The sequence below is a fragment of the Eulemur rufifrons genome, chromosome 1 (assembly GCF_041146395.1).
Source record: "Eulemur rufifrons isolate Redbay chromosome 1, OSU_ERuf_1, whole genome shotgun sequence".
NCBI lineage: Eukaryota > Metazoa > Chordata > Mammalia > Primates > Lemuridae > Eulemur > Eulemur rufifrons.
Genome location: NC_090983.1, coordinates 93,435,853 through 93,564,292, shown reverse-complemented (window position 1 = coordinate 93,564,292; position 128,440 = coordinate 93,435,853). Strand labels below are relative to the sequence as shown.

Below are 128,440 nucleotides of genomic sequence, written 5' to 3'. Positions count from 1 at the left end.
CCATTCCAGACCAAGCCCTGCCCCACACCTAAAGGAAGAAATGAATCCAGATGCGCAGGCCTTGATGGGCACTTCCACTCCTCAGTGTATTAACATTAGATCATACGCTTTTTGTCCAATCATACTTCTACACGACCATCCACACTTTGTTGAACCTAGGCATAAAGATGGACAATTTCCCCCGTATCTTTGGATCTTCATTAAGAAGACTCCTGTGTACATGTTAAATAAATTTGTATGTCTTTTCTCCAATTAATCTGCCTTTTGTGAGACGATTTTTCGGCAAAACTTCAGAGAGCAAAGGGAAACCTTTCCCTCGGCACCTGCAGTTTTGGAGCAGTGAGCAGGGTCACCGAAGCCACTCTGCTCCTCTGGATGCAGCAATGAAGGGAACCCAGACCATCAGCACCAACATAAGGATAAGAATTTCTTCCAGCCAGGCCCTGGCCTCTCTGTGCAACCTGGTCAAGAGAAAAATCTGTCTCTTTTTCCTCTGCAAGGTTTTCACTAATGGGAGAAAAGGATTTTTGTGACTAGTCTTGGTGTAGAGATTCTGGTGTGCTTTTTGGTACTTCGTGGTATGAATATTTATGTTGTTTGATCTATTTCCTTCCAGAAATAATCTTTACCTTTGTCTTTGTCTTTCTGTGTTGTTCTGTCTTGTTTTATGTCCTTAGGAGCTTGACTCGTGGTGAAGGGGAAGGCCTCCCTCTAGGTCTCTGTCATCCTGGGGGCATGATTTTCAGGTCACGTGGGGTGGCCAGACTGAAAATGGCTGGGAACCCAAGACTTCGTTTTGAATGTGTCAAACTCTCGGCAGAGTTTGTCTTAATAAAAACTTCCATCCATAAGCAGCTTTTGTCATCTTAGCCCTTGTTGCCTGGGGTTAGTGCTGGGAAAGTTCAATCCCAGGAGGTTCTATCTGGTGTCCCAGATTAATGGGTCTGTGGCAACTCTTCTTCCACCTCAAATTTGTGGGTTGCTGGAGGCAAACACCATCCTTAACCATCTGTGGCCACCAGAGTCTTTGGCTATATTAGCCTATTCATGGAAGTGAATTTCTTTTTGGTGGGGAGAGCTTTGGGATTGTTGCTTGTATGCATCTCCAGGAAACACCTTTTGTAAACCTGGGAAATTACAAATTGGGCTTTCCATGGGGAAGCTATTGGATTGAGTCACTGTTGGAATAAGTACACCACTGCATATTCAATGACCAGAAATGGATCGTTTAAATTAGACTCCTAAATTTAAAACAACCAAAAAGATTCTAGAAATCTCTTATTCTAAACAATTAATGGGAGGATCAAATTAAAAGACAGACACAGAATAATGTCATGGTTAGCCTTAAAAATTCTCTTAACTAAATTAAATAAAGCACAAGAATCTGACCTAAAACAAAGTTGCAATCCTTTGTATGGTCAGACTGCCTGCTCTGGAGCCCTGTGGGTTCAGTAACAAAGGCTACTCCACCTTGTCATCCAATAGAGTTCTGCACTGTCACCACCGCAGCTTGGATTTGATTCCGAGTCAGGGAACCAGCCCCTTTTGGTTTGATATTTGTAGGACTTTTGACTTTTTGGAATACCCATTAACCTCTTTGGAGATGCCTCATGTATCCTTGCTAAAGTCATAATCTTGGCTTAGCCTTACTGATTTCACTTGGGAGGGTAACTTTGGTAAGGAAAAATAAAACAAAACAAAGCACACACACAAAAAAAAAACATGAAGATTAAAAGCCAGAAATATCAGGTATTTATCCTGGCTACAACCTGATAATAAGAGATTTAAAAGGATTTTCTTAAGAGTTCTATAGTCAAAAATTGACTTAATTAAAACTGATATTTAAGCCATGTATATACATAGTGTGTGTGCGTGTATAGTTTTAAGGCCTCTGTTCTCTGTAAAACTTCTCAGTCCACTGAACTCCTCTCTTCTCTTCAGAACTAACCGTATGTGCTCCCTCTGCTTCTCCACTTACTTCTGTTTCTCCCTCCTTCCTCTTGCCACCCCCAATGCCACATGATGGGACCCAAAAATATTTTGAACAGCCTGGAATCCCTTAAGGAAAATATAAAAGGTGCCACAGATGCTTCTTTTTGGGAGAAACCTCTGCTTTTCCTCATGGAACCCCAAGAGTTGTAAGCAGACAGATTCCTCTCAGGTCTAAAGCTCTGCTCTCTTTCGTATGGCATTCCCTGATCTGTTTGGGTTTGCGGGGTGCCAGAGATTACTTTATACTTTGAGAGAGAACCTGACCTTGGTGTGTGTATGACCGAGGAGTCACTGGCAGGAGCTGCAGTTTTGAAGGTGGCTGACAGCAGCTTACAATGAATGGTTACTGCTACGGAGGCTCCTCATTTCTTTGCGTGTTTAGATAAGAAAGTCATGGTCCAAATCCTAGAGAAATGTCTTTATGGTAAAGTGCACCGTGGAAGCATCACACAGCCCTGTCACATGGCTTCCCTCTTTTTGGGGATCTGGGATGCAGTGTAAGAGTGAAATCCATGATTTTTAGAGGTCAAAATGCTCTGCCTTTTAACTGCACCTACTTTTCAAATATTTAAATGATTAGACCCTAAAAACTACAACTGCTTTGTTGTCCCTGTTTCTTAATGGGCTCTGTCCTGAGCTGAATGGTCCAGTTGGAAACAGAGACTAAATTAAAAGCTACCTATCTAAATGACATTGGTCTCCTTATAAAATCCTATGGTAAATTCCTGTGGTTTTGTGTTACCTTTACATCCATTTTTCACCTTCCTCTAATGCACCAAACCCCTTCTTACGAAAGCTTAAATGCTCTCTCTTTCTGTGGTTTGAGATGTCAAATCGCCACTCTGTTTTCTCTAAAACTTGATAAGGGCTTCTCCAGGGCTTTTCCATTTTCCACTTACAAAGGCACAGTTTGAATCTAATTGTCCTTTGAAACTAGTGAGTTTTATTGGTCTCATAGCTAAAATTTGAAAATCACAACTATAAAGTTTTTCTGTCTGTCTATAACTTTTTTTTTTTTAGAGACAGAGTCTTGCTCTGTTGCCCAGGCTGGAGTGCCATGGTATAGTCATAGCAAACTGCGGCCTTGAATTCCAGGGCTCAAGCGATCTGTCTGCCTTAGCTGTGCACCACAATGCCCAACTAAAATTTTTATTGTTTTTGTACAGCTGGGGTCTTGCTATGTTGCCTAGGCTGGTCTTAAACTCCTGTCCTCAAGCGATTCTCCTGTCTTGGCCTCCCAAAATGCTGCGATTACACGTATGAGTCACCACACCCAGCCTGTCAGTATCTTTATGTGTACATATATGTCTGTCTGTCTGTATACTGTCTACATGGGTATCAAATTGACTTATAAATAAATGAATAATCATAAATTAAATATCTAGCCCAAATGTTTTTCAAGTTCACATGATTTTAGTAATCTTTGGTAAATAAAGATAGTTTTAAAATGAAATAGAAACATCTTCAGAATTTTATTTAGACATTTGTGCTTGGATCTATTGGTTAGACAGGTTTACACAGTCTCTACTAAATATTTCAGGTCATAAAACTGTTGCTTCTATTATATTTTTGACACTTGCTTAATTTGTCTGTGAACTTGTCTTTGGATTTAGCCTTTAGCTTCTGAGGTCTAGACAAATGACCATGGTGAGGCCTGGGGATGACACCCAGGCTCCATCCTCATAGGAACAGGCACAGGCATACAAGCTGTGCCTCTTGGGCATGCAGGGAGGGATTAGATCCTCCAGGCATCGTCTTCACAGCTCTGTCCTTTGTCCTGGACACAGCATCTGGTACATAATTAAAATTGCTTACTTCCTAGGTTTTTCTTCCCTTCCTTACAATACCAAGAGTGTAACTACACCCAAACAGAGTCTTTCATAAGGTAATGTCAGTCTCTCAGACTCATCCAAATTTCAAAGAGAACTATTTACAAGTTAGTGTCTGTTCCCCAATCTACTCATTTTTCCTCCTTATCATTTATTGCAGAATTCCTCTTCTCTCCCTTCCTATAACCCATTTTGCCAGGATCCAAGCCCCCATTCTTTCTGTAACATCAAGATGGTGTATAAGCTTCCTTTCCCCATTGAGGGGTTGGGTCTTCATTGTAAAGGCTCCCGTGTACATGTAAGATAAGTTTGTGTGCTTTTTCTCCAATTAATCTGCCTTTTTTGAGTTGATTTTTCAACAAACCTTCAGAGGAAAACTGGGAAGCTTTCCCTTGATCTCTACACTTTGAAGGCTGGGTTGTAAATCATGATTCTGCCAGGTGTGCTCTGTCTTAGAATTGTACCTTTGGAATTATGAGCCACTGTATAAGAAGTTCACCCATCTTGAAGCTGCCTGAAGCTGAGATACATGGAGAGAGCACAAAGAGGTAGACAGAGATGCATGAGGAGCCCCAGCTACAGTCCCCAGCCATCTGAGTCTTTCTGCCCAGCCCCAGACATGTGAGTGGCATGTCTTCAGGTGACTCAGTCCCAGCCACTGTCTGACTACAGCCATGTGAGAGACCCCAAGTGAGAACTGCCTGGCTGAGCCCAGCCAACCCCCAGAAAATAAATAATTGCTGTTGTTTTATACCAGATCCCTAGATTTGGATGTAATAAGTGTGATGGAACCGCTCAGGGGTAGGAATCAAAAGACAAAGGTTCAAGTACCAGCAATCCTATAACCCAGCTGTATGATCTTGAGTTGTAGTCTCAGCTAATCTCAGGTTCTCCATTTGTTAAATGAGTATAATGATATTTCATAGAGGAATTAATTTCATTTTGCCTCATCCTTCCCACATCAATTTTCTACCTTCTCCACCCAGAAGGTTAAAATTTATGCATAGTTTCTCCCCATCTGCCTTAGTTCTAGCTTCTGGTCGGATTTGGCCAAGAGCAGAATTGTGATTTATGAACTAGCCTCAGAAGAGTTAAAGAAAAAAATTATTCAATGATACTTGTTAAAGCACAGCAAGGAAGACTTTATTCAGGACCATTGTGATAAGTATAGGGACCGTTGCATGGGGTCTTGCAGTGGGGGAGAGATCAGGCTCAACTCTAAACACAGCATGGGAGAGTGGGAATTCATAGCCAAGGAGCAGGCTGAGGGTCAGTGGATGGAAAATTATTAACAGGAAACATCAAGAGTAAGGGCAATTCTGGCTGAAGCAACCTAACAGTGTAGGCCAGGGTGATCAGACATCACCTAGGGCATAATGGAGGATGAGGCACCTGATCAGTTACTGAGGATGATCATGTATCAAGGAGGGAGGTGGATCCTGGCTAAATGGACTTAGCAGTGTTCCTTTGCTAAAATTGGGTTTACAATGAAGTGCACACATGAACTTAGGAGAAGTTTCAGAAGCCTAACTAAAGGTTGGCCAAGCAAAGAATCTCTGTCAGAAGTCACACAGTGCTACTCTGCTGTTTTCCATCGTCAAGACAATCACAAAATCCTGCCCAGGTGAAGGGAGAGGTCAGAGTCTTCATTCCATCACTAAAGTGCTGGGCCACACTTTTGATGGTAGATGCACTCCTCTGTGGTTAAGCAACTATGGGTGTGAAGGAAATCAAAATATATTACTCCAGAATCCATCGTATATTTCTTTCACATATTTTTTGATAGCTGTCAGAGAACCAGAAAACAGAAAAGGTGTTTTGTGGGAGAAATTTGCATCTGTAGAGAATCTGCATGATGCAGCCAGGCCTTCCTTTATCTGGATGCAGAAAAGATTAACTGAGAATATGACACCTTCAAAGGCCAGAAAGAAACATTTAGCATCATTCTCTCTGAGGGCTGCTACCTGTAAGGTTTTATTTACATTACAAAGCTACCTTTGCTAGCCACCCTCCTCTTCTTGTTGTTAAAATCACAAAGAGATTTTGTCCTAGGTCCAGTTACTCATGGCACAAAAATCCAATTATTGAAACAATGAGGATTGCCAAGGAATAAAGGAATTTTTAATACAACAGATGTCATGTTGGGAGAAGGGGACAAACTGTCTCACATCTGTCTCTCTAACTAAGGAGGTCATGGGCTCTTAAAGGAGGGCCCATGTGCCTGGGGGCAGGTGTTAATAGCAGTGTAACTCATGGGGGACTACATATATTAGGGCAAGTTGTTGGAGATGGTGAATCTCGGCATCGGTATCGGAAAGCCTGCCCCAGGGCCTTCAGAATCTCAGCTCCTTTGTCTTGTAGAAAATCCATCATTTCAGGATGAGAGTGGTGGCTTATGCCTATAATCCCAGCACTGGGAAACTGAGGTGGGAGGATCACCTGAGGCCAGGAGTTCAAGTCCTTCGTTTCTGGGAAACAACTCAAAGGGTCAAGTAGTTAGTTAAGGGAGAAGATTATAAAAATATGTATATAGGGGTTCACGGAGCTGGTTATATTCTCTTTCTCCCATAACCTGTCTTGCCACTATAACCTCATTTACCACCATAACCTGTTTTTAGTCATGCTCGGAGCCCATTCTCTCTGTAACCTCAGGATGGTAGGTGAGCTTCTCTACCCCATTGGGGGGTGAGGAATCACTCTGTGGTTCTCCCGTGTGCACGTTAATAAATTTTATGATTTTGTATGCCTTTTCTCCAATTAATCTGCCTTTTGTGAGTTGAATATTCAGCAAAGCTTCAGAGGGCAAAGTGGAAGTTTTCACTTTAGCCAGGAGACTGATAAAACTTACTACTTTAAAAGAACAGTTGGATTCAAACTGTGCCTTTGTAAATGGAAAAAATTAAAGTTTATCTGTTTCACATGTCCAAATCCCTTATTAAGTTTTAGAGAAAATAGGGTAGGAAATCTTACATCTCAATGCACTGAGAAAGAGACAATTTAAGCTTTTTTCAAGGAGTTTAGGTGTTGGAAAAAGATTAGGTAGCTCTGTTTTCTAACTGAGCTCCAGGCAGAGTCCATTAAGAAACAGGGACAGGACGGGCACGGTGGCTCACGCCTATGATCCTAGCACTCTGGAAGGCCGAGGTGGGAGGATCGCTCGAGGTCAGGAGTTCGAGACCAGCCTGAGCAAAAGTGAGATTCCCCGTCTCTACTAAAAAAATAGAAAAAAATGATTTGGACAGCTAAAAATACATATAGAAAAAATTAGCTGGGCATGGTGGCGCATGCCTGTAGTCCCAGCTACTCAGGAGGCTGAGGCGGGAGGCTGAGGCACGAGGATTGCTTTAGCCCAGGAGTTTGAGGTTGCTGAGCTAGGCTGACGCCACAGCACTCTAGCCTGAGCAACAGAGAGAGGCTCTGTCTCAAAAAAAAAAAAAAAAAGAAAGAAAGAAAGAAAGAAAGAAAGAAAGAAAGAAAAGAAAAGAAAAGAAAAGAAACAGGGACAGCAAACCATTTGTAGTTTTTAGGGTCTAATAATTAAAATATTCAAAATGTAGGTGCAGTTGGAAGGCAGAGCCTTTAGACCTTTAAAAATCATGGATTTTACCTTTACACTGAATCCCAGGCCCAGAAAAAGGAAAACACCATGGGACTGGGCCATGCAAAGTTCCACAGTGCACTTTGCTATAAAGACATTTCTTTAAGTGTTTAAACTGTGCCTTTCTTATCTAAGTGTGCAAAGAAATGAATAGCCCCCTGCAGTATGCCCACTTACTGTCAGCCACCACTAAAGCTGTAGCTCCCACCAGTGATTCAGCAGCCATCACAGACGCAAAGTTCAAGTGTTCCATTACGACAGGCAGTGATCTCTGGTACCCCTCAAAGCCAAAGAGATCTGGTAATGCAATACAAAAGAGAACAGAGTTCTAGACCTGAGAAAAATCTGTCCATGACTCTTCAGACTCCATAGGAAGACAGACGACCCCAAAAGGGGGTGAGTGGTGCCTGTGTCTGTGTTCCTTAATGGGTCTGAGTCATCAGCTGCCCCCCTAGATCCTTTCATGTGGTGCCAAAGATGGCAAAGAGGAGGAAAGAGTAGGGAAGGGTAGAAGTAACTGGGAGAACAATTTGCAAAAAAGCCAACAGAGGGACCAAGCACATACTGTAAAAAACGTTTTAGGCCAGAAAAATTTTGGGCTGGGCACGGTGGCTCACGCCTGTAATCCTAGCACTCTGGGTGGCCGAGGCGGATGGATCACTCAAGGTCAGGAGTTCGAGACCAGCATGAGCGAGATTGAGACCCCCGTCTCTACTAAAAATAGAAAGAAATTAGCTGGACAACTAAAAATATATAGAAAAAATTAGCCGGGCATGGTGGCACATGCCTGTAGTCCCAGCTACTCGGTAGGCTGAGGCAGAAGGATTGCTTGAGCCCAGGAGTTTGAGGTTGCTGTGAGCTAGGCTGATGCCACGGCACTCTAGCCTGGGCAACAGAGTGAGACTCTGTCTCAAAAAAAAAAAAAAAAAAAGAAAAGAAAAATTTTAAAATAGGATACAAAAGAGAAAAAGTAGAAAGACCTTTAAAAAATACATACATCTTGACTATCAGCTTTTAATTAAGTTGACCTTTAACCATAGCTTACAAAGGATTTAACTTTGCTTTAGGTCAGATTCTTCAGTTCAACATGTCAAAATGTCATATTGTGGGATGTCAATTTCTGAGCCTCAACAGCCCTTAAATGTGACCACTCTCCCAGGGACAGCTCTTGCCAGCTTCTGGGAACACTGCTTTCTCTCCTTGCCTCCTGTCAAAGAAAAAATTATTCTGACACTAGCTAAAATGGTAAGGGAGACTTTATTGAAGACGATTGCCATAGGGGTTGAGGAAGAGAGATTACAATCAATTTCTAATACAGCAAGGATTAATGAGGATTTATAGCCAAGGAGCAGGGTTGGGGTCAGTGGATAGAAAATTACTAAGAGGAGATACCAAGGCTGGGTGTTCTTGCTAAACCTACTTAATAGGATTCTTACTGATGGCAACCCAAGGATTTACACATCAAAGGTGGGGGATGAGGAACTTAACTATATATCAAGGGTGATCAGATACCAAGGACAGGGTGGGGGTTCTCACTAAACTAACTTATCAGGATTCTTGCTAAGACTGAGCTAGGGAAACTGAAGTCAGGACAGGAGCCAAGGTCAAGGCTTAGTTGAGAAGAGGGCTAGAGGACCCTGACTAAATCGTGGTCAAGGAGAGAGTCTTTTTCACCCTTCAGCCCGACTGCTGCTGATTCCTGGAGCCTCACCATCCTCTGCATACAGCCCTCTCATTGAACTTCCTTCAATTAAATCATTTGAGCAATGGTTTCTCCTTCTCTTGCCGAGCCCCTGACTGCTGGTCCCTACCTACCTCACAGAGCTCTTTTTGAGAATCAAATGAGAAGGTGTATGCAAAAGAGCTCTGGAAGCCTGGAGGGTCAGAAAGTGATCTTCTTGATTGAGAGGAATTCCAGTATAGTGAAAAGGGCTGTAGGGGCCAAGGGAAAACCTCCTCTTTGCCCTCTGAAGGTCCATTGAAAATCAGCTGACAAAAGGCAGATTAATGGGAGAAAAGACATACAGATTTATTAATGTGCATGGGAGGCCTCAAAGAAATGGCCAGATGGATGATGCTTTTATACCGTCTTGAGGTTACAGAAAGAATGGGGGCTTGGATCAGTGGCAAAACAGGTTATGGTGGCAAAAGTGACAGGGAGAAGAGGACTGGCTAGCAAAGGTGGTCTTGTTGTGCAGAAGAAACTTCACATGTGTTATTGAAACTGCAAAGGAGTTTCCGTTTAAGTCCAATTGCTCATTGCTCAAAGATCCAATTACTGAGACAATGAGGATTGCCAGGAAAGAAAGGGATTTTTAATACAAAAGATGTCTTGTGGATAGAATAGGAGAAGTTGTCTTGAATCTGTCTCTCTCTAACTAAGGGAAATCGTAGGCTTTTTAAGGAGGGGCCACATGCTTTGGGGCCCAAGGGAGGTGGTGAGTGTTGGCATAAGGAATTCTGCCCTGGGGTCTTCAGAATTAGAACTCCTCTGTCTTGCAGAATATCCACCATTTCTGGGAAACAACTCAAAAGATCAAATAGTTAGTTAAGGGAGAGGACTATAAAAAACATATAGGGGTCATTGAAATTTGTTTGTGCAGCCCTCAGACAGAACAGATGGCAAATATTTCTTTCAGACCTCGAAAGGTATCAGACTCTCAGTTAATCCTTCCCAGATCTGGATGAAGGAAGGCCTCAGAGGAAGCCTGGCTGCATCATGCAGATTCTCCACAGTGCAAATCTTCCCCACAAAAGACGGCTTTGCAAGGCTACTTCTATTTGCAGGCTCTCTGAACAGCCATCTCAAAGTATATTTTGGGTGCAATATTTGGTTTCCTTCAGGGCGCAGGCTTGGGCTCAGTCCTGGGTTCATATCCCGGCTCCCCCCTCGTTGATGGAGGCAAGCATTTACTTTTTCTAGGGCTCAGGTTCCCAGCCCTCATGTAGTCCTGGACCGCTGGCTATAAGAACACACCCCAAATTCTAACAGACTCCCAGCATATGGCCAGCCTTCTACTCCTATTATGAAACTGTTTTCTCAGGCAGGTTTTACAAAGCCACTAATTACATCCACAGCTTGTAAAAGGGCCTTTCACAGAGCTCTTCAAATCCTTTTTTTCAACTCTCTGAGAGGCAGAGCTTCCAATTTAAGAGAGAATGGCTTGCTACAGGCCAGACATTTATTGAATTGCCCAGAACAAATGTTGTTTTGCTTTTTCATCGGAGATCATGAGGCTCTGGTATAAAGTACAGATTGCATTTTTGTGTTGTTTTCTTTTTATTGCTTTCAATCAAAAAAACAATACATAGAATCATTACAGAAAATATTCAAGCAGCACAGAAGTATATATACAGTAAAAATTACAAGTCCTGACCTCATGCACTTTCTGATGTACATTTAGGATGCTGGGGTCCGAGGGGCCTAGAAAATAACATTTTTCTTTTCTAGCCTAAATCTTGACCCAATTGAGAGATAATGTTAGGTAGATATTGAGGGATTCCAGGTCTCCTAGGGACAACAATGGGTGCTGTTGCCCTGGTGCAATTGTCCCATCTGGCAAGAAGGACAACGGTGGGGCCCTGGCCCCGGTCTTGGTCCTGCACCACCCTAATCCTGTCCTGAGCTACTGCCATACCTGGGGGAGGAGGGAATACCCTATGAGTCGGCCAATCAGAACTTAGTGCGCCAGCTGCAAAAGAATGCAGAGGACTGTCTAGCTCACAGGCCAAGCAGCATAGGTACCAGAGAGTCCGGAAATTCACCTAGAACAACCCGCATAGGTAGTAAGACAGGTCATGAAACTCCCAACTGTCCAATCAAAGTGGCTCTGTGACCTCTGAACCATGAGGGAGGTTCCAATCCAGGCACTAGGAAACAAGATGCAGACCATAAGCAGTCCCGTCATGTACCCTTCCTTTTTCTCTTCTTGCTCTCCCTTTGCTGCACCAGTGGGTCCGGTGGTCATCTGTGGTGTGTGTGTCTTGCTCTGTAAACCTGTATCTTGCTCTTGCCCCATAACCCTCTCTTTCGTTCCTCAGTAAACCTCATTTTCATGCTTGCCTAACTTCAGTGTGTCTGGTCCTTCTTTGGCCATGAGCGCATCAAGAACCGACATTCTCACACTGAAACCTAACAAGACCAACTTTATTACTAATAAAAGTGGTATTTGGCCCCCTCTGCTTTAATCTTATTGTCAGGGCAATTTCCAGACTAGAAGTTCCTAGAAGGGATCACTGGTTCTGTATACTTTAGGTTGATGTGTACTAAGCCTTGATTTTGGATCTAGGAGCTGAAAGTGTTTTTGTTTCCCCTGTTATTTCTGCTGGGATTTACCAACCTCAGTTTATTAATAGTCTCCTCTGGAAGGGAAGGCTGCTAAGGAGGGGTGGGGAACCTGTAGCCTTGGGGCCACATGTGGCCTTCTTGATCCTTGAGTGTGGTCTTTTGACTGAATCCAAATTTTACAGAACAAATCCCTTTAATAAAGGAATTTGTTCTGTGAAGTTTGGATTCAGTCACAAGTACCTGGCCACTTAATCGATCCTCCTCCACCCCCAATGCCTTCCGCTGTCAAAGGGGCTTGATCACCTAGAGGACTGGGGGAGAATTCAGTGAGGTGCTGTACTTAAAGTGCCTGGGAGGAAGGTCAAGAAAGGAGGAGAGAAAAAGGGGAAGGGAGTGGGCAGCAGTGCAGAGAAAGAAAAAAAATGGGTCTACAAAAGCCATTTGGGGCACCTTGTACTTAGACGTGAAACGCCTACCTCCAGGACAGCCGAGTAGGAGACTCAGGTTAAGCAGCCTACTGGGAATATCTGTCCTAGGTTTAACTAGCCCCCACCCCCGTCCCCCCCCCCCCCCCCGCCCGCCAGGGATACCAGGAAGCGCAAAGGCCCCGGGCGATTCCTTGCAGCAGTCCCCAAATGCCTGGTGCACAGAAGATTCTCCTTGGTCTCACCGGCCCATCAAAAGGCTTCTGTGTGATGGCATTCATGCGGGTGAAACTTCCTAGCATGAGCGCTCATGACTTTGATAATGAAGAAAAATAAAGTGAAAATCGGAAATAAAGTGCAAGGCAGCTGCCCCAGGGGAATAGATGTCATGGGCATTTACCGAGCACCTGCTGGGTCACAACCCTCTTCCAACCTGAGTGCTGTTAGGGATGAGAACACCGAGGCTCAGCAAGGTGGCCCAAGTTGCCCATGGGCCCCCAGCAAGCTTGTGGCGTAGGTCCTAGACTACGGAGAGAGTGCTCTTTCGGGTGTCGCGGTGGGAGGAGGGGTTGCGGGGTGGAAGGCTAAGCCGGCGTGTCCTCCCGGGTCTCCTCCGCCCCGGGCCAAGCCTGCGGGAACTGGCTCGAGGCCCCAGCGCCCTCCCTCTGCCTCCTCCCCAGCCAGCCCTCCCGCCGGCCCCCGCCAGTCCCGGCAGGGTGGAGGCGCGCCGGCAGCGCCGCGTCCTTATCAATGGGCCGGGCGGCTTAGCGCGCGGCCGCCCTGTCCGAGGAGGAGCATTCCCCCGGCCCGCCGCGGGTCAGGTGGCCCAGCCATGGCTCCTCGGGGCGCGGTGGCCAGCAGGGGCTCTGTACGCTGCGCGGGGTGCTGAGCTCCCGAGCGGGCCAAGCGCACAGGCTGGCGGCCGTCGGGGCGCCCGCGGAGAGCGCACCTGGCACCATGAGTCCCCGCCCGTCCCCGCCGCTGCGGCTGCTACTGCTGCTGGCGCTGCTGGCTCGCGCCAAGCACACGGTGAGTACCGCGCCTCGCGGCGGGCAGGGGCCCGAGGGGCCGGCGGGCTCGCCCCCTCTTGGTCTCTCGTGGGAGGGGAGTGGAGGGGGACAGCAGAGCTTCCGCAGAGGAATGGGAACTCTTCCCTCCCACCCCGCCCAACGTCAATCTCTACCAGCTCTTCTCCACCCGGCCCCCTCCCCAAAAAGATAAAAACAGCCTATGCGCCTGGAGACGGCAGCTCTAAGACGAATCCCCCCTGCCCTCCACCTCAGCCCTCCCTCCAGCCTGCGCCTCTTAGTCCGCCCTAGACGGAAATTCTGGAGCCGCCCCTGGCAGAGCCTATTGTGTGCTGGGCACTTTGCCTCCAGGATTTCATTGAAATCTTGTAATCGCCTACCGAGGCTGGTATTAGCGCTCTCGCTTCACAGACAAGGAAACCAAGGCTCAGAGAGGGAAATAAAATAAAATAAAAAATCTTGCCCCAAATCAGAAAAAGAGGATTGAAACCCACATCCGTCCGCCCCAAAGCCTTGACATTTTCACACAGGCCAACGTGCAGATGGGAAAACCTCAGAGTGCGGGCCGCAGCTTCCCGGTCTGTGACGGGACCGTTTGCAGCTCTCAAGCCCCCACCCGCGCCCCTACGTTGCCAGTTGGCTCCCTGGTGCCTGCATGTCTGTGGCTCCTGGGAGCTGCTGGTCCCCACAAGCCAGGTCCAGGGAGGGGCTGGAAGGCTGGAAGAGGAAAGAGAAGGCGACAGGGTGGGTGGTTTGTTTTCTTTCCCACAGAGACTCCGGGGTGTCTGGGGCTTCTCCCTCTGGGATTTGAGAGTGAGAGAGTGGCCCCACCCAGATGGGCAGGAATGGGGAGGGGACACGGGGTCAGGAGTAGGGGGCAGATTCCAGAATCATCCCTTCCCTCTAGCATTCCCTCTGGCATTCCAAACTAACCCCTGGGGCCTCTGTTCTAAGAAACTCCTCTGGGAAAGCACTTGGGGACCCAATTCTGAGTCGCCAATCTCTGTCTTGGACAAGGTTCTCCTGTGTCCAACAACCTTGCCTTCCTGTACTCTGCTCCTGTCTGATTATAAGAAAAACCTGTGCTCCTGGAGCAGATGGGAACGTTGACACTCAGGAGACGCCCATCTTTCTGGCAGCTCTGTGACATTCCAGCAGTTGTAGGTTGGCAGAATGCAGTTTGGAGCTCATTCGAGCTCCCTTCCAACCTTGGAGCTTCTTGTTTTCTGTGGGCAGTGGTGACAGTGGAAGGTGCTAGAGCAATAGTACCCATTCTAGTCTTAACTCCCAATTTGAGGAAATGCCACCTGGGACATTGGGGGACAAAGGCAGGTACATCTTGCAGGTGTATTATTCCAAGCCTAGGGGCAGGAGAGGCAACATCTTCTTTCTTAGGTCCCTCCCAGCCTCCGTCTGAAATATTTGCAGTAACCCTGTGGCTGTTATAACTAGTACCTGGCCTGCAGGACTGATGGTCAGCCTGCATTTTTATCGCAAGGGGATCCCCAGTTTATCTCAAACATAACAGAGGGGAAAATGAGAGCCTTTGCTTGGTTCGAGTCTTCAGTGTACCTTGGAAGGATGCTTCATTATGCTGTGGTCCAATTCCTCATTTTATAAGTGAGCAAACTGAGATCCCCAGAGAAAAGACACCCGCCTGAGATCAGCAAGTTAGTAGTAGAGCTGGGACTAGCACCAGATTTCTTGATTCTCAACCACCCGGGCTCTGTCCATTGCACCTTGGATTTACATGTCATTTTCACACACTCGTGTACTTCCTTATATTATTATAAGATGGTTTCCTGTGTATAACTGTGATCCTCTGGTTACTTTAGGGGCTTACCTAGACCTGAGGTTGTATCTCACACTTCTTGGCAGAGAATTCCTTTAATAAACAGGAGTGGAACTGACCTACTTTGGCTGGAGTATTTCCCAGCCTCTGAAATCCTGCTTTCTTTCTATTTGTTTGACTCTGGGTGGATAGAGATTTGGTTTTGAAACTTAAGGGTATTCATATTATCTTTATTCATTTGCGGATCCCCCTTGAGGGAGATCATAGGCATCTTCCTAATGTGAGGTCATTGAGGCCAAACTGCTTATTACTACTCCCCCCTCCATATAGGGAGGTGTCAGAAGGGTCCCTTGCAAGTAGAAACCAAAAAAGTGGTGTGGCCAAAGGGGGCAGTTTTCTGAGCCCCCCTCCTCCCCCCAGTAAGAAACACTGAGCACACTCCCTTTGCCGCTCTTACTCCCATGCAGCTCATGAGAAATTTTACCTGGAACATTATTGCAATTATTTACTGACACATCTGTTCCCCCACATCACAGACATCCCCCCCAATACACACCCTTGAGCTTGAGCACTGAGACTTCTTTCTGTTCTTTTTTTTTTTTTGCCCTGTATTTGAAACAAGTTTCCCAAATAATTGTTAGGTACACCTAACTGTAAGAGCACTGTCTTAAATCTAGTCTTGAAAATATGAGCTCAGATCTTCCCACCCTTTTTTTTTTTTTTTCTTTTCAAGATACAAGGTTTCATTCTCTTGCCCAGGCTGGAGTGTAAGCTGATCACAGCTCACTGTAACCTCAAACTCCTGAGCTCTAGCAATCCTCTTAACTCAGCCTCCCTAGTAGCTGGGACTACAGATGTATTCCTCCATGCCTGGCTAATTTTTTAATTTTTTGTAGAGACAGGGCCTTGCTATGTTGCCCAGGCTGGTCTCAAACTCCTGGCCTCAAGTGACCCCCCCCACCCTGGCCTCCCCAAATGCTGGGATTACAGGTATGAGCCACCACACCAAGCACCCAGTCTTCTTACTTTTAAGTTACGCGCTTTCTAATATGCCACAGGCTGAAATACTCAGTGAATCCTTAGGCCGGTTAGACACCACTTCGTTAAAGGAACTGGACTCAGAATGTCCCAGATTATAACACTTTTGAATCTGGGATCTTAGTTACTTTTAGATTAACGGATGTCTTCAACTCTTACCCTGTCTAGAACTCTGATCTCTGCCTATATATACCTCTAACCCAATTCTGCTGCCCAATATTCAGGTTTTCTTGGGTCAAAATCCAATACTTATTTAAAGCTTTTAGAAAAGGGAAGGCTGTTTTTTCCCCAAGGCAATTAAATTCAATCTTGTCATTTGTAAAATGTAGTTCGTAGGAGGATTAAATTGCTTCATTTACAAATTAATATACGTAAAGAGTCTAATGTGGTGCTGGCATCTGATAAGCTTATTAAAAAGGGGGACAATTAAGACAGCCTGCACTAAGTGCAGGTCCTACCTCTGGCCACCAATCCCTGCAGGTGGTAGCTTCCATCTGGGGCAAAGGCACCATCCGAATCCTGGCTCCTTAGTCATCATGGGTTTCTTCCTTAAGGTAAATGAGTCCTAGAGTTACAGGCTGCTCACTTAACCATTCCCTTCCTTAAAGTCTTTTTCCTTCTTGACAGCAGACGCTGGGGAGCTTATAAATCCTTGACAGTAACGCTCGCAGGTGGACACTGTCATGCTGGCCCCACCGGCTCGGCCTTACCCCACCCTTCTGCACCTGCCGCCTCTAACAGAAACTCTCATTTCCAGCTCATCACCTGTGATTCTTCCAACTCCACCAGAGTGCCAGGGATGTAAGAAAAAAGTTCTGGGAAACACCCAGTGTTTCTGAAGAAACCGGCCTCTCTCTTCTGCCTTAGCGCCCCTTAGCGCCTGATGAGAAGGGGTGTTTTGGCTGTTCTGTTCCTTTCTACCAAGTTCACAGTCTACTTTTTAAATTGAAGGCTGCTGACTAGAGGGATTGCTGGCTCTATAATCCACTGTCTCCATTGCTTGGAGCAACTAATGTCCTGGGGCCAAAAGTCTGGAGATTTCAGAGTAAGGAAGGCACGAGTCAGGATGAAGAGGAGAAAGCAGATATAGGAGGGGAGAGTCTGGGGATTGTGACAATCCACAAGGGCAGAAGGGCGAGAAAAGAGCATGTGTAAGGGCTGGGTCGGACCAGGTGAAAATGAGCACTCTGAGATCTGACGTGAGCCAGCTACCAGGCACCCTCCGACAGGGCGCCAGGCCGGGGTGGTCACTGGCTCTCGAGAGAGGCAGCTCCAAGGGCGCGGATACTGGGAGCCAGGGAAGGCACGAAGACCAGGGTGGGAGCAACCAGGTAAGGGCCTCGAAGCGTCAGCGCGAGGTGGGGTGCCCCACGTGCATGAGCCATTCAGGGAAGTCATGAGGCCCCAGGCAGAGAAGGCCCAGTTGTTCATACTTCATTTCTAGAGCCTGTCATGGTATAAGAGGTGTTGAATGAATAATGAATGAATGAGGATGATATAGCAACAAGCAATGAAGAGTCACATCTTGAAAGCAATCATTGCTTGCTAAATTGTACATAAATGTCTCGAGCAATGAAAAATGATCATTCAAGGTAAGGCTTTTTCATCCATGGCACCTAGTAAGCTGCCAACCTGACAACCTTAGTGAGTTAAGTGAGGGGTTGGGGGATGTTGTTTGCCTTTAAACAGGGTTTCTTAACTTTGACACTATTGACATTTGGGCCAATAGTTCTCTATTGTGGGAACTGTCCTGTGCTTTGTGTGATGTCTGGCAGCACCCTGGGCCTCCACCCACTGGAAGCCAGGAGCATCTCTCCAAGGTTATGATGACAGAAAATGTCTCCAGACTTTGCCAAATGTTCTCTGGGGGTAAATTGCCCCTGCTTGAGAATTGCTGCCTTATTGTCATATTTCAGGAGAGAGACACATTACCAGGGCTGAGAATAGGTGTTCATTTCATATTAGATTCAGGGCAGTGGGGTTGGTGAGAGGGCATCTGAGTCAGAGGACAGAAACAGTCTCCAAACTGGACCAAAGACTTCTGCGGGGAATGGGTTCCTTGATTTATTCTGTCCACCCTTCCCGTCTTTTGCCTTCCTGTCCCCATCCCTCCCAGCTGATAGCTCAGACACATAAAAGCTCCAAGTGCCAGGTCTGGCACACAGAAGCCACATGGCGGTCCCCTCCCCATTCTGTGGTGCATCTGGGTCCAGAGGCTGACAAGCCCTGTGGCGGCACGGTGAGCAGAATCTTGGGAAGGCCTGCGAGGGTCCCTTGGGGAGCTGGCTGTTGAGACTCTTCAGAAGAGGGTTCCTGGGGATTTTCGGTGTATCTGAAAATTCACTTCCTAATTTTCTGAAGAAGTATTTGTAGATTTCTTTTGAAGTTTTTATTATTCTTAAATTAACAAGTAAATGATGATGATGATGATAAAGGCTTCTTTACTGAGCTCTTATTTTATACCACACTCTCTTCTGGGTCCTTCCCAGCACTAGTAGATTTAATTCTCATATCAATTATTGCCCCCGTTGTGCAGATGAGGAAACGAGGCTTGCAGAGACATTAAATCATTCACTCAAGGTCACCCAGCCAGACATGGTGACATGACAACTCAAACCCAGGTGTTCTTAGCCAGCACATGTGTCTGCTCCAATAGAGAGGCCTGCTCGGGGGTTTTGGTGCCCAATGGGTTGTCATAAAATTCTCTCCCAAATCTCAAAATGGCATTAATTTTCATTTAATCTAATCAATTTAAAAAGCATAAAAAAATACTGAATTACACACAGCATTTATTGAGGGGGCCAGAGATGAGCATGGGGTCACAAAATCAAACAGCAGGAGGTACACTTCCAAAACTGTCTAGGGGAGTCCATCTCTTGGCTTTGGCATCACCTTTTGGAGTCCCCACAGAGCCCCCTCCCTCCACCCTTTGTCCCCATTATCCCCACCCATCTGGGAGGGACCAGATTTCCTCTAATGCTGAGCGAGGGCAAAGCCTCTCTTCCTGACACCCCTTGTTGGAAGCCCAGATTTAATAACCGGGGGTAGAGCCCCACTGCCAGAGCGTCCCCCTCCAGTGGGCCCCCAGTTGGTCCCTGCTTCCCTGTCCTTAGCAAGCTGAGGGTTCTCACTACTGACCTTCACTTGGGGACAAACTGCAGCCCAGAGTAAAACCCACAACACTTAGATCCTATCTACTTGCTTACATTACACACAGAGGCTGCCCAGCGTGCACAGGGACTCAAGGAAATGAGACTCTCCTAGGCCCACCCAGCCATAGCAATCTGTGTCCACAGAATCCAAGGGGCCGAGGGGCACCAGGGAGGGCCACCCCTGGTTAATAGTCCCCTGCAGTCCCAGCTCACTGTGCCCCGGGGTCTCCTGAGGTTTCTAGCCCTCTCCAGATCCCCGAATGTCCCCCGTTTCCCACACTCACGGCTCTCAAAGGTGCTCCCTAGATGTCCTCACAAATTCCTGACCTCCCACCTCCCACTCATTTTCAACAGATGGGTTTGCCTTCCACTTTCTGAGAGTTGAGACTGCCTGGATGAACTTCTGACCAACATCTTGCCCTTTAGATTAATAGATGTGTCTAAACTGTACCTTCTGTTCCCTCCCTTCCCATTTGCCTTAGCCAGCTGGGCTGTCATAACAAAATACCGCAGACTGGGAGGCTTAAACAGCAGAGATTAATTTTCTCACTGTCTGGAGGCTGGAAGTCTGAGATCAAGATCTGGTAGAGTTTGGTTTCTTGTAAGGGCCTCTTCCTGGCTCACAGATGGCCACTGCGATGGCTCGCAGATGGCCAATTAGGGTGACCACATAGTTTTCAAGAGAGAAGAGATACTATAAATAGTTACATTGAGACCAAAGGCAGAAACCAGCTGTCCCGGGAATCGTGGGCCATGGGACCCCAGCCTCTCCGAGGCACGTGGTGCGGGGCACTCCCTCCCTCCCAGTCCTCCCTCCCTTGGCTTCTGCTCTGCGTGGCTCCTGGTTCCTGTCCTGCCTCTAGTGCTGCAGCTTCTCAGCCCTGTGAGAGTTGCTCCCCTGTCTCTGGCTTTGTCCGCCGTTCTCCGCTCTCAGCTTGTTCTCACCAAGTCATCTTCCTTGGCAGTCCTGCCATGTCAGCCACCCAACTTTTCTTATCTTACCCCTACTCCCATGCCTACTTCTCTTTTCCTCATCTTTCCTGTTCTCAAAGCTATCAAGGCACCCAGGCTGGACTTGTGAGAGTCACTGTCTCCTTCCTTCACCCCCATAGTCAGTTTGCCACCTGCTCCCCCCAAATCTGCCTCCTTAATGTCTTCTTTACGGGGTTTTGCTGGATGCTGCTGCTCTGGATACGACTGTATTGGTCTGGGTTCTCCAGAGAGACAGAATCAATAGGACAGACACACAAACACACACAGCCATGTGCTAAATAACATTTTGGTCAATGATGGGCCACCTATATGATGGCGGCTCCATAAGGTTATGATGGAGCTAAAAAATTCCTATGGCCTAGTGATGTTGTAGGCATCATAACATAGTAATGCAATGCATTATTCACATGTTTGTGGTGATGCTGGTGTAAGCAAACCTACTGCGTTGCCAGTAGTCAAGGCTGTCCTGAAAGTATCCAGCCATGCAACCATTCTGGTTATAATAACAATGGCTGGATATTTTCTGGACAGCCGTCGTATAGCTATAGCACATACAATTATGCATAGTACATGGTACTTGATAATGACAATACATGACTATGTTACTGGTTTATGTATTTACTATGCTATACTTTTTATTGTTGTTTTATAGCATATTCCTTCTACTTATATTTTTTAAAAGTTAATTGTAAATCAGCTTCAGACAGGTCCTTCAGAAGGTATTCTAGAAGAAGACATTGTTACCGTAGAAGATGATGCTCCTTGCTGTCATGCATGTTATTGCCCTTGAAGACCTTCCAGTGGGACAAGATGTGGAGGTGGAAGACAGTGATATTGATGGTTCTGACCCTGTGTAGGTCTAGACTAATATGTGTGTTTGTGTCTTAGTTCCTAACAAAAAAGTTTAAGAAGTAAAAAAATCAAGAATTTTAAAAATATAAAAAAGCTTATAGAATAAGGACATAAGGAAAGAAAATATTTTTGTACAGTTGTAGAAAAGTTTTTGTGCTTTAGGCTGTGTTACCCCACAAGGAGTCAAAAGTTTAAAAATTAAAAATTTAGAAAGTAAAAAAGTTACAGTAAGCTAAGTTTAATTTATTATTAAAGAAAGAAAAATATTTTTTATAGATCTATGTAGCCTAGGTGTACAGTGTTTATAAAGTCTACAGTAGTGTGCAGTAATGTCCTAGGCTTTCACATCCACTCACTCACTGACTCACCAGAGCATCTTCCAGTCCTGCAAGATTCATTCATGGTAAGTGCCCTCTACAGGTATACCATTTTTTATACCTTTTATACATATTTTTGCTGGGCCTGTTCTATATTTAGATGCACAAATACATACCATTGTGTTACAGTTGCCTACAGTATTCAGCACAGTAACGTGCTGTACAGGTTTGTGGCCTAGGAGCAATAGGCTGTACCAGATAGTCTAGGTGTGTAGTAGCTGTACCATATAGGCTTGTGTAAGTGCACTCCACGACAGCATGATGACAAAATCGCCTAATGATGCACTTCTCAGAATGTATCAGCATCATTAAGCAATACATGACTATACATAGATATATGAAGGGGGATTTTTTGTGGGAATTGGTTCATGCGATTATGGAGGCTGAGAAGTCCCACGATAGGTCGTTTGCAAGCTGGAGAACCAGGGGAGGGAGGAACATGGCTCAGTCCAAGTCTGAAGGCTTCAGAACCAGAGAAGCCAGTGGTGTAATTCAGTTAGAGGCCAAAGTCCTGAGAACCGGGCAGGGGTCGGGGGCAGTGGTGCAAGTCCTGGAGTGCCAAGGCCAGAGGACCTGGGGTTCTGATGTCCAAGGACAGAGAATAAGGGTGCCCCAGGTCCACGAGAGGGAAAGATCAAATTTGCCTTTCCTCTGCCTTTTGTGTTCTGTCATGGCGAGCCAATTGGATGGTGCCCACCCACACTGAGGGCAAATCTTCCCCACTCAGTCTACCACCTCCTGCCAGTCTCCTCCAGAAACAGTCACAGACACACCCAGAAGTAATGCTTGACCATCTGTCTAGGTCTCCCTTAATCCAATCAAGTTGACACCTAATATTTACCATCACAAAGACAATCTTCACTTCTTGACTAAATGATCAAGTCAGTCCTGGGGGTATAGGTGTGAAAACAAAACGTTCATTAAAAAATTCCACAGATAAAGATTGGATAGTCACAGCAAAAGAATGAAACTAGACCTCTGTCTCTTAACATATACAAAAATTAACTCAAGATGGATTACAGACTTAAATATAAGACCTGAAACTATAAAAATACTAGAAGAAGCCCCAGGGAAAACTCTCCTAGACATTGGTCTAGGTAAAGAATACATGACTGAGACCTCAAAAGCACAGGCAACAAAAACAAAAATAGACAAATGGAACTATATTAAACTAAAAAGCTACTGCAATGCAAAAGAAATAATCAACAGAGTGAAGAGACAACCTGTTGAATGGGAGAAAATATTTTCAAACTATTCATCTGAAAGGGGACGGATATGCAGAATATACAAGAAACTCACACAACTCAACAGGAAAAAAAAATCCCCAATAAAAAGTGGGCAAAAGACATGAATAGACATTCCACAAATAATGAAAAAATGCTATCACTAACCATGAGGGAAATAGAAATTAAAACCACAATGGACATCATCTTACCCAGTCAGAATGGCTATTACTAAAATGACAAAAAATAATGGGATGTTGGTGAGGATGCAGAGAAAAGAGAACTTTTATATACTGTTGGTGGGAATGTAAGCTGGTACAGCCACTATGGAAAACAGTATGATGATTCCTTAAAAACTAAAAGTAAAATTACCATTCAATCCAGCAATCCCACTACTGGGTTTTACCCAAAGGCAAATAAATCACTGTATCAAAGGGATGCATGCACTTACATGTTTATTGCAGCACTATGCGCAGTAGCAAAGATATGGAATCAACCTAAGTGTCCATCAAGGGATGAATGGATAAAGAAAATGTGGCGCATATACACAATGGAATACTATTTGGCCATAAAAAAGAATGAAACCATGTCATGTGCAGCAATGTGGATGAAATTGGAGGTCATTATCATAAGTGAAATAAGCCAGACACAAAAAAGCAAATATCACATGTTTTTGCTTACATATGGGAGCTAAAAAATTTGATTACATGTAGGTAGAGAGTGGAAAGATAGATAATAGAGACTGGTAAGAGAAAGTGGGTATGACAGGGGAGGGTGAAAAGAAGTGGGCTAGAGTACATAAACATACAGTTAGATAGAAGGAATATATGTAATGTTGGATTGCAGAGTAGGGTGATCATAGTTAAACAAAAATCTATCACACTCGGGTGATGGACACCCTAAATACCCTGACTTGATCACCATGCATTATACACATGTAACCAAATTTCACATGTACCCCATAATTTGTACAAAAAGAAAAGGAAATTTTCAAAAATTTCAAGGAATTTTCTAGAAAGATCACAAAGACAAAATGGTAGAATAGTAGAGAAAGATGAAAAGATTAGAGGATCAATTCAGATTGTCCAATAATCAACTAATATGAATTCCAGGGAGACAAAATGGAGAAGATGAGGGAGGAAATAAGAAACTGAAAACATAATATTTTTTTAAATTCCAAGAAATGAAGAACATGTCTTCTGAAATGCCCACTGAGTATCCAACCAATGGATAAAAAAAGAACCATTTCCTCAAGGAATTTCAAAATAACTAAAAGCAAAGAAAAAATCTTACATATTTCTAGAGAAAAAACAAAAAATTTTTATACCAAAGATTTGGATCCAAATTAGATTTCTTATTAACACCACAGGAAAAAAGAAGGAAAATGCCTTCAAGATTTGGAAGGAAAATTATTTCAACCCATAATTTTCTGTCCAAATTATTATTTTGATAATTACTGAAATTCATAAAAGCTTTTTCACTTGTGCAAATATTAAAACATTTACCCCCTCTGTATACCTTCTTAGGAAGTTACTAGAGAATTCTGTGCTTCTGCAAAGCAATAGAACAAACCAAGGAAAAACGAGGTGTCTAGGAAATGAGGCTCCAGCCAGGAGAGGGGGAGAGGGTGCCCCACCACAGCCAGGTAGCAGGCCTGGGTGGAGCAAGAGGAAGGAGGACCTGAGAAAGAAGCCTCCAGAGGGAAAACAAATAGTACTGTTGATAGATGTACAATGGAGCTGTGGGAGCACTTGGAAAAATTAGCCATATGTACATAGCAAACTCATCAAATAAAAAACAGTAATTATTGACTTCAGGAAAAAACAAAATGTACAAGAAGAGACACATAATCATTTTGCATGACTTGACTCAGCAGCGAACAATATTTCGTAGTCAAAATAAGTCTTTGTAAATACAGACCATTCATTTTACTAAAAAATGAAGAGACGTATATGTAATACATGGGGAAAGAAGTAGGCCGGGCGCGGTGGCTCACGCCCGTAATCCTAGCACTCTGGGAGGCCGAGGCGGGTGGATCGCTCAAGGTCAGGAGTTCGAGACCAGCCTGAGCAAGAGCGAGACCCCGTCTCTACTAAAAATAGAAAAAAATTATATGGACAACTAAAAATATATATATAGAAAAATTAGCCGGGCATAGTGGCGCATGCCTGTAGTCCCAGCTACTCGAGAGGCTGAGGCAGGAGGATCGCTTGAGCCCAGGAGTTTGAGGTTGCTGTGAGCTAGGCTGACGCCACGGCACTCACTCTAGCCTGGGCAACAAAGTGAGACTCTGTCTCCAAAAAAAAAAAAAAAAAAAAAAAAGAAGTATATGTAAGGGGAGTTTGAAGCATCTAAGTCTTTATTTTCCATAATAGGACATTTTGGATGTCTCAAATTAATAACCAAGAAATAAAAGTATAAGAATATAATTTTAAAATATGGAGATAAAAATGAAAATAAACAACTAAAAAGTTGAAAACGATTGCCTCTGGAGAGCAAGTAAAGTTAGGAAAGGGAACCACTGTTTGTCATTATAAACTCCTTGGTACTAGTACAAGCAAAAGGTAAAAAAAAATCATGTACTTACACAAACCCATTGTTTTTCTGTTTTAACTGTTTAGCTTTAAAGGGATCTTTTTAGAAACTATAGCTCTTGTTTTGAGGAAAATTTTATATAAAGTTCAGCAATTCTTTCATCTTCACTTGTTTTTCCTGTGAATTTCAAGTAAAATTATGTTTAATACTTTTAAATTTAGTATTAGATGTAAAAACATATATGTAAATATACATGCATATAGCTACTAAATATCAGCTTTAATATCAGCTTCTGCTCCCCCTCTCTAGGTTAATTAGGTAATAAGGGGGCTTGTTTCACATCCTCCCACCAGGTATTTCCCAGGTGGTTGCCCCATTGAGCATCCTGTTCTTCCCAGCCACTCCCAGCAACGCTGCGGACTCTGCTCCTTCCCTACTGGTCACCACCTGGAAGCCATGGACTCAGTCCTTTCCACAGAATACTGTTCCTGTCACACAGACACTGGTGAACACCATATTTGTTTAGTTGGCATACTACTGCCACACAAAATTATCTTGGTTTATTACCTTTTAATGGAAGGATCGAGGGCAAAAGGAATGTGGGATGATCAAATCCTGCCCATTAGAGTGGCCATTATAAAACAACATCAATAGGAAGAGAAAAACAAGTGTTGGAGAGGATGTGGAGAACTTGGAACTCTGTGCATGGTGGGAGTGTAAAATGGTGTAGCCATTGTAGGAAACAGTTTGGTAGTTTCTAAAAAATTAAACATCGTATTACCATATGATCCTGCAATTCAGCTTCCGGGTATACATCCAAAAGGTTTGAAAGCAGGACTCAAACAGATATTGGTACACCCTTGTGCATAGCAGCGTTATTCACAATAGCCAAAAGGTGGATGCAAACAAAGTGTCCACTGGAAGGGTAAGCACATTGTGGCATATCCGTAAATGGGATGTACATTCAGCCTTAAAAGGGAAAGAAATTCTGCTACATGCTACAGCATAAGCCAGATGTAAGAAGGACCAATATTGTATGACTTCACTAATACAAGGTACCTAGAATAGGACAATTCATAGAGTCGCAAAGTAGAATAGAGGCTACCAGGGACTGGGGGAGAGAGGAATGTGGAGTTATTGCTAAATGAGAGCAGAGTTTCTGTTGGGATGATGAAAAATTTTTGGCAATGGATATTAGTTATAGTTGCACAACATTGTGAGTGTACTTAATACCACTGAATTATACACTTTGAATGGCTAAAATTGTGAATTTTATGTTATGTGTATTGTACTACAATTTTAAAAAGAAATGTTGGATGAGAAGAAAAAGTTGAACTGTCCTCTGGTTGCTATTTTTCTACAGTCCCAAGGAAAAGCACCAAGAATGTTGAATTTTTCTTGGATTGGCCTTCCTATCCTAAGTGTTCTCCCATTTCTGACCTTGCTCTGATGCCCTTTCTTTAAACTCTCACAGTGCAAACTGCCACCCACTTTTGGGAAACCTCGCCCCCATCCACACACATTGATACTGCCCTAGAATCTAGCTCCCACCCTGTGTCAGTCAGCGAAGCTGCATAACACAAATCTTGGTGCCATTCAGCAACAGTGTTTATTTCTCTCTCTACATTTACAGTTGTGCTAGGGTGCAATTGATCCAGGCTGGGCTCCTCTGGCTTGGCTTCAGGCCCTGGGTTAGGTTCAGATCTGCTGCACATATCATCATTCTAAGACGAGTAGGCTACCCTAGGTGTCAGAAATGCGAGAGAGCAAGCAAAAATGTACAAACGTATTTCAAGCCTCTGCTGACACCAAATCTACTAACGTTCTGTTGACCACAGTCACATGGCCAAGCCCAAGCAAAGAAGTATACTTTGCCCACCATGATAGGAGTCATATGTATAGACTCCTATAGGGAATTGGGACTGGTAATTCTAACTATAGTAAACTCCTTTCCCTGTCCCTGGCAGGAAGGTTCCTAAGTCGGAGTTACTTTGTCTACTATTAACATCAAGGCGATGTAATGTACAACATGATGACTAAAGTTAATAACAATGTATTCTTGAAAATTGCTGAGAGTAGATTCAAAGTGTTCTCACCACAAAAATAAATAAATAAATAAATAAGAAGTATGTTAATTAGCTTGATTTAGCCATTGCACTATGCATATATATATTGCAAAACAACATGTTGTACATGATAAACATATACAATTTTTAGTTGTCAGTTAAAAATAAAATTTTTAAAAAGAAGATGTGGTGGAATGTGGAGGTTTGGAAGCAGAGTCCAGGATGGGTTTGTCCTTTGGGTCCTCAGGAGAGTCAGGCCTAAGGTGCTGCCCTTGTCCCCGTGGCTGAATGTGGCTCGCCACCACACCCACACGTGTGGGCACAAGACAGAATTTGCACCTGTGTTTTTTGCTCCAATCTGTTGCTAGAACCTGGTCTCCTAGGCACAGCTTAGTTGCAGGGAAATTGGAAACTAGTCTCTAGATGGTAACCATGTGCCCAGTTAAACTCTCATCCCAGCAGTGAAAGGGAAGAATGATGACTGGGGAGACAGCAGTCTCTGCCAGAAGAGACCCCTGGAGGTAGGAACAGGACCAGGAGACAGAATGGGGACTCGCATGACATACATTATGCCCATAGCAAGTCTGACCCTCAGTTCTCAACCCCTGATAGTAAGAAATAGTTTCTTTTCTTTAAACTAATACATTAACTGCCTCTGAGCCCTTAGCCCGCTTCACTAGTCATGTCCACAGGACACTCTCTTCTCCTATTCTCCCAACAAATGTTGACACACTCACTTCGTGACAGGTGAGGTCAATGTGTGTACACATTGGTTAAGTGTCTGTCTTCCTCTATATATTTACATATTATTTTAAAAGTTTATGATAATTTAGGCTAGGCATGGTGGCTAATGCCTATAATCCTAGCACTTCAGGAGGCTGAGGCCAGAGGATACCTTGAGGCCAAGATTTGAGACCAGCTTGAGCAAGAGCGAGACCCCCATCTCTGCAAAAAATAGAAACACTAGCCTGGCGTGGTGGCACACGCCTGTAGTCCCAGCTACTCAGGAGGCTGAGGCAAGAAGATCATTTAAGCCCAGGAGTCTGAGGTTGCAGTGAGCTATGATCATGCCACTGCACTCTAGCCTGGGTGACAGAGCAAGACCATGTCTCAAAAAAAAAAAAAAGTTAATTATAATTTTCATAATACTTTCATTTATTTTTTTCTAGATTTTTCTCTAAAAAGTTAGTACCTTTAACGTTAAAAGTTAGTACATTTAATTATACCGTAAATGCCATTTTGTGTCTTGCTTTTCTCATTTAACATCATAGTATTACCAGGTCTGTCCAGAAAGTTGTTAATATAATGAGAATGGTTTGCACGACACTGATGTAACCTGGCAGCCAAGGAACGTGGACTGGAATTCGCATGTGTGAACAATGACACCCTCACTGTACTAGTCAGTGGCGTGCTAGACACCATTGAGTGAGCGTGTGTACCACGTGGCTGCCATGTTCAAAATGACTGAGCAAATAGAGCAAAGAATCTGCATCAAATTTTGCGTTAAGCTTGAACATTCCTTCACGGAAACTATCTGGACAATTCAGATTCAGAAGGCTTTCGCAGATGATGCAGTGAGTGCAGCACACACAGAAGTATGGCGCAAACGCTTCAAAGATGATGGAGAATCTGTTGAAAGTGATCCACGTTCTGGAAGGCCTGCAACAGGCAGAACACCTGAGAATGTTGAACGTAGACGGGTTAGGTTAAGAGACGCTGGGAGAACTGTGTGAGGTCCCGAGGTGCCTACTTTGAAGGGGACTGAGGCATCATTGTCCTATGTATGATGTTTCTTGTATCTTCCTTAATAAATGCCTCTATTTTTCATATTACATGGCTGGGTACTTTCTGGACAGACCTCGTACTGTTAATAGTCTGTACTACTAAATAGTCTTCTTAATCATCATGTGTGACGGCTGACAATATCCTGTTCAATGGATTCACCATAGTTTACTTAGCTGGGTGTTTTCTTATACTCAGATAGTTAGGATGTCCCTTTTTTTTAAAAATTAAACTTTTTTATTTTGAGATAATTGTAAATTAACATGCAGCTGTAAGAAATAATACAGAGAGATCCCCCATACCCTTTGCCTAGTTTCTCCCAATGGTAAAATCTCACAAAAGTATATATAGAGTACAATATTACAACCAGGACATTGACATCGATACAATCAAGATACAGAGCATCCCATCACCCCAGGGACCCTTCGTGGTGCCCTGTTACAGTCATCCCCCCTTCCGTCCCACTCCCACTCCTTCCATAACTCCCAGCACCACTAATCTGTCTCCATTTCTACAATTTTGTTTTTTCAAAATGCTATATAAATGGAATCGGATAGTGTGTAACCTCTTGGGATTTCCTTTTTTTTCATTTTTGGAGACAGAGTCTCACTCTGTCCTCCTGGGTAAAGTGCAGTGGCGTCATCGTAGTTCACAGCAACCTCAAACTCCTAGGCTCAAGTGATCCTCTTGCTTCAGCCTCCTGAGTATCTGGGACTACAGGTGCACGCTATGACGCCCGCCTCATTTTTCTATTTTTCGTAGAGATGGGGTCTTGCTCTTGCTCAAGCTGAGGATTTCCTTCTTTTCATTCATATACTTCATGTATGAAGTATACTTCATGTATTTCATATATTCATATACTTCTCTGGAGATTCATCTAGGTTGGTGCATGTATCAGTGGTTTGTTCTTTTTTATTGCTGAGTAGAGTTCCATAGTATAAATGTGCCAGTTTAACCATCTACCCATTCAAAGACATCTGGGTTGTTTAAGTTGAGGGGCTGTTGTGAATAAAGCTGCTATAAATATTCATGTACAGATTTTTATGTGAACATGAGTTTTCATTCCCCTGGGATAAATGCCCAGGTCTGCAATTGCTGGATCATACTGAAGTTGCATGTTTAGTTGGGGTGTCTGTGTGTGTGTGTGTGTGTGTTTAAAAGATACTGCCAACCTGTTTTCCAGAGTGGCCGTATTAGTCTACATTCCCACCAGCAATGCCTGAGTGATCCAGTTTCTCTACAATCTTGCCAGCATTGGGTGTCGTCACTAGTTTTAATTTGAGTCATTCTGATGGGTATGTAGTGATATCACATTGTGGTTTTAGTTTGCATTTGCTGAATACCTAACAATGTTGAACACCTTTTCATGTGATTATTTGCCATCTGTATATCTCCTGTGAAATGTCCCTTTATAGTCTTTGACATGTGTTTTAATTAGGTTTTTTGCTTGTTTACTGTTGGGTTTTGAGTGTTCTTTATATATTCTAGATATTATTCCTTTCTTAAATCTATAGTTTACAAATTTTCCCTCAGTCTGCCTCTTTTCTTTTCACCTTCATAGCATGGTTTTTCATGGGGTAAAAGTTTTTAATTTTTATAATGTCCAATTTGTCAATTTTTCCCTTTATGAACTGTGCTTTTGGTGTCAAGCACAAGAACTCTGCCTAGCTCTAGTTCTTGAAGATTTTATCCTATATTTTTTAATAAAAGTTGTAAAGTTTTATGGTTTGAATTTAAGTCCATGATCCATTTAGAGTTAATTTTTGAATAAGGTGTGAGACTTAGCTCAAGGTTTGCTTTGTTGTTGGCAAATGTCCAGTTGCTCCAACATCATTTGTTGAAATGAGTATCCTTCTTTCATTGAATTGCTTTGTAACTTTGTCAAGGATCAGTTGAGCATATTCACGTGGATCTATTTCTAGATTTTATATTCTTTTTCCTTGGACTTACTTGTCTATTCTTCCATTCATAACATGCTGTTTTGATTACTGTACCCACATAGTAAGTCTTAAAATCAGGCAAAATGATTCCTTCCACTTTATTCTTTTTTTGAATTAATAGAATTTATTTTGTTGACAAGTTTAAGGCTTACAGAAAAATTGAATGGAAACCACAAAGAGTTCCCATATACCCCCTCATCCTTCCTCTGTAGTTTCCCCTATTAATAACACCTTGCATCCTTGTGGTTTATTTGTTACAATTGATGAGCTAATATTGATACATTACTATTAACTAAAGTCCATAGTTTACAACAAGGTTCATTCTTTGTGTTGTACATTCTATGGGTTTTGACAAATATATAATGACACGTATCCACTATTATGGATTCATACAGAATAGATTCACTGCCCTAAAAATCCCCTGTGCCCCACCTACTCATCCCACCCCATTTATCCCTCTCTCCCTCCCCTGGCAACCGCTGATCTTTTTACTGTCACAATAATTTTGTCTTTTCCAGAATGTTATATAGTTGAAATGTTTTAGTATATAAACTTTTAGATTGGTTTCTTTCACTTAGCAATATGTACTTAAGGTTCCACCATGTCTTTGTGGCTTAATAGCTCATTTGTTTTTATCACTGAATAATAATCCATTGTACGGATGTACCACAAGTTTTTTTTATCCATTGACCTACTGAAGGAAGTCTTAGTTGATTCCTAGTTTTAGAAATTATGAATAAATATTTTACTTCTAAAAAAATCCTGTTTTAGCTATTCTCATTCTTTTGATTTTCCAAATAAATTTTAGAGTAATCTTGTATATATCTTCAAAAAGCTTGCTGGGATTTTGGTAGGAATTGTGTTAAATCTGTATATCAATTTGGGAAGAATTGACATCTTTACTATATTGAGTCTTACGATCCATGATCACTGTCTTTGTCTCCATTCATTTATATCTTTGATTTCATTAATCAACATTATGTAATTTTCAGCATACAGGTTCTGTACATGTGTTGTTAGATTTACACCTAAGCATTTCATTTTTTTAATCAATTGTAAGTGATATTGTATTTTTAATTTTGTGTCCATGTGTTCATTGCTAGTATGTAGAAATATGATTCATATGTTTATGTTTAGCTTGTGTCCTGAAACTTTGCTGAACATACTTATTAGTACTAGGACATTTTTTGTAGATTCCTTGTGATTTTCTATGTAGACAATCATATTATCTGTAAATAGGTGTTCCTTTTTTCTTTTTTTGTATTTTTGATCAATATATCATAGTTGTACGTATTTTAGGGGTACATGTGATATTTTGATACATGTTTAAAATGTGTAATGATCTAGTCAGATTAATTGGGATATTCATTGCATCAGATATTTATTTTTATGTTGGGAACATTACAGAATTTTTTTTAGCTATTCTGAAGTATATAATAAATTATTAACTATAATTTCCCTATTGTACTATTGAAGACTAGAACTTATTCCTTTTATCTAACTGTATTTTTGTACCAATTAACGAACTTCTCTTCATCCCTCCCTCTCCCGCCTTCCTTTCCCAGTCTCTGGTAACCACTGTTCTACTGCCATGAGATCTACGTTTTTTTAGCTCCCAAATATGAGTGAGAACATGTGATATTTGTCTTTCTGTGTCCAGCTTCTTTCTTTTCTTTCTACATTTTATTATTTTTAATTTTATTTTTTATTGATACATAATAGATGGATATATTTGGGGGTACAGATATAATTAGAGGTGATAATTTAATACATTTACATAACTTGTAAAGATCAAATCAGTGTAATTGGGATGTCCATCACCTTAAATAGTTGTCTCTTCTTTATGCTAGAAACATTTGAATTATTCTCTTCTAGCTATTTTGAAATATACAATAGATTATTATAAACTATAGTCACCCTACTGATCTATCAAACACTAGGTCTCACTTCTGCTATCAAACAGTAGTATATTTCTACCCATGAATCAACCGTTCTTCATCCTCCTCTCCTCTTACCCTTTCTGGCCTCTGGTAACTACCAGTCTCCTCTCTGTCTTCATAAAATCCACTTTTGTAGCATCCACAGATGAGTAAGAACAGACAATATTTGTCTTTCTGTACTTGTCTTAGTTCACTTAACATAATGACCTTCAGTTCCATGCATGTTACTGCAAATGACAGGATTTCATTCTTCTTTATGGCTGAATGATATTCTATTGTGTATGTATATCACATTTTCTTTGTTCATTCATCTATTGACGGACACTTAGGTTGATCCGCATTTTGGCTATTATGAATAGTGCTACAATAAACATAGAGGTGCAGATATCTTTTTGATATACGTATTTCCTTTCTTTTGGCTATATATCCAGTAGTGGGATTGCTGGATCATACAGTAGCACTATTTTTAGTTTTTTGAGGAAACTCCATATAGTTTTCCATAGCGGCAGTACAAATTTACATTCCCACTAGCAGTGTATGAGGGTTCCCCCTGCTCCACATTCTCGCTAGCGTATGTTATTCCCTGTCTTTTTGATAAAAACCATTTTAACTGGGGTGATATGGTATCCCATTGTGGTTTTGATTTGTATTTCTCTAATGATTAGTGATGTTGAGCATTTTTTCATATCCCTGTGTGTCTATTTAGATCTTTTGCCCCCTTTTTTCATGGATTCTTTGGGGGTGGTTTGCTGTTGAGTTGTTTGAGCTCCTTATACATTCTGGTTATTAATCTCTTGTTAGATGGATAGTTTGTAAATATTTTCTCCCAGATCTGTGAGTTGTCTCTTCACTTTGATGATTGTTGCCTTTGCCGTGCAGAGGCTTTTTAACTTGAAATCCTATTTATCTATTTTTGCTTTGGTTGCCTGTGCTTTTGAGGTCTTACACAAAAAAATCTTTATCTAGCCCAATGTCCTGGAATGTTTCCCCAAAGTTTTTTCCTAGTAGTTTCATAGTTGCAAGTCTTAGATTTAAGTCTTTAATCCATTTTGACTTGATTTTTGTGTAAGGTGAGAGATAGGGGTCTAGTTTCATTTTTCTGCATATGGTTATGGTGTTTTCTGAGCACCATTTATTGAAGAGACCGTCCTTTCCCCATTGCATGTTCTTGGTACCTTTGTCAAAAATGCATGAATATATATCTGAGTTCTCTATTCTGTTCCATTGGTCTATGTGTTTGTTTTTATGCTGGTACCATGATGATGTGGTTACCATGACTTTGTAGTAAATTTTTTTTATTAAATTTTTTTTGTACATTATATTTGTACATATTTATGCAGTACATGTGAAATTTTGTTATATGCATAGTTGTAGTCAGGTCAAGTCAGGGTATTTAGAGTATCCATCACCTAAGTATTTATCATTTCTATCTGCCATTTCAAGTCTTCTTTTCTACTATTTTGAAAAATACAATACCTTGTTTTTAGCCATATTCACCTTATTTCACTATCAAACATTAGAATTCCTTCTAACTAACTACATGTTTGTACCCACTAACCAACCTCTCTTTACTCCCCCTCCCACTCATATACACTTCTCAGTCTTTGGTATCTATCATTCCACTCTCTACCATCCTGTGATCAACTCTTTTGGCTCTCATATATGAGTGAGAGTATGCGATATTCGTCTTTCTGTGCCTGGCTTATTTCACTTTACATAATGACCTCAAATTCCATCCATGTTGCTGCAAATTACATGATTTCATTCTTTTTTATGTCCAAATTCCATTCCATTATCTCTCTCTCTCTCTCTCTCTCTCTCTGTGTATATATACACATTACATTTTCATTATCCATTCATCACTTTATGGGCAATTAGATTGATTCCATATCTTTGCTATTGTGAATAGTGCTACAATAAATGTGAGAGTACATATATCCCTTTGATATAGTGATATATTTTCCTTTGGATAAATACCTAGTAGTGGGATTGCTGGATCATATGGTGGTTCTGTTTTTAGTTTTTTGAGAAACCTCCATACTGTTTTTCATAGTGGCTGTACTAACTTACATTCCCACCAACAGTGAATAAGAATTCTTTTTTCTAGGCCGGGCGCGGTGGCTCACGCCTGTAATCCTAGCACTCTGGGAGGCCGAGGCGGGTGGATTGCTCAAGGTCAGAAGTTCGAGACCAGCCTGAGCGAGACCCCGTCTCTACTAAAAATAGAAGGACATTATATGGACACCTAAAAATCTATATAGAAAAAATTAGCCGGGCATAGTGGCGCATGCCTGTAGTCCCAGCTACTCGGGAGGCTGAGGCAGTAGGATCGCTTAAGCCCAGGAGTTTGAGGTTGCTGTGAGCTAAGCTGACGCCACGGCACTCACTCTAGCCTGGGCAACAAAGTGAGACTCTGTCTCAACAACAACAACAAAAAAAAAAAAAAAAAAAAAAAAAAGAATTCTTTTTTCTATATGTTGTTGCCAACATCTGTTATGTTTTGTCTTTTTAATAATGGCCATTCTGACTTGGATAAGATAATATCTCATTGTGGTTCTGATTTGCATTTCCCTGATGATTACTGATGTGAGCATTGTTTCATGTACCTGTTATCCATCTGTATATCCTCTTCTGAGAAATGTCTATTCATGTCCTTTGCCCATTTTTAATGGGATTATTTGTTTTTTTGTTTTTCTTCTGTTGAGTTTTTTGAGTTCCTTGTATATTCTGGATATTAGTCACCTGTTGGATGAGTAGTTTGCAAATATTTTCTCCCATTTAACAGGTGTCTCTTCACCCTGTTGATTGTTTCTTTTGCTGTGCAGAAGTTTTTTAGTTCTGTTTGTCTATTTTTGTTTTTGTTGCCTGTGCTTTTGGGTTCTTGAAGTCTTTGCCTAAACCAACTTTGGTGGCTAATGACTTCACCATAAAGACTTTAGCCATAAAGTTTTTGCCTAGACCAAGGTACTGAATAGTTTGCCCTGTTTTCTTTTAGTAGTTTTATAGTTTCTGGTTTTATTTTGAAGTCTTTAAACCAGCTTGAGTTGATTTTTGCATATGGTGAGAGATTGGGGTCCAGTTAATTCTTCTACATATGCTTATCCAGTTGTCCCAGCACAATTTATTGAAAAAGGTATCCTTTTTCCAGTATATTTTTGGCAGCTTTGTTGAAGATCAGTTGGCTGTAAATATGTGGATTTATTTCTGGGTTCTCTATTCTGTTCCATTGGTCTATGTGTCTATTTTTATGTCAATACCATGCTGTTTTGGTTACTAGAGCCTTGTAATATATTTTGAAGTCAGGTAGTGTGATACCTCCAGCTTCATTCTTTGCTCAGGATTTCTTTGGCTATTCAGAATATTTTGTGGTTCCACATACATTTTAGGAATTTTATTCTGTTTCTGTGAAGATCATCTTTTTATATTTTGTAGGGATTGCATTGAATTTGTAAGTTGCATTGAGTAGTATTGACATTTTAACAATATTCATGCTTCCAGTTCATGAGCATAAAATATCTTTCCATTTTTTGTGTGTGTCCTCTTCAATAATTTTCAGCAGCCTTTTATAATTTTCCTTTATAACTCTTTCACTCCTTTGGTTAAATGGATTTCTAGGTATTTTATATTATCTATAACTATGTAAGTGGAATTGCTTTCTTGATTTCTTTTTCAGATTATTTTTTGTTGGTGAATATAAATGCTACTGATTTTTTTATGAATTTTCTTTTGTATTTTGCAACTTTGCTGAATTTGTTTATCAGTTCTAACAGTTTTTTGGTGGAGTCTTTAGGTTTTTCCAAGTATAAGATCATGTCATCTGTGAACAAGGCTAATTTGACTTCTTCCTTTCCAATTTGGAAGTCTTTTATTTCTTTTTCCTGCCTAACTCCTCTTGCCAGGAATTTCAGTATTATGTTGAGTAAAAGTGTTGAAAGTAGGCATCTTTGTCCTGTTCTAGATCTTAGAGGAAAGGTTTTCAATTTTCCCCACTCAGTATGATGTTAGCAGAGGGTTTGTCATATATGGCCTTTATTATTTTGAGGTATGTTCCTCCTATACCTAGTCTGTTGAGGGTTTTTATCGTTAATGGATGTTGAATTTTATCAAATGCTTTTTCAGCATCTATTGAAATGATCATATGGTTTTTGTTCTTGGTTCTGTTAATATGCTGTATCACATTTATTGATTTGCATATGTTGAATCATCCTCGCATCCCTGATGAATCTCACTTGACCAAGGTGAATGATCTTTTTAATGTGTTGTTGAATTTGGCTTGCTAGTAATGGGTCTTTTGTAGATGGCATATAGGTGGGTCTTGTCTTTTTTTATCCATTCAGCCACTCTATGCCTTTTAATTAGAGAATTGAGTTCATTTACATTCAGTATTATTGATACATAAAGACTTACTACTGCCATTTTGTTTCTTCTTTTCTGGTTGTTTTATAACTCCTCTCTTCCTTTCTTTCTTTTTTACTATCTTCCATTGTGATTTTCTCTGGAAATATGTTTTAATTCATTGCTTTTTATTTGTAGTGAATCTGTCATAAGTTTTTGCACTGTGGCTACCATGATACTTACAAAAATTATCTTATAGATATAAGAAGTTAAAGAGAGGACAACTTATCTTAGATTATCACAAAGAAAGAATAAAAACAAACAGAAAAATGGAAAAAAACTACATTTTGACTGTATGCCCTCCCCCCACATTTTGACTTTATATTGTCTTAATTTACATATTTTGTACATATCTTCTCAGGTTGCTGGGTATTGTTTTTGACAGATTTGTCTTTTAGGCTTCATACTAGAGTTATGAGTGGATTGCATACCACAATTACAGTATTAGAATATTCTGGGTTTGTCTGTGTGCTTAATTTTAACAATGGGTTTTACACTTTCAAATGTTTTCTTGTTGTGCGTTAGGTTTTTTTTTTTCTTTCAGATTGAAAGAAAGCACTTCTTGCAAGATGGCTCTGGTAGTGGCAAATTCTGTCAGCTTTTGTTTGTCTGGGAAAGACTTTATCTGTCCCTCATAGTTGAAGGATAGCTTTGCTGGGTACAGTATTCTTGAATGACAGTTTTGTTGTTGTTGTTGTTGTTGTTGTTTTTGTTTTTCTTTCAGCTCTTTGAAAATGTCATTCCACTTCTTCCTGGACTGTACAATTTCTCTTGAGAAGTCTGTTGCCAGACAAATTGAAACTACTTTAAAAGTTATTTACTTATTTTCTCTTGCTGTTTTTAGGATCCTCTCTTTGTCCTTGACCCTTGAGAGTTTGATTATTATATGCCTTGAAGTACCCTTGTTTGGGTTGAATCTGCTTGGTGCTCTCTGACCTTCCTATATCTGTGTATTTATCTCTTCCTCAAGTTTTAGAAAGTTATTTTTTTGAATAAGCTTTCTACCATTTACTCTTGCTCAACTCCCTCTTGAACATCAATAATTCTTAGATTTGGTCTTTTGAGTTAATTTTCTATATCTTATAGGCAATCTTTCCTCCTTTTCATTCTTTTTCTTTTCTCTTCTGACTATGTATTTTCAAATAGCCTGTCATCAGGCTCATGGAGTCTTTCCTCTGCTTTATCCATTCCACTGTTGAGAGCCTCTAATGAAATTTTCGGTTCAGCAAATGTATTTCTCAGTTCCAAGATTTCTAGTGTTTTTTTTTTTTTAATTATTTAAATCTCTTTGTTAAATTTCTTTGACAAATTTCTGAATTGCTTTTTTGTGTTATCTTGGAGATCACTGAGTTTCCTTAAAACCGCTCTGTAGAACTCTTGGTCAGAGTTCACATATCACTGTCTCATTAGGGTCAGTCACCAGTTCCTTGATTTTTCTGTTTGAGGAGATCATGGTTTCCTGTTTGCAGTTGTTTCCTGTGGATGTACATCTATGTCTTTTCACTGAAGAATTAATTACTTATTCCAGTCATCTCTGTCGGGCTTGTTTTGTTTTTTATCAAGTATGTTTGCTTAGAGATTCTTTGTAATTTACTTGTTGGTTTTCTTTCTTTTTCATTCCCACTAAGTCATTGCTTCCATTTTGGCAGTAGGTGGCACCATAAGCCCAAGTTTGCGTCAGTTCTTGCAAACAATTAGAATGCCATTCATCTTGAATGGGGGTGGTCCTAAAGGGGATATCCAGTTAGTGTGGGAAAGCTGGCTAGGGGTTCTTCTTCCCCAGGGGACCTGTGGAATGAACCTCCTACTGTGTGGTGCTGTTGAACAGCCACTCTGATTTGGTGTTTCCTTTTGCTGATTTACAGAGCAGAACTTCCAGGGCTGAGGATGGTAGTTCCACCTCCCCTCTTTGTCTCTTTGTCCTCAGGGATATTTTTCCCTTCAGGAACTGCCAATGCTTCCTATGGGTTGAGGCAGGGACAGATCTCCTGCCAGGGAACCCAAGGTGGTGGGAAAGTTGGTTGTCCACCTCGATGTCACTTTTTCCAGTGTAGAAACCATGAGTTGGGGGAAATTTTCCATGCACTTGGTGCTTGACAGATTGGGGGAAGAGGAATCATAGGTATGGAAGTCTGATTCTATCATTGTCTGCTCAAAGTTCTTTTTTCTTCTCTATGACCCTGGGAACTATCTCATCCTTGTATTTGAGTTCTGGAATTGCTGGTGATAATCTCAGTAGTGTATATTTGTTTTTGGTTTTCTACAGGAAGAGTGAAGTCAGCTTGCTTCTACACTGCCATTTTGGAGCCAGAAGTCCTTCTGTGCCTGGCTTATTTCACTTAACATAATCACCTCCAGTTCCATCCATGTTGCTATAAGTGACAGGATTTCATTCTGTTTTATGGCTGAATAGTATTCCATTTTGTGTGTATACCACATATTCTTTATCTTTTCATCTGTTGATGAACACTTAGGTTGATGCCATATCTTTGCTATTGTGAATAGTGTGCAGTAAACATAGGGGTATAGATATCTCTTCAGTATACTGAGTTCCTTTCTTTTGGATATATACTCAGCAGTGGGATTGCTGAATCCATATGGTAGTTCTATTTTTAGTTTTTTGAGGAACCTCCATACTTTTTTCCATAAGGGCTGTAGTATTTACATTCCCACCAACAGTGTATGAGTGTTCCTCTTTCTGCACATCCTCACCAACGTTTGTTATTTTCTGTCTTTTTGATAAAAGTCATTTTAACGGGGGTGAAATGATATCTCATTGTGGTTTTGACTTGAATTTTCCTGATGATTAGTGATGTGAGTATTTTTTCATATACTTTTTGGTCATTTGTATTTCTTCTTTTGAAAAATGTGTATTCAGTTCTTTTGGCTATTTTTCATTTCTTTTTTTTTTAACTTTTTTTTTTTTTTTTTTTTTTTTGAGACAGAGTCTTGCTCTGTTGTCTGGGCTAGAGTGCCATGGTGTCAGCCTAGCTCACAGCAACCTCAAAATCCTGGGCTAAAGCCATGCTCCTGCCTCAGCCTCCTGAGTAGCTGGGACTACAGGCATTCGCCACCATGCCTGGCTGATTTTTTCTATGTATATTTTTAGTTGTCCAGATATTTTTTTTCTACTTTTTAGTAGAGACAGGGTCTCACTCTTGCTTAGGCTGGTCTTGAACTCCTGAGATCAAACAATCCTCCGCCTCAGCCTCCCAGAGTGCCAGGATTACAGGCATGAGCCACCGTCCCCAGCCTGGCTATTTTTCAATTGAATTATTATTATTATTATTATTTGCTATTGAGTTGTTTGAGTTCCTTATGTATGTGTTCCTCATTTTTGATTTGCATGTCTTTATTTCCTTTTCTTACCTTACCACATTGGCTAGAATTTTCAGTACTTTATTGAATAAGAATTATGAGAGTAAATATCCCTGCCTTAATGCCATCTTTAAGGGGAAAGCATTCAGCCTCTCAACATAAACTATAATATTAGCTGTAGAATTTTTGTAGATACACTTTATCAAATTGAGGAAGTTCCCCTCTGTTTCTATTTTCTGAACTATTATATAATATTCAATATAATATATTCAAATTATTATGAATGGGTGTTGAATTTTGTCAAATAATTATTTTGTATCTATTGATATGACCATGTTATTTTTCTTTAGCTATTAATATGGTGGATTACATTGATTGATTTTCAATATTGAACTCATAGATTGTTTAGAAATATGTTGCTTAGTTTCCAAGTGTTTGGAGATTTTCCTGTTTTATTTCTGTTATTTATTTTTCATTTGTTTCCATTGTGATCAGAGAACACTTTTTATATCACTTCTGTTCTTTTAAATTTGTCACGGTTTGTTTTATCGCACAGAATATGGTCTTCTTGGTATATGTTATGTGAACACCTATGTTGTTGGGTGAAGTGTTTGATAAATGGTTTCATTTATAGATTGTGTTGTTTTATGGTGTTTTTCTATGTCCTGGCTGATTTTCTGTCCAGTTATTCTATTAATTGTTGAAAGAAGTGTGTGAAGTTTTCAACTAAAATTGTAGCTTTGCCTATTTCTCTTTGCAGTTTCATCAGTTTTTGCTTTATACATTTCACTGCTTTGTTGTTTGGTGCATACACATTTAGTATTTCTATGTATTTTTGATGGCTTGTCTTTTTATTGTTATGTAATGTTCCTCTTTGTCTCTGGTCATTGCTTATGCTCTTCACTCTACTTTATCTTATACTAAGTGGATCTTTCCACTCAAGCTCTTCTGCTTCCCCCACTGAAAAGCCAGAGAGTGCCAGAGACTATGGGTTTCAGTGAGGACTGGGTGACACCCCACAAAGAAGTGGACAAAGGATGAGTGTGTGGGCTTTGTGCCAATACCAGCTCTCTTGACAATTGCTATATTTCTAGGGAAACTACTTGTTTCAATATAAGAGTATAAATGACAAACAATGTGATTAAGACATTTCCTGAATTGTGTTGGGAGTAAAATGGAAACACAGGTCTGAAGGGCGGGAAGGAATGAGCACATTATGAGCTAGAGCTGGATGGGCCTGGGTGATTCTGCAGCACTATGCTATGGCTAACCCCAGGCTCAGGCCAGGGGAGGTGATGTGTGTGTTTTGTGGTGACCATAAACCCTGGCCAGTTGGTGTCGGGGGTGGAGGGAGAGGAACGGTTGCTGACAGCAGGTAGATCGTTTCTGACTGCATTAATGAAAGGTGGTAAGTTGTGGAAGATCCATAATAGGAGATAATCAGAAGATTAATTATGTTTGCCTTTGGAGTCATTTGAAGACAGGACTACCTTAGCTATCCTTCTCTGGCCCAGAGCGTTTATTTATTTGTGCCATTTTGGAGTGTGGCTTTATCTCCAGGGACTTCTCCCCCTGCTCCATTATATTGGAATTTCCATTTATGAAGCATTAGTGGGTGATTGAAATGAGGGTATGAGACCTGGTTCTTGAGCTCATGGGAGCACTGGGTGTATGACCCTGGTCATAGCCTCTGACCACCATGGGCCTCAGATTCCTTTTATATGTCTTTGTCAGGTTATTTTGAGAACTTATGAATTTAATGTGTGTAAAAGACCCTGTAATATTAAAATTCCATACCTGTACTTTGTAAGGAAAGTAGGAGTCCAATTCATCCCCATGATCAGTTCATTCATTAATTCATCATATTTATCAAGTCTCTTGCACCTCTGAAATAATGGAGCCATGCTATGGAGTCTACTCTGGGAAGAGCTGGGATGTGCCGGCCCATCCTCCACAGTGCTGCCCGACTCCCCCATGCAGTCGCTGTCCTTTTCGGTTGGATGTATGCTCTCTTCTATGGGACTGGGAGATGGTTAAGAGCAGGTTTCAAAGAACTTTTATTGGGCAGGTGTAGTGGCTCGTGCCTATAATCCTAGCACTTTGGGAGGCCAAGGTGGGAAGATTGCTTGAGGCTAGAAGTTCTAGACCAGCTTGAGCAAAAGCAAGACCTTGTCTCTTCTAAAAATAGAAAAATTAGCGGGGCATGCCAGACTCATAGTAAGGTACCGAGAAAGCCCACGTCTCACTGGACTCAGGAGCCTCAATAAACAAGAGCAAGATTTGCAGTGGACAAGCTACAGATCATTTGGGTGTCATGGCTGTGTTTCGAATTCTTCCCCAGGAGTGGCTTCTCCACCTTTCCTATGGAGCTCCTTGCAGAAAGGAGCTTTGCATTGCTGGTGGGATCCCCGTTGTCTGACCCCATTCTTGCCCACAGAAAGTCCTTGTGTGGTAGGATGGAGTTAGTGCCAATGATGAGCACCAGTGGTTTTGGACTCGTAGGTTGGAGCCCTGCCCCGGCTGTGTGACGTGCTGCGAGTGCTGCAGGAGGAGCGGGACCAGTGCCTGCAGGAACTCTCCAGAGAGCAGACGGGAGACCTGCGCACGCAGCAGCCAGTGCCAGGTATGAGGCTCACCTCAGCGCCACGTCCATCCTCCGATGTGGGTTGTGTCCAGTCCCACTGGATGCGGGAGCTTGTCCTCTGCGCCAGGATGGGATGTGGGGGCTGGTCTGGCTTTATCCACTTCAACAATCAGCTGGGGGTCTAGAGAAATCTCGAGAGCAGTCTACACGGACCCCAAAGCCGAATCTTCCCACACCTCACTTCTCTGGGCCCGTGAGTACAGCCAGAGTTTTCTTGCCATCAGCGTCTTCGTGGCTTGGTTAGGGTAAGAGTTTGGTGGGAATTGCTTTGCAAGGCGACCTCCCCCTCAACCATTCTTTTACCTCCACTACCAGCTCGTGAGTGAGGAAGTGGGGAAGGCAGTGTGGGGTCAGAAAAACGTGGGCTCCGACGCGGGCTGACACTCCCTGGCTGTGTGACCACAGGCAAGTGATTTAACCCTCTGAGCCTGTTTCCTCATTTACAGAGTGGAGGTGATGATGTCTACTTCAGGATTATATTAATAAATGAGATAAAGTGTGTTAAATGCAGCCGCTTTGTAAAAAATCCTAGTTTAGATATTACTTATTAATCAACAGTTTAAATATTGATTTTCTACTTAAATGTTAATGTTATTTCTGTTCCCTTCCTTAACTTCTCTTCTTTGTTATTTATCATCTAAGAGTTAGGCGGAGTATAGTATTAAGAAAAGAACCCATTGCAGGTACTCAAACAAACCTCTGTACACAGATGTTCGTAACACTCCTATTCACATTAACCAAGAAGTGGAAACAACCCAAATGCCCATCAGCTGATGAACGGATAAACAAAAATGTGCTTTATCCGTACAATGGAATATTATTCAGCCTTAAACAGGGAGGAAGTACTGATACATGCTCCAACACGGACAGACATTGAAAACACGGTGCCAAACGAAAGAAGCTGGATATGAAAAGTCCCATATCGTATGATTCCACTCACATGAAATGTCCAGATTAGCCTAATCCATAGAGACAAGTTAGATTAGTGGTTGTCAGGGGATGAGGGGAGGGACAATGGGAAGTGATTGCTCGATGGGTACAGGGGTTTTTGGGGGTGGGGTGGTAAAAATGTCTTAGAACTAGATAGAGTTTGCACCATAGATACTGTGAATGTATTAAACGCCACTGAATTGTACATGTTAAATGGTTAATTTTATGTTATATGATTTTATGTCAATTTAAAAAGAAAGACAGACCAAAAAAAGAGAGAAAGATAGAAAGACAAGAAAGAAAGAAAGAAGGAAGGAAGGAAGGGAGGGAGGGAGGGAGGGAGGGAAAGGAAAAAGAAAAGAACTCAGCCTTTTAAATTAGACAGACTGTGTGATCTTGAACAAGTTACTTAATATCTCTGGGCCTCAGTTTCACATCTATTTTGTAAGATTGGTGTGAAATTAAAAGCATTTGTTCAAAAAACACTTATTTAGCACTTAGTGGTATCGGGTGGGAATGGTAAGAACAAAGGATCAAAGGTGAGAAGGAAGGAACAGGGACCCTCTCCTACCAGTTAGGAATGCGCTTTGCAGTACGGGGCAGGAGCTTGGGGAATTGGTTTGTTGCACGTTACAAAAAGTCCAGAGCTGGTGCAAAGTTCCAGGATGTCATCATATTCCAGATTCCTTCTGTCTTTTGGCTGAATGTGTGGCTCCTGTCCTCATGGTTGTGCAATGGCTGTTGTACCTCCAGAGAGGAGAGGACCTGTTTCTGGCAGGAACAAGAAGAAAGTCACAATAAGATTCCAGAAGAGATTTTGGAAGAAACAAACAACGAAACAAAACAAAACAAAAAGAAAGTCACAAGAAGGAAGGGTGCAATATCTTGAGAAGCCAAACTTTCCTAAAACTCTCCAAGTGCCTTCTGCTTCTGCTTGATCAGCCGGAACTGGACTGCATGGCCAGTCCTGGCTCAGTGGATGCTGGAGGTTGAAGTTTTAGCTGTGCATGTGGCTGCCTTGAACAAAATCAGGTTCAGCTAGAGAGAAATAAGAGAATAATAGCATTGGGCAGCCTTTTCCATAGTCATCATGACTCTGCCTGGTGAGGGAGACGTGAATCAATTCATCACGCATTCGTGTAAAACAAGACGAGACAAGGACAGGGTGTGGCTCTGGTTGAGTGTATAACCAGGGGTCTTGACCTGGTCTGGGACTCCACGAAGGCTTTCCTGAGAAAGTGACATTGGCACCAAGGCCCGGCCATGCCTGACAGCTGCCGGGCACACAGATGCAAGGGAGCCTGCTGCAAGACGAGCACACGGGGGCTCCTTGGCCCCTCGGAGGGGTTTCATCCTGATCCTAAGAGTGATGGAAAGTCCTGAAGAGTCTTAAGAGGCCAGTGGTGTCACCATCTACATTATGAAAAGATCTCCCTTGCCGCAGTGTGGGAGGTGGGTTGGAGAAGGAAATGAGAGAGACCCACTGGGTGCTGGTGGTCTGGGCGAGAGACAGTGGTCCCTGGGACCAGATGGGGTGTCTTTGTTTGGGCTCCTCAGAAGCTGATGACTCCAGGCAAGAGCAGCAGGGCTGTGGAACTGAGACGAGCAGGGAAGGAAGCTGGGAAGTGTCGCATTATCACTGGGCACCTGGAGCTTGGTCCACGGGCCCACTTGAGGAGCCAGTGTGGAACACATATCTCAGAATGTCAAAGGGGCTGGAGTGCGTAGCCACCGGTTCCCGTCAGTCAGAGGCGGGGCTGCAGCGTTCCTCCCGTGCTCTTCCACCTGCTGTGCCTGGGGGCAAAATGGCCCCCAAAGCGGAAGAAGCCCCCAGACAAAGCAGGGTGGTGTGCACAGGAATGGGGAAAACCAGGAGCTACGGGCAGGGTCTGCTCAAAGGAGTGCAGGGGAGCAGACACGTGGAAGAGCTGTTCCAGTGGGAATGTAGACCAGACAGGGCAAGGAATCGGATCGAGAATGAGGTGGGAGAGGGAGAATCTGGGATGAGCCCCAGGTGTTCGACTTGAGCCACTGGAGGAAGAGGTGAAGGAAGACCAGGTACTTGGGTGAGAGGAGATGGAGATCACGACTGCAGCTTTAGATGTGTGGGGTGGAGGCTTCAGAGGTGAGGTCAGGGCTGGGGAGAAACTTCGCAGGTGGCAAGTGAGTCCGCCGCTGCGAGGGAGAGAGTGCAGGGGTGGAAAGAGGAGAGGACCTGGGGCGAGCCTCAGGCACTCCAGCCCTCATCCATCAGGAGCAGCCGGAGGAAAATGAGGGTGTGTGGGTGGCAGAGGCCAAGCAGTGTGGACGCTGCAAGTGTGCTTTAGCCAATGCAGTCAGCCACCATGTGAGGGACAGAGATGTGACAGACGATTCTCTCATAGTTTGAGCCTTTCCTTCCCTCTACTGGCTCAATAGCAGTGCTGGGGAGCCAGACTGTGTGGTCTTCTGGCACTCACAGGGGCGCTACTGAGAGCCTCCTGCCACCCCCAGAAAACATCTGGAACAGCAGGAAGCAAGGCACTGACAAGGCCAGCCTGTGGCACAGCTGCCCTCGGCCCCATGGCTCCAAGGAGATGCCTAAAATCCCAATGACCAGGCGCCCCGGGAGATAAGGCCTAGAATGCCAAGCCTCTGGGAGAGATGACGGTGAACTCCAGCTCACACTGAGAAGGAAGGGACATGTTTAAAATGTCCCCACTGCTCTCCAGTGGTTCCAGCCGACTCAGCCCCTGACTAGTGACCCCGTTGGCTGGGGCCTAGGCGGCATCTGGGTGCCCCGGCATTCCTGTTGGGCTCCCGCGGTGCAAGACCTAGACGCACGCTCCTGCAGTGGCAGGAAGGTCTGTCTCGAGGCTGGTGCCAGGCTGGATCTGGTGAGACTCGCAGGGGCTGGGCGCAAGGCTGGGCGCAGACAGAGTCGGCCGGATCAGGGTCAGGACTGCTGCTTCCTCTCTGGGGATCCGGGCTAGCGGCTCCCCTTCTCTGCTCTGTTTAAAATGGGGTTAATAATCTCACCACCTTCATGGTGCCATTGTGGGAAATGAGCGAATTAATATCTGAAGAAAGCAGGGTGTCTCATCATAGCAGGAAGCTCCTCTCACGGCCGCTCTGTCCCAGCTCCTTGGTGCACCCAAGTGGGTGAGAGGGTGGCCAGGCGGGCCCAGCCCCACCCAGATCAGCTCAGGCCACGGGGATCTGTTTTGCATATTGACCTTCTGCAGTTTTCATTTAGGAAGAAGGTCTGCTGCTTTGCAAACACAGTTTGAAAGCCCCTGAGGCAGAGGGTGTCCGAGGACCCGGGCTGCCGGAGAAGACGCCAGCCCTGCCCTGCTGCAGGGGTGAGAAAGCCGGGCCAAGGGGCCACCGGGAGTGTAGGACAGAGAGTGGCTGAGGGGCAAGTCCCTGAAAGTCTGAGAAGAGAGGAGAAACGGCCAAGGCCCTGTCCTGGGGCCGGACCGGGGCGGGGGGCTGCGGGACTCTCCACTGGGGGTACAGGGTTAATGGTTAAGCTCTCCGGTCCTCCCTGGGGTGGAGGTTAATGTTTGAACCTCAGACGGGTCACAGGAAATGCCGCTCACGGAGCTGTCACCGAGCCCAGCACACTTATCACAAATAAAAAATTAACTCTTCAGCTATTCTGGGTTAGGTGGCCAAGGTTTTCCCAGCATTTTGTGGGAATGTTTCAGTGTCACCCTAATATCTGCATGGCCTGGACCACTGGGCTATTTATTACTTTGTTTACAGAAGCCTGTACCCCCTCAGAGCTGGCTGGTAGACGGGCTCTGGCTCTCCCTTGGGGAAGAATGTTCCAGAAGGACAGTGTGGTGGCACCGCAGGAGAGGTGTGGGCTAGGCAGTCAGACCTGGGCATGTGCCCTGCTCTGTCATGTAGGTGCTGTGTGACCTCGAGCACAACGCTGGTCCTGTCTGGGCCTTAGTGTCCTCACCGTCAGATGGGGACATGCCAACCCTGTTGTCTCTGTCCTGCTGGTTGCCCACTCCCCAGAGCACCCGCAGGAGGAAACAGGCTTTTTATTTTGTGCCTCTTTTAGTGAGTGACATTCACATAACATCAAGCATTTAAAGTGAACAATTCCATGGCATTTGATACATTCACAATGCTGTATGCAACCACGAACTCTAGCTAGTTCCAAAACACTTTCGTCACCCCAAAATAAAACCCTGTACCCACTAAGTAGGGACTCCCCATTCTTCTGTCTCCCCAGCCGCTGGCAATTACTAATCTGCTTTCTGTCTCTATAAATTCGCCAAGTCTGGACATCCCATATAAACAGAATCATACAATAGGTGACCTTTTCTGTCTGTCTTCTTTCAGGGAGCATAATGTTTTCGAGGTCACCCACGATGTGGCATGAATCAGTACTTCACACGTTCTGCCTTTTAATGCTTTTTTCTCTGACAAAGTTCCCAGCTCTCTTCCGGACTCCCCTGGGCTCCTGATGCCCTTTGGCAGCCACGCCCTGTCCCTGGCCCGAGCCTGGGGCAGGCTGCAGCTGAGCTGGCAGCACCCTCCTCGCCTCCCTTTCCTGCAGGGCCTGGGAGAGGAGGCTCCAGGAGTGGGGTCTGAGATGCTCCGCTTGCACCCTGGGAGCAGCACAAGAGGGTCCCTGCAAGCAGCCAGGAGGCTACAGAGACCGCCCAGCTCCCCAGGCCACATTCCCTCCAGCCCAGCTACAGCCACGTGCCACTCTACTGTGATTTGCTTCATACTTTTTCCTTTAAATCAATAGACTCTTAAAAAATTCAGCCTCATCTAAATAAGAGTAGCTATAAAATCACAGATGTGATGTGCTAGTTTTACAATTTTTCTAATACATATTAAATTCTCTAAAAATGTGTAATTATTAAAATAAAAAATGCTCAACCGTGTACCAGCCAAAAGCACAGGCCACCTGCGTGTGATATGGTCATTGCAGACTGGGAAACCCGGGGTCTCTTCTGTGCCCAGACAGTGGGGCCAGGGCTGCGAGTAACACCATGTCACAGGTGCTCAGGGAATGAAGGAGGCTGTGTGGGGTTAGCAGCCAGGCTTGCTGCCACTGAGGGCCAGCCTGGCGGGTGGGCACCTGCCCTGGGCTGCAGAGATGGGAAGGCTGGGTGCGGTCCCAGCCCCACCATGACCAGCTCTGTCACCCTGCACTTGTCACTTTGCCTCTTGGATCCTCAGCTTCCTCATCTCTACTGTGGAGCAGTGACCCTACCTGACCCCTGGGCTGCTGTGAGCACAGGCCTGGCTCATCCCCAGTGTCCCTGTGGGGCCTGCCTGATGTGACCCAGGTCAGGCAGCCTCTCAGACTTCCTGGCACCCCCGCATCTGTCTGGCCAGTCAGGCATGTGTTGCCAGCCTCATGGCCTGGAGCCTGCAGCCGGTGCCCTGGCTGACCCAGCCAGCCCCAGCCAGCCCTGAGCCCATTTGTCCCCAGGGAGGTAGGAGCCTCCTGCTTTTTCCGTGCTCTGGCACTACCCCGCTGCTTCCAACGCAAGACGCCGGCCTGAGCTGGCAGCAAAGTGGCGCCTTGGAACGAGGTGTCCTGCTGCTGCGCCGAGAGGGCTGCATAAGAGTGAGGTCTCGGGGTCAGCCTTAGCCTCCTGTGACTCTAGACACTGGAATAGCTCAGGGTAGAGAGACACAGCAGGCCATCCGTAAAGGGCCATCCCAGGCTTCCCGGGACCAAGTCACCATCCCACAGGCATCTGGGGAGGCCTGCCGGGTGCCGGGACACTGCTCAGGCCTGGTGAGCAGCACAGCCTCCGGGATCGTGGCAGAACCCTGCCTGGGGGAGTTCAAAATAGAGAGGACCTTGACCCCTCCTCTGGCAGGCCCCACTGCGAGATTCACGGTGAAGATTCAGGAACATCCAAGGAATTTCTCGTCTCCCATATTCCTTGAAGGACACAGAACCCTGGTCCTTGGCTTCATAGATGATTCCACTGTCCTCGTGGGAGCCCCATCCAAACCCTGCCTTCTGCCGTCTGTGTCCATCTCCAATTCCACCCTGTCCCCACACCGTTGCCCAGGGCCCCAGTCTGCCTTTGTCACTCCCGGGGCTGCCTCACCTCCAATGCCCTCACCAGGTACCCTGGTGTCAGGCCTGGGCCTCTCTGGGCCCTCCCACGTCCTGGTCCCCTTTAGAGGCTGGCCCCACCTCCAGGCAGAAACAGGCCACACCTGCCTCAGCTTCCCAACTCTCCAGTGTGCCCTCCCCTCTGCATGCCCCTGACCCAGTCCCTCCTGGCCCAGCCCACCCCTTACCTCCCCCACCTCCCTGCCTCTCCCACCCCCAGAGCCTGTCTCCAGCAAGGAGGGCTCCAGGCAGCTAGGTTCGGTGTCACCTGGGGACGGGTCCAGTGGGTGGAGGGCTGGAAAGGTCAACTCTCAGCCCCTCCATTTCCTGGCTGTGCGACCCCTGGAAACCACTGCTCCTCTCCCTGCCTGATTGCTGCCTGTATGAAATGGGGGTGGGGCAGGAGCCTTGGGATGCTGCTGTGGGGTTAAAGGAGCTCATGTACGGGAAGCACAGGGCTCCTCCCCATCAGCACCAAACCGCAGCTGGCAGGTGTCAAGGTGAAAGTCCATTTACGAGGATGCTTGACGGGGACTGGTGTGGCAGCCAGGGGCTCCGGCATTCGTCTATTCATTTGTTCCTTTGCCACGTGTGTTGAGCGCCTATGCTACGCAGGCCCAGGGGCCCCAGCAGTGGGCTGTCAGAGTGTTCCTGCTCTTGTGGGCTCTCTGCATCTGCGCCCAGGCCCCAAGGTGGAGACACTGGCTGGCAGTGACCTCCCCCGGCCTTGGGAGGTGGGTCCGGGCCTGCCTGTCTCACAGTCTCAGAATTGCTCCCGGGAGCCATTCTGAAGTCTGAGCCTGGAAATAGGGGGCCCTCAGCTGTTGGGAGGAGGGAAGTGCAACATGGAAATTCTCAAAGCAAGCCTTGACCAACAGCAGCTCCAGGAGTTCTTAGAATGCAGAGTCCCGGGTCTGGTCTCAGGAGGACTGAATTAGAATCTCCTGGGGTGGGGCCCAGAGATTTGCAGCCTCTGACATGCTCCCCCGGCTGGTTTTGATGAACGCTGGAGGCCAGACTTCTGCAGCGGGACAGGTGGCCAGGGAGACTTCACTCAGAGGGGATGAAGGCATCAGGGATACTGATGCTTTGAGCCTGGTGGGATCAATACCTTACAAAAGCTGGGGATTTGCTGTCTGGGTACTCCAATGACCCCTGCAGGCTGCACCTACCTCCCAGTCCCCGGAGCTAAAAACTGCGGTTTGGAGGACCCAGCCTGGCTCACCCTTTGGATGCCAGGATGAAAAAGGGACAGGCCTTGGGCAGATGGTGGGGAAGGGGTGCCATCCACCACTGCCTACTAGGTGGGCTTTGGACTCCCCCTCTGGACAAGCCCAGGAGGGAGGCACTGGTTCTTCCAGAAGAGATGGGGGAATGGGCTGGGGCAGCTGTCATGGTGGGGCAGGATTGGAACCCAGGTCTGCAGGCCCAAGAGTCCTGGCTCTTTGGGGTGTTGTGCTATGCACTGTATTTCGTTCTCCAAGCTGGATGAAGGGTGCTCACTTCATGAGTGTCCCTCAGCTCATTTCCGGCCCCCTCTAAACCTGCCCCAGGGATGTCCTTCCAGAGGGCACTGGTCTCCAGAGCCTGTTGAAGGAAGCAATTTCCCTGGGTTGCCGCCATCTGGGATCAACTTTGGGAGAATTGGTGGGTGGTTACATGAAATGATAATTCTTAAAAGACAGTATAATTCTAACTCGTATACAAATATAAAATGAATACTTGACAAACATTTTATTTTATTAGTGGGAAAATCAGGAAGATTTTACCACTGGTTCATAGAATTCAGAGCACCATACATATAAGGCAGAACGGTAAAATAAATTTACAAATAGATGTAATACTGGCTGAATACGAGGAGAAGAGAATGGAAATCAATTGTATTTCTATTGGACAAGAATCATTTGCATTGCTACCAATTATCTACAACTTACAGAACTGCAAAATAGCTCAAAGACAATAAAAGGCCTGAGACCCCATAGAATGAGATAACCCAGAAGGCTGTACTTAGATAATGTCTAATTTTGCATTGAAAACACCCAGCAATCTTTTTGATTCATTTCAAAGTCTTTTGGTTACCAGAAGTGGCCACAAATCTGGCCCTGAGCTTCCCAGCTGCCAAATCAAAGAGGAAACCAGCCTCCAATTCAGTGTCTATAAGGACAGATATATATTGGTTGTTCACCATAAGTTCAGCTTCTCATTGCATTGAAAGCAGTTTCTCCTAACTCCTTGGGACCAGGAACCAGTGGTATCTAATGCATGAGGGAGGGGCCTTGTGTAGGAACACAGAGAGATAGGAAGCAATATCCTTAACAATATTTGTGCCACAAACACAGTGGTGACTGGTGGAGCTGCCAGGGCGGTGTTTCTCGAAGCATCAGTAACACCTGGGAACTTAGAAATGCATGTTCCCAGGCTCCACCCCAGACCTGCTGATCCATCTGTGTTTTAGAAAGCCCTCTGAGTGACGCTGATACAAGCTGCAGTTTGAGGATCATGGGACATCACGTTAGAATTACCTGCAAAGCTTTCATAAGATATCACACCTGGGCCCCATCCAAACCAATTCAATCAGAATCCCTGAGTGTTGGGCCCAGGTGTATATATTTTAAAGCTCCCATGCAGCCAGGAGGGAGGGCCACTGCTACTGAGTTGTTTAATGCAAGCTGAGGACACGAGATGTGCCATCTTCTGCTCCAGAGAAATCCAGACCTTCACTTGCCAGGCCTATATGAGATGGTACATGTGCCTGCCTGCCGCCTGCCTCCTTCCCTCCCTCCCTTTCTTCTTTTATGTCTTCAGCACTGAGCACTCACCCTGGGAAGGGGAATTAGACACCACTGGTTCCTGGTCCCAAGGCGTCAGTACCTGATGGGAACTTTGGAAGTGTGTAGTGGGAATTCCAGGCAGGCAAGGGTGTCAGGGATGGGCACAGGGTGGTGGGGCAGCCCTTGGTCCACGCTCCATCCCTGTCTGATGCTGCTGCTCTTCCTGGCAGGCTGCATGGGGCTGTGGGACAACACGAGCTGCTGGCCGTCCTCTGCGCCGGGACAGACTGTGCAAGTGGCCTGCCCAAGATTCCTCCAGCTGCTCACGAGCAGAAACGGTAACCACGCGGCCCGTGGGGCCCTGCTGGGAGGCTGAGGGGTGGCCCCCTGCGTGGGGCCTCAGCCTAGAGGCGGGAGGCCAAGGAACCTTCTCTGAGGACAAGTAGGGGGTAAAATGATGGGGGCAATTTTTGTAGGGGATGGAAGCTTTGCCTGGGAATGGGGGGTGGGCTCACTAATTAGGTCCCAGCAAAGGGGCGGGAGGCAATGTGCTGGGGAAGGTGAGAACGGAGGCTGGGCTTGCTTCTCTCTGCCCTGTGCCCCCCATTCAGGGGCTCCCCTCCTTCCTTCCATGTTTCTGCCCCATTAGCAGCCAGGGACCTTGTGCCAGCCCCTGTGTCTGGATCCCACCCTGGTAGTGCCAGGCCCCCAAATGGCCTGGCCTTCCGGAACACTTCCTTCCTCTGTGCCCATCCTGCCAGGCCCTGCTGATAAACTGTGGCCTCCCTGGGAGCCCCTGCCCTCCTGGGAGATCTCTTAACCCCCAACTGCAGTTTTAAGGGTTTTCCTAATTGACTCACATTGGTTAAAGGTTGACCAAGTATTTTTATATACATGGGCTCATTTAGTCATCACAAACCCCTGCAAATCATGTAACTTTTCTCTTGATCCAGTAAAGAGTAATAATACCGGGGACAAGAGAGGCTTAGCAGTTTGCCCCAACGTTCATAGCAACAGGTGGAGAAGCTGGGACTCAGACCTGATTCCTCCGACTTCAGAACCAGTGCTCTGTCCTTGAGGTCATGGTCAAGGCAGGTCTACGGCCCTGTGGTCAGGGTGACCCCTGGGTGGGGGCAAGGTAGGTTCCTGGCTTGTGGTCCTGCCCTCCATGGGGTCCTTTATCATCTGAAGCCTGCCCTGGCCTAGCCTGTTGTCCCTCTTCCTTTGTCCATGCAGGACAGAAAAAGCTGCCTGCTGAGCCCCTGAACAAGAACAAACTAAAGGACGGGTGATCTAGCACTAAGACCCACCCGCCTTCCAAAGCCAGGCAAGGCCAGGGCCACCATGGGTCAGAGATGGTGGGGGAGGAGTGTAGATTCTTCTCCCTGTAAGTCTCCAGTGCACGTGGGCGCACACGCACGCGCACACTCACACTCACATGCACACACAGAGATTTGGGAGCATGTTCCTCACTGGCCCTTGCAGCTGCACTCAGCACTCCATACCGTGGCAATCGGAGGGGCCCAGGCAGGCAGGTTGGGACCCCATTCCTCCTCTTACCGGTTTGGTAGTGCTAGCTGCTGTGACAGACAAATCCCCCAAATCTCAAAGCCTTCATAAGATAGTTGTCCATGTAGAGTCCCAAACAGGTGACCCTGATTAGCAGGTGGCTCTCCTCCACGGGTGACTCTGGCATCCCCACCTCATAGCTGTGGCTTCGACACACAGCTTCCAGGCCAACTGGGGAGGGGAAGGCACCCAGAGGACCCCGAGGAGGGAGCCTGGAAGGGCCAGGCCTGAGAGGGATACCACTCTGCCCACGTTCCTTTGGCCAGAACTCAGTCATACGGTGACACCTAACTGCAAAGGACACGGGGAAATGTCATCTAGCTGGGTGCCAGTCAGCCTCAGGGCCCAAGTTACTCACTGTCTCTGAGGCTCAATTTTCTTGACTATAGAAATGGAAAGAATAAATAACACCTGTCCTGCAAGGCTGTGCTTGGAAATAAATTTTAAATATATTCCTCTGTCCCTTCTTCCCCACCCCGTTCCTGTCTTTCTTCTCCTCCTCCTCCCATGCTGCCCCCACCCCACGCACATGCTGGCAAAATGACCAACAGTTGTTACCTCTTGGCACGACCCTCCATGTCTGTCTCTAGGTCTGGGAGCTCAGGACACAGGACGCTAGTCCAGACGGGGCTGACCTGGAGCAACATGCCGGTCTGGCGCAAGGCCAGGGCCGGGCTCTGGTTTCTGACTCCCGTCCAGGGCTCCTCCTCGGCTGGCCGGTGTTTCTCCTGCTGGAGAGGACTTGAAGCTCTCCTCCTTCCCAGCCCCAGCTTTGCGCCTTCCTGGGGTCACAGGGCCTCTGCCCACCCTGCCCCCATCCCTCCTGCCTTTCTGCAGGGGCTAAGCAGAGCTGGTGTTGTGCCAGTCCTGTCACATACTTCCCCAGTTAATGGCTTGCCTGTCTCATCCACTAGAAGCCCACTGTCTCCCTCTTGAGGCTCCCCCACCCTTGAACTGCTCACAGCCCACCGGGGGAACCCCAGAGGGTCAGGAGGGTCAGGGGGGTCAGTTCCATGTCTGCACACACTGTGAGGATGGAGCTGGGGTCCTGTGCCTGCCTCTGTTTCAGTTTCTCCTCGCCGCCACATGGTGTCACTGTGGGGCCGCAGGTCCACTCTGAGGTCCTGCTTACTGGGCGCCGGGCGCAGCTCCTGGGGTGGTGGGCGTGTCCGTCTCACCCCTGGGGGCCACGCTGCTCACACCCTGTCTCAGGGTGCTGGCCGGCCCAAGAGCATAGGTCAAGGCTTGTCTGGCTCAGTGCGTCACCAAGAACTCCCACTGACCCCACTGTCTCCCCAATAGACCTAGGAGCTTAGAGCTTAGCGGAGGTGAGGGGCAGCCTAGCACCCTGCCCCTCACCTCCGCTCAGGAAGGAAGCTCCCCTCATGGGGTCCCACTCCCCACCCCAGGGTGGAGCTCACAGTGAGGACAAGGTGGTATTCTGGACCATTCCTTTCAAAAGAAGAAAAAGAATAAATTCTTTCTCAGGGCACCTACTGCACAGGCCAGACAGGATGGGTGTCCATGTGACTGGGTGAAGTACAGCCTGGATTCTGCCTCCAGATGTTTCTCTCTTCCTGCCAGGCCTAGCATGTTCTCTCTACGATGCATTCCTTTGATTCTTAAAAGGGCACTGGTCTTCCAGAGTTCCTTATTAAAAAACACATTTCCTGGGCGGGGTCAGGCCTGGGCCCTCTTTCTCTCCTGTCTTAGCTCAGATCTGACTTGAAGCAGTCGTGGTTCCTGATCTGCTTAGGGTCCTGGAGCCTTTGGGAAATCGGATGAAAGCTTTGGACTGGCTCTTTCCCAAACTGCACACATGCATATGCACAAACACTGACTGTACTTCCAGGGGTCCCCTGAGGCGTATATGGCCTGCACCTGGTTAAGGACCCCTTAGGGGTCCTTAGGAATTAAGCTCTGGGAAGTGGGTGGGGCTGAAGGGACCCCAGAGAGAGCCCAACCTGTCTCCTCTGCCGAGTGCCGCATCAGCATGGGCACCTAGCCTGGATCCCATGCAGCATCTGTCTTGGGGATCCTGCCGGATCAGGGAGGAGAGACCCCCCCCGAACAGGCAGGCCTGCTGCCCTGGGCGAGCCTCTGGGCTGCCGCTGTCTCATCATCTTCCACTCTGGCCTTGGGGCTGTTTGTGTTCCCTTAACTTGACTTCCCATCCAACCAGCCTAAATTTGACCACCATTCTTTCCAGTCTGACAACCTAGCTCCCTTGATGTAATTCTAGAAACCTCTCACTCCTCCCCTAAATTCCAAGACTCCAAGCCCCGCCCACTCCTGCCTAGTTTAGAAAGGCCAAAAAGAGAAGGGGGTAATGCCACGGTGCCCACGCTGTGCCTGGCACCAGCCTGGGCATTTTGTGTATGCTATCACGTTTCCTGCTCACTCCTGCAGCATGGGAGATTATCTCCCTGTGGCACAGAGAGGTGATGCCCCTAAGGTCACACAGCAACCAAGAAGCAGAACTGGGTTTCAAACTCAGATCTGTCAGCTTCTAACCCTGTGCTCCAGCCCTCCTGAGCCTTCATAGTCTGCGCATGCCCAGACCCCAAAATCACCATCTCCTGAGACCGCAGGGAGAGGGCGAGGTGGGAGGGCGGTACAGCGATGGGATACACCTGGCTGGGCGCTGTGCCCCCACCCCCAATCTGGGCCTTGGTTTTCTGGACTGTGTATGGGCAGGAGCGCCTCCCTCAGTGGGACACTGTGAGAATCTGTATGTAAAGCACTTAGTGCAATGGCGGGTTCTAGAAAAGCCAGCCATATTTCTCCAGCTGAGTGGTGACTGTTTGACCTTAAACCCTGCGAGCCAGTGGCCCAGCTCCTAGGGGCTGTGGGAGAGGAGCATGCCAGGCCCATTTGGGGTTGTCAAAGTGCCCCTGGACAGGGCTCGTGGGAGAGCAAAGGGGCAGCAGGGCTCCTGCCCACAGGACTCGGGGGTCGGCACCCTGCACCTGCAGCGCCAACACAGGACAGAGCCGGGAGCTGGATCTCAGCCCTGCTTGGCAGCCCAGAGCGCAGAATGCAGCTGGGCTGTTCAGCCAAGGAGGGGACCTCCTCCTGGTTGCCTTCCAGGACTTCCTGGCTGGTGGCTCCTTTCCCCAAGCTGGGCCCCGCTCTGAGAGCTCCTGTGAGAGTACGATCTCCTCTCCTCTGTAGAAGGGCCCAGAGCAGGCTCTTCATCCACACACATCCGCCCATCTAGCCAGCCAGCCAGCGTCTGATGAGCCAGGGCTCCGGGCCGGGCACCGGGGAGGCAGGGAAACCGTTGTCCGCGTGGTGAGAAACACAGTGGGCAGCCTCATTGTCCTGGCTGGAGGACTAACTCCATCCCTTCTGTGAGAGGCGCTTCCTGGAAGCGTTTATCTCAGTGGCATTCTGGTGGTTTTCAATGACTGGCTGAGCAGGGCATGAAGTTACATATAAAACAGAACTTCCTTGGAGCAGAGGAGTGACAATGGGAGCCTGGGGAAAGATCATCATGGGAGTGGTCAGGTCCTTGCCAGCCACCACAGACTCCCCGGGGACCCACCCGTTAAATGTCACAGGACCCGGCATAGCACTGGCAGGGTCGGAAACAGGGTTAGTTCATGGTGTGTGGTCAGGAGTGTGGGCTCTGGAGCCCAAACCCCAGAGTTCAAATCCCTTTCCCCCATTTACTAGGGAGTGATCTTGGGCAAGTTATTTAACCACTGTGTGCCTCAGTTTCTGCAACTATGAGGTAGTTGGGGTGTTTACATGTTACAGTAGATTTTACCATAAAAATAACAGTGCCCAGCCCCCACTGCTCACCTACAGGATGCTTGGCACCCACAGGTTCCATGTTTCGAAACTGCACACATGACGGCTGGTCAGAAACCTTCCCCAGGCCTGACCTGGCCTGTGGGGTTAACATGAACGACTCCTCCAACGAGAAGCGGGTAAGCCTGCCAACCTCCACCCCCAGCCCCGGACGGGAGAGGACAGGGTGGGCCCAGCCTGGGGCAGTGGTCAGGATCTGGGGGCTGCCCTAGGTCCCCACACCCCTGCTCGCCTGGGGTCTATGGGCTGCTTCACTGCCTTTGTCTATCAACCTAGAGATGACAGCCAGGAACTGACTTATATGAAGACAGGAGCTTATGTGTATCAGATTTGTAAAATCTATAAAACTAAGAGAGAACATTTTTATGATGGGTGGTAGGATGGAGGTTCAAAGGTATGCTTTGGGCTGCAAATAGCAGAAATTTCTAAATGGTTGAGTAAGTAAATGTGGCTCACGTAACTGGAGATGCAAACAGTGGGCTTCAGGATTCTTTGATGAAGCAGAACCACAAAATCTCCAAGGACTATGTTATTTCCACCTCTCTTCCTGATATTCCGGGGGCTTCTTCCTGAGGCTGTCACTCCTTCCACTGTAAGGTGACTGCTGTCAGCAATTGCAGCTATACACTTTTCCACTACTGCTTGCCCAAGAGGAGGGCAGCCTGGTTTCCTGTGGTTCTTTCCTAAGAGCAAGAAAGCTTCTTTCTCAAACCCACCCCCCAAGCCTATCCTCACATCTCATTGGCCCAAAGTGACTTAAACACGCCCACCCCTGAATCAATCATTGGCAGAGGGCAGTAGTTCTCAAACTTTTGGGCCTCAGGACCCCTTTACACTCTTATGAATTACTGAAGACCCTAAAAAGCTTTAGTTTTTGTGATTTATATCTATCAAAACCACACAGTGAGAACCGCTGGTTTAGACTAATCAGCTGGGAAGAATGGAGTCCGGTGCCCTAACCGCAATGTTCATGGCAGGATTAAAACTGGAAAATCCCAAACCTAGGATTTAACAAAGGGAAATGTAAAGTTCTGGACTTGACTCAGAAAATTAATTGTCCAAAAATGGTGGAAAGGAGACCTAGCTTGGCTTCAGCTCACATAAAACAACAACCACAAAAACAACTCTAAGACTGGAACAGTTTCCAGACCACATGGTTCACTGGTCCCTATATACTGGTTCAAAAATTGGCACAAAATTTTGTTCCTTATTCTGAGATTTGAACCATCCTATTTTTTATCATTAAAATGTCTTCTTTTTGTCAACTGATGGTGAAGACATGCATTCACTGGTTTTATTTGTTTCCTCTTTTCTTTTTTCAATGTCCTTTCTTGGCACACACCACTACACTATTGACAAACGCCAATAGTGGACTCAGATTGGCAGAAAGACCAGGCATAGATGCCACATGGGTAAATATTACAAAATGAGGTTTGCTTATCTAGAGCAGGGGTTGACAAACTACAGCCCTTGGGCCAAATGCGGGCCCACCACTTGTTTTTGTAAATAAAGTTTTATTGGAACACAGCCAAGCCATTTGCACCACAAGGCTTCTTTTGCATGACAAGGGCAGAGCTGAGTAGTTGCAAAAGAGACCAACCAAGAGGCACCCAAAGCATAAAATATTTACTGTCTGTCCCTTTAAAGAAAGTTTGCTGACAGCTGATGTAGAGGCTACAGAAAGCAGGTGGCACAGTTAGGACACAGCACAGAGAGGCAACACTATCCCACACAGTGGGCAGTGAGGCTTCTGGACCCCAAGGACCCTGGGGGTGGCAGGATTCACAGACGTTAGGAGCTGAGGGACGAGGGTCCCAGCAGGCCTCCTGGGAGAAGGGTTCTCTCTGGGTCAGGCCTTGCAGATACAAGGCAGGAAGAGGTCTGCTTGTGAGCCAGGCTGCAGGTCACCTGGCAGACAATGACTACAGCCACAAGACAGTACAGCATATTCTGTCTAAACACTCCACACCTGTCACCCTGCGCCTCGTCAGCCTCCTGCAAGCTAGTCTGGGCATCCCCAGGAGCGAGGCTGCACCCTCAGCTGTGGAGCTCAGCCTGTGCATGGCAAGATTAGAGGCTGACACATTGGTCCCCAATTTTTTGACATGTCACAGAGCTTTGATGTCCCAATGTCTATAGGGACCGTTAATCTAAGGCCACCTACTGCCCTTCAAGGCTCTTCCCCTCATCCCTGAGAGGTGACTTCTGGCTTCTGGGAGAGTGGTTATGTCAGTGGGGAGGCTCAATGTCACATGGCAGCCATCTCATCAAAGGCCACCCCCCGTGGTCAGAACATTTTTGGACACCCTGAGTCAAAATCTACCTCCTTTCTGGTAACTTTCCCCCATTGCAGTGCACATGAGGTCTGGCCCTTCTGCATGTCAGCCAGTCTAATACTTTTCTCCTCTAAGTTTGTTTTACTCCCCTCCAAGTGTAATGTAACCGGTTTTCTTGGGCACTCTTCAGATGACACAATCACCCTCCTCCAGAAATGCTCCAGTTTATTAATGTGCCTCTTAAAATAACATGCCCAGACCTGGACAAAACACTCCAAACATTCCTACGTGGTCAGCTGCTCACAGTACTCTCAGTGTAACTGAGAATAGATCTAATTTTTAGCAGCTACATCATATCTCATACTTCATACCATCTTATACCGGGACTCACATTGCAGGGTGGGTGGTGGAATGGGGGAAAATTACCATGCACTGAATGTTTTCTAAGTGCCAGGCTTTGTCCAGATATTCCATTTGATACCTTATTTGTTCTTCCAACAAGCCTGCAAGGTAGATATTATTATCCCCATTTTGCAGATGAGGAGTCTGAGACTCAGACAAGTTGAGTAATTTGCTCAAGGTCACACAGCTGGTGAGTAACAGTCCTGGGTTTGGAACCCTTATCTCCTGGCTTTGACGCCTGTGCTCTTTCTCTACAGTACACTGCGTGACATCATGGAGCTGGGGCCATTCTAACCTCAAGGTCATTTTCATATGAACAGCTGTCAGCCAGGTTTCCCTATACTATTCTTGTGCCTCTTAAAAAAATTACTTAACCTTTTCTTTTGGTTATAAAATAGCACTTACCACTGTAGAAAAGTTGGAAATATAGAAAAATTACAAAAGAAAATAACCACTCTATTCATAAACCTAGTATACAATGTAGAATTAACCATTATTAACATCTAACATATCTCCTAACAATCTTGTTTCTACGCATGTATAAGATTGAACCACAGGAAATGGCTGATATTCAGTCATTTCTGATCTACATAAAAGGGACAATTTCATATAATTCAACCTAACACTTTTTTACGTATAGCTGGAGTCACATTACACATGTAAAATTTCTATTCTGCCTTTTCATATAACAAGACATCATCAGTATGTCCTGACTTCTTTTAAACTCTTGGTAAACAATATTTTACTAGTGGTATAACATCAAAGTCATTTGGATTTAAAATAACTTAGCTATTCTATTGTTGGACATTTGAGTGTTTTCATCACAAATAGTTCTGTGATAAAGATCTTTATATATACGTATGCTTTTATATTTCTGATTATTTCTTAGAATTAATTCCTGGAGGTAGAAGTGAGGTCAAAAGGAATGCATATTTCAAAGGTTCCTTTTTTTTTCTTTTTTCTTTTTTTCAAGCCAGTCAAATTTAGCAGTGGAGGGTTGAATACCAACGTTAGTGACACTAATGTTAGTAAGTTCTGATAGCCCACTACCATTGGACCAGCCTCAAATGTTCTTGATACATATTTCCATATTACTTTCCAGAAAGAGTAGAGCAATTTTCACTGTCACTCTAGTCTTCATAGAAAGTTATTACTTCTAAATATTTGTTAATCTCATTGGTAAAAAATGATATAGCATTATTTTTAAAATTTTTACTTCCTTGATTCTTTTTAAGACTATTGTACTATTTATTTTTTTGAACCTAAATGCAGGTTTGCAATCTCTATATTTCAGTTTAATTTTTGGCTCAATATTCTAGTCACTGAGATCTTTTGGAACCAAAGATGAGCCGACAGAGTGAAGTGGCTGCCAGCAGGGAATGCCTGCTTGGCTGCATTAACAGGAGTGCAGCAGGTGGAGCAGGGAGGTGATGGTCCCCTTCTACTTCTTCCTAGTCAGAGCATACAACTGGAGCGTTTCAGCTGTGTGGTTCTGGGTCTCTTATTTAAAAAGGACATTAACGAACTGGAGCACATTAGTTGAGCAAAATGGTAAAAGACTGTGGAAAGAGGTTGAAGACAAAGGGCATGTTTAATGCTGAGAAGATGAACCAGGGACTGACAGGCAGAGTAGCTGTATTAGAAAATGACAGGCCTCCGTGTGATCTTCATAACTTTTTTCTGTAAAACAGGCCTATGTTCAAAACAAATTCAGTTTATTTTAAGCAGCTCCAGAAGACAGAAAAGGGATGAATAGGTGCAAGTAATCGGTTCTAGCTTCACACAAGAAAAATTCTAATATTTTGTACTGTTGTACACGAAAGGACTTCCTCAAAAGGCATGAACACCTTGTCCCTAGAGGCATTCGAGCAAAGACTTGAATTCAGTGTCGGGAAGGGGCCTTGTACGTGGGGTGGGAGTTTAAATTGGCATCAGATGATCCCCAAGAGCTTTTCCAAAGCCAAGACGCTATGTTGTGAGTCTGGGAATTGGAGTCCTTGGGGCAGGAAGAGAATAGCAGGCAGCGTGGGTGGGGTTCAGCCGCCTGCAGTAGGTGCACTGAGGCAGAGAAGGGCAGAGCCAGCCAGGTGGGCAGGTGGGGCTGACACACACCTCTCTCTGCAGCACTCGTACCTGCTGAAGCTGAAGGTCATGTACACGGTGGGCTACAGCTCCTCCCTGGCGATGCTCCTGGTGGCCCTCAGCATCCTCTGTGCCTTCCGGTGAGAACATGCTCACACCTTCCATCCCCCCAGCCCTCGCCAGCCACAGACTTTGGGTCTCTTCTTAATTGCTCAGGACAGAAAGAGGAAAGTCTGGGTGAACTACCTTGTCACCTCTTGATCTAAAGGTTATCTGTGGCAAAACACTGAAGCTCCTGTGACCTCACTCATTCCTTTATTTGTTTAACATTTACTGAGCATTACTGAGAACTTGCTGCAGCCAGTTGCTTTACGTATACTGTTTCTAATTTTCACACAGTGCTACGAGGTAGGTAACATTGCCCCCATTTTCCAGGTACGTTAGCCAGATTCTTGGTTGCCAGAGACAGAAATCCACCTCAAAACAGCTTAAGAAAAGCAGAGGTGACCTGATCTACATAAGTGACAAGTTCAGGGGCATCTGCTATAGGCATGGCTGGACCCAGGTGCTCAGAGGTATCAGCAGAAGTGGGTCTGTCTCTCTCCACTTCCCCGCTCTGCACGGGCCTCATCCTCTGGCAGGCTTTCTGCAGGGGTGGCAGAGACGACCACCAGCAGCTGCAGGGGTACTCGCTACCGGCTCAGCAACATCCAGTGCAAAGAGAGAGTGTCTCTTCTCCGTTTGTTCCGGTGAAAGTCCTGGGAGTTCTCATGGGCCCGGCTTAGGTCAATTGCTCAACTCTGAGCCCACGACCATGGCCAGCGATGGTGCGCTCTGATTGCTCAGGTCTGTCACAAGAGTGAGGAGGAGGAGCCATTCCCACTCATGGCTGGAATGGGTTCCCGATCAGAAAGCCTATTTCTACCAGAAAAAGCAGAGCAAGTAACAGCCTTCTGGCCCCTACAGGAGAGGAGGAAGCCGAGGCTCTGGGAGGTGCACGGGCTCGCTCAAGGTCGTATGGCCACTGCAGAGCTGGGGTCTGCTTCCTCCCCACTGCCCTGTTCTTCCTGCGCTGCTCGCCCCTCCCATGCTGGTTACCCGTCCTCCCCGCAAACACTTCTGTGAGTTGGAGATGGTGCTAGGTCCAGGCAGAACATAATGTTGCCCCTACAGTCCCAGATTTTATTTATTTTTTAAACTGCAGCATGAGGCACCTGGGGTCCCAGATCCTCATTCAGGTTCTGTTCGCAGACAGGTGTCACCTGGAAAGAGCTGATGTCCAGGGCCTCGGTTTCCCCAGTGCACTGAGGGTGGGCAGGGTTGGCAGGGTCCCAGCCCCTCCTGCTCTAGCCCTATGGCCCTGCACTCTCTCCCTCCAGGAAGCTCCACTGCACGCGCAACTACATCCACATGCACCTATTCGTGTCCTTCATCCTGCGCGCCCTGTCCAACTTCATCAAGGATGCCGTGCTCTTCTCTTCGGATGACGTCGCCCACTGTGATGCCCACAGGGTAACAAGCCTGGGTGCCCCACCGTGTGGCCAGGCCTGCCTGCCTTGCACACCCTAGCTTTGGAGAGGGTAGTAGCCCAGTTGTCCTTCCCCCAGGTCTGCTGAGGCTGCACTTAATGCCAAGGGTAAAGCGGCTGGGCCAGGAGGTTCAGGGAGCACCCGTGGCCGCACACGCACAATCTGGGTCACGTATGACAGCAGTTTACCGGGGAGCTGTGGGGGTTGCTGCTCAACTCCCAGTGTCCAGGAGTGAATTAGAGACTCTGGGAATTAGATACACAGTGAGACCTCTCTTTTCCCTGCTCCTGCCTGGCTGCAGACAGATGACCAAGTGCAGAGAGGGTTGGGGTTGGTTGGAAAAAGAAAAGGGTGAGCATGTGCCTGTATGTCTGTATGCGTGTGTTTGTAGGAAAACAATTGTGTTTCGTTAAATCTAACCCCCTTCCTCCTTCCAAATGCCCAGATGACTCTTAATTCATCTCAGTCATACCATGTGTCAGTTGGGAATTCCTTTCCTGCAAATAAAAGAAAACTGTACGTTAGTGGCTTAAACAGATGGAGACTGTTTCTCACAAAAGCTGTCCACAGATGAACAAGCCAGAGGAGGCATAGTGGCTTCATGATGCTATGAAGAACACAATCCCTCTTTTTGCTCTGCCATCCTCAGTGTAGACCTTTGAGCTCATGCTTCACACCACGTGGTTGCATTATGGCTGCTGCAGCCTGTCTCATTGTCCAAGAAGAAAGAAGGTCAAAGGTGAAGGGCTTTTTCCTTTTGGGTGGCTTTGCCTTTCTGTTTGGGAAAGGATGCCCTCCCAGAAGACTCCTACCTACATCTCATTGGCTAGATTTGTGTCATGTGACCACACCTAATTGCAAAGAAAGCTGGGAGATGGCGTTTTTACTATCGCAGTCCCCATAGTAGAGGCAAGCAAGGGAGAAAGAGATTGAAAATTGAGATTGGTTCAGCCAACCTGCCTGCCACTTGCCACCACTCACACGTTTGTGTTGTTTCTAGTTTGTGTGTGTGTGTGTGCGTGTGTGTGGTTTCTGACTCAGACTGAGAAGTCCCTCAAGTAGGATGCAGGTCTCTCAAGGAGATCTCCAGGATCAAAGGAGAGCACCCGGCTGGGAGTCAGGAGCCTTGGATTCCGGCCCTACCCTATCACTGACCAGCAATGCGCAAGTCCAGCAGTGCCCAATGGGGAATCTTCTTGGGTTTCACCAAACATCAGACTCACAAGCTGACCATGGGCCTTGCTGGAAATCGGAGCCTCTGGGAAGCTGTAGGGCAAGAAGCACAGTGGCCCACCAGGCAGCACTGGGTGCTCCTCCTCAGGTCTGTCCTCGCACAGTCCACGCAGCAGCCCTAGAGCCATCCCAGGAGCTGTCCTCTCCTGAGGGGACAGCTCAGTGTGAGGAAAGCAGATTCACCACAGGACAAGTACAGGAGCCATGCTGGCATGGAGGCCTCATGCCCCACGATCTCGTGGGCATAGCTTCCAGGGACCCCGGCAGGGGGACATGCCTGTTGAAAGAGTCACTGCATTGGGGAAACCCAACATTATAGCCACCCTTGGGGACATCTGGAGGTCTCCAATCCTCGTGCAATGTACCAGTCAGGGGCCATTTTTATCATAGTCAATGTTGGCTCTTAGCATAATTGCCACATCGTTTCATTATCTGTTTCCAAGGAAACTGAGCTTGGAAAGGTTTTGTTAACCCTTTGCTCAGAAATCCCTTCCCTCTCTAGGCCTTAGTTTCCTCCTCTGAAAAATGAGGGGTTTGGGCAGTATCTGACACAGTTCCTCATCTAGCCTGGCAGCCAGCTCCCGAATTCAAACCCAGTTTCTGCTCCTGCAATGGCTCATTGACCATCTTGGCTGAACCCACTGGGCCTGTGGACTTCCACTCTCTAGAGAATTCTGTGGGCCTGGTATGCTGATGGGGAAAGGCCACAGGAGATGGCCTTGAACCCCAGAGGCTTGCTCTGTGGCCTGGCTCCTGCCCCCAGAACACCCTGTTGCTTTTTTGGGGGCTGGCCATTGAGGGGAAGGCCAGTCACCCAGCCTGGGCTCACCTGCCTCTCTCTGTCCAGGTGGGCTGCAAGCTGGTCATGGTCTTCTTCCAGTACTGCATCATGGCCAACTACGCCTGGCTGCTGGTGGAAGGTCTCTACCTTCACACGCTCCTCGTCGTCTCCTTCTTCTCAGAAAGGAAGTACCTCCAGGGATTTGTCGCCCTTGGGTGGGGTAGGTTTCTCCATGGGTTTGGAACCTGGGTTGTTTGTGGGAAGGGGCAGCAAGTTGAGAGTCAGAAAGATTTGGCTGCTAGTTCCAGCTCCACACTTAACTAACTTGTGTAATATTAGGCAAGTTGCTTGATGATTAACCCTCTGGTCTCAGTTTATTTATCTGTCAAATGGGAAATAATAGCTAAAATGTGGCCCCAATTCCTGGCATCCAAAGCCTTTCACAATTTGGTACCACCCAACACTGTTGTCTCATCGTCCTGAGACAGACATTCCTATGTTCTCTTTCTTGCTTCCTTTCCGTAGCAGGATGCTTTTCACTGCTGGTGTCAGAAAATTGGGCTGAGATAGGCTTTAAACATAAAGGAAATTAATTGGTGCTTATAACTGAGAAGTCCAGGGATTGTCAACTTCAGGCAGCAATGAATCCAATAGCTTAACAACGTTTCTTTCTGTCTCCACTTTGGCTTTTGTAACATCAGCTTTGTTGCTAGGCTGGTGCTCCCAACGTAACTGCCAGCAGCTTCTGCTACTGGCTTCCTTGCTGCCGAGCTCCAGTAGAGGAAGGAGGAGACTATGTTCCAGCATTCTCAGCAAACATTCCGAGGTTCACTCTGATTGGACTGCTTAAACTCATACACATCCTTGAACCAATCACAGGGGCCTGAGAGTAAAAAATATGCTGATTGGATTAAGCTATTCAAACCGCGTGGCTTTTCAAGGAGAATTCAGAACTCAGTTTCCAGGAAAAAGGGGAAATGACGGCAAGACGGCCAACTGCAGGCCCCCAATCCATCTCTTCCTTTCCTTTCTGGTCACTGAAGATGATGACAACCTCCCTTTCTTGAGCGCTGACTGTGTGCTGGGTTCCATGCTTCACACATATCATTTAATCATCACAACAGCCTCCAGAGGCCTCTCAGAGACCTCGGCTCAGAGACCTTGGCTCAGAGATGTGACAGAACATGCTCAACTCACACCGTAGACAAGGGCAGACCCAGGACTCAAACCAAGGCCTGTTTCCAAAGCCCATTAACTTTTATTCTGCCATTAACAAACAGCCACCCACCCAGCCACCCAGCCACCCATCCCTCCATCCATCTATCCATTGTTCATTTGATAAACATATGTAAGTTACCCACTAGTTCTAGACAGAGAGCTAGGTTCCTATGAGTAACTCACAGGCTTACAGTGATAGTCATGTGCCAGCCATTAGCTTCCTTTAGTTTCTTCCTGGTACCTTTAATTAAGAGGTGTCCCTGCCAGGATGCCCTCCACTGCCTTTTCTGCTTGTCTAAATCCTTACGTGCAAGGGCCCTGTCTCCTCATCAGGGAAGCTGCCAGAGCTGGCAGAGCTTACTGAGACCTTCTGCTTCTGAATCTTGGCAGCCTGGTTAGCACATGACCTTCAGCCAGTAGGAGCTTGTAGGGTTGTGCAGATGTCTGCAGAGGCCAGCAGTCCCAGAGCACCTGGGGACCAGGGACTTGCCTTATACAGCTGACTCTGCCAGAACAAGTACCCAGTTTGGAGCCCAACTCACTGAACTTTAAATCTCAGATCTACCAGGATTTAGCTGTATAAACACGGACAGTTTCCCCACCTATAATATCAGGATTGTGATTGATTTAACATTCTTTGAGCACGTCTCTGTATTCAGAGATTACAGGAAAAAAAAAAAAAACAGTCCCATTACTAATGGGGAGACAAAAATCACACTTTGAGAATATCTCTGCCACAGGTTTTCAAGAGGTTGGAATGAAATAATGAGAGTCTTCCTTTCTTCCTCAAATATTTACTGAGCCTCTGCTATATGCCAGGCCCTGTGCTAGGTGCTGAGGATTGAGTAGCAGGTAAAGCAGCAGTGATTCCTTTCCTGTCTGCCTGCCAGGCCCCAGAGAGACCCTGAAGGAGCCCTGGGAGGCCTGAGGCTCCTCCAGCCATCCTGAGAAGCCTTTCTCATGCAAAGGTGATGGTCCCAGCCTCAATTTGTATTAGGTTGCCTAAATGGGTACAAATCCATTGTAAAACTTTGCAAAAATGATTGCTTTTTAAGTAGAAAAAAAATTACCCTAGTCCCATATAGTGAACTTTTTCTGGGATTTCTTTCCAGGCTTTGTGTCTACTCACAATTTTTCCCCATATAGTTGTGGTCATTCCATGTGTAGAATTTGGAATTTTGCTTCTTTCCATTAACATATAAACATGTTCTGTATTATTTCAAATCTTTCACATTTTTAATCACCATGTAGATATATTTAACCAGATACCTATTGTTTCGACATTTTGATTGTTTCCCATTTTTCACTTTTATAAATAGCACAGTGATGAGTACTTTTATGGGCAAAGGTTTTTCTGTATGTAATACAGAATCCCAGAATTCAGATTACTGAATCAAAAGGAGTGAACTCTTTCAAGACTTTTGATGCTTATCCAAAGCTTTTGCTTTATGCCCACAAAAGAGTGATAGCTCTGGCTTGTGCAGGGGATTAACCAAGCTCCCCCTCAGCGAGTGAACTTGGACGGGTGGTTCTGACCATTCTGCATCTTGCCCGGCCCCATGCCCGGAGTCTCTGAGTCAGTGGGTCTAGGGGGGCCCGAGACTCTACATTTCTAACAAGTTCCCAGGTGATGCTGGTCCAGGGACCACACTGAGAACCACTGACTTAAAACTATCAATTTTTCAAACTTTCCATCCAAGTTGCCAGTACAGATGGAAGGCAATGAACAGGTGCCCCTCAAAATCCATCTTCTTTTCCCAAAGCATCCAGAATTGAGGCAAGACATGTTTTAAATTGTTATTTTTACAGAGTCATATTTGCAGTTGGTTTAAAGAATTAAACAGGACTATAAGGTTTATAAGGAACATAAGCAGCTCCTGCCTCCACTGCTGTTTCTGAGCTCTGCTCCCCGGGAGTCAGGCCCTGCAACTCTTGTAGCTGCTCCTCCTAAGCCCACTCTTGTATTTCTAAACAATGTACTTCTATTTCTTGATGTGTCTGTTTGAAGCATTAGTTGTTGGCTCTTTATGATGGAAAATAAGGATATAAAATTTTTCATCCACTATTTCTGGTTTCCAGTTACAGTTTCTCACAATTTTTGGTTAAACCATATTTAGTACATACATTATTATATCCATGTAAATATTGTTTACTACTGAGCCAAGTGGCATATAATGATTTTACTTCCAATCTTATTTAACTATTCATTTTTCCTGGAGTCATTTTTCATTTATTGATTGTTATATATATTGCTGTCATTCACTCGCCTAAATTCTTTGGAAAACCCTTCAGTGCTATTTTCCAAATCATCAAACGCAGTAGGAAATCTATCAGTTCCTATTCGTTTGTTGGTTTCCTGCTGTATTAGTTTCCTAACGCTGCCTTAACAAATTGCCACAGACTTGGCTTAAAACAACAGAACTGTATTTTCCCGCCGTTCTGGAGGCCAGAAGTCTGAAATCAAGGGGTTGGCAGGGTTGGTTCCTTCTGGAGGCCTTGGAGGAAAATCTGTTCCATGTCAGTCTCCCAGTTTCTACTGGTGGCTGGCAGTGCTTGGCATTTCTCGGCTTGTAGCCACATCACTCCCATTTCTACCTGTGTCTTTATGTGGACTCTTTCCTCTGTGTCTCCTCGCCCAGTCTACTATGGTCTTCTTATAAGGATGCCAACTGTTTTGGAGTAAGGTCCCCCCAATCCAGTGTGGCTTCATCTTAACAATTACATCTGGAAAGACCTATTCTGAGGTTCTGGGTAGACATGAATTTGCGGGGGTACACTATTCAACCCATTATATCTGCCAGTGTTCTTTCTAGAGCTTTCTACCTTCTTGTTTGATTTGGGCTAGTTGTTCTCTAGACTTACTCAGCTCCCTTCATGCTGAAAATTCCTTTCACCTTCTTTTGCAAATCCTGTTTCCTTTCTTTCTTGTCTCCTCTTTTGGTTTACTCTCTAGTTGTGTGGGAGCACATCCTCCAGTATCTGTCCAACAAAGAGTACCTGGAAGGAATGTTTTTTGTATTGCATATCTGAAAATCTTTTTGTTCAACTTTCACACCTAATTTGTTGTTTTGTTGGCCATAGAACAGGTTGAAAAATCATCTTCCTCCAGAATTTTGACGGTCTTGTGTTTTGGCATCTGGTGTTATGGGGAGTGTCATGCCATTTTGCTTCCTGAGCCTCTTTACTCACTTCTCTCTACATAAGCTGCAAGATGTGCTCTGCTGCAGGTCTCTTTTCATCCATTTTGCTGGCACACGGTGGCCTTTTGATCTGGAAACTCAGATCCTTCATTTCTTGAAAATGTTCTTACATTATCTATTTGATCATTTCTTTCCCTCTGGTTTCTAAACTCTTTTCTGAAATTCCTTTTATTCAGATGGTGCACATCATGGAATCAACCTCTCGTTTTCTGATTTCTTTTCTCCTGCTTTTTAGTCCACTGTCTTTTGTTTTGCTTTCTGGAAGTTCTAGTCTTTATCTTCTAACCCATCTATTGCATTTTGAATTTTAGTTATCATATATTCAATTTCTAAGCCTTCTTTCTTGTCCTCTGAATGCTCCCTGTTGACAACATCCTGTTTGTGTCTTATAGATGCAATCTCTTCTCTTATCTCTCTGATGATATTCCTTAGGGTTGTTTTGTTCAAGTTCCTTCTGCTCCCTGTATGGTCTGTTTCCTCTAAGTTCCTTTTCTCTGATTGTTTTGGTTTTTGTCTTTTATGTAATAAGATGTCAGTGACCTCGGCTGTCTGTTCCTATTTAAGAATGAATCACTTCAGAGCCAACTGCAGGCTTGGGGGAGGGGGAGCTTTTCTCTCTTGAGAGAGACTGGGCTGGAAGTGGCCACTGTGTTGAGGGTGTCCCCAGCACTGCTATCTATAGGCCCTTTGTCCCAGCCTGCTCATTTCCTCTAGAAAAGAATCCTTTAATCTCCTGCCTGGGTGGGAGGTAGAGGACGGGGGGGGGGGTAGAAAGCTGGCTGCCAGAGGTCTGAAAACTAAGTGGCCCGAGAACCGGGCTTTTACCGTTCAGCCTATAGATGAGTATGTCCATGAGAAGTGCAATCTGAGCCACACATATATCTTTAAAATTTCTATTAATAGTAGCGACAGTAAACACAGTAAAGAAACCCAGGTGATATTGGTTGCAATAATATTTTCAATTTAACCCAGCATAACAAAAATAGTACTACTTCTATGTGTAATTAATATGAAAGTTATTAATGACATAGTCTATATTCTTTTATTCATGCTAAGTCTTCAAAATCTGGTATGTAGCTTCTACTTACAGCGCAGTTCAGGTGGGACCAGCCAGTGGCGAGTGGGCTCCATACTGGGCGGCACAGGTGGAGACCATCCCTTCATTCTCGTGTTCAGCAAAGCGCCCCTCCCGCCCTCTGCTGGCTGGAGCCCCAGGTCTCCTGGGCTCAGTTTCTCCAGAGAATAAGCTGTCAGGGATTCAGCTATAATTGTTTGGTCTCGTGTTGTCCACCTGGGGTGGTTACCTGTGTCATATCCAGGCCTCCACACCACCCTGCTGTCCAAGCCCGACCCGCCTCCTGCCCCGGCCGAGCACCCCAGGTGCTCTCCGCAGCATTGCCCCAGGCACACTTCAGTGTCAGCTTTCTACCCCCAGGACATCCTCTGCCGGCTTTCCCTGTTCCTAAATGTGTTGACATCTCTTGTCCATTCCGCTCTTCCTTCCCAGTCTTTGTGCTTATGGGCTTGTACCATTCCCATTTCCTTACTATTATTATTTTGGAGGGGCTTCAGGGGCAAATAGAGATAAATGTATAAGTTCAGTTTGCCGTGTCTAACCAGCAGTCAGGAAATGTATTTTATCTTCTAAATTCTCATGCACTTTCTCTTCTCTAGTCCAAAGTGTATTTTTGTTTAATATGATAGTGACAGCTTACATTACCAGTTAAATGGCCAAACTGTTTACAAACCAGTATTTGTGTAATATTTATGCTTCTGCCACGACCTGTGTTCACCCCCCACACTGCCCCCACCATCAGGCAGATCCCAGTTAGTAAAGGGGCTCCATGAGCCTGCCCAGAGGTCCCAGTCCCCTCCTTCTCTCCTGAGGTCCCCCAGAGTCTGGCCCAGGCTCCCAGGACACCTCAAACCCCAAGTGGCCTTTGGGATCTGTCCAATCCTGCCTCAGTTCCCAGGACATTCCTGACACCCTTGAAGCATGTGGCTACACATTTACATAGGGTGGCAAAGGGGTTTCCATGGAAACCAAATCATGGCTGCTGCTCAGTAGCTGGACGGGGTAACTGATCGTTTTGCTTCTCATCTGTATGTTGGAAACTGAGTCCTCTCTCCTTCACCCTTCCCTTTATTTTTAATCCTAAGGTTCTCCAGCCATTTTTGTTGCTTCATGGGCTATGACCAGGCTCCTTCTGGAAGACGTTGGGTAAGCTATCGGAAGGAGAGGTAATAAGAGCGTATTTGCCCAGTTTTTCAAACGGCGTAGATACTTCTTTGCAGCTATGTGGGAAAGGCCTGTTTCTCACATTAGGGCCACAGAAGAGCTCTCTGGAGTAATGCCCATCGCTCCCCAGGCATGAGTTTCCAGACGGGCCACCCTCTCGGCCTCAGCCACGCCTGCACCCTCCGGGGCCCCCAGTCTTCTTGCCCACCTGCCAGCTCTGTGCACAGGTCAGGCGCGACACTAGAGCCATCAGTCAGGTGTTGCTCTGTGGAGGAGGCCCACGCAGCTTTTCCCTCCTCCTGGGATCTCCCTCCTAGGCGCCTCCCCAGCCCTGTGTGTTTAAGAGCCCTGCAGAGCCAGGATCTAAAGAAGTCAGGCTCTGAGGGTGGAGGTAAGCCCCAGGGACTCACCTGGAAGTAGGCATGTGGGCGGCAGGTTTGACAGAGCTGGGGATGAAGTGAGGCAGCCTGATGCGGTGGGAGTCGGTTTCTCAGGGGCATAAAGACACAGCCAGGCCCAGGAGTGGACTAGGTTGGGTGACGTGTCTAAGTCTCGTATAGTCCAAATTCAGTCCCAAATAATTGCTTCAAAATAAATTTTTTTAATTGGATAAATTCGCTTTAAAAAAAAACAAAAACAAAACTCTGTTTTTGGTCTCTCTAGAAAAAAATGGAAAGGTCTGTCAACATTTCCCACTTTTCCCTGTAGCAGAAATCAGCAGAGCTGTGGCTGCCTGGAACCCCAGTTTGCCAAGTACCCCCCACCCCTGACATGCCCTGCCCTGAGGCTGCATCCAGCCTCGTCGCTCACTGATGCCATCTGCCTGGCCCCTGTGAGTGGCCGACTTGCCGTCGTGCCCCCCAGTGAATCCTGCCGAGCTAGCTTTGGGATCTGGGGTCTCACAGACATGCACAGAGACAGGTGGCCACTCCCGTGGGCCCCACTGCGCTCCTGGGTGGCAGGAAAGGGGCAGGTTCTAACGGTGCTGGGCACACCACCGCAGCAGCTCAGGGCCACAGGCGTGGGTCCTTCATACCAAGGGCCACCTCAGGGAACGATTTCCTGCTGGCCAGCCCAGCCCCCACCCCCTAACCACGCCTGGCTGTCCCTCCCACAGGTGCTGGGACATCAACGCCAACGCGTCTATCTGGTGGGTCATTCGAGGGCCTGTGATCCTGTCCATCCTGGTGAGTGGCCATCCTCCCCTGAGCTGGGGGTCAGCAGGAGGAATGGGAACTAGCCTGCAGCGGCAGAGGGCAGGCAGACAGGGCTCCCTCCAGGTGCCAGGAGGTCGGCAATCGGTGGGTGGGAGTGGGGAGGGGGCGGGCTGGAGGCAAGAGCTTGCAGACCTCGCTCTTTTCCAGGAGCAGCAGCTGAAGTGTGGTGAGCAGAGCTCCTTGTCCTAAACCGGCTGTCTTCACTGGCCTGAAATTCTACCCTCACTGGTTCAGAGCTGGGGGTCTTGGTCATTTTGCTAGGCATTCTCTGGTTACCCTGGGACGAGTCACTGAGCAGGGATCACAGGACAAGGCCGGGTGCAGCTGGGGAAAGCTGAGTGAGGCCTGGCCTTGGGACTGGGCAGTCTGGCGCAGGCCGGAGTGGTGGCCCCGGGGCAGAGGTGCAGCCCGTGTGCATCACCTGGGAGCTCTTTAAAAATATGGATAGCCAGACATTTGGCCGTCATTGTTCTGGCGAGGGGCCGGGGCACCGGCCTTATTTTTAAGTGCCCAGCTGATTCTGCTCTGCACCAGGGTTGACGGCCCTGTAGCCCAGCCTGTGGGTGTGGGTAAGAATAGCAGGTCGGAGGAGGGGGACACCTGTGTCAGGGTGTGCCAGCTAGTGCACTCGGGTTTTGAGGAAGAGTTCTCCAGACAAAGATCAGGATAGAAAGAAGTTTATTTACTTTTCCTTGGGTGGAAAAGGGCCAACACAGAAGTGAAGGAGGTAGAAAATGTTGGCAGAGAGAACGAGGGAGTCAGGCTTTTTATTTAGGGGGTGAAGAAGGTTTATGGCTGTAGCCAAATTAACAGGGTACTGCTGCGCCCACTCCGTTCTTCCTTCTTGGCAGCAGGATGATAACAGAAACTGCAGCAGGACGTCAAAATCCAAGCGTTGGCTCCCCCGCCCCACCTTTCCTTAGAGACAGGATTATCTCTGCCCTGCAGATATGGCTGAGGCCTGAAGCTCGCACCCTGCTGTTCACTCAGGAACTCTGTAAAAGCAGATTCTCAAAGCAATTTTGAAAGAGAGAGATGGACATCTCTTTTCCGTCTGTTCAGCTCTTTCCAGAAATTGTGCAAAACAGAACTTCTGCAGGGTGCCTGTTATCGAGAGGATTCATAAGATTGATCTCTAACTATTACTAGGAAATCATGAGATTAGATATTTTCCTCTTAAATTTTGCAAGGCCGCCCCTTTCACCATGGGGACACAAGGGGGTCATCTCATGGGTGGAATCAGCCCCACAACTGGAACTAAGGCCCACACGGTTCAGAGGGTGCCCCAGGCTGCAGAGCCAGTCGACAGAAAGTGCCCTTCACAGGCTGGCTGGGGTGGGGACGGGGGAGGGCACAGGACAGGGCAGCAGGACCCTCCTTTTCCACTGGCTGACTGGGGGACCTCTTGGGACTAGTTGGGAGGAGGGAGCCATTCCATGATAACCTTTTTTTTTTGCCCCAAAGTCATCAAATTCACACCAAAAAATTGCAAAATACAAAATATATTTTTAAAAAGACAATAAAATCACTCATTGCTCTACCACTTAGATACACGTTATGAGCATGTTGTGCTTTTCCTTCCTATATTTTTCTTTGAGCATACATACTTTTCTTTTTCAAAATGCTTAATATAGTTTTGTATTAGAGTTGGGATTTTTTTTTTTCCACTTAGCAATAGATGTGAGCTTTCCCATGTCATTTGAAATTATTTGAGGAACTGATTTGCTATGGCTGCATCATATTCCTGCAGGAAGCTATTTCCTCATTAGTTAATTAAGCCAGCCCTGCTGTTATTCTGGGACTTGGACAACCCAGCCTGGGAGAGCCCCGGACGGGGGTCGCCCAGCCCCAGTGTTCGGGGCTGGTTTCAGAGGACTGTGGTCTACCTAGCGATTAAGGATGTTGGGTGGGCACTCCTGATGCAAAATATCTCCCCACCAACCTGTCATGGGGCCTGGAATTCCACTGTTTAAAAATAGGCTCTTTCTTCGGATCTTAAAGATTTTTTTTCTTTTGCCTTCAAGTGCTCGCTATTAAATACAACTCTAAAGCAAACTAAATTAAATTAAGTTGTGCTCAGTTGACACCATGTATAGGCAGGTCAGAGCAAGACGAGTACAAAAGTTGCTGAGAAGCAGGGTTTCCCAAGAAGCCTGCTGGGCCAAGAGTCCTAGACGGTGCTAGTCCTGTGTCTTTTGGCCAGCGCTCCCGGCCCCAGGCAACCCAGGAACAATGAGGGTGCGGGCTGGGTGATCGCATTGATCCCTGCTTCTGTAAAACGGTACTGGAGCAGGCGGGTGAGAGGGAGGAGAGATGCTGCCGTGTGGGCAACTTCATAACGTTGCTGGGGTTGGGGGGAGGGGACAACAAAAGAAATAAAAAGACTGCATTCCTGTCCTCAGGAAGTTATGATTGAATTGGCAGATAAGTGGGCACACACGTATTTGACAGATGCATGTATTTGGTCCCTTTAAGATATTTTAACAGATTAACTGCCACGTGAGTTGTATTTAACTCACGCTAGTTTTGAGCCTGAGGCCTCATGAAGCATATGTAACTCACACGTCTCTTCACCTTGGGAGGCGTGAGAACTAATTTTCAAGTTGTATATAACTCATACACAGAAAACGATAAAAAATAACAAATTTTTCATTAACTTAGAAAGGATCGTTTTGTTTTTGAATTTTTTACTCTATTTTTGTAATAAAACACCATGGCCCCAAGGAAAAAAAATTATTTTTCTAGTGTGGCAGTCAATGTGTTAATTGCTCTCACACAAGAAATGCAATGAATCCGGAGAGGCGGGTCATCAAGGGTGGCTTCCTAGAGCTGGGGATTGAGCTACAAACTGGTCCCTAGACCAGCAGTGTTAGCCTCACCTGGGAGCTTGTTAAAAATGCCAATTCTTGGCCCCCCACTCCAGACTTACTGAGCCATAACCTGTAGGCGCTCAGCAATCTGTACCTGAAACTCTGAGAACCACTGTTGCAAAGCTGATCAGCTCTGGCATTACCTGGGAACTTGTTAGAAATGCAGAGTCTGGCCCGGTGCAGTGGCTCATGCCTGTAATCCCAGTACTTTGGGAGGCCGAGGTGGGAGGATCGCTTGAGCTCAGGAATTCAAGACCAACCTGAGCAACAGTGAGACCCCGTCTCTACTAAAAATAGAAAAATTAGCCAGCGTTGTGGCACACGCCTGTAGTCCCAGCTGCTTGGGAGGCTGAGGCAGAAGGCCCAGGAGTTTGAGGTTGCAGTGAGCTGTGATGACACCCCAACACTCTAGCCTGGGCAACAGAGCTAGACCCTGTCTCAAAACCGAAACAAAACAGAAAATAGAATCTCAGCCTCTCACACCCTCCCCAGACCTGCATTTTAACAAGATCCCCCAGGGAATTGCAACAGTCTGCAAGTCTGAGTGATCTGCCCCGCCACTGAGCAGACCCGAGAGTGCCCAGGGGTGGGAGGGAGTGTGGACTCCGGGCAGTTTGTTTCACCAGGACTCCGGGGGGCACAGGTGGGCAGCAGTGATGTGCCATCCTGGCTGTGGTGTCTGCAATGACTTCTCTACTCTCAGGTCCAGGGGACAGGGCCAGGATAGATGGCTGGGAAGGCAAGACATCTTCAGCCCCTCCTCTGCCTTGTGTTTTGCAGATTAATTTCATCCTTTTTATAAACATTCTAAGAATTCTGATGAGAAAACTTAGAACCCAAGAAACAAGAGGAAATGAAGTGAACCATTATAAGTAAGTGGAGCCCAAAGACCTAGGCATGCTCAGGCAACAAGCATTTACTGAGCACCTACTGTTTACTCAACTGGTGCTAGCTGTTGGAGATGGAGGAAAAAGAAAAGCCGTGGACCCAGTTCCAAGAAAATGGGGGCAGGTTGGGGGAATGGGTCTGATTGTGAAGCCTAAGACACTACGTGAGGGGGGAAATTAAGAACTCCCAGGCAGGAAGCCTGGAAGCAGAGATCTTACCCTGGGGGCAAGGCTAGGGAATCTGAGGATGGGCTTCAGGGACCCAAATTCAGACGATGCGTAGGTACTATATGTGTATTTTTGGGGGGAGAATGACCTTAGCTTTTTAAGGAGATCTGTGATCCAAAAATATTTAAAACCTTTAAGATGTTAAGGAGAGATGTGCCAGTTTGCTAGGGCTGCCATAACAAATGCTGCAGACTGGGTGGCTTAAACAATAGGCATTTTTCTCACAGTTCTGGAGGCCAGAAGCCCAAGACAAAGGTGTCGACAGGTTTGGTGTCTTCTGAGGCCTCTCTCCTGGGCCTTGCAGATGGTCCCCTTCTTACTGTGTCCTCCTGTGGCCTTTTCTCTATGTATGGGCGTCCCTGGTGCCTCTCTGTGTGTCCAAATTTCCTCTTCATATAATGACAACAGTTGATTAGATTAGACCTGTCAATGGAAAAGTAGCCAAACTCTGTAAAATAAAGAGATTTATTCTGAGCCAAATTTGAGGACTGTGGCCCGAAGCCACGCCCAAGAAGCCTTGAGCAAGCAGACTCGCTGTGGTTGGGTTACAGTTTGGTTTTATACATTTCAGGGAGACAGCAGTTACGGGTAAAGTCATAAATCAATACATGCAATACATGGAAGGCGTCCATCAGTTTGGCCCAAAAAGGTGGGCCAACTCAAAGTGGGGGCCTTACAGGTTACAGGTGGGTTTAAAGACTCTTTGACTTATAATTGGTTAAAGACATGAAGCTTTTGTCTAAAGGCTTGGAATGTTTTAAGATAAGGAAGTCGGCTAATCAGAGACAAGCCACCAGACATATATTTGTTGTGTAAATTGAGGACCTGCAGGTTTGTCTTGCATAGCCTTAGGCCTGTCAGTGAGTCACAAAGGATGTCTCCAATAAGGGAGGGGGCATGATGAGGCGTGTCTGACCTCCCTCCTCCTGGCAGGCAATTCAGTTTTAGGATATCCCCTAGGCCAGGAGAGGGCAGGGGGGAAGCCTTAAGATTTTGTTTTAGTTCACAGAGCCCACCCTAAAGGCCTCATTTTATTTAGTCACCTCCTTAAAGACCCTACCTCCAAATCCAGTCACGTTCTGAGATACTGGGGGTTAAGGGGGGGCGGGGCACAATTCAGCCCATAACAAATGCTAAAGACAAATAAGTGTCCAATAGCTGCTTTTCCCACGGTGTTTTGAATCCGAGAGCCTGGCAGTGGCCCAGATTACGTGGCGACAGATTTCCTTCCACATCTCTCCAGACACAGGCTCCAACATTGGGTGGAGCTAGGGGTCCGGGATGTAGTTGCCAAATGAAACACAGGATGCCCAGTTACACTGACATTTGGATAAACAACAAATAGTTTTCCTTGTGCTTATACTCCGCAGAAGTTTCCATTGTTTATCTTAAACTCAAATTTAACTGGGCATCCTATGCTTTTCATTTGCTAAATTTGGCAACCCTAATCTGGGGAAAAAACACAAGACCTTCTCCTTATAGATATCTACTATCTAACAAACAGGAAAGGCAGCTTTGCTCAGATGGTGTTAGACACAGAGTGGCAGTAGGGAGGTTCACCTAAATAAAGTTATTCAGGTGGGTGCTGATTTTTTTTTTTTTTCACTGATAGAGATATATAATCAGAAAGTTCTGGGATTGGCCATGAGTTGATAAGTGTTGTATCTGGGAGATGGGTGCGTGAGAGTTAGGAATTTTCCAAAATAAAAAGTAAAAACAGAAACCTTTGGGGACCCTGTTGCCAAGCCTCAACAATCTGTTGGAGCCGGGGAGTGGCAAAGCTGTGTGGCTGTGGGGAGGGGAGCGGGCAGGAGGGCGGCTGAGCAGGAGGCGGCAGTGCAGTCTCTGTCCCCAGGCGGCTGGCCAAGTCCACCCTCCTGCTGATCCCCCTCTTTGGCATCCACTACATCGTCTTCGCCTTCTCCCCAGAGGACGCCATGGAGATCCAGCTGTTTTTTGAATTGGCCCTTGGCTCATTCCAGGTAAGTGTTAGGGGCTGTGACTGCGAGCTGAAAAGAGGAGTTCTCTCTGGCCTCAGACAGAAGTGGAGGCCAGCCAGACAGCAAAGCAGGTCCTCCTGAAGTCCAGCAGACTCAGGAAGGGGGCTGCCTCATTTGGCAGGGACCCAGGGGAAGGTGGGCTAGGACCTGACTGTGCCGTGGGACCCATGACCCCACGAGTTGCACAGAGGTGGGAGGTAAAACAGAGACTGCCAGGCGTGGTCGCTCACGCCTATAATCCTAGCACTCTGGGAGGCCGAGGTGGGAGGATCGCTTGATCTCAGGAGTTCAAGACCAGCCTGAGCAAGAGCGAGACACCGTCTTACCAAAAATAGAAGAGAAAGAGAAGAGAAAAAAAAAATTAGCCAGGTGTGTTGGCATGAGCCTGTGGTCCCAGCTACTTGGGAGTTGAGGCAGGAGTATCGCTTGAGCCCAGGAGTTTGAGGTTGCAGTGAGCTATGATGATGCCACTGCACTCCAGCCTGGGCAACAGAGTGAGACTCTATCTCAACAAAACAAAACAACTGAGAGATGAGGGATTGACTCCAGGGAGAACAAAAAGGAAACGTAACCCCAGTACACTGTATTACACAGATCTCAACAGCATATCCATAGTCAGCGTAACGTCAGTTCCGACAGCTGCATCATCACTAGATCAAGCAGGAAGATAAGCCATGGGGGAGGTTAGAAAGACAACAATATGCTACGTCTTCATACTGGGAAGTCCGTGGAAAATGCCCCAAACCAAAAAAATCCAGAAGTAGCAACATCAGCACATTATTTAGAATCAGTTAAGAGAGTTTCAAGCAGTAGTTGCCTCTGAGGAACAGGAAATGGGGGCAGGGGTGACAGGAGGCTGCTGGGTTTTGTAACAAAAATCATTTGACTCTTTAAAACCATGTGCATACAGAAATTAATAATAATTATTAATAACACAAGTTATTAAAACTAAAACATGACTTAAAAAATAAAGAGAGAGAGGTGGAAAATCATCTACCTACTTATGCAACAGGATGTTGTGAGGTTAAAAATAAAAGTAAATGTATTTGCACAGAGGGAGCGTTAACATAAATCCCAAACTTCACAGTGTCATTTGTTTATCTACTCAAGGCTATTTCCTTCCAAAAATAATGTGATGTCGCTTTCAGGAAAAACATACAGAAGATAAAAATAAGTAGATGAAGGATCAGTGAAGAAAAAAAGAATATATGAGGCCGAGCACGGTTTGCTCACACCTGTAATCCTAGCACTTTGGGAGGCCAACTTGGGTGGCTTGCTTGAGGCCAGGAGTCTGCAACCAACCTGAGCAAGAGTGAGACCCTGTCTCTACAAAAAATAAAAAAATATTGCTGGGCATGGTGGTGCACGCCCGTAGTCTTAGCTACTCAGGAGGCTGAGGCAGGAGGAACACTAGAGCCCAGGAGTTGGAGGCTTCAGTGAGCTATGATGACACCACTACACTCTAGCCCCAGCAACAGAGTGAGATCCTGTCTCTAAAAAAGAAAAAAGAATGATTGAGTTCATACACACAAACAAATTTGATAAAGTCCTATAAAGGTGGGAGAGCTGGGTCATAAGTTTGGTTTGGAGCTTCCCAGTAGCCAAAGCAAAGACAGAAACAATCTGTTTCAAGATTTATGGTATCTATAAGATGAGGATAAACTAAGAAGCCCCATGATTATGGACTCTAGGGCCTGATAGAAACTTCTTCCACTGGGTTTTCCTAAAGAAGTTGGCCCATCCTCAACAATGTTTCCACAGTAGAATAGTATTGTCCAGCAGAGCCTTCACTGGGGAGGCCTTGGCCCCAGGATGCTGCCCTCATCCCTGGAGCTCTGTTCAGGGCAGGGTCCTCTTCCAGGTTCCAGGAAGGACGCATGGGAATACATCATTGAGCAGAACCAGTTCTTGCCCTACCCACCTTCAGACCCCACCCCAGGGTGTCCCAGCACCCACTGCCAGCAACCCAGACCTCCAGAGAACCCAGCCTCTCACCTAATCCATGATTCTTTTCCACTGGGCCAGACAGCCAGGGAGCTTTCACCACCCCTTGGAACCTCCAGCGAGGCCGGGCTCACAATGGCCCATTTAGCAGGTGGGGGTTTGAGGTCCAGTCAGGTGAAAGCACTTGACCAGGCTCAGAAAAGGGACCATGCTGAGAGCTGGGAGACCAGGTCTGCCTTGCCATGGATGGGGACTTCCTGTGCCCCAGAGTTAGGGCATGTGGGTGGGGCTGTGAACCACCTCCCTGGGAAAATCTTTGTCAAGCAAAAACCAAAAGCATTTTCTTAATGTCCCTGCAGGAAAGTTTCTGAAGAAAAAGTATCTTTAAAACTTTATACATACATCTGTATGTATACGTTCTTATGTATATATACACACATATAAATAAAACACACATGTGTGCACATAGTCACATAGGAACATTTCTTTGACATACAGAAGTGAAGAGAATAAGATATTGAAGTCCTATACCCTCCCTGGCTTCAGCAATGTCCACTCACAGCCTGTCTTGTTTTATCTCTGTCCCTACCCATGTATCACATTATTCCATCTGTAAACATTTTAGTATGAATTTTTAAAAGACAGGGACTTAAAGAAGAACACACACAGCTACAATACCATTAACACTGTCACGCTTTTAGTACAGCCGGCTCTGAAGAGTTTTAATGACATTAAGAAATATTCATGGCCAGGCTTGAGGCCAGGAGATGGAAACCAGCCTGGGCAACCGTGAGACCCCATTTCTGCAAAAAAAAAAAAAAAAAAAAATTAGCCGGGCGTGGTGGCTCATGCCTACAGTCCCAGCTACTTGGGGGGCTGAGGCAGGAAGATCACTTGAGCCCAGGAGTCTGAGGTTGCAGTGAGCTATGATGACGCCACTGCACTCTAGCTGGGGCAACAGTGTGAGACCCTGTCTCTATAAAAAAACTTTTCTAGAGCTGGGCATGGTGGCATCCCTGTGCCTGTAGTCCCAGCTACTTGGGAGGCTGAGGCAGGAGGATTGCTGGAGCCCAAGAGTTCAAGACCAGCCTGGGCAACATAGGGAGATGCAGTCTCTAAAAAAAAAAAATATATATATATATATATATGTATGTATATATATTCTTCAGTCCTCATTCTTAATGATCATAAAATAACTAGAATTTAGTAAGCTTGCTGGCTTGTGTGAGGCCAGACCTGTATACACTTGGAGCACAGCTAACTCCCCCCTCCGAGCAGTGACAGTGCACCCTTGGACCCCAGGGCAGGTGAGACCTAGGCATGCTGCTGGCTCTGAGCCAAGAACACAGAGCTCCAGTCATGCTAAACCCCTCTGTGACTCAGTTCCCTCACCTGTAAAGTGGGGATCCTCCCACCTCCCAATAAGGGCTTTGTTGAGGATTAAATGAAACCCCTGGAGCCCAGAATCCTACAGTTACTTGGGCCAACCTGTGATCCTTGTCCAGATTTGCTGTATTTCAAAGCCTGCCTTGAAGTGCTTCCCGTTCCCCCTCTGACAGTGGCTCCCAGATGGTGGAACCATCTGGGGATCTTTAAAAGCTGCTGGTGCTCTCGCCCCCAAACATTAGTATTTGGGGAGTGCGACCTGGGCAAAAGCTCCCACGTGATCCTAATGTGAGCAAAGTCTGGAAACCACTGCCCTGAGTAAGCGTTCCTGCCCCTCAGTAGTCCTCATTCTACGTAGCAATCATTGATGCCTGAGATTCTAAGCAAACCCTTCTAGTTTCGTCACTAATCTTGTTAAAATGCCAATATCCCTGAGCAGTCATACATATTGAGCCCACCATAGACTTAATCCATAGGATTGGTTCATCGCCTCTTAGGGTCCTTTCCAACGTGGTAAGTAGCTATGGGCAGGCCTGGGTGGGACTAGGGAGGAGGGGTTGGGCCACCTAAGGTCAGAGCTGTGGCACTCGGGCCTCTGTGGGGGACCTTGAGGGTAGTCCTGTAAGAGAGTGAAGGGTGGCCCGGGGTGCGTCCCTGAGAGAGGTGAGCAGTGAGGACATGCGGCAGAGACACCACTTCCCGCGCGTTCTGCAGGCCTCTTAGGCTCGAATCAGGCGTCCCAGACTGGAGCCCCTCCCCTGCAGAGCTCCATGCCAGGATCCTGGGGGCACCATCAGGAAGACAGGGAGCTCCAAATACCAGGGATGGAGGGTCCTAATAGGCACAGACTCCACCATGCCAGGGAACGTAAAGTCCTGGCCGTGGAGATGCATCCACCGGTCCATTAAGCAGGGAGGTCAGACCCCACTGCTGGCTGGCTGGGTCCTGTACCTAGTTTGTTCTGAACACATATTAGTTTTTCAATTTGAATTTGTTGTCCGTGTTTAAACAGCTTCAGATTTCCAGCTTATCTTGAAAACATGACCACACTGGGTGGGCCCAGGGTCTCATCCTGGGTGGACCACACCTCTCCCGCTGGGGTGGGCATACTTCGGTGCCACCACCCCTTGCTTCCCCAGGGGCTCACCTTACTAACTCAGGTGAGCTGCCTGTCCCCACTGGCCCGAGTAGCAGCCCCCGACACCACGTGTGTTCGAGGGCCTATGCTGGCCACCAGGGACAACAGATGAGAGGGAGCCTGTCCTTGGACCCGGGTTGCTCAGTGTAAGCCGGGTGTGCAGGCACTGCCAGGGGTGCTGTGGGTGGCCCACAGGAGGTAGCCCAAGCTCCCTCGAGGTAAGAGAGGTAGGGAAGTGAGCTTGGAGCTAGTGATTAAGGGTTTGGGGAGGAGGTTGGCCAGCTGTCCAAGCTGGGTGCTGAAGCACCTACACTAACCCCTGCTGCCTCTGCTCCCCTCGCAGGGACTGGTGGTGGCTGTCCTCTACTGCTTCCTCAACGGGGAGGTGAGTGATCTTGGGTTGCTTGGATGCCTGGGGCAGCCCCTAGCCCCGGATGCTGGTTCAGAAGGAGCTACCTGGGAAGGGTAGTAGGGAGGTGGATGGAATGGGCAGAGGGTGGCCCGGGCCTCAAGGCAAGGTCCTTGGCCATTCTTGTAGGAGTCTGAGCTCACTTAATGGGAGTAGCAGAATCACCTGGTAGGCAAAAGTGGATTCTGTAGGCCTGGGCTGGGGTCTGAGAAAATGTTTTTTAACAAGCATTCTGGGCGACTCTTATCCACGGGCAAGTTCAGGAAACACCGCAGGAAGTACAGGCACCCTGTGAGAACCCAGCTCTACTGCCCTGCTGCTGGCTTGACGGGTGATCTCAGTCACTGCCCCTCTCTGGGCCTCAGTCTTCCCATGTGGGAAACAGGCAACTTGGAAGAAATGTCTGCAGTTCAGTCCCCCGAGACCACCAATGAGTGTTGACCCCTCAGGAGACTGCACACCCACTCTGGGGACTCTGGCCTTGCACGGAGCATTTGGGTCAGAACACGAGGCTCCGGGCACACAGACAAGCTGTGTAATCAACATTAGTTACACTACTGCACACAAGTAAAGCCTTTCTGTGACTGTTGACCCTCTATCTGGTTTGCCACACTTGAATGGGCATGACCTCTGATGTTTCCCAAACACCCATTATCTAGCCTAGCCTCAAAGGTTGGGCTGTTCCATTTGGGGATTGTGAACAAATTTCCAAGAGCAACTCCCTAGGTCCCAGATAAGTTCAGAGCTTGGGTGCCTTTGTGGGAAGGAGTATCCAGTTGTCCCAGGTACAGATCTGGATGTACGAGTTCTACAGTTTGTGAAACAAACCACAACTCCTTTCGTTGGGATACAATGTAATGAGATCCCAGGTGTCAGTGCGCGGGGTAGAGTGTCCCTACTGGACAGAGGGGCTGGAAATGGTCAAGTGGCCTGCAAGTGAGGGACAGCAGGACAGCTGCGCAGGAGTGGCAGGGCCTGTGCAGAGGCCGCAGGGGAGTGTGTGGGGCTCTGGGCACAGGGCTGTCCTCTTCTGGGCTGATGGTTGGTCTCTGGGGCAGGTGCAGCTGGAGGTTCAGAAGAAGTGGCGGCAGTGGCACCTCAATGAGTTCCCGCTGAGCCCCGTGGTCCTCAGCTCCTCCTTCAGCAATGGCACCAAGGCCAGCACCTCAGAGCAGAGCCAGAGCACCTGCAGGGGCAGTGTCATCTGAGAGGATGGAGTGGGGCCACCATGGACAGAGGCTAACATGGCTCCTGAGAGGGCTGGACGCTGATCCGGGACAGCCCGTCTTCCCAGCTGACACCCTGTGCGGGCGACGCCCCTCCCCCAGGCCTTGGAGTCCTCAGAACTGAACAGAAGGGACTTGGGGCACCATGGCACAGGATAGGGCCTGGAACTTGGTCTGTTTGCTCTTCTGGGAAGAGCAGCTCGGGGGTCCCCAAAGGCAGCAGGGTAATAAATGGGACCTGGGACGAGGTCTGGTCTATGTCCATCCTTTTGACTTGACACAAGGTGAGGGAATATGCTCTGGCTCACTCACAACCCTTTCCTGCAGGAGGAGGGATCCTCCCTGGTCCCCTAGCTGCAGTTTTTTAGGGACAAGCTTAGAAGCCCAGGCAAGGTGAGAAATCAAAGCCCTTGGCCCCAGGCAAATTCTGTCCCTCACTGCAACTCACCTGTATAGTAGCTCTCACCTGAGCTAAATTAATCTGATAAAGTCGCAGTGGAGCTCAGGGCAGGCTGAGGGCCCCAGCCCCTTTTAGTATCCCTGACATGGTATGAGGCACACCCCTGTTCTTCCTGGTCTTTTATAGCTGTCCTCAGCCTGGGAGGCAGGTGCAGCAGAAAATGGGATGGGATCATATTTTACAGATGAGAAACAGGTCCACCAAGACCCCATACTCACCCAAGCTACTCAGCAAGGAGGTGGAGTTTTGATCTCAAATGCCCATGCTCCCAGGCAGGGAAGGACAGAGGCCCGTCTCCTGCCCCACCAAGCTCTTAGGGACTTTCGTCTCACCCTGCACTCTGGTTCTCAGTTCCTCTGAGTACCTGGGCTCCCTGCCCCCAAGTGAGGATGAAAGAGGACTAAATATTTGAACCCTTTTACAAAACAAAACCTACTAGTGCTCAGGGTGTAGCGTTCTGGAAAGCAGAGACAACTCCCCCCAGTGTGGAGGGAGAAGCATCTTGCTTGTGGGTGGGCCAGCTCTAGTCCTGGCTTTGGGTGACCCTGGACAAGTGTGTCCCTCTCTGGGCCCTGGCTCCCCACCTCCACACCTCCCCTCCTTACCCCCTCCACCCCTTAGAGACTGCCCCAGCTTCCCACTTCCCAGGCTAAGGTGCGGCCTGTGGGTTAATGGGCTCTGCTCGCTGCAGAACCGAGCAGTCCACAGACACCCTTCTGGGGTGATCACGACTCTGCCCAGCCTTGGAGTCCACGGCTTACATACTATGCCACACCGCCTCCTGACTCTGCACAACTGGAATAACAATTTTTAAAAATCGCATTAGAGGTAGCTATAGGCACCCAGGCCAGCCCAGGAAGGGGACCTGCAGTGATAAGGGCAGAGAAGAGCCCCCAAACCCCATGCATCCATGGGAGCTAGAACGCAGGGAAAGCCAGAATTTACCCGGTGGGGGAATGGAAGGGGCCCGTGTAGAACAAAATGGGCTGAGGGCAAAGATCTCACCTACTTCTGGGCAGAAAAGGGACTGGAAAGGGAACAACTTGAACAAAAATGCAGAGCTGCTGGCAAGGATGGAAATCTCCACTGGTCCCCAGCCCGGTCACCTCCAGGTGTCCTCCCAGGACAGCTGTTAATCATTACCCATGGCTGGCTGTAACCCGCGCCCCCTGGGAGTCCAGCGGGTCTAGGTACGTGCTCTTTGAAATGTGTTCCAGGATCGGAAATGGTACCCTGAGGCTGCTGTCTGACCCCTACAAATGAAGAACACGCACACGCACTGGCCTTGCGGAGGACTGTGTATTCAGAAGTCAGGTGGGCTCCTGGGAGGGCTTGCTCGAGAACTCTTCTCGAAGGAGAAAGGAAATCCACCTTAAGGCAGGATTCTGACAGGCGGAGTCCCCAGTCCCCAGAGGGGGACAGCCAGCTGCTAGAAGCTAGGGTTATCCACGGGTTGTGAGGCTCCCACAAAGGGCAGGGGTCAAACCAAGTCAAATGGTTTGAAAACTACTATGTGCAAGATATTTTTAGGGAATCTTGAACTCTGCGTCCTTGACATGGCCAAAGCTAAAGCCAGGGACATATGCATGAAGGCCCTTTCGGCTGGTGGAAGAAAGTCCTAGGCACTGATTGGACCCTTAGCTGCAAGAATGATCCATTCTTAGCAAGCCTGGGCGCCCCCGGGATCCCACAGCCCATATCCCAGCACTGCATCAATAAAACAGGCGTGAACCAGGCTGGCCTGTGCAGCTAGCCCAGGCACCAGCTACTCAAGCTGCTTCCAAATCTATTCCAGTCCAGGGAAGAAAACTCAAGAAAAGTTTAAAAATGTTTTTCTTCTTCTATAATCAATACCCTACTAACTTGGGTGAGGCTGTGCAGCCGGTGACAGACGCACCCTCCTGGCCTCCAGGCCTGCAGGCCAGCTGCAGAGTCCCCTGGGCCATTTCCGGCCGACCACCCAAAGGAGCAGCAGTTTCAAAGTCATTGTCCCACTCCAGCCCACCAGAGGCCACATGTTGGAAAAGTCCTATCCTGACCACACTTTCTTGTAGAACCTGATGTCCCTGGGTTTCGGGGGGGCCCTAAAATTTCCTTGGTTGTGGCCAGGGATGGGTGATGCTGTTGATGTGAAGGCCACTGATGGCGTTCAGGAAGAAGAGAAAGGAGGCAGTGAATTCGCACCAGAACATCAGGGTGAAGCCGATGAGCGTGACCTGGTTCCTGAGCAGGATCACAAAACCCAGGAGCCCCCCGCAGGAGAGGACGAAAGAGACCAGGAGGAGGACGGAGCCCATGGCCCACTTGCGCCGTGAGTGGATGTCGTCATACACCTGGGACACCATGAGGAGCTCCAGGCCAAAAATGGCAGCCACCACGGCCAAGGCGCTCACGGTGCGGGCCAGGCCCATGCCCACGGCCAGCCCGGGCACGTGGGCCTGACCCAGGTCTCTGAGGCAGCGAGGCTCGCTCTGGTTGGTGGCGGTGCAGTAGTGCCACAGCCCGAAGAGGCGGTCCCCGGCCAGGAGCCAGTGCCCATCACAGATGGAGACGGAGGCCAGGACCACGGCCAGGGAGGCACACGTGATGATGAGGGTTCGGATGAAGGATTCAAAGAAGGACCGGCGGGGCCTCCTTTGGCCCAACAGCCTCTGGGCCTGGAAGACACCACAGGAAGCACCGTGTCAGTGAGGGCCCTCCCGCCCCTCCAGGAAGACCTCCGAACAGGTCTTCCAGCTCTCACAGCCTCAGTTTCTCTCAGTTTCTCTCTGGTCTCATGTGAAGCCTGGACGCCCCCCTTTCCTCATGGCTTCTGCAGCACAGACCCACCTTCTCGGGGGAGCCCTTTCCCACTCCACCTGTTCTCCGTCCTCCACCCTAGACTTACGTGTTTACAGTCCAGGACTCACCAGGCACGAGGAGTGCCCTGACCTTTCTCCCTTTCACGATCTTTATACTGGGTGAGAAATCCAACAGACTGGCAAATCCTAGTCGGTTCCGAATTCAGAAAACCTGCCTTGCCTGGACATGCAGCCGGCCTAGGTTTCTTTGTGTGTAAATCAAGAATCCTGCCCGGCAGGGCTGGAGGGTGTACCAAGCGCATCAATACAAGGTCCCCTCCACCTCCCCAGGACATGGCCATTCTGTCCGGACCCCCACGCACCTGATCCCACACCCCCCACTTCGGTGCAGGACTCCATGTTACTGCCTCCTTTCTGTCCATCCTCAAGTGATGTTTGCACCTTGCCCTGCAGACTTGCACAGCCTGCACCCCTCCCAGAGCTTGCCAACCAAACTGCTCTGGCAGCTTCTAGGTATGGGGAAGCCACTGCGGCTCCCTCAGTCTCTGGTGCAGCCATGGGACGGGGCACCCCACCTCAGTCTCCTGGCAAGCCAGGCTAGGTGTCCAGTGAGAAGTTTCTCATCTCCCCGTGCTGCGACACCACCTGGGCACCGATCCCAACCCCTGACCCAGAAAGCAAAAGAAAGAAAATACTTCAAAGAGTAAAATTCCTTACACAGCCCACAAGTCTGCATGATCCACACCCCACCCCCCCACCTCCAACTTCAGCTCCCAGCGAACTCCCCCTGGGCACGCTCAGCCACAGCAGCCCTCTTCCCATGCCTAGAACTCTCTTCCCTCAGACCTACTGGCCCCTTGGCCTGAAAGGGCTCTTCTGCAGCTTCCTCTGCCCCTCCAGGACGACTCCTCTTCTCCATTCTTCACGTCTCAGCTTAAAGTCTCCTCTGCAACGGGGTCTTTTCTGCCCACCCAACCCAGAGCAAGTCCCTCCTGGTATTCTGCGTCAGGCACCTGTCATTCCCTTCACCATTCTGACCACAGTCTGTAGTTACGTATTGCTGTCTGTCTCACGCAGACACTACGTTCTCCGGGAAGGCAGGGCCCCTGTGTTTGGCCACCACTGTGTCCCCAGTACCTGGCAGTGTTTGACCTGGGCATTCAGTGGGTGCTTGAGGAAGAGCTGTGGAATAAATGACGGGTCAAGTTCACAACCACTGTCATTTCTACCTGAAGCTCCCTTCAAACCACGTCTCCTGCCCAGTCACAAATGAAATCATCCTCTTTACAGCATGTATAGAAGTAGCCAGGCTACATCCCAGTTTGGGAGGTAAGCAAAGCAGACAGTCACTGCTAAGAAACCAGAGAATGGAGAAATGAGGACCTTGGAGGGTGCACCCCAAGCCATGTGCCAATGGAGTCTTCCAGAGGCAAGTCTGGGCCACATGTCTCCCTGAGGGACATAGAGCAAAGCCTTCCTCCTGGGAGACTCCTGTGGCCAGAGCCCAGCAAGCCTGTCTGCAAACATGCCATGGATGCAGGCGCTACTGCTGATTTCAACCCCAGGGATACAGGAATAAAGATGCAGTTTGTTTTCGGCACCTCTAAGGAGGATCCTATTTTATTCTCAAACCTGTGAGGCTGGTAGAGTAGGAAGCTCTGTTGGGAGTACATAAAGAGGGAAACTATGCCAAGGGCAGGTGACTTGCCCAAGATCACTCACCCAGATCACAGCAATGCTTGTTATAGCTGCCCAGACAATTGTATAATGTGCAGGAGGTGGAATCCATTCAGCTAAAGCATAGGGGCTCTCAAACTGTGTCCCCTTGCTTCCAGGAGGGGCTTGCAGGCACTGAAGTAGGGCTGCCTGGGGAAGCTGAGCAGGCTGGCTCTGGGCCCCCTTCCTCACTTCAGCCACCACAGATCCCTGCAACCTGCTCGAGACACTAGGGGTCCAAGAGTCTGATTTGCTTAAAAAAAAAAAGGATCTATTGGTAAGAAACAAATAAAAAAAAAAAACCTTTGAAAACCTCTGTGTCTACTCTACGAACCATTAGAGGTGTTTGTCTTTGGGGAGTTTCTTAACCTCTTTGCCCCCTGCCTTCTCATCTATAAAATGAAGTTGGTGACACCTGCAGGAAAGCAGTAGCTAGGAAAGCACCTGGCAAGGTTACAACGTCCCTAGAGATTGACATGGTCCTAGGAGGGGAGAGCCCCAGATGCAGAGAACAAGTCAGAAGACCACAGCACCCAGAAACCTTTTAACTCTAGACACCAGGCTGTCTGGAAAAGAGGCACATACCGTTCCTTCCTCAGCCCCACCTGTCCTGGACACAGACTGGACTTTAATCTCCAGGCCCTCAGACCTCATGTTGGGATCAGAAGGCAAAGACAGCTGACCTCATTTCATCTCTTTCCCCTCCCGTCCCAAAGCAGGGCTTCATTCAAACTCTCTGGCCACCACTAAAACTCCCAAGGATTAGATGAGATCATGTATATTAAAGACGCGTGTGGCTATAAATAATATCAATAACACGTATTGGAACCTTCATTCCTAACCACTGGTCACCGCACCCCATGTTGTGGGTGCCTCTGCCAGCCGCTTTCAGTAATTCAGGGCTTGGAATGAGCTGCTGGAGGGCAGGTGGGCAGTGGAAAAGAGGGGAAGAGGGCAGCCCTGCCCCTGTCCTGCTGGCCCCCAGCTGGGTGACTTTGGGCAATCACTTAAATCTCTCTGGGCCTTGACTTCCTCTGCTAAAAAAAAAAAAAATGCAAGTGTTTCCCTTTTTCATCTGCAATCTTGAATGATTTCCAGTGACCCGTAGAACAAGGTTGCTTGACACTTCTGGGCTACCAATGCCATGGTCTTGTCCTCCTCTGTAACCCAGGCCCTCACCTGCTCCCCTCAACCAATAGCACCCCAAGTAGACACCCTGGGTTCCTCCCTACTCATTCCCTGTGTCTGCCACACGTTTCCCATACTGGCTCCCCTCACCACCCACTCTGCCTGGGCCCAGGTGAGGCCATCGCCACCACCATTGCCGGCATTCTGAAATTTCTCCAGCAGCCTTCTAGTGAGTAGGCCTGACTCTGTTCCTTCAGCCCCAGCCTGGCCCACCGCTCCCTGCATGACCCAGCTCTCGCTTTGTACCTGTGTCTGACCTCTGGCAAGTTATGGTTGCTGTGGGGGTGCAGAGTTATCCCCCTAAAGTGCTTAGAACAGTCCCTGGCACGACCTCCCTCCCTGGAGCCTGTGGCCTCCCCCAGCCCAGAGTTCTCCTCACCTTGCTACCAGTCCTCCTCCTCCTTCTCCTCTTCTTCCTCCTCCTCCCCTGCTGAAGTTAATCCTGCCGACAGCTTACCTATGCACTTTTACTTATGCACTCACTTCCCATTCCTAGTTTCCAAGTCTCTCTCCGCAAATGGACTGTAAGCTCTTGAGGGGAGAGACCACACGTGGTCCCAGCCTTCTGACGGGCTGTCCCAGGGGGCTGCCGGGTCACGTTCAAGATAAGCCCCGGAACAAAGAGGAGGAGCTCGCTGCTCCCCACTCCCTGCCCCACGCGATGGGAGGGGTCCTGGCTAAAGGAGGTTTGGGGGCTGGCCTGCGGGTGGGGTTTCTCCCACCAGGGAAGGGCAGAAGGGGGCCAGGGGGATTAGGAGCCAGGAAGTCCAGGGTTTGAATGATTCTGTGACTTGGCCGCCCGGTTACTTAGCAGTGGCCTGTGGGTAGGTTACTTCTGAGTCTCAGCTACCTCATCCATGAAATGGGCGAAGCAGGATCTCCGAGGTCGGAGGCACGGGGAATGCCGAGCAGTTGCAGGCCGCCTACCGGCTCCGTAATCAGTCCGGAGGCTGGACGGGAGGCGGCGAGCTGGTGGATGCCTGCGCCGAAAGGAAGCTCGCCCGCCGCCGCCGCCGGGCAGCGGCACCGCCACCCACGGACTTCCCTTCGGAGAGCGGCGGGCCGGAGCGGAGGGGGTAGGAACGTGTAGGTTCTCAGCCAACAGAAACATCAGGCACCATGCTAAGGAGAAACCAAATCTTCGGGATGCCGGCCCTCCCGTCACCAATCTTTGCTCTAAGGTGTCCCGCGCCCCGGCGAGTCCACCCCACGCCCAGCACCCCAAACGCAGCCCCGCTCCCAGAAAGTTTGGACGTCCTAAGAGACGCATCCCCTGTTACATAAGCCTCACTTTGCAAGTCGATTCTGCCCGCCCGACACCCCAGACGCACGCGCCTCATTTCTTACAAAGGAGGGACCCCTATGGTGACCTGACCGAAAGTTCGCTGGGGACCCCAAAGAGAAGCGGAAAATCCTTCCCAGGGAAGTTTGGGAGCCAAGGGCGCAGCGGGCGTCCGCGCCGCAGGAACGGCGTTGGGGGGCCGGTCCCCCGGGTCGCGTCCCGCGCGGCAGGTTCGCTCGGGACCCGGCAGGTTTGCTACGGGGGGCGGGCTCGCGGGGCGCTCGCACCCCGAGGCCGGGGCTGGAGCGCGCAGTGGAGCGACCCTCCCTGCTCTCCCGCCCGCGGTGGGGCAGCGCCCCGGGCTACCTGCACCGCGATGGCTGTCATGCTGCGCTGGGGCTCGCCGCGCGGCCGCCTCGCTCCCTCCCGCCGCTCGGCAGCCGCCGGGCCACCGACTCCGACGTCTCCCCGGGGGCGGAGCGGGCGGCGGGGGCCGGGCGGGGGCAGGCACCGCCGAGCAATTAACCCGGGCGGGCTCCGCTGGCCCCGCCGCCCTCGCAGCTCGGGAAACGCTGAGTCAGCGAGAGCGGCCGGGAGGCGCCCCCGGGAGCCGAGGGGAGGACCCGGCACGCAGGGGGAGGGATCCCCGGGTCCGAGGGAGGAGAACCGGGAGTCGCTACGTCGCTCCCGAACCTCCGAGGGCCGCTTCGCCTGGGGCGCAGATTCCTCGAGGGCCGGGATGGCGACGGAGGGGCCGGAGGATTCGGTTCCAGTCCCGGCTTGTAGAGTGGAGCCTCTAGGGGAGGCGGCAGGTCCGGAGGGAGGAGGCCAGCGCCCGGGCGCCGCTACCTTCGCCACCCGCTGTGTGACCTTGGGCTGCTTATTTAACGTCTCGGAGCCTCGGTTCGTGAGATAATATACATGAAAGGTCGGCCTCTTGCGGGGGCCCTTGGTAAACGTGGACGGAGTGGAACCTTTTGGGGATAATCCTGCTTACGTCGTAAAAACCCGCTTTCCTTCTGGTCGCCTCAGGAACTACCAAAAAGGCAAATATGCCAACAATTGTAATTGTTCTTTCTGCACTTTGATGGGACCTGAGTTCTTAGGGAGGCAGCACGTAAAGGCCCCCACCCAAAAAGGGTAGAGGTGGGAGGAGGGACCAGGGACAGCACATTCCTGCTAACCACGTCCCCTCCCCCTTCCTCAGTTGTGGGGAAGTGTACGGTGGTGGAGGGAGGCTTCCTGTTAAGGGAAAGCAAGACCCCTAACTAAATGGGGTAAATTATCTGGCTCATTCGGGCGGGCAGGCAGTTCTCCTGTGACTTTACCCAAAGACATTCAAAGCAACTGGGCTTACCTCTGCTTTCCTGCTAGAGCCCTGTGACAATTGTCTATGCATCTCCCACTTAGATGTTCACTGGCTTCCATCCCTGCCTGGAAGACCTTGTAAAACCCTTTAACCCAGTCCTGGGGCTTGACAAATGGAGAAACGGGGGCCCAGGTACAGGAGGAGGGCTTTGCCCACAGCCCCCCACGTTCAGAGTTCACTGGACAACCAGGACTCAACTGGCATGCCCAGTGTGGGTCTGAGTTCTTGTCACCATTCTACATCGAAATCACCTGGAAGGTTTGTAAGACACAGGTTGCTGGGCCCCACCCCAGAGTGTCTGACTGAGTAGGTCTGGGGAGAGGGTGAAGCCCCAGGTGATGTCGCTGCTGCTGGTCTGGGACCCCCTTGGAGAACTGCTGAGCTCGGGCAAGGGGCAGCTGGCCAGGCCCAGCCAGCTTGGCCCTCTCTGCTCTCGGGGCTTCACTCCATGCCCCCCACCTGCCTCCACCTCCATCAGGGGTGTCAGAAACCAGGCACCCCCGCCACAGATCTAGGCTCCGGAGGAGGGGCTCACGTGGGAAAGAAGGACCGGGCCCTGTTGGGGGTCCCTTACACTAAGCCCTAGAACGCTCTGTGGGAGGGACATTCTGAGTGGCAGCATTTCACCTGACCAGGAGGGGAGTGCCGGGGATTAAAATGAGAAGAACTGTCAGGCTGGGTAATTGGCACCCACCGTGTGCCTTTTAAGATTTTGTGTATGTGGTTGGGCATGTTTGGGGATATGTTGCCTGTTACGCTTTGTTGGGAAGAATAGAAAAGTCTTGAATCAGTAGAATTTAGAGCAATCTGTCTTGTCAGCAAGACAGCTGGAGAAGCAGAAATGACTTAGGAATAATAAGGAGGAAGTGACTTTCTAGTTCCGATCATCTTATGCTCATAAGAAGACAAGGGACATGGGGCCGGAGTCTGGGTGGAATTTGAGCTAACAGTCTAAGATCTCAGACCCTGCTAGGTATTTCCTCTGTCTTGGGGGCTGGAGTGGAGCAGGGAGTGGCAGCGTGCCCTCCCTTAGTGTACTCCCACCCCCTGGTGAGAAAGGCAAATGAAGGCCAGGGGACTGACGAATGTCCCAGAGGCAGGGAGTTTTAGTGTGATGTGGCCATGGCAGAGGTGGGGGTTGGATGACAGGGTGGGACCCCAGATGTTAAAAACAGGAACAGTGTGGGTATGGAGGTGGGCTCTGGGATAACACAGATCCTCCTATTCCTTGACTTTCTCTACCTTTTCTCCAAATTGTGACATATTCAACACCTGTCCCTCCGTGACCCCAACTCTTAAGCCTGGCTAGGGTTAGGGAAAGAGGAATGGCATAAAGAAATGGAGGAAGTGGTCTGCACCCCACCCCTGTGACCACTCTTGTCTGATGAGGAAGACTCAGCCACGTTTCTGAGAGAATTCCAAGTCTAATGGTAGGGACACAGGTACTGATCAGTGAAATCAACAAGCACTAGATCTATTGGCCAGTCAACAAGCACTCTCTCACCTCTGGGCCTTTGTACTTGCTGCTTCCCCTGCCCGAAATGTTCTTCAAGATATTCCCATCCAAGGAAGCCAGTGCAGTGGCTTGTGCCTGTAATCCCGGCTACTTGAGAGGCTGAGGCGGGAAGATTACTTGAGCTCGGGAATTCAAGACCAGCCTGGGCAACACAGCAAGACCCTGTCTTTTAAGAAAAAAAAAAAAGATATTACCATCTAAGACTCACCACCTCACTCCTTTGAAGTCTGGGCTCAGATGTCACCTTATCAAAGAAGCCTACCATGACCCCCCGCATCTCAAACAGTTCCCCATTCTCTTTTCCCTTCTGCCCACACATACATATTTATTTGTCCCCTCTCTATGGTGTGAGCCCCAAAAGGCCTAGGACATTGCTGTGTTCACTGGTATATCCCTGGTGCCCATGACAGAGCCAGGCATATAGTAGGTTCTCAATAAATATCCATTGAATAAATGAATGAAATGATTGAATACCTAGCGTGTATTCAACACTGTCCTGGCCAATGAGAGGCAAAGAAGAAAAAGACACGTCACTGTCAGTGGTAAAGTGCTTGGGTTTTAGGGTCAAAACCTGCCTCTCCGTCATTTCTGCTCCCTTCCTGGCCTCATCGGGTCAGGCCCCACATCCTCCATCTCTTTTCCCTACACCTCGAATCCACTCCATCCCCTCCTCTCTGCCCCTCAGCTGCCAGCTTCAGTGCAGTCCACGCCCCCCATCTCTAGGCTGGATGACTGGGGAACAGTTTCTACTCCCACCTGCTCCGTCCCCTCAAGCATCTTCCCATCCCCTCTTTCTCAAGGTGCCTGAGGCTGGAGCACCCTGGCCCTGCCCACCCTTCCCTCTGTCCGATCTCCTGCAGCTCAGCTCCTCTCCCCTGGCCACCAGCTGCCCTGTCTCAGGGCTCCTGGGCTCCGTGTTCTCTCTGGCAGGCCTTCCCCTGGGGTCTGAGGGCCAGCCAGGGTAGCTCCCTCCCCCACTCGCTACTCTATTGCCTTTGTGTGTGCTTGATCACTAGCTGAGCTCTTCTATTTTCCTGGGTTGTCTCTTTCCCTCTCTAAAATATTGTAAGCTCCACGAGAGCTGGGACTTTGTCCCTCTTTCACGGCTCTGTGCCAGTCCCAGAGTAGGGGCTAGTGGATAAAGTTTGCCAACAGACCAGGCTTCAAATGCGGCTGTGCAAGCACTTCCCCTCTCTGTGCCTCAGTTTCCTGTCCAATGGGGAAACCTCTCCCTGCTGGCGTTGGGAGGATCCGTGCGACAGTGTGTGTGCAGTGCCCAGAAGGCTGCCCTGTCCAGCACACTGAAGTCCTGGTAACTCATGATCTTGGCCAGGGAACCTTAGATCACAGAAGCAACTCCATCTGTGCAAAGCTTTTGTCTGGGGAGGGGGATCCGGGCACTGGAGGTTTCTCCTTTGAGGATTAGGGGTAGGAGGGGGCCAAGAGCTCCTGGTCTTAGGGGTGAGGCAGGGCAGATGTGCTCCAGAGGCCCCGAGGTAATAGCAGGGAGTCTGCTAGGAGCAGCCGCTCAGTCCACCGGGCAGTTGTAAAGTGGTGCTAGGATGACTAACCCTCCTGCCACTCGTGCCTTGTACTTCTGACCTCTCAAGTTCCCGCCTTGTCTGTGGCCTTGGAGAGAGCAGGGCACCAGCCCCATGGCCTCCCCCAGCCCTGCTACCTGCCTTCACCCACTAGGTCTCCTCTCCTCCCAGCCCCCTCCCTGTGATTCCCTCCACACAGGCCTTCCCATGCCCTTCTCCTCCTCTGCCTCAGCCCCAGCCCTGCATTCCGACCTCCTCGTTGGCGCCTGATTGCAACACAGACCTTGTTTATGGCATTCTAGCACAGCTGGGGCCAAGGACCTGCCCTGCTCTGCCTGGCTTTCCTCCTTGCCTTCTCTGGGTGTGGCGGGGCCACAGGTGTGATGCTTACCCTGTGTGTGAAGAAAGGGCCTGTGTCAGTCAGCAGCCCATCCAGCACGACACCCAGCCCTGATGATAGGGCTGTGGGCGACTGGCTGTGGTTGGAGCAATGAATGAGCCACGCAGGAACTGGGTATCTTTCCCAAATGTTTCTATACATTGGAAACTCCCCGCACATTTGTTGTATTTTGAAGGTGCTTCTATACTTAGAGGCCAGAGAGGAGGGGTGATGGAGAATGGTGCAGATGGGACCTTTGCAGGTGGCCTTTTCTGTATGGTCTCACTTTCCAAAGGTAAGTCCTCCTGAGCTGGGAGCCCTCCAGGGCATCAGAACCCTGCAAACTTCCAGGCAGACCTCGAACCCCTGTGGGGGAGACTTCTATGAACTTTTTCTTTGCAGACTTGAACATTGGACTTATCATCACACTCTGAGACACTCAGCCTCTTGGCAACAGTAAACAAATACACCCAGAGTCATTGTATAGCACAGACTGCCAGCCCACCCCGTCCCAGAAATGGGTCTGTACTCTTCTCTCATCAGGGCACCCTTATGGAGATCAAAGTGTGCAGGAAGCAAAATTAGGCCCCAGGAGTTGGTAGGTGAGCACAGAATGATGACTAGGGGAGTTAAAGGCTTAGACAGGGCTTTGCCTAAGCTCTGGGGAAACCAGGAAATACCCCACCACCCGGTTTGTTAGATGTGATGTTTACAAGGAAAGCAGGCTGGGTCAAAGGATCTGAGAGGAGCCATAGGGAAGACTGAGATCGCTAGGGATTCACTGGGGGAGGGTGGCTGGCCTTTGGGTTCCAGCTGGCTGCATGCTCATCACTCTCAGCCTGCAGACGTACTTCGATTTGTCCACAAACTTTTTCCAGGTTAAAAGCAAACAAACAACAACAACAACAACAACAAAAAACCAAGTTGTCAGCTCAAAAATTGAGGATTTTATGATAAATTCTGGATTTTTGATGTAGGGGCAAAGTGAAAACTGTGCCTTCACCCTCTGAAGATTTGCTGAAAAATCAACTCACCAAAGGCAGAGTGATAGGAGGAATGGCATATGAATTTATTAGTGTGCACAGGTGGAGATCAGAGTGATTGCCTCCCATTCGATAGGGTGCAGATGTTTGTATACCCTTCTTAGAGGAAAGGGAGATGGGAAAGTGTGGATGATTTTAGGGAGATAGTAAAGGATTTTTAGGGGAAAGCGAATGGACTTGGAGAACATACCGTGGCCTGCATTGGTTTGTGATAGAAGCTCTCCAGGTGTGTTGCAGACTTCAGTCTTTGTTCCTGCGATATGAATTCAGTTCATAAAAACTCAGGGAAGGGACCAGAGGTCATTGTTTTCTTCTTCAGCGGATCCAGACTTTGGACAGATAAGGGAACCTCAGGGAACGACTTCATCTTGTGTTTTGGGACAATTAGAGGGTTGAGAGGCAGGAGTCGGGGAGATCAGGGAGATCTGAGGCTGCTTCCTCCGTTCTGCGTGTCAAAGCACCATATTATTTTTTTCGAGGTCTCAGTTTCTGAGCCCCAACACTGGCTTCTCTTGAAAATGAGACGATTTGGAACCCTTTCAGCATGGGAACAATGGCCATTACTCTGCAGGGCTGCCCTGTGGCTGGTCTGAGCTCTGTGAGCCCTACCAGCCTCCCCCTTCCCCCCCCCCACCCCCGGCGCTGTCCCCTCCTCTGTGCTGCCCGGAGCCTTGCAGGAGGTCAGCGTGCAAACCCAGCTCTGTTGTGCTGGTGAGATGGCCCAGCCGTACGTTAGCATCTACGTCTTTCCCTCCCACCACCGCCTGCCTTCCCCAGCTTGGCCAGCGTTTCTGTTCCTCATAACTGGCCTGCTCACCACGTAGCCCAGCCTCTCCCGCCCAGGCTCCGCCCTTGACCTTTCTGTTTCCCTAATGGCAAACGTTCTCTCCACTTCCGGGTTCACATTCCTGAGGGCCAGGCTGCTCAATTTAAAGGTAACCCAGCAGCCTGAGGGCTGGATACACGGGGGCTCAGGGCCCCAACACTGTCCCAAAAAGCTGTGACCAAGGGCTAGGGGCGGGGTCATGTGGCAAAAAGCATGCCCCTGCCTGGGCCGCAGTAACTATGGGCAAGTAAGGGTGAGCGCAGAGGCAGGGGCCGACCACCCAGCAGAGAGCCCTTCCTTGGGGGCAGGCGGCCGATCCCAGCCCCCTCCCCTGAAGCACGCTGTGGTACGCTGGCCAGCCTTGCTTCTCTGACTCCGCTGTCCCTTGTGTTGACGGGGAGGGGACCCGTCCTCCTCTCTTCCAGCTTTGCACTGGAAGATATTTTGTCTCTGACCCTTATGAACTGATTTTAATAATACATTTAAAGAATCCTAAACATCACATCTTCTAGCCCCTAAATATTTTCAGGATATTCGCATGATTCTCACACTTTTCCAGCAAGAGACCCGTCTCCATGTTTTTGTTTGATTGGACCTGGATTTGGAGCCCGTTGACCATTCTCAGCTCATGGCACATTGACGGGATCCTTCCAGGGTTTATCTTTCACGTTCTTCCACCAACTCTTCTTTCATTCCCCCCAGTGGCACCCCCTCTAAAGTGCTTGATATATATCTGTAACCATGTGTGTATCCTTGTGTGAGGATGTGTGGTTTTTGTTTCCTAAGTTGCACTGTGCTATAAATCTTGTTCTGTTTCCTACTTTTCTCACCCAACAGTATGATTTAAGACCATCTCTGTTGATGTACATGTACATGCAAGTCAGTGTTTTATAAACAATAAGTTAGGTCTCACTAGCGGCTAGTGAAACCAGTTTGGTAGAGTCATAAGTGGCGTTTATAAAAAATGAATAGAAAATATCTGAGTGCCTCAGACTTAATTAAGTACATTTTAATGAATTTATTTTCAACGTTAGATCAGTTCTGGGTTACAGTGTAAACAATATTTCCATATTGCGGGTCACAGTAAGAAAAGTTTGCAAGCTCCTAATCTAGTTCATTGCCTCTCACTGCTGAGATTGCCCTACTATTCACCCACTGCATTTTATTTGTTCATCTTAGTGATGAACAATTAGGTCACTTCAGAGTCCCCCACCTCCCACCACACCGATGAATATCTTTGTCCATGTTCTGTCATGTGGAGAATTATCTTTATGCTATGGAAGCCTCCAAGTACAGTCCCAGGCAGGCTGACACAGAGGCTGGGTCACACGGCTTGTTAGATCAGTAAAACACAGCAGGGGGGCAGGGGAAGAGGGCCAGTGGGTTAACATGCCTAGGACAGGGTGCAGGTGGGCAGAAGGTGTGCACGAGCTGCTTGGATCTGGGCGCGATGCTCACGTGTCATGTCTACCCTCCCTGTGGCATCAGCCTTGCCCACTGAAGCCGGCTGATGAGGGCTCGCGCTGGGGCTCGAGCAATGGGGGCCCAGCAGACAGAAGGTGCCCAGGCCAAACACACGCACTTGCTCTGTTAGAGTCGAAGGACACCAGGCCTGGCCACAGCTGTTTCATAGTGAAGGGGTCCAGAATATTCCACCATAACATACACCTTATTCTGAGTTGAAGACATTTGAGCATAATTTCGTTTTTATTTTCCCTGAACTCCTTCATCTGCCTAAAAGCAGAGCCTCCCTAAGAAGTTATAGAGGAGGAAAAACTACCTATCTGAGGTTCACTGGGACCCTGTAAGTTAGACGAATAAAAGAAAAGTTAACAAGAAAAAAATAAACAGAAGTTTATTAATGCGTGCATCACACTTGTACGGGCAAACTTAAAGGAGTGGTTAGAACATGGGCTTATACAGCATCTTATCAAAAGAGCAATAAATTTTTAGAAAAGTGACAAGACAGGAAAAAGACTGAGTTTCTAGAGCAGCAAAGTGTGGGAAGGGAACTCTCTGGGGAAGTTAGTGGGGAATGAGGGCTGGCTAGTAAGGTTTTGTTACCTACGCTCCTCTGGTGAGTCTCCAAACTGGGATGCCTCTAGAGCTATCTCTGCTGGGTGATGACTTCCGTCCTTCCTGGTGGTGGTGGTGGGGGGCTCCTTTACAAATTAATGTTCTGCTTTTAGGCAAATAGCTGGAGGGCAGAGAGCTTTTCTTATATCTGCTTCATTCTCAATTGCTTTCAGCTCAAAATAATTTTATGCCAAAGTAGCATATTTTGGGGTGGCATATTCTGCTACCATTCAAACTCAATTGTCATAAAATGCTCATTTCCAGAAGGAATGGGGAAAATTGATTTTTATCACCATAGACTAGATGTCAGCACTACTGTTGTCACAAGACTATGATATCGCCCATCTAGTCTTTTTTTTTTTTTTTTTTTTGAGACAGAGTCTTGCTCTGTCTCCCAGGCTGGAGTGCAGTGGCATCAGCAACCTTAAACTCCTGGGTTCAAGCAATCCTCCTGCCTCAGACTCCCGAGTAGCTGGGACTACGGGCTCCCGCCATGACGACTGGCTTATTTTTCTATGGGGCCTCGCTCTTGCTCGGGCTGGTCTCAAACTCCTGACCTCAAGCGATCTTCCCACCTCGGCCTCCCAGAATGCTAGGATTACAGGCGTGAGGCACTATGCCCGGCCCCACCTATTCTCTTAAGAGCCCACTTATCTTTCTAAAAAATCATTTTTTTTTCCTATGAGTACCCTTTCTTCCCTAGTAATATGGTATATAAACCTCCAATTCTAACCATCTCCTTGAGGCACTTTTTTCTTGTGAATTTCTGCACATATGTTATTAAAATCTGATTTTTTTTTCTAATCTGTCTTTTATCAGTTTAATTTGCAGACCCCCAAACAAAGAACCTAAGATGGCAGTGGAAAAAGTTTTTCCTCCCCGACATAGGTGAAAAGAGAATTTTCCTTCCGCCTCTGAAGACTCGAATCTTAAGAAATGACTGACAATGGACAGATGAACAGGGGAAAAGACATAGGAATTTATTGGCATGCATAAGAACAAGAGCCATATAAAATATGAGATTCAAAGATGGACCAGATGGCTGAAGCTTAAATAGCACCCTCTTCATGGGAGAAAGGGAGATGGGGGTACAGGCAGTTGTGAGGGGTAGTGAATGGTTTTCAGGGGAAATGAATGGGCCCGGAAGACAGACCGTGGCCTTGGACAAAGTTCCTCTGAGGTCTGGGGAAGGCATTGGGAAGGTGAGGGGCAGAACCTCACTGTGAACAAAGGTTGTCTCATTGTGCAGATAAAGTCTCCCAGGTAATCTCTCAGAGCTGCCTTCAAAGGAATCGCTGAAAAGTCTGTCTGGGCATGATGGCCACTTCTGGTCTTTTCTCTTCTCCAGTGTTGAGTCTTCTCTGGTTATCTGATGAGATTCCTAGGGAGAGGGTCTTAAGACAACCGTATTTCTTTTAGAAGAAGTTTTCCTCAGTCACATAAGGGCGCTTCCAGAGAAAGCCCCTCCCTGTTCTTCGGGGGTGGGGGTGGGCGGTGCAGAAACAAGAGAAGGTTTAAAAGTTCTTGGTTCTGAGAGAACTTCTAAAGCCTTGTGATGTCTTTTAATTCAGAAGTGCTCAGCGTGCCAAACCGCCATGCTTTTGGGTATCATTCCCTGAGCCCCAAGACTGACGATAGGCAGTATCTTCCTATTGCCCTTCCTACTACTATTCTACTTCCTGATGACTTTCTCCCCCCAAACCAGTGGTCTACAGCCTTGGCTGCTCAGTGGAATTCCTGAGGATTTAAAAAAAATATGGATGCCTGAACCGCACTGCAGAGGTTCAGATTTAATGGTTTGGGCTGGCTAGTTGACAGTCACTGTCCCAGACTGCTGAGTTGTGGCTGCGGCACACCCAAGCCAGGTACACTCCAAAACATTTTCCAGCTTCCTTCCTTTATTAACTTAGAACTCAATTGGGTGTGAAGAACTAATTAAGCTGCAAATGGCTGATTTACTTCCCTCCAGGAAGTAAATTTTTAACGTGAAGATACTGGTTTGCAGCAATGAATCTATAATTCTTAGACAGGCAGTGTAGAAAAGTAAAGTGAAACTCCTTCAGGGTGGGGAACCTGTGGCCTTCCAGATCCTTAATGCGGCCTTTTGACTGAACCCACATTTTACAGAACAAATCCTTCTATTAAAAGGGGTGCAGCAGAGAAAGATGAAGCTTTTTGTGCCTCATTTGGTGCTTGAAAAAGAATAATCTTGAAATCAGAAGGCAGAGGCCAGTCTAAGCCAGGGTTGCCCACTCTAACTGCCCATTAGAATCACCTGGGAGTTTAAAAAATATATATTTATTTATTTTTGATTTGTGGGGACCTCAGACCAAAGAACCCAGCATCTCTCTGGGATAGGACACGGGCATTTGTAAAAAACTCCCCAGGTGCCCCTAATGTGCAGGTGAGATTGCAAACCTCTGCCTTCAAGGCTTTCTGCTTTCCTTAGTTTCTTGCTCTACCCTCTTCCCTCTTCTGGGTTCTCAGAAGATGGTTTGGTCTTAAAGTTTTGTTTGTTTCTTTGTTCATTTACAATGGCCCCAGCGCAATGTGCGCTCAGCAGTGGAGGGTTAGGGGTGGCTCCTAAGTCAGAGACTGCCCCTGCGTGTGTGCACGATGGAGACGCAGCTGCACCTGTCTGCACACACACCTTAAGAGAGAAGTTATTCTTGCTTATCTACGTGCCGTTTGCTTGGCAATTTCACATGCATCCAACACAAGTGAGAACCAAGAAATAAGCTCTCCTGAGGTTCTTCTGCTCTCAGATAGAGTTGCTGAAATCATTACAGGTCGAGCATCCCTAATAAAAAAATTCAAAGTCCAAAATGCTCCAGAATCCAACATTTTTGGGGCACTGACATGACACCACAAATGAGAAATTCCACACCTGACCTCATGTCATGGGTCGCAGTCAAAATCCATGTGCACAAGGCTTAGTTTATTCAGAGTCCCCAACGGAAAAAAAGATACTCCTAGTCCCCTTCAGCTGCCATGAACGCTTAGAATCCCCCACCCGAGCATGGCCACAATGGGTAATAAAATGACACACATGCAGGCTGGACGCACCAACAGCAGGTTCCCTGTGATGTGCCACGTGGGGCCAAGACCTCACAGTATGTGCATCACTCACTGTGTTTTTGGCTTATTCTCTGCTCTGTGGCATAAAGATATTGTTGAAAATGTCAAAAAGGCCTGCAGTTACCTTTATGGGTAACGGCGATAAGAAAAAGAGGAAGCATTTGTGTTTATCTGCAGCACAGAAAGTGAAGCTGTTGGAGACGCTGGACAGCAGAGTAAATGTGAAACGTCTTACAGAAGAGTACAGGGTCGGAATGACCACCACGTGTGACTGGAAGAAACAGAAGTACACACTGTTGAAGTTCTGTGCTGAAGGTAGTGAACAGAATTTAAAGAAAAACAGAAAAACACTGCATAAGGCTAAAAATGAAGATCTCAGAAGTGTATCAAATGAGGATACATCAGCGTAGCAGTGGACACATGCTGCTTAATGATATGGTGATCATGGTGACTGAACACTGAAGGGAACTGTGACTATTCAACAGGCTAGTTGCAGAAATTTAAGACAGAGCATTACATTTTTAAAGATTCATGGTGTTGAAACATCTGATCACAAAGCAGTGGAGAAATTCGACGATGAGTTTGCCAAGGTCATCAATGATGAAAATCTGACGCCAGAACAAGTCTATAATGCTGATGAAACATCACCGTTTTGGGATTATTGCTCGAGAAAGACAGTGACTACAGCGATGAGATGGCCCCTACAGGAATTCAGGGTGCCAAGGACAGAATAACTGTGCTGGGATGTGCTAATGCGGCAGGCATGCATGAGAGTCAACTTGCTGTGAGAGGCAGAAGCTTGTGTCCTCACTGTTTTCAAGGAGTGAATTTCTTACCAGTCCAATATGATACTAACCAACAGGCAAATATCACCAGGGACATCTTTTCTATTTGTTTCACAAACATTTTGTACACTAGCATCTTGTGCTCCACTGCAGCTGGTCTGGATGATGGCTACATGATTTCGTTATTTCTTGACAACTGTTCTGTTCATCCTCCAGCTGAAATTCCCATAGAAATAATGTTTATTCCATGTACTTCCCCCCAAATGTGACATCATTCATTCAGCCATGTGATCAGGGTATTCTTAGATCAATGAAGGGTAAATATAAAAACACTTTCTCTTTTTTTCTTTCACTTTCTTAGAGTCACAGATGAAAACACTTTCTGGAACAGCATGGTAGCAGCCGTGAACAGAGGTGTGGGTGTGGAAGGTTCAAAAGGAGTTTAGCATGAAGGATACCGGGGATGCTGTTGGCAGTGCTTGGAACACGGTGACAAAAGACACAGCTGTGCCTGCCTCGCACAACCTCTGGCCTGTGACTATGTTCAGTAACAATGATGAACAAGCTGGTAGCTTTAAAGGGTTCTGTATGTCAAGTAATAAAGAAATCATGTCTGACCTCCCTACATATGCAAAAAATATACCTTCAGAGTCCCTCAGTAAGCTGGAGGAAGTGGATATCAAAGGAGTTTTTACATTAATAATGGGGCTACACTTGTTCATTCATTGACTGGTGGTGGAATAGTCAAAATGGTTCTGAATCGAGGAGATCATGATAATGATGACAATGAACATGACCTTGTTAGCGCTGCAGAAAAAGTTCCCATAGATACATGGTGAAAATGTGTGTGGGCTTATTGAAGGACTAGAGCAGTGCGCATTCTTAACAACAAGAAATCACGTCAGTTTATAAAGTCCAAGAGAGACTTCTAAGACAAAAACCATTGTTAATGCGGCAGATGACTCTGGAGGGAACATTTTAAAAAGCCGTCCAGCAGAGCGCCTCCTCATCTCTAGCGGACCCACTTCCTGGTGACTCAACTGCCTCTCATGTTTCTTCTCACCTAAGGAGTAAAATACAGTGTACAGTAACTTTTTAATCAAAACACAGCGTTTCCGGTGGAGACCGAAGCCTGCCGTTGTTGTTGTGTTGTGTAGCTGATCCAGGTGTTTTTGATGACGCCACTGGGCTGCTTACTTACCCTGAACACTTATGTTTTCACTGTATTAATGGCATGTTATATTTGTTACTGTTAAGTACTTACGTGTGAATAAGAGTAAGACAATGTTTCTTGTTGGTAGCATATAAACTCAGAGTCAGGAATGACAGTGATGCCAAACACCCCCAGATGGTCCACGTGGGTGGCTGAGGTAGTGACACCTTTGCTTTCTGATGTTTCGATGTACACAAACTTTGTTTCAAGCACAAAATGTCTTCAAATATTGTGTAAAATTACCTTCAGCCTATGTGTATAAGATGTAAATGAAACATGAATGAATTTCATGTTTAGACTTGGGTCCCATCTCCAAGATATTTCATTATGTGTATACAAATATTCCAAAATCTGAAAAAATCTGAAATCCAAAACACTTCTGGTCCCAAGTATTTTGGATAAACGATACTAAACCTGTATTGAATTAAAATAGTTTATTGATCGATGTTCCTGTGACCTCAAGTCTATTAACTTAAAAATCACACTATTTATTTGTTTTTTAGAGAGAAGGTCTTGCTCTGTTGCCCAGGCTGATTTTGAACTCCTGGGCTCAAGTGATCCTCCCACCTCAGCCTCCCGAGTAGCTAGGATTACAGGTGCCACTGCACCTCACTAAACATAACACAATTTTTGACTTTGGAAAGGAGAACTTTATTTCTTATAAAGGGTTACAGCCTGCAAGGTGGCCATTCTGACTGACTAGGAAGTGAGCCTCTGGCCAACACCAAAAGACAGGCACTCTGAGAGAGGGCGGGGTAAGACAGGAATTTATGCTAAAAGGTTGCCCCAGTGTGCATATTCAACAGGATATAGGAGGAACTATGAATATTCATGAAAGGGGGTTATGGGCACGTGGGATAAACAAACATGCATGTTACACATCATCCTTGGTCACTTTTGGGTGGAGACTGACATTTAAATATATTACAGTGAAGCCCTATATGGCAAAAGGTGAAGCAGGGACACAAAGACAGTCAAGTGCTCAGCCTCTATAAATTGGCCAGAACCAGTCCATCGTTGGTGGTCTGTTATAGGGAGAAAGTTACTGAAATTAGACTTTTTTGCAATCAAAGCTGTAGGTATTGCTCGTGGAACAGGCGGTCAGTTGTGTCTAAACCACAAAAGGGCGGGGGTAAAACAAGGTGTGTCTGACCTCCCATTCTGTCATGGCCAGAAACTCAGTATTAAGATTTCTCTGGGGTCCCCTTGGCCAAGAGGGGGTCCATTCTTAAGATTTTATTTTTCGTTCTCACGTCAATAGGAAAAGTTGGGTCACACTTGCTTAAGAAGGCAGGGAGCCTGCAGGCATTTAAAAAGGCTTCTACCCAATACTGATGGACTGTTGGAGCCTGAAAGGGTCAGCTACAAATATTTTGGAGACAGATTTATGTGCAAACAGATAAATAGGGTATTTATATGTGGGTTGTGTTAGGGATCATAAAAATATAATAATATTATTATGTACTAGATACCGTGCCAGGCATGTTAAAACGTCTGATTTCGACACGCCTGGAGCTCTGACTTGGGGGGAAAAGCGGTACATGGGCAACGTATGTAACCTACAATTCTGTATCCCCCATAACAATAAGATGAAATAAAAAAAATAAAAAATAAAAAAACAAAAAACAAAAAAAATGTCTGATTTCATTTATTCTTCACATCAATCCTTTTAGGTAGGTACTACAACATCTCCATTTTAGACAGAGGAAACAGAAACACAAAGAGGTCAAGCAACCGACCCAGGCATATCTGGTCAGAAATGGGCCTTGGAGGTGTTAAATCCAGGGCTCTCTGCAGGGTGACAACTCTGAACCTCAGCACCACACCCACACCCTGGCCTCGCCACTTGCAGCCTGGGTGCCTGTGGTTGATTAAAGAACCTCAGCCAGTGTCGGAGGCTCTTGCCTGTAATCCTAGCACTTTGGGAAGCCGAGGTGGGAAGATTGCTTGAGGCCAGGAGTTTGAGACCAGCCTAGGGAATTGTGAGATCTCATCTTTAAAAAAATTTAAAAATTAGCTGGGTGTGGTGGTGCATGCCTGTAGTCCCAGCTACTTGGGAGACTAAGACAGAATTGCTTGAGCCCAGGAGTTGGAGGCTGCAGTGAGCTATGAGGACACCACTGCACTCTAGCCCAGGCAACAGAGCGAGACCTGTCTAAAAAACAAACAAACAAACAAATAAATAAATAAAAGAGGAATCTCACAAATCTACCACTGGCATTTCCTGGACACCTTCCAGAATGCCCAGCTGCCTAGACAGTGAGCAGAGGACCAGGAAATGCCTCTCCCCGGGGAGCAGCTAAATGGGGACTGGAGCAGGCAGGCAGTGGTGGGTCCCCAGCTCTCAGCCGGCCAGCCCACGCCCCAGGCAGGCTGGCTGCGCTGGGTGGTGCTGACATCACGGGAGGAAACATCTGCTACTCTCCCTTCCTTAGCCATGCACTCTAAGTCACCACCAACAGAATTGTCTCAGCTGGGAGTAAACCTGGCCTCCCAAATTCTGTCTGTGGGTAGGGGACCCCACAAATCCCAACAGATCCCAACATCGCCCTCTGCTGGCAGCTAGGTGACATTACACTCAAAGACTCCACATTCCCTCACTGAAGCATGGCACCCCACTGCCTCCCCAAAATACACACCTGGCAGGCATTTGTGAATAAACATGCGTGACTACACATATGTGACCCCAGGAACACCTGGGATCAGCACTGAGGAGCCGGGACCTAGGAATGAGGAACACCTGGGGTCGGCACGCAGGCGTGTCAATACACAAGTACACAAATGACTTGCAGGCATCCCATCTCCCCTTCTTCTGATAACACTGCGAGACGGGAGCCACTGGCCCTCTCCCACGGCCCATGTCACCCGATCGCAATGCAGCCGCGGTCTCAGAATCCTATCCCTCTCAGCCATGGCAAGCGCATGCCCCTGGTGTTCCAGGCACAACAGGGAGTGAGTGCTCACAGCCTAAAACGGAAGAATCCCAGGGAAAACAAGTCTGCTCCCTTGCTTACCAGTCTTGACTATCTTTTTATGGTGTAATTAACCCCAGAAGCTCAAACACTCTGAAAATTCTGTGTTTGGGCCACTGACCTTGATAGTGTTCCCTGGTTCTGGGACTCGAGTTTCTTTGTCTCATAGTCCAAATCATTGCTTGCTTTCTCCAGCTACTGAGAAGCACCTCCCTGGATAATTTAACGATAAACAGAGGTAATTTGCCTCTGCTCTCTGTCAGGATCAAGACTTTGATCTTGGACAGGAATGAGTCACTATTCTCTAAGAACTTTCAGTTAAAACATTGCACCAAACTTTTGTTGAAGCTTGAGTGTTCTGTTATGTCAAGGAAACATTTTGTAGCCAAGGTAGGGTGGGTGCTCCACATGTCCTTCTTGGGTTAGTGAGTTGGGTTTTCTTGTTTGTTTGTTTTTGAGACAGAGTCTCACTTTGTGGCCCCTGCTAGAGTGCAGTGGCGTCATCACAACTCACAGCAACCTCCAACTCCTGGGCTCAAGGGATCCTCCTGCCTCAGCCTCCCGAGTAGCTGGGACTACAGGCATGCACCACCATGCCCAGCTAATTTTTCTATATGTATTTTAGCTGTCCATGTAATTTCTTTCTATTTTTAGTAGAGACGGGGGTCTCACTCTTGCTCAGGCTGGTCTCGAACTCCTGAGCTCAAACGATCCGCCCACCTCGGCCTCCCAGAGTGCTAGGATTACAGGCGTGAGCCACCGCGCCCTGCCTGAGTTGCCTATTTTAATGAATTCTTCAGTGGAGTCCGAGGTCTATTTAAGCCCAGGCTCAGGGCCTGTGCTCTTAATTCTAAACAGTTATTGCACAGACACAAAGTGTTCCCATCTCCCCGCTAATATGAGGGGGCAGGAAGAGAATGAGAAAAGCATCAAGAGAGGGCCAGTGGGCCAGGGAGCCACTGGCCTGCTGGCCTCTTCCAAGCCAGCCCCACACTAGCCACTCCGGGGGAAGCCCAATCTCAGAGCTGTGGCTCATGGCCATTTCTCAGGCAGGGATTCGAAGCAACTCCCCCCTCCATGGCAGTCTGCCGGGCTTCTGGTCCCGCTCTGCCCTTGAGGTCCAGGAGCCGGGGCCTGCCGTGTTCCTGTGGCCCCGCGTGTCCCTTGCAGGCCAAGGTCCAGCTCGGCACTCCTGCTGCTGCTTGTGCGGTGACCCAGCTCCCTTAGTCAAGGGTCATTCCTTGACCTCACCCCCTTCCAGCCCATCTTCTAGGGACAGCAATTGCTATGGCTTGAATGTTTGTGTCCCTTCCGAAATTCATATTGAAACTTAACCCCAAGGCAACAGTATTAAGGAGTCCATATAGCTGATTAGGGGCAAAACCAAGGCTGTGTTTCCACAGCAAACTGCTCATGCCCAAGCGGCTCCTGGGAATATCATGGAGGCAAAGCCCGGTGCCCACCCCGCAGAGGCAGCCCAGAGCCCAGTGGTGTCGTCAGATGGACTGGAATCTGATTCCCAGCTGTGAGGTCTTAGACAAGACTCTCGGCCTTCCTGTGTCCTCACTGGAAAATGGGGGTAACACTCAAGGCTGTTGAGGGGCCTCGGTGGGGTACGGAAAGGACTGGTCACACCCTGTAAGCCATTCAGTGTCAGTTCACCTTGTTCGGTGTCTCCCCCTGGGGACAAGCTGCAGCATCGCCAGCTTGGATCGCTGCTGGACCCAGAGCATCTGGGGGGACTTTTGGACTCTCCGTGTCTGGGCTGGGTGGCTCCTCTGTGGGCTAGCCCTGTCCCTGCACTGGAAGGTCTATTGCTTGTCCGGCACAAGGGCATCGTGGAGCAGGGCCCGGAGGCTCCTTACCGGGCTGGCCTTGACGCTTTGTGGCTGGAGTTCAGGGACTCCTCAGGAGGGGAGCAGGAGGAGCGATACACTAGGGGAGTGGAGGAAGCTTCCATTTGCCAACTTGTACTAAAAGCAGCCCCTTCCATCCTTAATCTTTGCATTCTCAGCTCTGGGCTCTGTCGGGGGCACACAGCCACTCTCAGCATTGCTCAGTGAGTGAAGGAATGAATGGATGAACATAGAATGTGAACAATGCCTGGAAGGAGGGAAACGAACTTAGCAAAAATGCCTTCAGGCTCTGTTTCCGTCTGGGTCTGTATTTCAACTGCAGGAGCAGCAATTCCCTTGAGGCCCCTACAGGGAGTGGAGTGTAGCTGAAGGGGCCATAAACCAGAACCTTTGGCCCTCCACTGCCTTCTAGACTCCAGGCGCATGGTGACAGCGTTAGTGCTTAGGGTAGCACTACCTTATCGCTTCTGCCCTCTGTGTCCTTGCGACCAGGGTGTTCTGGTTCCAGGGTCACGTGGCTTCTTCCCACTGGGTGGCTGCTGCAGGGTGGGGCCAGAAACAGGCAGTTAGTGCAGAACTGCGATTCTCAAAGTGGAGTGAGCACCAGAATTACCAGGAGGGCTGCTGAAACCCCAATCACTGGGCCACCCCCAGAGTCTCTGATTCCGCAGGTCAGGGGTGGGCCTGAGAATTTGTCATCTACTAAGTGCCACACTTTGAGAACCACTGGTATTGACCGTTGGGCCAAGAACGTGGAGACTGTTGCTCAGCTGTGATGTCCCCATGTGACCTGAGTAACCCACCTCTCCTCTTTCTGAAGTGGGGACAGTCTCGCACTTGCTCAGGCTGATCTCGAACTGAGCTCAAGCGATCCTCCTGCCTCGGCCTCCCAAAGTGCTAGGACTACAGGCATGAGCCACCGCACCCAGCCAGAAAACCTTTTCTTTCTTTGTAAAGTGAAGTTTCCAAGATTATTGTCTTTCTAGGATTAAAAAAAAATCAGTTTGAAAGGTGAGAAATGACACGTTCAAAAGACATCTTTTTTCCAGGTCGGCAACTTCAATAATGACTCAGCAGGAGTGTTTTGCCTAATTCTGGGTGCCCACGTTTCGTAACTCTAATATAATTTTGCACCAACCGGAATCAGGACTGTTAGAAAGTAACTGATGTCCTGTCCATGTCCTGGGAGTAGAGAAAGATCAGGATGGGCCTCAAATATCCTGCGGTTGTCCCTAAACAAACTTCCAAACAATGGAAGGTTTCAAAGATTTAGTGCCAATAGAACAAAGGAACCACTTGGCCAAACTGTAACAATTGGCAACAATTCGTCATAATTTGAATGTCAACCTGAACAATAATTGTAGTTATTGAGAACAAGCCTAGTCTAAAAAGACATGGGAGACTATAATGATACCCAGAAGGGGAAAAGTTTATAAAAAGTGTACAAAGACAGTATTTTAAATATTAATAAATTTCAATAATGAGAGTGTTGATGCTTCTGTTAAGAAAGCTCAGTGAGACGTGTTCTCCATTTGTAAGCGGTAAAGGACGAACAGGGAAGTGTGAGCAAGTGGGAGACGACCAGGAAACGCAGGGAAGCACCTATCAGCATTGCAGGTCACACAAAGCCCCAGAGCACGAGGCCGGAGAGTGCTGCGGAATGACGGGCCAGGCAAGTTTCCAAGAGAGAACGACCTGACCTGCCTGGACCGCGTTCCTTGACTTCTGGGGATGAGATCTCTAGTTGTCCCGATTAATCAAAATGAGTCCTCATAAAACAAGTGTGATTTCCTCTGCCCCTCCTCCCTCTCTACTTCTCTCTCCTTCTCTTCCTTCTTCTGCTTTCTCTCTCTGCCTCCTCATTTTCCAGGGTCTTTTTGCTGTATCCCTTGAAGGTATCAAAATAAGCATTACCGCAGTGGTAAAAAGGTAGAAGAACAGGTGTAAGGATGCTTATTATAAGAGGAATCCCACGGTGCTGGTATTTTAAAACAGGTTTAAATGTAAATGTAGTAGTTAGTTCTGTTGTATTTGTGGATATTTTGTTTCAGGCTAAATCTTTTTCCTGAAGGGCCAGATAGTAAATGTTTTTGGCTTCACAGGCCACGGGGCCTCTGTTGAAACTACTCACCTCTGCCGTTGTTCGGTGAAAGCAGCCACAGGTAAATGTAAACAAGGCTGTGGCTGTGTGCTAATAAAACTTGACTCCCGGACTAGAATATTTGACGTTTCAAATAATCAGCCATGATAACACTATAATTTTAAGCCAAGCATGGTCACTCATACCTATAATCCCAGCAATTCGGGAGGCCAAGGTGGGAAGATTGCTTAAGCCCAAGAATCTGAGACTAGCCTGGTAACATAGAGAGACCTCATCTCTATAAAGAAAGAAAAGCTGGTGTGGTGGCAGGTGCCTGTAGTCCCAGCTACTCGGGAGGCCGAGGCAGGAGGATTGCTTGACCCCAGGAGTTAGAAGCTGCAGGGAGCTATGATGAGGCTACTGCACTCCAGCCTAGGTAACAGAGCGAGACTCTGTGAAAAAGAACAAACAAACAAAAACCCCATAATTTTAGTTTAAGTTGTTTAGGGAATTTATTGAATTAAGTCTGCAATGAGTCTTTAAAGGTTATGAAAAATTGTTCTCTAAAATGTGGTTTATTAAGATTGTGCTGTGTTTAATAAAGGCAGTATTTTTGTATGAATTACCAAACGAGGGGTGGTAAATGTTCCTTTCTCCTCACAAAACCCTTCCAATATTAAAAGTAGTCTACTGATGACAGTGACAGAGCTGAAAGTAAATTCACAAATCTTTCAACTGGTAAAAGAATTCCCATTAAAGTGGCGTGACAGAGACTGGCCACTAAGCAAACCCATTTCCTCATCTCTCTGGGCACACACAGCTGGGCTACATTTCCCAACCCTCCTTTCAATGTGGATGCCGTGTGACTGCATTCTCGCTAATGGAATGTCAGCAAAAGTGATGCATGTGAATTCAAGACCTGGCCCACAAACACCTCCATTGTCTTTCCCAGTCCATAGGCTGAAAACAGAGGAAAGCCTGGGTAGAACCTGGAAGGAACCATCCACTGAGCAAGGAACTCTGTTTTGGGCTCCCCATGGTTGAGCAATAAGATTCTATTGTATTGAGCCACTGAGGTTTTTCACTCAGCTGTTACAGCAAATAACATTACAGTCCTCCGCCTTATCCACGGGGGATGCATTCCAAGACCCCAGTGGATGTCTGAAATTGCAGTTAGTGCTGAACCCTATATGTTTTTTCCTATACGTGCATACCTATGATAGAGTTTAATTTATAAATTAGGCACAGCAAGAGATTAACAACAATGGCTAAAAAAAAATAGAGCAAATATAACAATATCCTATAATAAAAGTTATGTGGATGTGGTTGGTCTGTCTGTCTCTTTTGCAAAATATTTTATCGGATATATTTGACCACAGTTGACTGAAAACTTGGAAAGCAAAACTGCAGGTAAGGGGGAGTGTAGTATCTTAATCATGGTAATGACTGACGGCAGTAGGGTTTCCTAACATCATTTCTTTTAGAATACTTTGAAGGGGGTAGAGCTGAGGAAGACAAGAAGGAGATGGAGTTTTGACATCCATCTGCTCATCCCTTCAATAAGTATTTATTGAGTATTTACGTGGCTAAGCTCTGAGGATACAGAGATAGAGAAGATACAGCCCCACCTGGTGTCCGTCGTGTAGTGGTATCATGAGAAGATACAGCTCTGTCTTCAAGGACCTTACTCAGGAGGGAGCAGACAGTCATGTTGACAAATACTTGTAGTACAGCATTTACGGTTCTGTGATGGGAATGTGTCCGTGTGGGTGGGTGGGATAGGGGAGAGGGTTGCCAGTTTGAGGAGAGGAGGAAACAGCTTTTTCAAGGGTGTACAGGAGTGCCACAGCCTGGGGCCAGCCGGGCAGGGGGAGGTTGGGATGGGGGAGTGTACCAAGAGGTGAACCAGAGAAGCGGGCACCGCACCCTTCAGGTCCCACCAGGTGGTAAGAAGCAGGGGTGGGATCCGGCATTGAGCTCTGCATAAAAGTTCAGGATTCAGCATAAATCTACTCTTGCAGTGCAGATTCCAGTTATCAAAAGGAGAGGCCGCAGGGTCAGCCAGACAACAGGACTTGCGTAATCTTGCAGGGACCCCTGCAATGATGGTTGGCTCAATCGTAGTTCTTCCCTTGGCCTCCAGAGGGAGCTCCAACGCTGCCTGTAAAGGTTCGTTCTTTCAATGCACATAAGGAATGTGTGCCAGGCACAGTTCCAATTCCACTGGCCGGTAGGCGGTGGGGCCAACAGACGCGTAAACAGATCATTTAGAGTCCATGCACATTGTTATTCCACTGAGAGACTTGTACATAGAATATTGTAGGAACTCAGAGGAGGGGTCGGCTATGTGTTAGTAATAGCTGAGGACTTCTTTGTCTGCCTCTTCTGGAATTTGTGCATCAAGTTCTCATTCTCTCCACACAATAAAAATCTCCCCAATTACTGAGCAGGTGCTGGATGCCAGGCACTTTTTATATCTGAACACATTTGATTTCATCCAATCCTCATAATAATCCCCTTTAGAGATGAGTAAATGGAGTCTTGGAGAGGTTAGTAGCAAGTGGCAGAGCCAGGATGTGAACCCAGGCCCTCTGGCACTGAAGTGAGTCCCACGCTCTAAGCACCCTGTCCTGGAGCTCCCTCTCTGGGGGCTGCGCGCTGTGCTCATCAGGCCCCAGGGGCTTCCTTCCTCCAGATCGGGGTCTGCACACCATCTCTCTACATGTTCTTCTGACAAGCCGCAATGCATGAGGTTGTAGTTTGTCCATTCATTACTGTATATTATTCCATTGTGTGAATATTCCATATTGTTTAATTTTAATAAAGTCCAACTTATGTCCAGTTGCTCCAGCACCATTTGTTGAAGATTTTTCTCCATTGCACTGTCTTTGCTCCTTTGTCAAAGATGGGTTCACAATGTTTATGAGGTTCTATTTCTGGGCTGTCTATTCTTTCACCATACTACCCTATTTGATACTACACTGTCTTGATTATTGGAGCTTTATAGTAAGTCTTGACTTTAGGTAGGGTCAGTCCTCCAGCTTTGTACTTCTCCTTCAATATTGTGTGGGCTGTTCTGGGTCTTTTCCCTTTCCATATAAACTTTAGAATTAGTTTGTTGATATGCACAAAATAACTTGAAAAGATTTTGATTGTGATTGCATTGAATTTATAGATCAAGCTGAGGAAGAACTGACACCTTGACAACACTGAGTCCTCCCATCCATGAACGTGTACTATCCCTCCATTTATGTAGTTCATCTTTGATTTCATTCACCAGAGTTTTGTAGTTTTCCTCGTAAAAATCTTGTACATATTTTGTTAGATTTATAACCAAGGAATTCAGGGAGATATTAATGGAAATAGTATTGTGTTCTTAATTTCAAATTCCACTTGGTATGTAGGAAAGTAATTGACTTTTGTATATTAACCCTGTATCCTGCAACCTTGCAATAATTGCTCATTAGTTCCAAAAGTTTTTTTTTAATTCTCTCTGATATTCTACACAGACGATCATATCATCTGTGAACAAAGATAGTTTTATTTCTTCTTTCCCAATCTCTATTCTTTTTACTTTCTTTTCTTGGCTCATGGCATTAGCTAGAACTTCTAGTACAATGTTGAAAAGGAGTGGCAAGAGGGGACAGCACTGGCTTCTTCCTTATTTCCTGGGAAAAGCTTTTTTGTTAGATGGAGACATTTTGGTAGAAATTCCTTATCAAATTGAGGAAATCACACCTTTATTCCTAGTTTACTGAAGGCTTTTTTTTTTTTTTAAATCAAATTGAATTTTGTCAAATGCTTTTTCTGCATCTGTTGATAGGATCATGTGATTTTTCTCTTTTAGCCTGCTGATGTGATTATTCAATGATCAATCATTAATTGATTTTTGAATGTTGAACCATCCTTGCTTACTTGGGACAAATCCCACTTAGTTGAGGTATATAAATCTTTTCTATCAGATTATTGGGCTAATTTGCTAATATTTTGTTGAGGATTTTTGCATCTATGTTAGTGAGATATGATATATCAGTCTGTAGTTTTCTTGTTAATATCTTTGTTTGGTTTTTGTATATGGGTACTTCTGGCCTCACAGAATGAATAAGGAAGCCTTTGCACTTCTTAATGGTGTTTCCCATTGTCATTTTAAATTCTAGTTAATGGGAAAAGTTTTTCTTTTGTCCTTGAATGAAAACAGGGTCCTCGCAGGCCCAACTGTTTGCCAGTTTCCTCTTTGTAATGAGGTGTCCTTTGAGTAAAAGAAGCCTCACACAAAGGAATGCAAATGTATAATTTCAACTATATGAAGTTGCAGAACAGGCAAAACTAATGTATGGTAGAAGAAAATTAGAGCAGTATTTGCCTCTGGGAGCATAATGACAGATATTGACTGGAAGGGGCATGAAAGAACTTTCTGGATTGATAATAATGTTCTGTATTTTGATAAGGATCTGGATAGTATAAGTATATGCTTTTATTAAAACTCATCACATGATATATTTTAGATAGGTGCATTTTTGTTTTATGTAAATTTTCCCTCAAAGAAATCATGGAACTGTAAACAAATATGGAACTTTAGTTAATAATATACATGCTTAAGTCTTTAGGGGTAAGCATGTTGACGTCTGCAATTTACTTTGAAATACATCGAAAAATAATTCAGGTTGCTGAATAGATAGAGGGATGGATAGGTGGACTGATATATGAGAAAGGCACAGGAGCAAAATGCTGTGATAAAATCTATGGTATTGTGTTTTTAATTTCAAATTCCATTTGGTAAATAGGAAAATAATTGACTTTTGTATATTAACCTTGTATTCTGCAACCTTGCTATCATTGCTTATTAGTTCCAGAAGTAGTGAGTGTTTGCTGTAAAAGTTTTTCAACTTTTATGTGTGTTTGGAAAGTTTCATAATAAAATGGAAAGAAATAATTAATGGAAAATCCATTAATGTTTTGCGTGGCTAAGAGAATGATCTCTGTCCTACAGATCCTTGGCTCCCTCTGTGTGTCCTGCCATCTGTCCTGTGGCTCTCTCTGCTGGAGAGGGCCTTCCTGACTCAGAGCCCTGAACAGCATTTCTAGATGACTCACAGCCTCTGCCCATGCAAGATCTCCAGGCTCCAGTTTCCTTTTTTTTTTTAACCACTTCTAGATGACTCATAATCTCTGCCCATGCAAGATCTCCAAGTTCTTTTTTTCTTTCTTTTTCTTGAGACAGAGTCTTACTTTGTTGCCTTGAGTAGAGTACCATGGGGTCAGCCTAGCTCACAGCAACCTCAAACTCCTGGGCTCAAGCGATCCTCCTGCTTCAGCCTCCCGAGTAGCTGGGACTACAGGCACACACCATGATGCCCAGCTATTTTTTTAAAATATATTTTTAGTAGAGACGGAGGTCTCGCTCTTGCTCAGGCTGGTCTCAAACTCCTGAGCTCAAGCAATTCTCCCACCTCGGCCTCCCAGAGTGCTAGGATTACAGGCATGAGCCACTGTGCCTGGCCTCCAGGTTCCTTTTTAAGCATTTGAGCCTTGATTGCAGGCACTGTTAAGGAAGTTTGCTTCCTTGGATACTGTTGGCAGTGATGCTAGTAAGCACATGGCTTTTGGCCCCCTCTATGGGCTGTATCCAGTCTGCCCTGCGAGGGGGAGGCTGCTGTGCCCCACTGGGCAGAAATGAGAACAGGATGATAGCGCTTTCCTGGGCAGGCACAGCCCCACTCAGCACCTCTGCTGGCTCCAGAGGGCTCTTGGTTAACCATTTAACACGCACTACCTTGGTTAATGGAAAATATCTGACCTGCTGCTCCTGATAAAAATAGACTTTGGAGAGCAGAGCTGGAACTGAAAAAGAAAAGTCTGTCAGAAGAGCTCCTAAGTCTAACAGGAAAAAGAATTATGCAAGATGGCCCAGAGGATGGGGGCTGGGAGAGGCCACGTCAGAGGCCACTAAAGAGAACGCTGGAGAAGGCAACCACAACACTTTCAAGGGAGCCTGAAACTGCAAGATACCATTTTTTATTGGCTAAATCATACAAACAACAATTTTTAAAATGATGATACTTGATGCTAGCAAGGAATTGATGAGAGGGCACTTTTATACATTACTTCATGGAAATAATTTAGCAATGTAGTAAAAGGTCATACATTTTGAATCAATAAGTTATGAGCAGTCCCTAACCTTTTTTGGCACCAGGGACCGTTTTCATGGAAGACAATTTTTCCACAGACCAGGGAAGGGGTGGGTTGGTTTTGGAACGATTCAAGCACATTACATTTATTGTGCACTTTATTTCTATTATTATTACACTGTAATATATAATGAAATAATTATACAACTCACCATAGGGTGGAGACCCCTGAGTTATATCCAAGGATATATCTTTTCTAAGGACAAAAATCAAAATGTTTTCAAATATCTACATATATAGATATTTATTTAACAAGTTATCATAGTGAGAGAAAAAATGGGTTTGCCTATCAGGGTGCTAATTAAATTAAAGTTTAACAATGTGATACAAATATTATACAGATATTTTTCATGACATACTTTTAGGGCAGAAAAATCAGGTTATAAAACTTTATACACAATCGGATTCCCATTATACGCTAAAAGATTATAAGAAATTATTTGTTCCCTTTTTCATAGTTTTCAGTATTTTCTAAGTTTTCCGAAATGTATGCATATTGCTTTTCATATTAGGCAAAATGCAGCAATCTAAAAATGGGATACGAAGGAGATTTCTATCCAGGGATTGAGGATGTGATGTATTTAAAGAAACTGTATTGTCAAAGCCTTCCTTAAAATCTCTTAAATCTTTTGCTTATGATATGAAGACAGTGTAGGTCCCAGTTTAGAATCATACTGATGGAAGTGTTCAGTCAGTGGTTGGAAGGAAGACCACAGCTAAAGGGCAGAGCCCTGCCTGCATTGGGCTGGAGCAACATAGCATAAAACTTCCCCAGAGTGTGACTGCAAGATGGGGCTATCAACTGTCCATAGTGGCAAAGGTTGCTGCTACTGGTGTCTTGCAACAGAGATGGCATTAGTGACAGATTTCCACCATCTGCAGAGAAAGTGAAAGGTCACTGGAAGAGAAGGAATAGGGGAAAGGGAACTACCACTTATGGGGCCCTTCCTGTTTGCCATGGTGGTGGCAATTTTACAAACATTATCACTCATCTAATCCTTAGAGCTGCCCTGAGAGATGTGCCTCATGATGTTGTAGCCATGAAGTGACAGTAATCCACATCGCACTAGTGTAAGCAGAAAGGAGATGTACTGGTTAGCTTGATTGAAGCCTCATGTGATAATATCATGAATCTCTGGCAGCTTATATTTTCCAAAAATAGCTGCAACAGACTCTCCTATGTCACACACCTTTCCTACACTGTGACTTTGACATTCCTCCCATCAAGAGATGGGGTCTGTGTTCCCTCTCCTTGAATTTGGGTGGGCTTATGACTATGGTGTGAGAGATGCTACATGATTTGTGAAGCGAGGCATTAAAGATGACACAGATCCTGCCTGGGTCTCTGGAAACACTTGCTGTGGGAACCAGCCACCATGCTGTGAGGAAGCTCAAGCCACTCAGAGAGCCAAGTGTAGGTACTCTGGCCAACAGCGGGCATCCACCAGCAACTGGGTGCGTGAGGAAACTGAGATGACTCCTGCGTCAGCCATCACCTAGCTGCAGCCACGTGAGCAATCCTGAGCCAGACTCACCCAGCTGAGCCAAGTCAACCCCAGACCTGTGAGAATAATTATACAATTACTGTTGTTGTTTAAAGCCACCAATTTTGAGGGTGACTTATTACACAGATGGATAACTAGGACAATCTCCATTTCTTAGCTCTTCCTCTCTTTGTTGTTGAACCATTCTCTCCTGGCGGGGGGCATAGGGAGAGGCTGCAGTGAGCTCCAGGTTTGGGTCAGTCCCACTAGTAACTCCATGAGGAGATTTGTCTTCTGATGTCCAAATACAAGCTGAGGGAAGAGCTAGTCTGTTGAGTCATATGCTCACCTCTGGAAAGTTGCCATGGCCAGAGGAATGGGATTCTGTGACTGAGGCTGCCATCGGTCCACTCCAACATACTTTCTCCCTTGTCCCTGGGATTGACATCCTGATGGTATCCAGGTTGGTCATGTGTCTGGTCTCCCCTGGAGCTAGGCTATGTGGTGGAATTCTGGACAATGATACGTAAGCAGAGGTGTGTGTGGTCCTTTATGGAAAGATCCTGTATTACTCTCCTATCGTTGTAGCAGATAACTACACATTTAGCTGCTTAAAACAACACAAATTTATTGTCTTGCAGTTCTGGAGGCCAGAGTCTGACATGGGTCTCAAAGGCTAAAGTCAAGGTGTCAGAAGGACTGTTTCTTCTGGGGCTCCAGGGGAGAGTCTGTTTCCTCACCTGCTCTAGTTTCTAGAGGCTTCCACATGCCTTGACCAGGGAATCCTTCCATCTTCAAAGTCAGTGACGGGTGGTTGAGTCGTTCTTACATGGTGCCACTGACATTGATTGTTGTGCCTGCCTTTCCATGCTGAAGGGTCCTTGTGATGACAATGGGCACATCTGGATAATTCAGGATAGTCTCCCCATCCTAAAGTCGGTAGATTAGCTGGCTTACTTCCCCTTTGCCTGCAGCCTCATATATTCGCAGGTTCTGGGGATTCAGACACGAACATCTTTGGGGAGATCATTATTCTGCTAACCACAGGTCTTTAAAAAAGAAGGGTGCCCTTATTTCCTTTTGTTCTCCTTCCTGCTGCTTTGAATGGACTCATGAAATGTCCACTTCTGGGATGAGGTACTGTGACCGGCTGCCTGCCAGACCACCTTTTGGCAGGATCCCAAAAGAAAGGAATTATTATTAGTAGAGTGAGAGAAAGGATGCCAGGCAGGCAGAAACATCAGATGTCTACTGTCAACGTCTGCTGCAAGAATGCTGCGTTATCAGCAAGCCCTAAGACTCAGTAGCTTACAACAACATTTGTTCATCAATTTCTAGCTCGCAGGTCTTCTGCTGATGTGGCTTTGCCAGGCTTGTCTGGGATCATTTGGACTTGACTCTAGGCTATGGTTAGGTTCAGTTATGCTCTACCTGTCTCTCAGCCACCTGGCAACAGCTGCTCCTTGGCACATTCTCATGGCAGATGGCGGAAGTGCCAGAGGGGAGGACAAGCCAAGTAAGCACATTTGAAGCTCCTGCTTGCATCATGCCTGATCACATTTCATTGGCCAAAGCAAATCACATGACCAAGCCGGAGGCAATGGTGGGGATGACCATCCCCCTCTTCTCGTGGCAGCTCTCCAGGGAGAGCACAGGGCACAGTGGCACAGGGAAGGGCGCAGGTACACACTTCTTTACAGGGAAGGTCTAAAGCATTGGGAATAATCATCCAATTTCCCACAGTGATCTAAGCCAAAGCACTTCCCTCAACAGCGGGGAAGTTTGTAGGGATCCTTCTCATGCCCATGTGACCTGGAGGATTACTAAGGTGATTTCTCCCCCTCCCCCACTATTTTTAAAAATACTTAAAACAGAAAAGTGCAGAGACTAATATAGCAAATACTGAAATATATACTCACAGCCCAAATTTAAGAAATTTTTCTTACTCAAAAGACCTCCCTAAATTTGTACCCTATTCATTTTCTACTCTTGGAGCATCAAATTTTTGAGACCCCCTCCCAGATAACTATAAATGCAGTAGTTTCTGTTCCAGAATCCTAGGTCCCATACACTAGGATTTTACCATACTTATTTTATATGGGCACAGTCCTGACTAGTCACGGTACCTGGATCACGTGGGAATTGCATTTGGCTGCATGTAACAGTGTCCTAAGAGGTTCCAACACACAGGGATACCTCTGCTTAGGCCAGAATTTAACTACAAGCCTATTCTCTTACAAAAAGAAATCTTCAGGTAAGCAGCCCAGAGATAATTCAACATCTTCCGATGCATCAGGAATCAAGATCCTTCTATCTTTCTATCTTCAAGTTCTCCTCATGGTTCAATATGTCTCCTGGAACTCCTTCTGTCACATCCGCTCATGTTTTCTCTTTCATTACTCTGTGGGTGTTCTTTCCAAAATGGGACACTTGATTGGAGAGGATGACCTTTGTGGACCAAGAAGGACGTCCTTTGGTCAAGGGCATTAGCGGTGGACCCATGATTGTGATGCAGGACTGCCCAGCTCCCATGCCTATGCTCTTTTCTAGATTATTGTTCTCAATTTTTCTCCTCCATGTAACAGAATTACATATTGCTATGATTCGGATATGGTTTGTTTGGCCCCACCAAGTCTCATGTTGGAATTTGATCTCCAGTGTTGGAGGTGGGGCCTAGTGGGAGGTGTTTGGGTTGTGGGAGCAGATCCCTCATGAATGGCTTGGTGTCATTCTTGTGAAAGTGAGTTCTCACTCTTAATTCCTAAGAGAACTGGTTGTTAAGAAAAAGCCTGGCACCTCCTTCCCTCTCTCTCTTGCTTCCTCTCTTACTATGAGATCTCTGCACACACTGGTTCCCCTCCCCCTTCTGCCATGAGTGGAAGCAGCCCAAGGCCCTCACCAGATGCAGATGCCAGTGCCATGCTTCTTGTAGAGTCTGCAGAACCGTGAATCAAATAAACCTTCTTCATCAATTACCCAGCCTCAGGTATTTCTTCATAGCAACACGAGTGGACTAAGGCACATATCCATGTCCTTTGCAATGAAACTCTGTAGCATCTCCCAATGGAGCAGGCAGAGTGAACATCCCTGCCCTGTTGACTTGGGGCTTGGCCATGGACTTGTTTTGACCATGAGTGGATATAACCCAAGCAGTCTTTGACAAGGTCAAACCACTTGATTTGGCCTCTTGCACTTTCTACAATCTTCCAGAAGAACATACCCCACATAGCTACTGGTTCAAGAATGAGAAGACATAGGGAGCAGTATCTGAAACCAAACCTCAACCAGGAGTCAAGCTCAGCTGATCTCAGGGAAGTCCATCAGGGTTGGGGTCATGGCTGCACTGTAGACCCATGAGTGACAAATACATACTTATTTTAATAAGGCACTGAGTTTGAAGCATTACTTATTATAGCCTGGTCACCATATTTGTTTTTGCTATTATAAAGCTCTGTAACAAACAGTATTTTGAAAGAGACCACATTCACATAACTTTTATTAAAGCATATTGTCATAACCATCCTATTTTATTATATTAATCTTACTGTATTTAATTTATAAATTAAACTTTATCATAGATATATATAGGAAAAATAGTATAAATAGCATTCAGTACTATCTGTGGGTTTCAGGCATCCACTGGATGTCTTGGAATGTATCCTCCAAGGATAAGGAGGAATTACTGTATTCTCAAGAGAACACAACCAGGTAATGGTGTTCCATTTGTCCTTGAAGAAAGATCTTCACATGGCCTTAGGTGGAAGGTACCAGTCTGTTGGCAGCCACACAGAGGTGGTTAGCTGTGTCTTGTTTCGTAGGGCTGCTGCACCAATATACCCACTGGGTGACTTAAAACCACCAAAACTTATTCTCCCAGAATTCCTTTGGTGGGGGTTGGTTCCTTTGGCAGCTCTGGGAGAATCCGTTCCATGTCTCTCTCCTAGCTTGTGGCAGTTGCTGCAATTCCTGGTATTCCTTGGCTTGGAGGTGCATCACTCCAACCTCTGCCCCTATCTTCATGTGCCCTTCTCTGGGTCTGTCTCAAATATCCCTCTCTCCTCTCTTGTAAGGACACCAGTCATTGGATTAGGGCCCACACTAAATCCAGGATGATCTTATCTGGAGATCCTTACCTTAATTACATCTACAAAGATCTATTTTCAAATAAGGTCACATTCACAGGTATGGCGGTAGGACTTGGGCATGTTTTTTGGGGGACAATTCAACATACCACAGTGAAGTATTTTGGAGCCCCACAAAGCAAACCCTTGGGCCATTCAACATAATCCCTCCTAAGTGCAGTGTCCTGTGCTACCTTTGATATTTACCAATTTCCCTGGAAAGACTTTAAGGGGCTATTTTTACAGCTACATTAAAAAAGAAAATATTTATAGTCTAGACTTATGTTTTGTGATTGTCAGTAGTAACCTTGCTAAGTAATGAATGAACATAAGAAAAAAACTAGACCAATTTTTTGTCTTCCAAGGGTTGAGTTGTGTCCAAGGCAGGGGGTGTTGCCAGGGAGACATTCTCTGCTTGCAGTGGGCAGAGAGGGCCTCCCAGGGCCCTTCTGTTGTGCTGTGGTTTGTGGTTTAGAGCTCTTTGAGACCAGGACGAGTCTTAGTTATCTTTAAACCCTAGAGTCCTGCAGAGGACTTCCCTTAGTTTTGGTTTGTTCTTAGTTACCCCAGGTCCTTTTGAAAGAGAGGTTGGTTGTGCTCATAAAATTAAGTGAAGGCACATACTGATCTTCTCTTCCATGGGAGCTGCATACGGCACAGGCCTTGTCTTGCCCTGACTCAGACCCCAAGGGTGCAACTCTGCGATAGCTCACCCTCACTGGTGCTCTCTTGGCTCATCCTCAACTCCAAATACCTGTAATTTTATTTTAAGCACCCTTAATCACATGGGTGCTTAAGCCCACCCCCTCACTTCTCAGCTGGATTCCAGTCAAGCCAGCCAGTCCTGGGAACTTCTCTTCCCCTCCTCTGACTTTAAATGGACACTTACTGCTCAGCACCATTTTATTGATGGAGACACTGAGGCTTACAGGTGACATAACTTGTCCTACATCTATTGAACTTGGGCAGTGACTGATGCCAAGGCCCTCAGGATCCAGAGGCCTTTCTTTGTTTCCTCGAGATGTCTGGTTCCTGATCAATAGCTCTGGTTCCCAGACTTCTGGATCTTGGAACTATGAGGTGTCGGAAGGACATCCTTGGACAAGACACACTTACTTGCATGGTCGACCCCAAGTTATTGGAGCACTGCCAAAGTGAGGAGCAGCACCGTGTTGGGAGTGTGGAGGGTGCGTGCATGCTGGGGAGACCTCCAGGCCACGAGCAAGCTGCCCTCTGGCAGGCTCTGTGCCCAGCGCTGACCCGTGCTGTCAGTCCTGCGTGGTGCAGTCCACCCATTTTCCAGATGCTGCTGTGGCTCCAAGAAGATAAGTGACCCAGCACCCGAGAGACTGAAGTGGGGCTCGCAAGTCAGCCTGTCGTCAAAGCCAGATTGGAGGTGACAAGTACCGCAGAGGTGCTGCAGGCTCCTCACAGGGAAGGTAAAGACTGGCAAGCCTCCACTGCCAATCTTGTTTGTTCCCAAGCGACACCCTGTGAGCCACCCCTGGGCAGTACACAGCACGGCCCTGAGGCCACTGACTCAGAGCCACACAAACATTACTTTCTGAGAAACCAGTACAACCACTTTGCAGGGAGTGGGAGGGCACCGCCCAAATCTGGTTACGTCCCAGAGTCACCAGTTGGTTAAAACCGTACAGCTCCCCTGTGCCCTACTCCAGCTTTGCAGATGGGACCTGCTTTTCCAAGCCAGTCTTTGGGAGTGAGGTGCACAGCCCAGTGAGGGTTTTCGCACCAGCATCCTGTGCTAGCCCAGTGGGACAATGTCATTCACCGTCTGACAGACGCTGGAGGTGCAGAAC

The 128,440-nt window shown here is 46.9% G+C and overlaps 2 protein-coding genes across 2 annotated transcripts; one reads left to right on the top strand and one right to left on the bottom strand.

The window, feature by feature from the left end:
- The first annotated feature begins 12,836 nt into the window (after positions 1 to 12,836).
- SCTR (secretin receptor) lies at positions 12,837 to 86,894 on the top strand. The gene is made up of 13 exons (XM_069461296.1): positions 12,837 to 13,161; positions 43,066 to 43,186; positions 53,227 to 53,334; positions 58,397 to 58,500; positions 63,184 to 63,281; positions 64,521 to 64,653; positions 66,751 to 66,904; positions 73,263 to 73,323; positions 74,459 to 74,528; positions 78,209 to 78,300; positions 80,399 to 80,525; positions 85,355 to 85,396; positions 86,479 to 86,894. The coding sequence occupies exons 1-13, from the start codon at positions 13,090 to 13,092 to the stop codon at positions 86,626 to 86,628; spliced, it is 1,332 nt and encodes a 443-aa protein (XP_069317397.1). The 5' UTR covers positions 12,837 to 13,089; the 3' UTR covers positions 86,629 to 86,894.
- Positions 86,895 to 88,421: 1,527 nt separating this feature from the next.
- Positions 88,422 to 94,480, bottom strand: TMEM37 (transmembrane protein 37). The gene is made up of 2 exons (XM_069473612.1): positions 94,460 to 94,480; positions 88,422 to 89,763 (listed from the first exon to the last, which is right to left on the bottom strand). Exons 1-2 carry the CDS (start codon positions 94,478 to 94,480, stop codon positions 89,191 to 89,193), a joined length of 594 nt encoding a protein of 197 aa, XP_069329713.1. The 3' UTR covers positions 88,422 to 89,190.
- Positions 94,481 to 128,440: the final 33,960 nt, after the last annotated feature.

Bases quoted from the DNA above. Each gene is read 5' to 3' on its own strand.
- TMEM37 (XM_069473612.1), bottom strand. From the start codon at position 94,480: ATGACAGCCATCGCGGTGCAG. The intron at 89,764-94,459 runs GTAGCCCGGGGC...GGTGTCTTCCAG, and splicing joins TGACAGCCATCGCGGTGCAG to GCCCAGAGGCTGTTGGGCCA.
- SCTR (XM_069461296.1), top strand. From the start codon at position 13,090: ATGAGTCCCCGCCCGTCCCCGCCGCTGCGGCTGCTACTGCTGCTGGCG. The intron at 13,162-43,065 runs GTGAGTACCGCG...TTGGACTCGTAG, and splicing joins TGGCTCGCGCCAAGCACACG to GTTGGAGCCCTGCCCCGGCT. The intron at 80,526-85,354 runs GTAAGTGTTAGG...CTCCCCTCGCAG, and splicing joins TGGCCCTTGGCTCATTCCAG to GGACTGGTGGTGGCTGTCCT.